The 126,623-nt window shown below is 43.1% G+C and overlaps 1 protein-coding gene across 4 annotated transcripts; it reads left to right on the top strand.

Moving 5' to 3' along the window:
* The first annotated feature begins 15,171 nt into the window (after positions 1-15,171).
* RBM20 (RNA binding motif protein 20) lies at positions 15,172-119,875 on the top strand. 4 transcript variants are annotated; one of them, XM_068949641.1, is made up of 14 exons: positions 15,172-15,317; positions 93,928-95,107; positions 96,792-96,853; positions 97,010-97,101; positions 97,431-97,522; positions 101,137-101,280; positions 102,612-102,743; positions 104,606-104,685; positions 105,678-106,362; positions 108,242-108,340; positions 109,809-110,478; positions 112,964-113,083; positions 114,104-114,225; positions 118,259-119,875. In XM_068949641.1, exons 1-14 carry the CDS (start codon positions 15,172-15,174, stop codon positions 118,367-118,369), a joined length of 3,735 nt encoding a protein of 1,244 aa, XP_068805742.1. In that variant the 3' UTR covers positions 118,370-119,875. The 4 variants fall into 4 exon arrangements, with proteins under 4 accessions (XP_068805742.1, XP_068805743.1, XP_068805746.1 ...); XM_068949642.1 differs by lacking the exon at positions 15,172-15,317 and adding an exon at positions 83,957-84,103 and having other exon boundaries at positions 97,431-97,528; XM_068949645.1 differs by lacking the exon at positions 15,172-15,317 and adding an exon at positions 83,991-84,103.
* The last annotated feature ends 6,748 nt before the right edge of the window (positions 119,876-126,623 follow it).

Here is a 126,623-nt window from a genome sequence, read left to right as displayed (position 1 = left end):
GTGCTTTTTACCAAAGCTGGGGAAAGGCTGTTAATTATAAGTACAATCAAGCCTCTGTGAGGCTCAAGCTTCAACTTCATAATGTAACTTACATGCATGCAATTATAATATCCTATTTTTGTTGCTTGCACTGGAGTTTTGTATCTCTGAACTTTACTCTTGGAAAGTTACATTTGGATTTGGATGTATGACACTTGTTGGTTGGAGTGACATGCACAAATCCCCATGCACTAGAATGAAAATTCAGCCCTAATCATCAAAGGGAAGTGAGGGCTAAATGAATGTATGTCATGTGTATCCAGTTTCTCCCCTGATCATCCATAGAAAATAAATCACGATGGATGTCCTTACATTACTTTTTCTTTGTTTAAATAGCTAGAGGGAGCTGTATGTTAAAATCCACACGGGGATTCCCCAGGGTGTACTAAAATAAGTTAATATTTGTTGATTAAAATGTTTTGATTCATATAAAAGCCACTAGATAGGCCTGATTTGTCATGGCAGCACTCCAGTTTTCCGTTTCTGTGATATTACGGGAATTAGAGGGTAAAGTTGGAGGTGTACATCTCAAATAAACTAATACACAATTTCATCAATTTCTGATAAATCGTTTTTCTAGGATTGCAGTCTGGGCTATGTTTCCTGTGCATCAGTCTCAGCTAGTGTCCAGCTCTACCAGGATCTCCTGTCATCTTTCCATTATACATTAGGAAAGACAGCAAAAGTAATTCATAGAAAAGAAATAAAAATAGTGAAAGGCATTGCAGAAAAGACTGGATTGATCAATGGGAAGATTTTAAATGCCACAAATTGGAGTTAGGTAACCAAGTCGCATTGATTATTTTTCAACGAGAATTAGATAGCTTATAGCCCCTCATCTCCCTGAAATGTTCTTCTTTAGCCTAAGGCAATTTAATTTGGAAAGAATTGTTGGAAGAAATCTGATAGGTGTATAAAATCAGTAGTATAAAAACTATGCTGTCACAGCAAAGGCAACGCTCTGAGACTCAGAACCTGCTCTAAAGTTGATTAAAATCAGTTGGAAAGGCTTCTGTTGACTTAAGCTTTGGATAAGCCCTTGGGAGAGCTAGGTTCAATACATAGGGTTACCACAAATACCTTGAAAGGCTCAGGGAAAGTAACTCAGGGCTGTATCCATAATGGGGCACGGATATTGCAACAGGGTTGCACAAAAGGGAAGACAGCGTGAAAGCGTCCTGGAAACATTGGAGCTGAGCTGCTTAGAGCAGGTACCACGTCAGCCTGTCTCTTTCCATGCGGCCTCGTACTTTAGGGCTCTCTTAGCAAATGGGGTTACCAGGTGCTAATATAAAACATAATAATAACTTGTAGCACTTACAGTCATAGGATGCTTTTAAGACAATTTAATGACGTTTTGAAAACAGGGGTGATTAGGCCCTTGTGATAAGAACAGCATCTGCAGTCAGACTAGCTTCGATAAATGTCAATGGCCACCAATCCTCATATTTCAGAGCATAGACTTACCACCACCTGGAATAATGGAGCAGATACCTCAGTGGAACAATATGTTACTGTTAGGCAATTTACAGTATCATTTATGAAGTGCTGCCATCCAGCCATACCTTTCTGTGGATGCTCCCCCAGGAAGGGAGTCTTGTCTCACTGCCTGGGGAGCAGGCAAGCTCTTTGTAACTTGTCTAAGTGGGGCCATTTCTCTGCTGTGACAGAGGCCCCTGGTGACTGCTGCACCCCCAGACCTGCTGGGCTAGGTCCCCCTGGCTGCCCTCACCCCTCATAAGCTCTAGCAGTGTTTTTGATGCTATTGAAAAGGTGTTGCAAGCTACAGGAGCTGGCCAGGGTCTTGGAACTTGTGGTTAGTTTCACCAGAGGTCGGTCCTGGGGGGGAGGTGGGACGTGCATATCAATTGAATTCCTGCTACTTTGCCTTTTGCATATTTAAATAACCTAAAGTAGCTTCAACAGGGGAAAAAGAGACAAGTTCTAGAGACCCAATAGACTGGTGAGTGGGGTACTTTCCAGAAAGATGGGAATCTTCAGCTCAGATCCATACTCTGAATAGGCAGAGCTTTCCTGACACTTCTCTTTTAGTAAAGAACCTGTTTTTAGTTGCTTACAATTTTGTCACACTGGGACTATTCAGGATAAAATGTTTCCTTCTGGGTTTATCTCTATCACTGGGTTTTTGCTTATATGGCTGTGGTCCTGAGCACTTTTCTTGCTTCTCTTGAGCATGTGGTCTTTCTTGCAAAGTCTATGACCCTGCTTAAAGTTTTAATTGTCACTTTTGAAATTGAAAGGGTAAGGATAAAACTGTGATTTTTGGGGAAAATGAACAGTTTCACTCTTCCAGAAATGTTATGTTATCTTGTGGACTGAGTTCAGCATGAACTGATTGATAAGTTTGAGGCTGTATTGGTTTATTTTGGCAGTTAATCTGCTTACGGGAAACAAAGTCTGAAATGTAGACAGCGTGTCAAATTCTATAGACAAAAGAGCGGAAAAGGGGGTAAAGAGGAAAGTTGCAATTTTAAAAATGTTACTTTTTCTTTTTTTTTATAACAGTTCCTCCTGCAGGTATCCAATTAAAAAAAAAAAGTCTATATTTTATAGCTACAACCTAATTAATTTCCTCATGAACTATAAAGGCTAAGGGAGCTTTCAGTGCCCCAAATGCATGTTGTTTGTTTCAAGGATACTACTGTGACCTCTTCTAGCTTTCTAACAGAGCATATCTGGAGATCAGAGGTAATTTCATAAGTCATTTCAGACAAGAAACTTTCCTGACTGAAGTGTGTTCTCATTTTTCCTTGAATTTTGAAACTGAACTAATCTCATGGCTTTGTTTCAATCAGTTTATGGACTGTATGGTAGTACTTGCCTTTCAGACTGTGTTTGTAATGTTTGGACGATTAGTAATGATGTGTTATCACAGCCAACGGCAGTCTAAGTAAAAGCTTTGTGCACTGTGAATGGTGGGTGGGTTTTACACCACTTCTTTCACCCTGGGATTACTGGCCATGTGCTCATCATGCACCTTTTTTAGCAGTGGAGGGAAAGGGAGCTGGGTTTGTGAGTGGATTAAAGTATCTGCCTGGGTTCAGCCCGGATGACTTTTTTATTTGAGTGCAGAACATCCTTATGTGACAGTATTTATTTTCTATTTTGTAAGCAAGACGTCGTCTTCAGGGCTCTTGTTTAAGGGGATATTGCCATTTGGCAAAATAATAATAATAATACTTTGGGCTTAACCAAGTTTCAGTTAAACTAAGTTTTCCTTGAGCCTTGAGTTCAGGGGTTCTTGAGTGGAGCTGAATTTAAGACATAATCCATTTCCAAAATTCTGCGATTTGTTAAGGACCTGTGCCTCCACTGGCTTTTGTGCCTGGGAGAGGGATGAATTTCTTAAGAGATGTTCCCTGTGTTACCTTCTCACCACCAGGCAAACCTGGAAAGCCAAAAAGACTCTCAAAACCTGTTTTTCTCAAAAAGTTGCTCAGATGCAAATACTGAAAACATCCATCTGATCTGTTTCTGTGCCTGTCTGTTAAAATGCCTGTGTTGTCTTCCCTGTTTGACTGTATCTATGCATCAACTTCAAGAACCTCTTCAGGTGTATGGTCATGCCTTTGTATTAACACAAACTGTTGTCCATCTTAAAACCTCCAGAACCAGTGCACTTGTCAGGATTGTGAAGAATTGCGGGAGCCTACAAACTACACAAGTTATGTTACCTTTTATACTTCATCCATTCCAAGGGTTTTTGAGCATCTTATGGCCACCCAGGAGTCTGCTCGCTCCTGTAATCATGCAACATGGGATACATAGAGTGATCTGATTCCTCCTCCTGCCCCAAAGGTAGCTCATGCCTAAATCATTCCCAATGGATGTTTTGCGCAAACGTTTTTTAAAAAACGCCTTCTGTCAGAGGCTTCCAAATTTGGTATAGCTTCTCCCTTACTATTAGAAAGTTTAACCTGAACTTCTGCTGCTATAATTTAAGTCTATTCTTTTCTGTCGTCTTCACGCTGGGTATAGAAAACAATTTATTCTTTTCTTCTTTAAAGGTTACTCTCATATTTGCCTTCAGCCTTCTCTTTTGTAGGCTCAACAATACCAGTTCCATCACCCTTTTTTGTGGGTCTCCTTTTGTAGGCTTTTGATTAACCCCTTTTCTTCTGGTTTATTCAATCCACTTCCTACTTTACATCCAGTTTGGCAGTTGCGTTTTATGTTCTTCTGAGGCCTTATCAGCACCAAGAAAAGTCGGGGTATGACATCGTGGACAGGCAAAAATCCTGTTTATACAGCTCAGGTTGATGAATGCCTTATTTGCAATGGCATGATACTGTTGACTCATGTTCAGCTCCGAGCATCTGTCATACTCCCCAGGTCCTTTTTGGAACAACTGTTATCAGTCTAGTCATTGCCCATCCTGTAGTTTCCTAGATGGTGTTTTCCTTCCTAACTATAGGACTTTGCACCCGTCCTTGCTTAACTGAACCCTATGTTTTCCAGACTTTGTCTGATCCATTCAAATCATTCTGAAAGCTGTTTCCTTGCTCCAATTTGCTGACAGTGCTTTCCCTTGCATGCAGATTTCGATCTGTTCTGAAATACTGAACAATGGTATGAACTTAGCCCTTACAGATTCCCAAAAGATATGCCCTTATAGTTGGACAGGAAACCACTGATAACAGCTGTGAGTGAAGTTTTCCAAGAAACTGTGCATCCATCTTCCTGTAGCTTCGTAGCTTCATGTAGAGTATGTCATTAGGTTTCTTTTGAGAATAGTGTCCAAGACAGTGAAGCTTTTGCTGTGTTATCTGTGACCATGGGTTATGCTCTTCAAATCATGTTTCTTTTTATTCCAGTAATTGTCCTTGCTGTTCCTTTTCAATGTTCTTTTTCACAAGATGCAAATAAAGAGAGAGGCAAATTTGCTACTAAACTGAGAAGTAACAAAGGAGAAGCCCTCTAGAGTTCAGGTCAAAGCTTTTTTTATTCTTATTATTTCCCCATCCCGGGTGTCAGATGTTTAACTAAACTAAACTGTCATTTCGAGTCAGTCATGGTTACTTTGCTGTCCGTAATTGTCTGTCTCTCACGACTGCCTTGTGATTTTTCGGTTTCTAAGGTACTTATTTACAAAATCTATTTCTACAAGTCCACAGGAGTTTCTTTGGATTCCCAGTAGGAGCATGACTTTACAAGCAAAGGGTTGTGCCCCTTTAGCTTTCCTAAAGGAAAGGACTTGACAAAAAGTTAGCAGCTGTGGTAATTCACTGAAAAATTCAAGAACTGTAGGTACTATCCATATCCTGATGAAAGGTTAATTTTAGAAGATGACCTCAACAGGTGAGCAGCTCATTTCAGGTAACTCCAGAGTCCTTTGCTTCTCTGAATTAAATGTCAATGCAAATTTCTCTGACTCTTATTCTGAATATATAGGTCACAGGAGCTGATTTAAATTCCAGGTCAGCAAGGTCATGTTTTCCGCTGGAAACATTCCAGATGATGATAAACCTCATCAAATAACTTTAGGCTCACCACAAATGTTGTTAAATGAATACCTTAGACTTGCAGGAACATATAATCTCATCCACCTTATCTAAAGGCTGTGCAAAACGTTTGAAGTCAGCGTAGCATCTATGCAGCATATGCTGCATGGATTTAATACATTTCTACAAGATGTCGTTTCCTCTTTTAACTGTAGAGCTGGCCTTATTGCAGTAGGCTGCCTCTCTTTACGCCGCTATGGGCCAGAACATCAGTGGATTCCCTCCTCATCTTGTTCACTCAGGGCCCGTGGTCCCTTCAAGAAGGTTGTCTCAGTGCCACTGTCCAGTATGCAGAACATTCCTGGTTTGTCTCTGGAGATCCACAATGCAAGTGCTGACATGTAACACTACAGCTGTGCATTTTGTCAGCAGATAAGGGGGAATAAACTCTCCCTTCCTCCATCAGGAGGCACTGCAGCTCTGGCATTGCACAAGCTTTGCACCTTCCTGGAGTCAGAGCACCTAGGCAGGTCACATCAGCAGACGGTCCTCAGCCTCAGACAAGCGGTCTGTCAAAAACAGTCCTGCAGAATATCTTTTGCAAGTGGGGAGTCCCAGAAATAGATGTGTTTACTATAGACCCTTTCAGTGAGCCTCAGTCATTTTAGTAAAGACTATCCTTCCTAAGAGGGATATTTCTCTCATCTCTGTATACTTTCAGTGATGTGCATCCTTTCTTAAGGCCCACCAAAGCAGAAGCTAGATATGATAATTCTGGCAGTGGCCACATGTTTCTGGTCTGTGGATCCAAGAAAATTTCCATCAGAAAAATAATCAGTTTGTCCTACGGTGCTGAGGGCTCATTCAGCTATCTGTGATCCTTGAGGACTCAGTCTGTGATCTGTGAGGCAGTATCATCTTTGAGATGTCCAGAGGGAGTCACTGGCTGTATACGAATGTGTTCCTCAGGCAGCCAAATGAGATTTTTGGAGCTATAGCAAGCTGTAAAAGCAGACAGTTTATTGAGTATAAATGAATTCTTTTGTCCTAAAATCCCTAGGACAGGGATGAGATAACCCAGCTATGTTTATGCAAGAAACCATAAGGCTTTGTAATAGAGGTTTCTATATTAGATGCCTTTTTGGATACGTCTGTCTTGCAGTCGTTGTTGAGCTAGGGTTCCACTCGTCACCATGAGAGGCATCCACGGCAAAAGTCGTTTGAAAAAGAAAGGAGGAGAAAGACCTCATGCTAAGGAGGCAGTGTCAGAAATAGTGCTGTACCAGGGAAGACCAAAGGAAAGATTTGTTCTGGGGCAACACAATCTGAATTTTCTTATAGCACTGAAGTGTTTTTGTGTTGGCTTTGGTTACTGTAATGTGATGCCCACGTGGATTCTGCTGCCTGCTGTATGCCCTTGTCTCATCCTAATTTTCGTAATTATGAGGGAATGATTTGAGGGATGAGATGGTAGGATCTGCTCTGCTCTTGAGATAGGAAGTAGTGCAAAGATTTGTAGGATGAAGGCAACATCTCAGTAGGCCCAGAAAAATCTGATTTTGTTTCTGTTGGAGATAGCACACCAAGCACAGAACCCACATAGACCATACTTCTTGCAAGAAAACTTTGTATTTCCTCTAGTTAGTCGGTCGTCTTTCCTGATTTAGAACTAAGGTGTTGTAAAGACTCAGCTTAGTGCTGCTGTTCAGCATCAGTCCAAGAACTATCAAGAATTAGGTGCGTGTCAAAGTGAAGGGGAGTTTGGTTTGGATGCTAAAATGACTTGCAGCACAACTCATCTAGGACTCTTATGGTGAAATGAACGTTTTGTTTGGTTATAAGGGTCCAACACCCAATGCTATAAGCTGATAAAATCGCTATGGGTCCAACTCTAGAAGTTGCTAAAATCTTTATGGCCAAACATCAATTATGGCTCCATAAGCTGTTCAGTGTTTTGGTACTAAACTACTTAGGAGTACTTTTAAAAACTGATGGTCGTCTTGTAAGACTTGGAGACCATACTTTGCATCCTAAATTATGCTCTGTTTGTCCTTTAGTGTCAGTAGTGTTCGTCTCTCTTGAACGTACTCAGCAGTTTTGCAAAAAGCAGTATTTTTGCATGAGGAAATAAACCATTAAGGATTAGTCTTTGCCTCCAGCTATGGATATGCTAATAGGATTTCCATGCACAAAAAAACCTGGTATTTAAAGGGTTTAAAAATTAAGCTTTTTAAGGATTGGATAGTATTTCTAGCCTACTATGTTTTAAAAATTTTAAAATTGGCAGATAATTGATATGTTTAAAACAGATTTTAACCACAGAATGGCTGAGGTTGGAAGGGACCTCTGGAGATCATCTAGTCCAATCCCCCTGCTCAGGCAGGGTCCTCTAGAGCATATTTGCCAGGATCGCGTCCAGGTGGGTTTTGAATATCTCCAGGGAAGGAGACTCCACAACTGCTATGAGCAACCTGTTCCGGTGCTCTGTCACCCCCACAGGAAAGAAGTTTTTCCTCAGGTTCAAATGGAACGTCCTGTGATTCAGTTTGTGCCCGTTGCCTCTTGTCCTGTTGCTGGGCACCACGGAGAAGAGTCTGGCCCTGTCCTCTTGACACCGTCCCTTTAGATATTTATACACACTGACGAGATCCCCTCTCGGTCTTTTCTTATCCAGGCCCCGAACTTGCCTAGCTCCCTCAGCCTTTCTTCATAGGAGAGATGCTCCAGTCCCCTCGTCATCTTGGTAGCCCTCTGCTGGACTCTCTCCAGGAGTGCCATGTGTCTCTTGTACTGGGGAGCCCAGAACTGGACCCAGTACTCCAGGTGAGGCCTCACCAGGGCTGAGTAGAGGGGCAGGATCACCTCCCTCGACCTGCTGGCAACAGCCTGCCTAATGCACCCCAGGAGACCATTGGCCTTCTTGGCCACAAGGGCACACTGCTGGCTCATGCTTAACTTGTCCACCAGCACTCCCAGGTCCTTCTCTGCAGAGCTACTTTCCAGCAGGTCAACCCCCAGCCTGTACTGGTGCATGGGGTTGTTCCTGCCTAGGTGCAGGACCTTGCACTTGCCTTTGTTGAACTTCATGAGGTTCCTCTCCGCCCACCTCTCCAGCCTGTCCAGGTCCCTCTGAATGGCCAGTTCTCAATCCACCTCACTGTCCACTCATCCCACCCACGCTTCCTGAGCTTACCTAGGAGGATGTGATGGGAGACAGTGTCAGAAGCCTTGCTGAAGTCCAGGTAGACAACATCCACTGCTCTCCCCTCATCTACCCAGCCAGTCATTCCATCATAGGAGGCTATCAGATTGGTCAAGCATGATTTCCCTTTGGTGAATCCATGCTGACTGCTCCTGATCACCTTCTTGTCCTCCAGGTGCTTAGTGATGACCTCCAGGATGAGCTGTTCCATCACCTTTCCAGGGATGGAGGTGAGGCTGACAGGCCTGTAGTTTCCTGGCTCCTCCTCCCTGCCCTTTTTGAAGAGGGGGGTGACACTGGCTTTCTTCCAGGCCTCAGGCACCTCTCCTGATCTCCAGGACCTTTCAAAGGTGATGGAGAGTGGCCTAGCGATAACATCCGCCAGCTCCCTCAGCGCTCGTGGGTGCATCCCATTGTGGCCCGTGGATTTGTGGATGTCAGGTTTGCCTAAACAATCTCTAACCCGATCCTCCTGGACCAAAGGAAAGTCTTCCTTCCTCCAGACTTTCTCTCTCGTCTCTAGGGTCTGGAATTCCTGAGGGCTGGCCTTAGCAGTAAAGACGGAAGCAAAGAAGGCATTCAGCAACTCTGCCTTCTCTGTATCCCTTGTCATCAGGGTACCCACCCTCATTCAGCGGTGGGCCCACGTTTTCCCTAGTCTTCCTTTTGCTATTGACGTATTTGAAGAAGCCCTTCTTGTTGTCCTTGACGTCCCTTGCCACGTTTAATTCCAAATGGGCCTTAGCCTTCCTTGTCGCATCCCTGCATACTCTGAGAATGTCCCTATATTCCTCCCAAGTGGCCCGTCCCCTTTTCCGCATTCTGTATACTTCCTTCTTTTGTTTGAGTTTTGTCAGGAGTTCCTTGCTCATCCATGCAGGTCTCCTGCCCCCTTCGCTTGACTGTTCATTTAAAAGTAAAAGGGTGCTAGTAATTAGCTATTGTCCATAAATTTGGGGATGAGAGGAATGAGTTCCCGATGTAAATGTGCTATGTGTTACCTGCATTGAAGGGAGGAAGGCGCAAATGAATAAGCAATTATTGTAGATTCTCTTGTGCTTATGGAGCAGTGAATGATGAGAACCAGAAGTGAGGATGACTGGAAACAGAATAGCTATGCCATGATATGAAATGAAATATGTAACAGTGAAGGCATGGAAAGATAAGTTAGGCTCTTAGCATGCATGTTTTGGTTATCTCAGGAGTCAAAAGTAACATGAAGGAATTTTTTAAAAGCACAGTTGTTCCTCAAAATAATTTTAAATCTATTTTTTACAATGCCTGCTATGCTTTCTTTTCACTTTTCTTTAAGCAGTTGGCTAATGTAGTTAAAATGGTACACATTTGTCATTTCTGAAGTCGGAAAGGAGCATGACACAAGCCATTAATGACATAAGCCAGTATTTTGGGATCAAACAGCATGTTGTAAACATCCTAGGTATGATCAGTTGCACATTCCAATCTTTTCTAAATGTACAATATGTGGATTGAGGATTACGCTGTCACCGGCTTGAGGTGCTGAGGGGGTGTACAGCTTTTCACAGTAAACGCAAAGGACAACGTTATTTATTGAATATTGTTCTGCATCAGGACTGGACTTCTACAGTATTTGCCTTTCATCTACTGACCACCCTTGGTATATCGAAAGCCTCAGCTATCCAGGTCGAGTGTCCGTTAGCTCTTCTCCAAAGGTTATCCTTTACGTCTTGATCTGCTTAAATCTTGAAGGCACTTGATCACACTGCAGTGGTCAGTCCAGTTTTGAATTTTATCTTCCTCCTTTCACAGACCTGGAACAATGTTGTCTTTCTTGGTGTGTCATTCGTAAGTTCCTTTTTTTTGATTGTTCATGGAGTGATTGATTACCCTGCTTCCAACCTAATGCGTTTAGTCAAATTCTTCAGATGATTCTGTTAAACCTATAAAAACAGCAGCACTCTAGAGCAATGTTTTTAAGTACTAGCTTTTCCCTGTATTTTCCTTTCAAATCATTAGGAAACTTTTTATGATGCTTTGAGATTTTTTTTGTTTGCTTATATATAGCAACCTGCAGCCCTGAGGGAAATTTTAACTGATCCTTTGTACCCTGAATGTTTCTTAACGTTGCCATTCCACTGAAATGCAGTCATGGGCAGTGGAACCAGCACAGGTGCAGGAAAAAGCAAAGCAAGAGTAACTGCAAAAAATCCCACCACTTGTGGCCACCTGTTTCCATTCACATCCAGTGAAAAGAAAATCACTGAAAAGGAGCAACTGAGAAGTAATGCTGGCTGAAATCTTTTTCAGGAAGCTGAAAAAGGAGAGGCTGATAACTACAGCTCATAAAAGTGACTAGTGACTTACCCAGAAGGCAGATTTCATGTACCCAAGCACTGGTAATGTCTCCTTCAGCCTTCACCTTCTTCATCCAGATGGTGTTTGGAAAGAACAACAGGCTCCAGGAGCACGTAGCAAGCTCCAGGAGCAGGGTTCAACGTAACTTGGGAAAAGCTCATGTGCTAAATAATCTTAAGCTGCCAGGTCTGGAGTGGTTCTCATACCTTTTCTTATTCTGGGGTTTGTAGATGTTTTTCTTCACTAATTGAAGTCAAGTAACAGAGGGCTTTCCTGCCTCCACAGTGTGTTAAGAAGTACAATGTTGCTGTCATTCTTCCTAGATGAAATTTTTCATTCCTGCAACTGGATACTTCTGTTACCTCAATCCTATTTAAGACCTGACATCTTATTCTTCATGAAATCATTTTTGTATTTCAATGATGATTTTATTGCTGCTTGTAAAGCTATCATAACACTATCTAGATTACTTCAGAACACTTTAGAAATATGAATTAAAACTCTTGCACACTGCAATAATAGTGAAAAACCACAGTTTATTCTCGCCTATCTCTGGGTGCCTTACCCAGCTTGGGAACAAGCTGTTATGCATGCAGAGATGCCTGCACTGGTTGTGCACGTCCCAGTTTGAGCAAGCAGGACTTTTCTGCTAAGACACAACGCTTATGGACAGGGTTGTGTTTCTTCCAGAGCCAGTTCAGGCCCAGAACTATTAGTGTTATCCAGGTTTTCTGTCTTTCAGTTTTCCAACCCCCCCCCCATCTCCCCAGAAAATGGAGGGTTGGTTATACATTAATTTCACAGAGGATTATATTTGCGGTGTTACGTTCACAGGGGATTAAATTTCAGGTCACAGAGAAAGAACCAAGTTCAGGCATGAACCAATGAAAGGTCTTGCTCAGACTAATATGCACGTTGACTTGGCATTTTATTCTTAGATGTGTTTCTTTGCTACCGTATAGCTTTATGGTTAATTGAGCTCTTAAGGCAATGGAGTTATGGCTATTTTTGTTATTTGATACTGAACTGTTTGGGTATACAATATCCTGTGTGCCTGGCTCCATCACTTTTCTACTTTATGGCCCTTTTCTAGTTCCTGGGTTCTGGCTGTACCTTTGTTAATCTACCATCCTAAAAAATAATAGTCTGACTGTGAGTTCATGTACGCCAGAAAGTTGCTTCTGATTTATACTAATGCAAATTAGAACAGCAGTTAGATCAGGATTATGGTTTTAGTACGCAGATTTCTACATGTGGGAAACCAAAAAAGGCATTATAAGAGATGGGATTCATTTTTAATCATGCTTGGAGACACAGTAAGCATCTTTATCTCAGCCCAAATTAATAGTTAGGAGTGGGTTTTTTTTGCATGGGTACTTTTGTTAACACTTATGACTTAGATACTTTGATAAAAACAATTTTTGCTAAAATTGTAGATATTTATCTTCATAAATTGGACATTGGTAACACGAAAGTTGGTGCTTTGCCAAGTTCGTTGCCAAAACCACCATTTGCTAAGAGTTACACTAACGCAGATTGCTAGTCTAGCCGAGGGGAGAAAAAACATGGTAATGATTTTTCTGTGTACATAAGTAACTGGGTTACACACTAGGAGAACAGGAACCACTTGCATAGCAATTTGCACTTGTGCAGTTCTGATTCAAGATTCAGACCCTAAAACTATGTTCTTTGGCCCAGCTACTATGTTCTTCCCCTCTTTTATGCAATACTGCAAAGCTTGGTCAGAAAACTGTTCATGTTGATTTCTTGAATGAACGAGTCCATGAACTTAGTAAGTCTGTTCCTGTTCACAAGTAGTAATACGTACACCCAGCTATTTCCATGTCTGACAACCAGCTACATATGTCTGCATCTGCTGGGGAGCCCTGGGCTGGTGCGCAAGGCAGGGACCAGCTGGGGGAGGGAACAGGGCAGCAGCGCTCCAGCCACACCGGCTCGTCCCAAGTGAAGCACCGTGCTGTGACAGAAAAGGAGAAAAGGGCTTGACAAAAAGCAGATGTGTAGGAGTGAGGGCTGTCGCTTTACAGAGAGCGAAATGGAGCGAATCTTGAAAAAGTTTTCAGACTCAGCGCTGAGTCTGAATGCCAGACTCACTACGTACACTGTACGGACCAACTGCAGAAATAATGCCTAAAAAGACACACTTGATCCATTTATACAAGTGATGTAATATAACTGTGTGAAGTAACACGTTCTTGTGACTATTCACCCTCTAATCCATGGCCATGCATTAGTGTCATAGTTGCCTTTGCTGCCCTCGGAGCCATGAGTCACTGTCTTTCACTTCCTCAAATAATTATAGGCAGTGGAAAGTGTCTGTCGCTTGGTCTCGCTCAAAGACCACCTCTGCTGTTGTAACAAGAAGGAAATCTATTCAGAGACTCTTTTTCTGTGGAAGATCAGTGGGCGCTTGAACCTCAAGCAAAGATAGCACTGCTTCCTACGCTTTGTTTCCCTATATTCCCTCACCTGTCTGCGAGATCCTCTTGCCTTTGCTAGTGAGATCAGCAGAGCAGAAGCCGCCTTTAGCTGTTTAGTGCTGGCCACCTTGAGGGCCTGGCTGAAACAGAAAATATTGCAAGATTTTCTTCCTTGGGGAAAAGGGTGTGAAGCCCCGCTTTTTGCATCTCGCAGAATATTGTGTGCCTAAGTCAGTGTGTATAAACAAGTACTGATTGCCGTTCATCTGTAGAAGCTTCATCTGGTGTTATATTACCACTAACCAACTGAGAAATTGAAATATGGCCCGGTTCTCCACTGCCTCGCACCTGATTTAGTGCTTTGCATCTGCAAAGTAAGTGCAAAGTACGTGTTAAATGCAGCCGACTCCAAATTTTCCAGTCACTCACTGGTGATAGTATTTTGTACCCATTTACAAGGTTATATACTTGTAAATGACTATGCCAGGTGCAGAGGGGAGGAGAATCTGACCTCCTCAAAAGCTAATCTTTCCCTCAGTTAGGATTAATTTTTCAAAGAACCCAGGATGTTTCGGCTTTCCTCTGTGTGTAGGCGCAGATGGGAGTTGTATGCGTGATGCTGGGAGAGGGTGCTTGCCGCAGGGGCAGTGCAGAAGCAAGTACTGAAATGGTCTTTTAACTCAGCGAGTCCTCTGTAATATACAAACCGTGCTGCAAAGGCAGTAAGAGAACCTGCGAGGAATTATTTTAATTATTATTATTTGGTATTAGCAGCACAGTTTCTACTCCACCAGTCATCTGAAATGTCTCCCCAAAATATATGCAGGTAAAACCTTTTTGTCACACCGTAGCATCACGCCGCAATTGTGATCGTTAACGCCGCATTTTTATAGTAGCGCGTAAAGTGCTGCTGGGTAGGCCCTCATCCTGCTGTTGGAAGGAGGGACCCCCAGTTTGACTGATCCTTTACTAAAAGCCCCGATGGGAATTTGGTTTAGGGATAATTCTGTTATTTGAGAAGGTTCGTATTGTTGGCTGGGGCATACTCTTCTCTCCCGTTTTTTATCAGCTGACAGAGCCTGTGTCTGATAAATGACTAATAACATTTCTGCAGAGGTGTTACTGGTTAGGAATTAAAATAATATGCGCATTTTTCTTCCTCCTCACCCCCCGCCCTTGGGATGGGGGCAGCTCTCATGTCTGTAAACCATTGCTAGAGCCGTAGTGAAAAGTGCGGAACGCACTCTTTCTTGAAAATACCGCCTTTTTTCCTTGCCAAGCGCTGCCGTAACCTCGGCACAGCGAGCAGATGCCCCAGAGGCAGCCTGCCCAGGCGCCGCCGCCGCCGCGCCAGGTACCTCGCACGGCCCCGAGGGCCAGGCGGGGCGGCGGCGGCGGCGGGCAGGTGCCGCCCAGGGCGGGCGGCGGAGCGCGGCGCCCAGGTGCGGCCGGGGCCGCCGGCGGCAGCGGGCAGCCCGTGGCGCGGGGCGGGCTCAGCCGGCGCCGCGGGGGCTCCGTGCCCCGCCGTCGCCAGCCCGGCGCCCGGCCGGGGGGCGCGGTTGCCTGCAGGGCCGGTCCTCGCCTCGCCTCCCCTCCCCGCGGCGGGGCCTCCCCCTCCGCCGCCCTGCCCCGGCGGCGGCGGGCTGCGCGGTGACCCGCTTGGCTCGCCGCAGGCTGCGCGGGGCCGCCCCGCATGGTGCCCGCCGCTGCCATGAGCCAGGCGCCGGCCCCCCGCCGCGCCGACCGGCCCGACAGCGATGCCCGCAGCGGGGCCCCCAGCCGCGGCCCCGGCCGAGGGATGCCGCCGCCGCCGCCCAGCCTGCCCCAGCTCCTGCACAAGTAAGAGCCGCCCCGCGGGACCGCCGGGGCCGGGAGGGGGCCGGGCCGGGCCGGGCGCTGCTGCTGCTGCCTGCCCGCCGCCGAGGGTCCGGCCGGGGGTCCCGGCCGCGGCAGCGCGGGTGACCGCCCACTGCTGTGGCTGCCGCCGAGCAGAGCCCCCCCGACAGCCCCGCCGCCGCCCCCCGAGCCCCCCCGCCGGGACCGGGGCTTGCAGGGCCCGCGCCCGGCAGCGCAGCGCAGCGGGGGCAGCGCCTCTCCTGCGGGCTGCTCGCCGGCGCCGGGCTTTAGTCCGCTCGAAATCTTAGGTCTGCAAAGTTTGGGGTGGTGGGTTTTCTTTTTCCCCTTCGCCTTTTTTCCTTGCTGTTGCCGCTACTGTATTGCGGTGTGTGCTGCCAGCTCCTCGCACAAGGCAAACCCGCGTCCGCGCAGCCATTTCTTTGCTGGGGAGTTGAAAAGTGCCGTTGCCAGGCCTGGAGCGAGGGGAGCTCGTGTAATGCCAGCGGCGGTTGCATCTCTGCGAAATTATCCCAGAAGGAGTAACCTGTGCGGGCTTGGAAGGTCTAGGAACGAGGGCAGCAAAAAGAAAATGAGCGCTGATGATATTTTGCTGTCTCATTTTCCATCCCGAAAGAGAAACAAAAGTACTTGCGCCGCGCAGATGCAGTGCTATAAGCGATATTTTTCTGGATAAATGAGCTTGAAGACGAGCTGAACGCTCCGTCCTTGGTATAGGGAAGCATGAGAAACGCACAAGTTCATCTGTGCTGAGACGAGATAGTTACATGCACGGTATCTAATTTTTGACTCGTCGTAACGCGATAAAAGAGATAATGGCTTGTAAGAAAGCAGGAAATCTGCTAAGAAATACCAAGTTTGGGAGCCGTTGGAATTGTCTTCTATTACTTTAAGATTGACTGCTTGAATTGGCCAGTAAAAACAACGCTGGGTGCTAAGCAGCAGCGTAGGTTGAGAAACGCTTGGTGACATTATGCTCCCGGCCACCCAGAGCATTAAGTTTGTGTTCGGCCGTCGAGCAAAACCCGCGGGTGACAAAGCAAAGCGGCAGCAGCCCGAGAGCTGCGCTTTGTGCCTCTTTCCTACAGGAACCATTTTCTAAGACCTAACTAGCTCAGTCCTGCCCTTTATTAGTTTGTCAACAACCAGTAACAGTGTAACTAAGAGAGGAAATGCTTGCAGTCCCCTTCCTTGTGTTTTCAAAACGTGGATGTGTGTATATATATGCGTGTGTGTATATGTATGTGTGTATATAGGCGTGTATATTTTAACTTTACAGCAGACTTTGAATATAGACGTTTGAGGCTGGGAGTTGTGTTATCACTAGTGAACACGTGCGGCCCTGGACTTTTAAAGGCGCTGTGGAATGCGGTTCATAAATGTCTTCAAGTTTTTGGTTTTCTTTTTTGTGTGTTTACTTTTAAGGCAGGCTTTATAAGTCGAGCTGTGAAAATGTTAACTGTTCTCGTTATTCGTGTTTTTTATTCCTAATTGGAAATGCCGGCTTTGAAGTTTGCCCTGAACCGGTAGCGGTCGCTTCAGAATTTGGCTGGTTAACTGAAGAGCTGTGCGTGAATTATAACGCAACGGGAAGGTAATTTACACTCATTCAAAACCAGTCTGAACTTTTAAACGGTGGTCTGTAAAGATAACTCTTGTTTAATTTTTATCAGGACTTCTATGCGGACACGTATCGTAAGTCAGACAGCTGAAGCTGTCAAGGCTGCTTCACGATTACATTTCTAGTACGGCGCGCGTTACGTACAGAGGCAGCATGTTTTTGCCAGTGATGCCCGACAGCAGGTCCTAGGTAGGAAAACGTGAAACGAGTCTCCTTTCGGGTCTGTCTGAAAGAAAAGGATGTGAAAGAAGAGCCGTGTTCTGCTGTCCTTTGTCATGGTAATGTTACGCAAAGTGGTAAATGCTGAGCATCTCCATCTAAGGTAGTGCAACTTGATCGCGCTGTTTTGTAAGTGTGCGGCACAGTGTTCGCCTCCGTGTTTACCTTAGAATTAATATGTCTCCCTTCTGCGTTTAATTGGAAAACACAGGGAAATTATATTTTGCTTTGCAGATAACAGCTCAAAATTGTATTGTCTGAATTGGGTATTTGTTGCACTTTATGATTTTTAGGCAATCAGGTATTATGGAATATCTTAAATTGCTGTTCTGAATTTCTGTTCCAACATACTAGAAATATACGATGACTAGCGAAATACTTTAAAAGGCCAAGGAAAGTAGTGATTCTTCTATCTCGGCACAAAATGAAGTTGTAGTTTCCTTATTGGGAAAGGAAACATTAACAGCAGTACCTCCTTTTCCAAGGATTTTGGTTTTATTGACTGCCTTTTTAACAACTGCTGTCTTTTTGCTTTGCAACTGCAGTAACCAAGTGGGCAGCTGTCGAATGTTAATTTTGAGCAATGTAATTCAGAGTAGTGTTTTACTTAATTGGATATTCCTGTTTGAAAGCTTCTATTTTCATTAAACCATTTAAACATATAAAGCTCTCTGGTTCCCTTCCACCTTTCCCCCCAGTACATTTATTAGATTTTTTTTACAGATGTTAGGTGAAGACCAGTGTAATTTAACCAAAAAAAAAAGAAAGAAAGAAAGAAAGAAATTACGTAGGCAGCAGGTAAACTTTCACCGTAAGCATTGAACATTGCTTAAAGGACTAAAATTTAGCAAAACTGGACATCTAAAATGTTTTTGTAATGTAGCTACGTTCACCAAACTCTTGCAATGCAGATAGCATGTACCGTATTTTACAGGACTTTAAACAATGGCTTTCCATTTTACGTTCATAATGGAATTTTGATTTTGAAAGGTAATTGAATCCCTAGTTTGAAATTCCTTGCTGACACTACTTTAATACAGTAAGATATACATTGAAGTGTGCTACTATATAATATTTTTTTTTCCTCCAAGTGAAAAAGTCACTGCAGTTGATAAGAGTCCAAACGTAAGATTTATAGAATGGTTAGAACTTGATATGTAAGCATACTGTAGTGATGTTTGATTGCAAAATACTTCTTATTTTCTGAAAGTAAAAGCCTCCTGCAGTCAAAGCCATGAGGTTGCAGAAATGAGAATGAAAAGCTGAATGCGAAAGGAGGCTGGAACTTGCGCACCCTTCTGAGGATGACTTTTAAAAACATACACTTGCCTGTGAAATAAAGCTGAAAACAGGGAAGAGGGAAAAGGACAATGCTGATTATGGTGTTGGTTAACGTTAATTGATTTCTACTGTGGTTATGCAGAAAGACTCGAAACACGAGAAAGGGCCTGTTTACCAGCAAGTGTGAAATCAATACTGGAAATCTCTGAAAAGACCTTAAATATGTTGCAAAAATAAAGGTTTTGATACAATTTTTTTGAACTGCTGTTTCTTTTTTCTTTAGGAAAGCCTGCTCTTAAGAGAAAAGCTTTGCTTATAGTTTGGAAGTGGCCTTACAAAACGCAGGTTTTAGATGACAGCTCAGTGTTTGATGGATTTTATCACCTGCTCTTAGATTGGCTGGAATGCAAAGGAAGCATGAAAAAGCAGAGACTCTTATTAATAATTCCAGGTGTATGACTCATATCGGTCTGATGGAGCAAGTAGCTAGAAATAACTCAGAGAAAAGGCTGAGTGGTGATGGTGGTTGGCTAAACGTGAGGTTGCATGAAGAATGCTTTCTGTGAAAATTCTCACTTAAAACACGCCACAAAACTCCATAATTATAGGAGACCTAACTGTATTGAAATTGGATTTCTTTGTATGTTTTGATAGTTAGCTGCACGCTTTCTGTTCTGATGATTTCTCACGGGTAATACATCTCCAGTGGAAACTGAGCAATTTTAAATTTCCTGTGGTGAAATGTTTTACATTCACTTACAGTCATTACAAATGAATGTATGGTTTACAAATTGAATAAGACATCTTAAAAATAATAGAGGAAAAAGCAAAGTTAACCCCTCTTTTCTTTTCCTAAGGGGTTATGCTATCCCCGCCTGAGATTTTGAACTTCTCTGGAAGGAAGAAGGAATTTCCAACATCTGCGCCTGAGTCGTCATCAGTTTGTGCCGGTGCTGGGGGCAGGCAGCAGTAAGCAGGCTGATGCTGAGCACTTTGAGTCCTTTCTTTCCTGTAGCTGTGAGGCGGAAACTTTTGGGGGAAAAATAAGTGCCAAAGAATGTTTTAAAATTTTAAGTCATTACATTTAAACACCTTTTTACACTTTTTGTGATTTTTTTTTCTTTTCCTTTTTTTTTTTTTTTTCCCCAACTCAAGGTCTCTTGGGAGAGATAACATTTGAAATGTATTCCCATTATATACATTAGTCATGGCAAATAGTTTGGCATATAAGGCAAAGGCGAAGCTGATACTTAACAAGGGGACATTAGGAGAAATGCTGGTTTTACTGTTTCTCTTCTTAGAGATCTAGGCTTTCCATATTTGTTTGTCTTTTAAAGTACACGTTCAAAATCTGAGTTACTTTCCTATCCTGCAGAGCTCTCAAACCTCAGCTGGTTCGCATGGAAACCACTGTAACTACTCATGCCTAAATAGAAATGAAAATAAAACAGAAACTGCTGTAGCTGTCTTAGGCGAGAAATGCTAACAAAACAAGAGAAAGGAGCTAAAAAAGCAAACTGTGCCCTACAGGCCATGCAGAACTAGGCAGAGCGTGTGGGAGCCAAACCCACAGTGTTAAGCTTCTCGTTGTGTATCGCATTCGTTGCCTCTTTCCGTTATGAGACATGCAATGGGGGGATCCTGTTTTCCTCTGAATTTTCTGTCTCCTGGCTGTGTATTTATTGAGCTGCTGCTTAGACCTCACCGGGCATTCAATTCGGGGCTCGACGTGCTTGCAGCAAACGGGGGGAAGCACCACGGGGCTGCTCCCCTTTGATGCACAGTCGCTTTCATGCTTTCGAAAAGTTTAAAAAGTAGCATCAAGAGATGATACCTGTCCTGGAGTCAGGTAATTCAAATGTATTTTTTCTCTTCAAATTTTTTAATTTTAAATACTCCCTTCTTCCTTTCCCCCCCTCCCACCCCCCCACTATTTGTGACTCTGTGGGATACCAGTCACCATTCCTTTATGAAAGATGTGACCCACAGCTCAAAGTTGAATTCAACTTTCATCTCCCCCTGCCCCTTCTTTCTCCTTTGGTCTGTTCAAGTGTTGGTAATAAGAGCTCTGAAAATAATCTTGCATATACCTGTGATCATTACATAAACGTTCTCTGTTTTAAACAAAAATGACTGAAAGTTTGGGTTTATTTTATTCTGATTATTTTTTTAAACTCTATTTTAAAACCAAAAGTCTATGGGGAGAGAAAAGCTCAGTAAAATTGCATTTAAGGCTTGGAAGAGGGAGCACAGAGGTACAGACTGGAGAGGGATCAGAAAAAGAGACCTTTAGAAGAAGTCCCTTGCGTACCAACATCTCACCTAATGTAGCTTTTATTATCGGTTATCAACCAGTTCTGGGTGGCCCAGAAACAAGGACATTATTGCATGGATTTTAGTGGAGGTGTAGATAGCAGCAGCAGTATAAGCTTTGGTAAAGAGTGAAATGATCCGCGCTTCATGACAGGCAACACAGTCAGTGTTTTATGGAACACAACACATGGCCACGGAGCCTTCTTTACTGTAACTAAGTTGCTTGGATCTTGCTCTGGTTTTGGAAATTTAATACTACTGTTCCCATCAATGAGAAGACTGGGAAATCTGGTCCTTTGTTTCTGCTCTTACTTTGGTCGTTGTCAATGCAGACCTGCCTGCGCGTGGCCTGCCCAGCTAACGCAATCTCGCGGAGCCCGTGCGGGCTGGCGGAGGTGGCTGAAAGCTGCCGTACCCCTAACGCTGAGCCTTGCTGGTGGCTGCCAAAATGGGAAGAACTAGAGCCTTAAAGATGTACTTAGGCTTTACAGGGGCCTGCAGAGATTTGTTTAGGAGGGTAACGAATGGGTTCTTTGCGTGAAATAGTAACTTTAGTCACTTTAGAATATTATTTGAAATAGTGTCTGCTGCTTGTGAAGAGTAAGGTCTCTCGATTTGTTTCTAACTGACTCTGGTGATCTGATTTGCAGCTAGAAGCTTTATCAGACTGACTTTATTCTTCTGAATGTATTCCTCCTGCTTTTTTCCATTTTATAGTTGATTTATGGATGTGATGGCTCTGTTAGCCTCTGCCCCTTTTTGTCACGCTAACGGCCCGTCACTGTGAAGCTGTCACTTTGCACACTGGGTAAAACCAGAAGACCTGCCCCTTTGCATTCTGGAAACTTATAAAATCTGCCCTGCTCTGACAGCTCGAGCCTAGCCCATTTCACAAATGCCTCTTGCCTGGTTGGGAAAAAATGCCGCACGCAAGTGTTGCGCATTGTGTTGCAGGAAGAGGGCAAAGGCTTTTTTTTTTTACAGGAACAGTATTTTCTAAGTGGACAGAGACGATTATTTTGTTGCGGGCTTATCACTCATTTTCGCGTATGCAAAACTGAAATTTATTTAACTGCTATTTATTAAGTATCCAAATACCACGTATTTATCTCTCACATCTGAGGCGCTAGGCGGAAGCCAGCTTTGTTGTTACTTTTTTGCATGTGCACAATGGGGGATGAGCTGAACTGGCATTGAGCGGGAGCGGGGTGGAGTTGCGCTCTGCGGCTGTTGCGCTCTGTGATGCTGATCTGGCCAAACTTTGCCCTCCGCCCCCCAAATATGTCCTCCATAGTCCTTGTTTAAGGAAGTGCGGGTATTGGCTCTAAAGATGCCATGATGCCTGCCCAAGTCTGTGGATGATGCGAATCTGTAGCTTTAACAGATGTAAAGTGGAGCTCATCTGATGCTGTGTTAACTTTAAAATCTGTCCATGTTGCATGAAATGTTAATGGTAGTGACTGCTTTAAGAGGCTCAAGTTAATATTCTGCTTCATCACTTGTGGATGTACCCCTTACTAGTAAGAGAAAGGGATAAGAAAAGGAAGCGTTTAATTCTTACTCCTTCTGCAGGCCACAGCGGACAGAGAAAATGTTATTGTGGGCAGGCTGTGAGTAAAGCCCTGGCTGACTTCTGGTCACCTGCTGCCTTCTCTGCCTTAGTAGCTTTAGAGATACCAAAAGCATCCAATGTTCTTTGGTCGTAGTTTTCTTCAAGTTGGTATAAAACTTGTGATTTTCCGTACAGAAGGCTGCAGTGTGTTGGAATTCTGGCAATGTAAAATGTCTGGAGTTTGGTACTGTCAAAAGCTACAGTTTTGTGTGTTGTGGGTTTTTTTTCCCGGAGGAGGAGGAAGTGTGAGTTGATGGTGTTTCTGAGCTAGGGCCGCTTCTCAGGACACAGAGCCTTGGAAATGTGCAGGAGCCGCTCTTGCGTTTTCGCTTACATTTGAATCTTTGTTTCAAGAAATAGATTTTAAAGTAGTTCTGCAACGAGTGGTTTGACAGCTGTTTCCTTTATCGATCATTAAATAATCTTCTGTGGGCTTTTGCATGTCGTTGCAATAATAAATAGACCACAGTCTGTTTCTGTGCTAAGAAATATTATTTCTGTCTCTGTTGCTTAGCATGTCCTCCCTTAGGTGAAGGTGTGCTAAGTAATGTTCTGAGGTTGCTGACCTGCAGGGTTCATTGCACTGACCAACTTCTATTTTCTCGTTTTGGCCTTGGTTTTTAAAAAAGTGTAAAATAAAATCTGCCAAATATTTATTGAGAACAAAATGCCAGCTATTGCTTTAATAATGTCTTGTAGAGTCCTGAACACTTTCCACCCTGCTTTCTGCTCTCCTTGGAAGCAGCGGGAGAGCTGACCGCCTCTGGTACAGCGAAATTCCCTCCAGTCCCCACAGAGCTGTGCGCTATGTGCGTTTGCATTGTTTGCAGGTCTGGATGTTGCTCCAGCAATTGTGGAAGATTTCCTCTCTTCCCCCACATAAAAGTTCTTGTCAGAGACAGTGCACAGCTTAGACTGAGGATGGGATTTGAAGAAAAGATGAGTTTTGTCTCCTAAAACCGGAGAGAGAGATATTAGCAAGTTAGACTGAGTTATTTTGAGCCTTAGGCACCTCTTATCTTCCAAGCTCTTCCATTAACACATCTTAACATTCACAGCCCTGCTATCCCTGTGCTCTGTGCCATCCATTTGTGCTCCGCTCTTTCTCCACTCAGGCACGTGGCACATTCCTGCAAGGTCACCTACAGCTTTCCGCCGTCCTGACAACCAGCAACCAAACGTCAGGCTCTTTTCTTTATTTACAGCTTCACTCAAGGTCATGGTCCTATCCTGTAGCAATGCTTTCTCCTCATTGCAAGGGCAGGGCTCTCCGTTTTGCTGGCATCTTTCTGTTGACTGTTCCTGAAATGGCCCGAGAGGTTTGCCTCCAGTTTCTCTGATAGGTGTTATGCTTAGGAAAATGGTGTTGATGTGTCCATCGTTGAACACATCTGTAAATAATGCAGAAGAACAGTGATTGACCGGGATGGTGGTTAGATGCCTTTGTTGGCAGAATGAGCAAACACGATCATAGATAAAGTGGTATCAAAAGAGTAAAAAATTCTGTGCTACTTGAATCCACGTTAGTGCTCACATATTTGTTCTTTGTGGGACTATTACGTTATTTGAATATACCTTCATTTTCCAGCTCCTGGAGAAGTAAAAAGTGCTAAAAAACTAATAACTTGTAGTAAAATTTGAGCGAATCACATACGAACGTATCTTTCGTAGATCATGCTTCTTCCAAAGGACAAGGATTACTATTGTTCAGTCTAGTTTTTGGTTTTTTTTCCCCCATTGCAGAGTATAAAAGGATAGATTCAGTTTCCCTCAAAGAATAAGTGAAATGGAAATGTGTAAGGATACTTATTTCATTTGGTTTAGATGGTTAAAATATATGTGTGGAGTAAAGCAGCACCTATCTTATATATCGCATAAATGTGTTAGGTGGTCAATCCAGTTTATTGTCAGGGATAAATAAGACTTAAATTCCTCTTTGGATATAGTGTATGAGCCTGATCTTGCAAAGCCTTATTCATACACATGAGGATTATTTATGTGTGTAAGGCTTTAGAGGATCAGACCTTATCATCTAAACCTCTAAGGCTTCATGAATATTTACTGCTTGGTTTTTTTTGCCAGGTCACCAGGACTCTTGAGCAGCACTGCTCTGTTTGTAATCTATTTGTAGAAGAAATGACCCTTTTCTACTAAAATTTGAACACATGGGAGTAAGACCCCTGCCACTTTTTATTTATCTGACTGTTTAGTATGAAAGTTTGTTGTTTTCTTTTTTTTTTTTTGGTGTGTATTTCAGGGATTTAAAAACTATTGTTTTGCTTTGGTGCCTCTATAATTTAGAGCTGTATGAAGTGAAAGTTGGTAGCAGTGTTCCAAGGCTGAGGTCTTGATTGGCAAGTTTTAGCTCGGAATAAATTTTCACAGCTGATCCATAAATCCCTGACGGACCATTAGGAGCTTCAGAGCAACACTGGCAAGCTCCCCTACAATAATTGTAGTTTTAAGTTTGTTATATTTAGCTTTCTCACCTCTTAGCTGGATGCCAGGGAGACTTCACTGGAAGCAAACCATTATATCCTCTCCGTATCTACTTTTTACTCCGAGCTGGCAGTTTGTACAAGTAGCACAGTGTGGGAGGAGGGCTCGCTCGCTGGTTGACTCCCGGTGGACGAGGCAGAGACTGTCAAAGAATGTGACTTGTGACAAACAGACCCCAGGTCTCAAGTGAGACATTCCAGGAATTGGAGGAGACCTGGAGCACATCGCTTCTTGCTCCCCTCCTTCCCCCTGCTCTCAAGAAATAACAGGACGACCAAGGGAGGCAGGAAAAATGTTTCCTCGAGCTTAAATGTGACAGAGTCGCATGTAACTCTCTGAGACTGAGAGACAGCTCTTAATTTACAGTCCCTGAGGTAATTTTATTTATTTATCTACAGCAAAGTTGGCAGTTGTAAGAGTGACCACCACCCTAAGAAAAGAACTGCTTTCTCCAGCATGGGTGACAGCAGTGAGAGTAGCAGGCTTTTCTTTTGAGTATCCTGTTGGTGGAGGTAACGGTGTTAATGGAGCAGCTGGAAGCCTTACTTTGTAGACTGCATCCCCATCACGCTAGCCGCTCTATCAGTGCGCCGTAAAACCAGTGCCAGGCACGCAAATGCAAACAGATGAAAGAAGTTATTTCTGATAAACCTTGAAGAAGGCCAGCCTAACTTGTGATAGGCCAATATTAGTGTTGAAGTGAGTACGTTACGTCTTTGTTAAGCCATGGAGAATGCTTCTCATAAATTAGGACCCCATCTGGAGGCCTAATAAAGCCAGAGGAAAGGTTCCCATCACTGGAGGAAAGATTCCCATCAGTTTCTCTGGGTTTCGGGTCCTGCTGGATGGGCTCTGGGAGCAAACTCAGACTTGGCAGATTGCTTGGGCAGTTAATGAAAATGCTGTGCCTTTCCTTCTGCAATTCAGACTGTTTTGCCAAGGTTGTTCTTGCCGTTTGGTGGAATCTAGTGTTATTTTCTTGCTTTAGGGAATGGGAGCGTGTACGCGTTTAGGCAAACTCTTCCCAAACCAGCCTGTTTTACCTAGGTCACTAAATTAATTTCTTTACATAGGAGGGTGATTGAGGACAAGTATCTGAACTAATTATCAAAAGGGAAAGGAGGAAGAATTGGTGCTGGTGTCTTATATTTGAATTTTCAGATAATTCTCTAGACCAAGAAAAGCAAAAAAATTCATTCATATTTAAAGTTCCTTCAAGCAAAAATTCCTTCAGGTTAACGTTTTTAGCTTAGAAGAATCAGAAAATTTGTTGATTGGAGTCTTGTTAGGTTAGCAATTTGGCAGGTAACCATATATAGCAGTACAGTGAGTGATGAACTCACTGTACACACTTTGTATTGCACTCACGCCTGAGAAAAATATAAAATAGAGAGATCTTCTGTAAGAGAGACTGAATCACTTGTCTTTTCAGTCCTTGCTTTCAAGTGCTTTAACTTCATTTGATGCAGCATGTCAAGTGGGAAGCATCACTACTCTAGTGGGAATAGAAACGTTATTGATGCCTCAGCCAGATCTGGTATCCAGCGCCTAAACTGTAAATGCTAACAGTGGCATGAGTAAATGAACTAATTACGTGTGTATAAATGAAACGCAGAGCATACTTCAGCTGGAAGATAGCACCCTTCATCTGCATCTCCTCATGGAAGAAAGATTTCAAAACAATTTTGAGCTCTTAATACGACTTAGGAACAAGGGTGGGATTGTAGGAAAAAAACACAGCAACTAAAAATGTGTAACAGTTTTAATATTAAAACCAAAAGATATTAGAAAGAATATGGATACCAGCAAAATACTTCTTCCTAGGCTTACCTGTGTTACGTGTGCTCTGCTTTATTTCCTCAACAAGTGGGAAGCAGGTCACAAAGAGGACAGCAGGAACCTCTGGTATTTTGGGGCAAACAGTTTACTAAGATAACAGGGTGTAGATAAGAACAGCAGGTGGTGCTCGGACTAACTGAGGCTGCTACCATCTACAAAGCAGAACTTAAGTCTTACTTAAAAAGGTGCTTTTAACACAGTTGAGGATAAGTCTTACTTAAAAAGGGTCTTTTAACACAGTTGAGGATATCGGTGACCATCTGACTTTCCCTTGGATAGCTCCTGTCACTTTGGGAAGAATATGGTGGGAAAATAAGCTGAGTGCTGATTATCCTCCAGTACGCTGTCGCTGTTCCCTCAGGGACAGCGCATGTCTCCGTTCGATGCCGTTGGCTAGGACAGCGTTCAGCCCTGCCTCGCTGCCCTCATTCACCAGACTGAAGCACTGTTGAATGGGACAGGAGCTGCTTCTGGGAAGTTGCGTTTGGGTTAGGCTAGTCGGAGATGGTCAGAAAGGGGAAATGGGTGATGGAGGCACATCCCAGAAAAAGAAGCAATCTTCTTTTTGTGGGAAAACCCTATATAGTTCTCCCCAACTTCTTGGAAAGAATCTAGGCATCCTGCTGGCATCCTGCTGGTGCTGGGTCAAGCACTTTTGCGTTTTTCCCGTTCTGCAGTTTAGTCTTGGTCTAGCTGCTATCAGCATTTTCTTTTCCAGCTATTAATTAACGTGAGAATGAAGTTAAAAGTTATCTCAAGGTGCAGACTCAGTCAATTGCTTTTTTCCTCCTCATGAGAGAAAAGGGTGCATGCTTACAACTTAAAAGCAAGTGAAACCGTGTGTGGTGCACAAACTGTGGCGTCACCTGGAAGAGACTGGACTGCTCTCCAGACTCCCGGCACTTCTCTATCCTCCCTAACTAAAAGGTGTCCGTACACATTTTCTTTAAACTTTCCAGTGTATCATGAGAGGAAGAAAATGAATCTCTTAAAATCAGTGCAAAGTGTGTAGATTTGTGTTGGGATTATTTAGTAATTGCAAGAGGAGACTGGTGGGAAAACTGGAAAAGTTGTGTCTTTTCCTGTGCTGTCATTATTTAACCCTTAAGCAGCCACTTATATATAACCAGACTGCTATATAAACCTTTGAGCATACAAGTGGTCTGAGGAAACAAACCAGAACTTTTTCCTGATTGAAAGGCTGTCTAGACTTATCTCGGGCTCGAGCAGGTTATTAATAGAACATGCTGCATTTCCTTCACATAAAAATACGAAGGGCACTTTGCTGAGAAAAAAATCGTGCTGTGCCTTTCTGTCTTTGGGACCAGCTCATCACCCAGCTAAAATTAAAAGGTGAAGTCAGGCAGTTCTTGCTCTCTATTTTTAAACTGCTTCAGCATATGAATGTGAGTGTGAAATCTTTCTTTAGGCCTCTCTTAACTCAATTACCTACTTATTCAAAATATTCTCTTCTCAAATTGCGTAGCCATATTCGTCTTTCTTATGGGCATGCTGGAAAAACATATGCTTTTCTTTAGCTACTCAATGTTTGTTTAATTAGGTCTATGTTCAGTTCATAGTTATGCAGTTATTTACCAGTGATGGAAGCCTCTAGGTAAGCATTTAAAAATCTATTTTGATCAGTTAAAAAGTTAGCAAGTAAATGTTTTTTTTGGTAGATATGTTAAATCTTTTTCTTCTAGAAAATACTGTGATGAGGCTCAGTTTAAAAAAACTTAGTAAAAAAAATTCGAATTAATAATTTTTTGACCTTAATAATACAAAATCTCATATCCCAACAGAAGAAAAAATTGATTCACTTTTTTGATTTAAATCTTTTGTTCTGTGCAAGCTTACTCCTATTTTGTTTTACTTCTAGGGCTTTTCTTTCGTGTTTGGGGAGAAGGGGTGGAGGCCCCAGCACTTGAACTGCTTGTGAGTCATAGGTTTGCTGCTTCTTGTGTACGGATTTGAATATGCTGATTTCTTCTTCCTGTGTTTCAGTGAATCTGGGGGGCTTGGGGAGCAGTCAGGCACCTTTGGAATGTAATTGAGCGCTCTTTACTCGGCGAGAGAAATAATTTTCTCCAGAATCTTGGTTTCAGCCTGCAGAGGGTGTACTTTGCTCCCTGCACAGAGCTGGTAACACATCATCCGATTAAGAGCGTGTTGTGAATCCATCATTGCACCTAGAATTAGGAAGGAGAAAAAGTGTGTCTGTCTGTCTTTTTCCCTGTGACACCTGTCCCTTGGTTTCTTTGCCTACCAGCCGTTTGAAGCACAGACTATGACTGTTTCTCATGTATCGAGGGTGGTGGGACCCGGACCCCTTCTGAACTGATCCTTCTCATGATTAAAAGGATACTCTTGAGAGCATGTGCTGTTTCTTTGCCTGGCCGTTGATCATAAACACAGTATGAAATGGTGACGTGTGGTCTTTTCTTCTCCGTGTTTTCCCAGTTTCCTTCCTTTTGCCAGTGAGGGCAGCTGAGGTGTCAGAGATCTTGGGTGAGTCTTTCCTGCAGTTTCCTGTGCGCAGGCCAGACCAGATCCTTCATGTGGTTTGTCAAGCAGTGATTTGAAGGCTTGATGAGGTGTTACATTTTGTAAGGCGTTTCCTTCAGTGTCCAGAGACCCCTGGAGTGTGCATATGGGCGTGAGGTTTTAGTCCTGCCTTTGACAGATAAATGAGTAAACGGATTGAGGCAGAGTGTCTTTAGGGTGGCTGGTACTTGGGGATGGCCGCAAGCGTGGTCACATCTCCCTAGGTAAATCCTGCATGCCGTTGATCTGAACAGGGTATTTCCACATATACAGAGGTATTTCCCTCTCTCGCCGACCAGAAATACCTGAGATTTCATGCGCTTGGATTTTAGATGATAGCACAGTTCTACTGCTGGTGAGAAACATGTTGCTATTCGTGGTGTTAAGCAGCAGTATAGTTAGATAGCTAGACGGTGATGTTAAGTAACACAAACCTGGAGCCACAGTCTTTTCGACACATCTTTCAATGCCAGTCTTTGTGCCCGGGACTGTTCACCCATGAATTTGTTCCAAGCTTCCACCCCCGCCCTGCCTTCTTCATAAAACTCTTGGAAAACCATCTGTTCTGTAAATCATTCTGCCCGGACTGGCCGCTCGGCCCCCCTGTCCCATTGCCCGTTTTTGGCTTCAGACTGAAAACTTCTCAGCGGAGAGATTTATGTAGGCATTTTACATCTCATAAAGTATTGTGTATACTTCTCCTCTACGAGTGACTGACGCGATTCTTCCAGAACCGAAGAGTGCATTTTAAGACTTAAATATAGACATGATGTTCACCTAGACAATGGGTTTTATACACGGCTAATTATATTCATAGGTTTTTCTCTTCTCCAACTGCAGACTGTAGGCCAACATTAGAAATGTTACACTGATGGTTACCCACAAAGCTCTCCTCCTGCTGCCAGCTTTGCCTACATCATCTTTTGCTTTTAGAACGGTAACTGTTGATTTGGTTTTCGTAAATGAGCATAGTTACTGTGCCGTTTCGCTGAAGTAGTAGTAGTAGTGAAACAAGCCCTCAAGGATGTGCCTAAACCTTATCAAAATCAGTGTGTTTTAACTGCGATTACATACTTCTGTGGTTGAAATGGAGCCTGAAGAATTTGTCCTCTGGAATCTCATGTTATGATTTTGCCCCTGGAAGTGGAGCATTAAGCTATCAGAAGGATTCCCAGTCATTGGCAATCAGCCATTATGTGCATGTTAATCCACAGCAGGAAATTCAGACAGCTTTTGATGTAGTAATGCTCGTCTATTAAGGATAAGCAGAAGATCAGGGATAGTAGTTACCTTCAGAATTGATCAATTGAAACTGAAGTTGTTTATATCAAATAAGCTATGTATTTCTAATTCATGCTGTGGGGAAAGGAGAATTTTATGGATGTGGTGTAAATCTAGTGGAGTTGCTAATTGTGTGAGTTTAATATCGACCAGGGGTATTAGACTTCCCACAACAGACTTCATGTTACAGTGCTGCTTAGGTTTGGTGGTGGGTGTTTTTCTTTTTTGTTTTAATATAGAGGAACCATCAATAAGAGATGAAGAGAAGTTTTGACGTATAGGGCAGAAGACTAGTACTCTGCAATCCATTCATTCATATTTTGGCTTTGCAGCCTGGTGATCTGAGGGAGGTTTCCCATCCTGTCCCGTCCCATCCCATCTGGCACCATTTTCCAACAGTAGGGTAGAGATGAGAGTGCTTACCAACAGTTTGGCCAACCACTCCAAGAATCCCAGATGGAAAGTTTATGGGTGCTGACAATAATTACCCACTAGTTAAGCAGAACAGCACCTTTGATACTTCAGTGGAGGTACTTGCACTCAGACCATTCAGACTAGACAACTGCTGTCATTGAGAGAAAAAGCCACCTTCCTACCTCCCTTTGGAATAAACGCTCTAACCCCTCTTGCCCATTCATACTGGATGGGATTGTCAGAGATGTGCCAGTTTTTACAAAGGGAGGGGGCAATAACAGAGCTGGTGTGAGGCCCTCATGACACTTTCTCCAGGATTGCAGACTTGAATTTCAGGGCAGAAAGCAAGTGTTAGCATTCATTTAAAAAGAGGCGATTAAGACATACTAAAAGTATTCCGCGTTTTCTAAGGGTGTAAATTTAAATCAGCATTGCATCATTTTCACCCTGGTAAGTCTTTGGGAAAGTTCATGTTAATTTAAATGATATGAACCTTCAGAGATTTTGTATTTTAGCCAAATACAAAAGAGGCTCATTAGCCACTTAGAAAAATAAGCCATTTCTCTACATTTTGAAACTAGGTCGTTTCTTTGAATGTATTGGAAGTGATCAAATCACATACAGTTTTAACTTTCTTGTTTTTTGTTTGTTTTTTTGGAGGGGAAAAATCCTCTATTTCCAAATATGATATATGAAATATATTTAAGTGGGTAATAAAACCAAAGAGCCACTAAAATGTGTAAGAATGATACAAAGATTCCTGTCACATGATCTGATAACAAAAGCTGAGGAAAACCAGAGGAAATAACTTTGTTGCATAGCATATCATGCAAATGGAATAGAGAACATCTCAACATTATTTAAAAGAAAAAAAAGGAAATATGTATTTACATGCATAGGGTTTTTTTGGTGGCGGTGTGTATTTGTGCACCTAGTTTTATTTATTTAAGGAACTCCTATTTAGCAAACATTCACTTTTTTAAACTACTAATACTTCTAACTTTTCTAAACATATAAATACTCCCTTGTGATCTCGCACACAACTTTCATCCCCTAAAAAGAGCTGTGCCGGTCTAACCAGAGACTTGTGTAAAAATTATGTTAAATGACACCGTATGTGATATGTTATATTGACCAAATAGTCCTGTGGTTCTCTAGCATGTTATTGAGGCAGCCTGGGTGAAAGCACGGATGCTGCTGTGATGGAAACTGGCTTTATCTTTTCAGGGCTTGATTTTTAAAAAACAAACAGACCTGAACTGTTCAAAATTCCCCTGATGCTTTGGCTTTTCTGTCGGTTGAGATTTCAGCTACCTGAGTGGCCCATTGCATAATACAACTTTTACAGCAACTTCTGTAAGGTACCTAGCACGCGCTGGCTATACATGTGACAATTTTAACTCTGAATTGTGCTTTAAATTTATTTTAAATTCAGTCATTTCGATTCACCATATTTATACTAAATATGCAATTAGGTTAACCTGACCTGCTTGTTTGCAGGTTGGGGGCTGTGGAAAAGTTCAGCCGCTGAGCATGTCGTATAGGCGTGACTTTGCATTAGTGTAATTTTTGAGCCATGGATAAGACCCCTGTCTATGTCCTTAGTGATGCTGAAGGCTTGAAAGCAAAACAAGCCGTATGGGAAAGCCAGTCCAGATGTTTCCTTTGCTGAGCTGTCTGCCGATCGCCGTGTCAGGGTCTCGGCTTTGTCTTCCCGAAAAAAGCATCGTGAGGAGCGTGGGGGAACCTGCCCGCCGGGGCTCTGCGTAGAGAGGGGTCCGCTGCGGCACGCCTCTGCTCCCGGCTGCTGACCTTCGATGGCCGTCAGCCACGGGGCAGGTTGCACAGAAAAGGATCTGGGCGCTGTTGTACAAACTCGGCCTCGCTTGTCAGACGCAGTGCTAGTCCCTTGCTGGCAAGGGACACGTCCAGCTTCTCCTGCAGTGAGCGTGAACCCCGCAGCGTGCTTGTCGTCGGCCAGAAATAACATACGATGTTGGGCGTACCTGATGGGAAAGAGGGTAACGCTGAAGGCAACAGGCGCAAAGGCCTGTTTGTATAAGTACGAAACGCCGTGTTTGGTTGCCGAGTTGCTCTCTGGTGCGTTCTTTGGGTAGCGCTTATCTTCGCTGGCTGAGCACCAGCAGTCGTTCCTGTCCTTTCCAGCGCAGGGATAACCTGCAGCCCCTGGACTACAGTGTCCCCGTTCCCCGCCAGCCTGTCTTACCCACTCGCTGAGTTGTTTGGGGTAGCGCCCTTAAATTTCTGCGTCGCTGTCAAGCACTCGCCTGCTCGCAGATCCCACGGAAGAGGGAACGGCAGTTGTTAACCAGTCGCTGGGGAATCCTCAAACCACCTGGCTGCTCCTGAAAACCCGTGTCCCCGTACTGGTTTTCTGAGCTAAGTAATCCACCGCAAGCATGGGTTTAGCAAGACAATCTATCAGTGAAGGTTTGCATCGGTATATAATTGGTTAGGGATATAAGCTGGAATTTAAATTTATACTTCGATATGGTATTCATTTAAAACAATATCCTACTTAGGATTTCGGTGACATATTTTACAAATCACTCTTCAGATGCTCTTTCTGGAGCCCAGATGGTTATGCTGTATGTGAAGAACAGATTCAGGAGGCTTCATAGTGTTAGTCGTTATCTTGTAATGTTTTCCAGATGGCAGAACATGATGAAATCTGGACTGTCCAGTTCGTTTCACTGCAGTGTAAACACTGTCACACCCCTAAGTAACCAAGACACTTTAAGAAGCCCGTCAGGCTAATATGACGATAGCTAGTTAATCCAAGTGTTCTTTATTACATTATGAAAACTGCAGCTTAACAAATTGCTTGTTGGTGAATGCAGGAAGTTTGATTACTATTCAAAGCTCTTGGAGAATTAGATACGTGACCTGGATGAGCTAGCTCAAAGTGTACTTTCAGCAAATAAATTTCATTTTACTGAGGGCTGTAAAGCAGTTCACATCTGTTCAGTTTTGCGTTTCTCTAGCAACACTTGGCAATTTCACTTCTTGCTCTTTGGAGAAGTGATGCAAACGTTTGTTTGTTTGTATGTTTGCATTGATCTGAAATTAAACCCCAGCACCAGCATCGCCAGTTGTGTGGGCATGATGGCTAAGGTCAAAATAATTGCAGCTTGCATTTGCTCATAATTCTCCCAGTGGCCGTGCAATAATGCTGTTTACTGACCGGTGCTTTTATTAGGCTGACAGGCCATCATTTGAATGGCAAACCCATCAAATTTAAGTAGGCACTTAGCTCAGGATTTTCTCAGCATTAATTGAAGGCGCCGGGGATACTGCATTGGGACAGGTGCAGTTTCACTGTGCAGCGGCAGGATTTGAGGAGTACACAGGGAACGAAAGCTCCCTGTGCATCCTGGCATCCAGCTGTGTTGGGCTTCTCACTTGAACCCACATGCAAGAAGTCTTTAAGGGAGATTAGGGCTGGGGGTGGGAGGTTTCAAGCTATTGGCAGTTTTCCTTTGGGGAGCTGAAGAGCGCATTTCGTAGGCGCTCCTGCGTCCTACCTTTTGACTAAGCCTAGAAAAAAGGGATGGAGAGAAGACTAACCGAAGAGACATAAACGCATGATATTAGCTAGCTTCTGGAAAAGAGAAGAAAATCTCCTGAAATGGATTTAGGATCTTGCAATTGTCTCGTTGCCCTTGGAGCAGCTGCCTGTAGGCTGCCGCTGGCAGGACGCGGGCTGCGGGGCTGGCTGAACCATCGATCTGGTCTGGCGTGGCACTGCCCACGCCATCTGTCCCTGCTCGGAAAAGGAGCCTGGAGGCTGAACAGCACGCTGGAAGGGAGAGCAGTTTCTGACAGAACTGTAGTTTCAGTGGTCGTGCCATATTTGCTTGTGTTGCTGTTTTACCCAGTGACTTCCTCATATGGTTTTTATCATGCATGGCATTGCTTGGCTGGCAACTGTTTTTATTTTTGCTTTATCCTGTCTCGGGAGAATTCTGCAATTTGGTATCAAAATGTCTCCTTGGGAGACATGGGAGGAGGGAAAGGAGAGGTTTACATGATGCCCATGTCTCGTTTTACAGTTTCCTGATGATGTTCAGTTTGGCTGGTTGTAACGAGCGTTTGTTTTTCATAGTCTCTCAGTGCAGGCTTGTTTATTGACTCAAGCTGTCTTTGCTCACTGCACTTTTGCAGGTGATTAATGTGCTTTGCCATTCTGATTTGTATGGTTTGTCCTGCTAAACAAAATTAATGATGGTGACTTTTGGAAAACAGCAGAGAGCTAATCACGTTTTTCATTAAATACTCCTCTGAGTCCACGAGACAGGCTGTGACGCTTCGGTATGACACAGCTTGCTTGCCTCTTTCCTCTGCAGCTTTGGCAAAGCGTATGTGGAAAACAGACCCTCTGGTGAAGGAAGGGCAGGGAGAGGGGGCGGAGAGGGGGAAAAGAGTTGTGAAGGACTGGCTTTTTCATGCCTCTCTTCCACTGCCCATCTCCCTTTCCTTCCCTACTCCTCAGCAGCTTGCCCTTCAGGTTTTCTCCCACACAACCTCTGTCCAGCACTCCTGACTCCCTCTCGTGTCCCACTCTGCCAGAGCCCTAGTTCTCCTCTACCAGACCTTCGTTGGCTCTCACCTTTTTTGTCCAAGAATTGGCTTCATCATGGCTCAACAGTTCAATCTTGTGTATGGAGTACATGGGGCAACTGTCTGCTGCTTGTTTCCGTTGCCAAGGAACGCCATCCAGAGCTGCAGCAGGCTTGCTACCTGCCGAGGTTTCTGCTGAGGAATCCAGCAGAACCACTGACTTGGTTGAGAGCCTGGGAGTGGAAATGGGGCATTTGTCTGTGTGAGAAAGGCCGGAGGTTTTTGGAGCTGAGGGACAGAGAAAACTTTCTGTTCTGGAAATGCCACGTTGGTGGAAGACCTGAGGAGGCTCTGCCAATGCCTGGTCTCTTTCTAGCACTGTATCATCTCTATTCCAAAAACTTTGACTTTGTCGATGAAAGAGGGAGAGACACGGCCTTTCTGGGAAGGACTAGGAAGGCCTTTCCTGGAAGTTAAAGCGACTGCGTAAAACGAGTGGAAGTCCGGCCTCGACGGTTCCTTGGTGCAGCACTTGCAGAGCGCTGCTGGGAGCGTGGATTTTGTGTTAGCTCAGCGCGCATACCGTAGGTCTCACGGCCATAAGCACAAAAGGTCACGATTGCATTTAGCCTGTCCTATCCAGCCGGTGGTACGTTATTAGTCATAGAAACTTGAGAAATTTGTTAAGATATTCTGGGTTTGATTTTGATATATCAAGACAGGCTTTCTAAAAGTCCGCAACAGTTGAAAGGGAGAGTTGGCAGCATGAAAGTCAGTTCATCGAAACACAGCGTTTAAAAGTATTTTACTACTGTTATTCTTTTGTGATTTTTACAGTTGTATTTCCTAATTGTGAGAAAACATATCCGCAAGTGTAAAAGCTCTCTCTCTAGAAGTAAGGGTTATGCATAATATGTTTAAAATACTTCCTTGTAGCCATGCAGTTACCAGAGAAGTACAAGATCACTTTGGCAGCAGTAGGTTAAAATATTATTCAGGCACGAGTCAAACTTTTAATGTTGTCAGTGTTCTTTTAAAAGTCTTAATTAGGACATTTTTTTCCCCACCTCCACTCCAATTTCTAGTTAATCCTAATTAAGCAATTTTTGCTAATCAGTAGTACTGTACTGTATTTTGTGGTTGTTTTGGAGGAATAGCTGATTTGGAGAAACGTAATGACAGTAACTTTTTATAGGAAGGATTCAGAGAAAGCCATAAACCAGTTTTCCTACATAAGTAATTTGTTTTACTTGGTCATTAAATGTCAGGTGAGTGTGTGTGTGTGTGTGTGTGTGTATATATATATATATTTTTTTTTTTTTTTCCCAAGGTATAGGCTTTTATGAAGCAGCCAGGTGGCAAATTGTTCTGCTGTATTTGTGGATGTGCATCTGTATGTTTTATCCTAAAAAAGACACAAATGAGAAAAAATAAGCAAAACTCAGTGTATATAAAGTACATGCAAAGAGTATGTAGGGTGTAAGTATCAAAATAACATGTTGTGTTCAGTCTTTTGTGCGACATATAGGAAAAAAAATGTATTTTTGGCAGAAATCATAGGTTCCCAAAGTATATCTTTTTTTTTTCTTTTTTTTTTCCTCCAAAGATAACAGGTAAGACATAATGGGCCAGCTGTCTCCTTGTATGCAGAGACTCTTGCAAGCTGGTTAGGAGGGGAGTGACTGCAGGAGAAAGAAGCAGTGTGGATGGGGCAGAGGCAGAATGGTTATCTGGTTGTGGTTATCCGTCAGTCAGCAATAACATCCTGTTGCGCATCAAATAATTTTACTGTAATTAAGTGTTTTCTATGTAGATATTGATACGTTAAACAAAACAGAGTTTCACATTTGTCCAGATGAGAGCTCCTTCTTGCATACTAATCATTGTATTTCACTTCTGGCAGGTGATTGCAAAAAATGTCCCATGTTTGTGCTTCTCCTCCAGATCTGTTAAATGCAGAAATTCAGATCATTAGCACAAGTATTATATTCCAGGAGATACTGCTGTGTGTGTATGTGTGTCTTTTTTAAATCAAAGGCCATGTCTCTCCCTCTTTCATCGACAAAGTCAAATTTTATATGTCTTTTACATTCTTCTTTATAGTGCACAAAGAAAACATGTTTTTGTCTGTATTTCATCAAGAGTACTGTGTGTCACTGAAAAAAATCTTCCATCTTCCGAAAGCAGAACTTGACTTTCCTGGCAAAGAAAGTCCCCCTGGGGCTGGAATCCCTGGGGCGAGACTGACAGGTCAAGTTATTTATCACCTGAAAGCTAAACGTACATAACATGAACGCCATTTCGACATGCCTGAATCTCTGCAGTGCTATTTTGAATTTCTTCTCAAGACACAAACAGTAAAAACCTTAAAACAAATTTTCAAATTCAATGAGCAAGTGTTTTTTTTTTCTTTTTAAATATACTTAAAAATAACTTACTTATTTAAATTTGTGAAGACAAATCTTTTAAATGAGAGCAAATGCAGATTAAGGAGCACATTTCTTAGAATTATGCAAAACTGACCTGCTGATTTAAGGTTTTTTCCTGTTCTACACGCTGATAATTTGTTTCTGATTTGACTTGTTAATTACTACCAAATAGTACCTATGCTTCCTGTAACTAGAAGCTCATATTTTTTTTCCTTGATTTCATGAACATTCTAGTCTCTCTGTAACTTTTTAATATCTTAGAATCCTACTATGCCTTAAGTTTTTTGGAAGTCAAATAGTTACTATTTCTTAAAGCTTTCTGTTAATTTCTAGGTTATTGGTAAAATTTTCTGATAGCAAAAATTCTGAATAAAATGCAAACAGGTGATTTTTTTTTTCTCCTGTAGAATTAAAAAAAAATCATTCATCAACATGTCATCATTCATCAAATGTCTTTGTACAAAAATGTATTCTAGTCGTAATGCAGAATTCCTAAAACTTGTGAATTTGGAAATTACTTTAAAATTTGGTCTCTAAACCTGAATTTCAAAAACATTTTAGAAATTGAGGTTACTGAATAGTCTTGAACAAGTTTCTATAAACTGAGTACAGATTAATCTAAAACTAGAATATACCATTTTTTAAATAAAAGCAACGTTTTTTCTTTAAGAAAAAGGTTTCTTACGCAATACAGACTTAAAGTGGAAAAAGTTTTTTTTTATTGTTTTACAAAGAACTCTGCATGTGTCAGCTAAAAAGTATGCCAGCTTCATCTTAATAAAATCGAGCCTCTCGGAAGCTGATGTGTTTCTTTTTTGTCAGGAAATTCTAAAATTTTGCAGTAGACCCTCATTTTCTCTAATACCTGGCTTTTAAAAGTAGATCAGGTGAATTTATTAGTGATGGGTAACATCTGATGCAGCCTGGCAGATGACTTTTTGTGTCGATATATTTACTAGATGATTCAAAGTATTCATTGATAAACTATGACATAAAGTTAATTTACAGACTATTCTGACCTTAAATTTTGTTTCAAGCCCCTTGTTCCATTTCAGAAGATAAACGTTCAAGAGGCCAGTGCTTATCTGCCTTGTTTCCTGGCTGGCTACGATTTAAGCTATACTGGCTTGAGCAGCTCGCACAGTTGAACGTTGCTAACTCATGTGAGTGTTCAGCAGGAGCATGGGGAATGACTGAATTTTTATCAGTAAGAGGAAAAACTCAAAAGCAAAGATAATGAATCACAAAAGGTAGTGTATTAATTTAACTTAATGATATTGGTTTGTTTTAATTAATTAGAATAGCATTTAATACTGAATTAATAATATATCTTTCCTAAGCCCATAAAAATGAGGACAACAGTAGAGTATCTGACTGTTGTGTGTGGCTATTAGACCTTTTGTAAGAAGCGTTTGTGTCTCCAATATGTAATAGTACTGTGTAGATTAGCAGAAGGCAGACAAAGAAGGGTCTACATGGTTCTGATTTTTAATTTTTATTGTGAACGGGATTGTAGCCTCTGTAAAGAAACCATCTGCTTCTCTTGAAAGGATAATGCACAGGCACAAGTGAAAGGACCTCAAGGTATGACTTTTTTTTTTTTTAATTGTTCCTATTGCCTTTGACAAACATGCTCTTTCTCAAACATGCCTCAGAGAAGTTGTTATTGTCAAATGGGTTACAGCAGATTCGAATGCCGTTACGTGAAGCGCTTAACAGGGCTTGCAAAACAATTCATTATGAGATAACCGTGGAAATGTCCTCTGCTGCTTCCAGATGCACACAATCTATTTCTGACTTGGAGGCCAGTACCAAGCCCTGGTTTTTGTCAGGTCAAGGGGTGGGCACTGAAGACCTTATCTTTTTTTTTCCCCCCCCCGCCTTTGTTGACAACATGCTGTTCTCCTTCCTGAGTCCTCGGGTTGACTGGCTGATAGCGCTGGTATCTGAAACACCTAAATAGGAGAAGTCATGGAACTCCTTTTTCTATTTTTAAGGTTGCTAGCAAAGTTTAGTGATCCTCAAGGGTGAGGTGCAAGACTGGGGAAGGGCACCGCTGGCGGGGCTGAGTGTTCGTAGGCAAGCGTGCCTCCTGCAGCGCCGGCGCTTTGTTACAGCGACGCGTTAAAAGCATAAGTCAGCGTTTAATAAGCATACAAAAATTGCGTCTGTTAAATATTTTATACACGTCCGCATTTATTTATTGATTGGTTTCATTTAGTAGGTATACTTTCAAGGAAAGTATGTTTTGTGGTGCATTTGGGGAATTTTTAGTTGAACTGTTAAATTTTTCAGGTTTTGGGGAGGGCCATTGCATTACATAGTGTTTTATTTGAGCAGAAGCTATTTATGTATACTGTTAGATAAGCATCTGAAACTCAATTATACACCCTCATAAAGGTAAGAAACGGAAGGGCACCTCAAAATAATGAATACGCAGAGCGCATCAAAGTCTGCGCAAACCATTAGAGCGCACAAGGAAGTGCCTGGGCTGCGGTGCAGTCTGGTACTAGCCAGGTGCACTCACGTTACGTTAAATGAATTTTTGGTTTAGCCATGTAGTGCAAAATGAAGGAAAGTGATGAAAGAGCAAAGCACGCAAGCGCAGCGTGCTCACTGTGTCTACGTTTGAGAGTTAACAATGATTATATGGATAACAAACTGTATGTTTTAGTTGGGTTTATTTATATTGGAATTTAAAAATACAACAAGATAATATAGGGAAACTGAAATTCTGTGAAAGAAATTTAAGAAATCTGCAGCAATAAAGAATGCATAGTTTTCCAGAAGAAATGATGAGCATGACTTGGATCTCACTTAGCAATTGTGCACAGCTTCCTAGTTACACTTAGAACTAATAAGTGGAACTTGTAATTTATAACACTTGCGATAAATATGATTGATGGCTTTGGCAAAATGGTAGTTTTCCCTCCACTTTTATTCTTTTTTTGTATGGTAATAACTCTCCTTCAGTGGTGGGGAGGAGGCAGAGGGAAAGAGAGGAAACAATTTATTCATCTAGGTGTTGAACTGGTAAATGGCTCCCTAGCTAAAGGGACATTTGCAAAATTTAAGCAGGACTTTAAAGAAGGAAGGGAAAATGCACAACATACCTATTACGAGAAAAATGAATATTCTCTAGTGTAGTCAGACTACATATAAAATATTAAAAATCTTTAAGGTGATTTTCTCTCAAACTTAATCATGCTGTGAAGAATATGACTACTTCCCTCATGTGGCAACATGAAATTTTCTTTTTGTTCCACAGTTACAGGGTTTTTTTTTGTGCCACCAAGTGATATTTTTCTGGCTACCTCCATAAGCAGTCACAAGGTTGTAAGCAATAATGGTGACTTCTAATGGGAAAAACAAAATTAAGGTGACACATAATATGGATTTGAACTTGTATTAGTGAAGCCTGGCAGAAGCTAGTGTTTAGCACCCTTATCTGTGTGATCTTATTCGGCAGCGGATGCCAAGCTATATATGAGGAGAAAGTTCTGCTTTGAGCAAAGCAAAACTTGAATTCCTTGAATTCTTTCTTCTTTCAATATCGATTCTTAATTAGGGGAAACATGGTCATCACACTCAAGTCTGGCTGCTCATTTTTGAGGTCTTCCCTAGACGCGTCTGATGTGCTAACTGCTGTATGTCTGAATTTTCGTTACTCTGTCCCATGCGGTTTTGTGAAAGTTGGTTTAAATGATTACTTAGAATATTTCTGTAGCCAAGAGAAACGAGTGCAGCATGTTTGTATTGAATAAAATAAAAAGTAATAAGAATAGCTGAACAGATGTTCCTTGACATAGTACTTGAAGTTATTGACTCAGTTGAAAAGCAGGAATTAATTTAAAAGAGGACAAACATGATTATGTCTGTGTGTTTCCTGGAGTGCCAAAGATCTTTATATTGGTTAGAAAAACGTTGAGAAAGTATCTTATTAATTACTATTATGATAAATTGTTTCTGTTGCAGTCCCCCAACCATCGTCACTCCTGTATACGAGAGATGCGGTCCGAGTTGCTGTAGTAAATAAAAATACCAAATTAATACCAAGCACCTCCCTCGCTCCTTGTCCTGGGAATTTATAATTCGGGCTACACAGAGTTATTAAATGCTCATATGAAAAGCATGAATTTAGCCGCATAAACCATTAGAGTGTCTTAGGGAAAGACAACTGCTCTGAAGTACTCAGTAATTCTGTGGTTTTTAAGTATAGATTGTCCTAGGAGTCACTAGGGATTAATGTGAATGAACATGAAAACGTTCACCTGTTGAAAGTGAATGATGTGTCACTCAGTAGGCTGCGTGTAGTGTCTTCTCGGAGATCTGCAGAGCTGCCGTATGGAATCCTTTATCTTCACGTAGCGTCATTCACCTGTCTTGAAACTGTCACAGAAAAAGAGGAAAAAGGAGAAAAAACAAACAAACAGAAAAACCTTACTCCATCAGAGAACGAGCTGCTCTGGTCACAGCCAGATCCTTCGTCCGGTTAGAAAACTGGCGTTTTTTTCTTTAAGCAACTTATCTTGCAAAGATTTAAAAAGCCAAAATGCTCTATTTGGGGAGCAGAAATGATTTAATATCTGCAACAGATTGGTATTCTCTGTGTTAAAATTTTTCATGAGAACTCTTTAAATTTGCCAAAACCCAGCTTTCAGGCTGTTTGCGTAACAAACAGATAATACGGGGCAGCAGAGTGTAAGAGCAGGGCTGAACGTAGTAGATTCCTTCGGTGGGTATTTTGCTCTCCTTTCACTCAGAAACAACCAATATTTCACTGCTAATTAGCCAGTTTAACAGTCCATAATTATGATCTTTTACAATACATATTTGGCTGATACTTTAGCATTCCTGTTGCTCTTTGGGTATTTTGGTTTATTTTCTAAAGCAACGATCCAAGTTTTTCTGCCTTCTAAAACTGATTTTGGAGTGAAAACTGTAGAAGTAATTTTAGCAGATTTTACTGCTCATCGTCAATGTGATTTGAATGTGATGATTCTCAGTAAATGAAGTGGCAAAGAAACTGTTTGGCAAGTGGCAAATAATCCTGTTACTGAAGCAGCATTGTATATCCGTAGACGAGAGCTGCTAAACCGTGAGTTAAGCTTTTGAGTTCTGGCAGTGCCTTGCGGCATGCGGCGCTGTAAGCAAGCCTGTAAGTGAGTTTAAGCCGCAAAGCACTCATTTGCGGAATATGCGAAATACCTCCTTGCTGGGACAGGCGAGGTTTATTTAATGTTTTTAAACTACTCTGAAGCCATTGTTAAAGTACCCTAATAACATCAGGGAATAATTTAGTTCTGGAACAGCTCTTTATGGGTGTCTTTTTACTCAATGCATATACTGTGTAGGCGTATAACTAAGCAAATTGGGTGGGTTTAGAAATCACCAATAATACCGCTAACACACCAGTAAATATATTTTGTCTTATTACCCCCAAAGTGTAGGAGTGAACATGAACACTTTCTTCCCAGGACCATGCTAATACATTTCATCCTCCTTTCTGTCTCTTCACAGTACATATACTTGACACTGGCCTTGTAGCAAAAAATTAACCTTCTAGAGACATATGTTCAGCTTTCTCATAATCTTATTAGCAGGCAAAGTTGCCCAAGGCTGTTGGTTTGGGGGTTTGTGTTTGTTATTAGTAATGCTGGAGCTAGAAAAGTCTTCTTTACAGTTCTTTGTCTGCGTCTTGCTTGAGGAAACGCATCAGGGAATCCTCCACACACACCTTCACGTCTAAGCAAAATAGACTTTAATGTCCAGTATTAAGCTCTGTTGATCAACCCATAGAATGAATGAATAAATACAGAATTTCTCAGTAAAATGAATAAAGAAAGAATAGGAATTTTGATTTGTTGAGCAGGAATATAATCTCATTGCATCCCAAATACTCCTGTGTGAATGACTTTTGTTGGACAATTTGAAGCCCCAGCCCAATTAATTCTCATCAATTAATTCTCATTAATTCCAATTAAATCTTAGAGCTCTTGCGTTTGTGGAGATTTGTTCCTGTTAGCTTTTTGGGCCTGAGAGAGAGGCAAACTGAAAATGACCCTAAAATAAACCAGCCAACAAACCGGCCCCATGGAGGTGCTGGTAACCGTGGCCAGTCTCTTCAGAAAGTACCCGCTAAAGAGCTAGCGGAATTGATGATTTTTGCTTGGTCGCACAGTTGAGGCATAGAAACCCCCTTCCCCGTAGCTGGAGTGCTTGGACGTCCTCCAGTCGAGCGTGAACAAAGAATTGCCTGTGAGTGCCCCGAGAGCCCCCACATCTGGAAAACAGGATGTGGGGAAGGGGGAAAATCCTCCACATCTGTGATGGTAACTAGCAGAGTTTGGAGAACACCTGGAATTACTGGAGCCGGCATTTGAAGTTTCTCTCTGGAGCTGATTTGTGATAGATTAAATGCCTTCAAGGGCCAAGTTTCCATGCTGGGTAGGAGTTAAGTGTTAGGACAGATTTTCCACTCGTGGATCTAGATCCTAAAATCTGAAGCCAGTCCTCCTTTGGAGCGTAGTAGAATAATTGCAGCAAATAACTTTTGCGAGTTTTTTGACTAGCCTTTTTCTGGGCACACACAAACATCTGCTTTTAGCATTCCTTAAAAAAAATAATCTGTTTCAGTATCCAGCCAGAATTTCCTAAGCAAACACATCAATCTTAGGCAGCCTTTTTTGTTAATTGATGTAAGATGATTTCGTCAGTATAAATATCCAACAAAACAGAAAACCTTAAACAGAAAAGCAGATTGTTTAAGGAAAACTCATTATGTTTTTGAAGGAGCATTAAAAATAGCTATGCATTTTAAATAAACCGGAAGATATTTTCTCTGATCAATGTACAATGAAAACAGAGCCAGGATGTAATATTATCAATCAGCTTTTTGCAAATTAATTCAACAGTTACTCAGATAATTGGCTAATAAAAAGGAAATTTAATATTTTAATGGACAATTTGTGAATAGAAAATTGTTTCTAAACTTCTTTTTCTTACTGATCGTTCATCTGTCTGTATTTTGAACTAAAATTGCTGTTTGGTGAATGCTGCCAACAATTCAAATAAGTAGCAGTGTTTAATTTTATTAGAGTTGTCTTATGTGTCAGTATACTATGTCAAAAACTTTGTTGGATTTCTGTTATTTGTGTTTATTGCATTTGCACTCGGGAAACGATAATGGGTGGTGATACAATTGCTCTAACACTGCTAGATTTCGGGGCAACAATAATAAAAGCTTGTCTAGGCAATTTATAAAAATTCTGCTTTGTACTGCAAGGTTTACTCGTTTTAAGTCAGTGGCCTAATTAGCTGCATATTAATAAGAAAGTGTAGAGTTTTTTTAACACAGAAAAGGAATCTGATTCAGAGTAGCGTATCATTTTAAAATAATATTTTAGGGTAGTCTTAATAGAAAAGCATGTACTGTTGTAGAATGAAGCCTACAGTGATCTTTATTTCTGGAATTTAGAAACTCACATAAAAACTCTGAAATAGGAGGACTGACAATTGTAATTGTGTGTTTGTGGAATTAGCGGATGGGTATGTTAATGGCTACTTTTTGTATTCACCGTTCATCGTCTGTGATAGTATGACTGAACTTTAAAACAGGCTTTTAAAACTGTTTTGTGGTTTTAATATTGGAGTGCAGTGCCCACTAAGGAGGATATGCAGTACAGATAAACGGGCAGCTGTGTCAGTTGTTGTTACTGCATTTTTATAGTAAATGCCAAATGTTGAGGATGTTCATGTTTTCTTCAGTCAGCCAAGTTTCTGCTGTTATTGTATGAGTACAAGTTTGAATGAAGTGTTCAGAACTGAACGTTTTGAACATCATCTCTAATTACTAAAAACGAAGTTTCAGTTTCATTTCTTATATAGTTCCATTTCCTTAAAAAAAACTTTATATTGCTATAAACTAAAACAGAACTAATGTGTCAGCTGCATTGGTTACATCCTTTTTAACAGAGACCTCTGTGAAACACTGAAACTATAGCACTGGATATAGCTGCTTTGTAAGCTCAAATAAAGCTGGAGTGATGTTTGAAGGGTTACTTACACATATGAGAAACAAATTTTAAATGGAGAAGAGTGTGAAGCTAGCTGGTGGGAAGAAAATCCTGGTGACAGCCCATTCACGTTAATCTGGGTCACAGCCTGCCTTCACTCCTTCTGACAGTCTTAACACTGTGTAATCCTCTGTAACTGAAAACAGGTTATACATTGTTTGTTCTGAGAAATAAGTTAGGAAAAAAGTTGTAAGAAAAAAAGTAAGTAAAAAAAAGTCTGTATATAAAAGAAATTTTTCAAATTAAATGGGAGAGTGTGTCATATTTGCACCAATTTTAAAACAAATTTCCATTGCTGTACTGCTTGGCAGTCTATTAAATTAAGCATTCAAGAATTGTGAATTTCAGTATTGTTGCTGTGGGTGCTGTGGGTTGCCCACCCTACTGGAAGCTGCTATTCATCTTGTTGGAAAAGAATACAATGAAAATTCCCCTAAATGTTGTCTCCTATAGCAGAAACATTATCATATAGTTTTTTCAGTATATCTCCTTTTTTTTTTTTTTTGGCAAATGCTCTAGAGGTAAATTAATTGTTTATGTTAAAGTGACTTTTGAAAAATAGTAACACCCAGTGCTACAGTCAAATTGGCAATTTTTTCTTTTATCCTTTTCAATAAAATATTTTCAAAGTAATTTTATTTTTCAGTACCTTCTAAGTATATTTCTATGCTTCTAAGAGGCACAGTATAACAAAAGTATAGGGAAGATGAAGGACCTGGTAACAGTACGTTGTGGGTGAGGGAAAACAATGGCTCTCTTGCACAGGGCGTTTCATCAAAACGCGATAGTAGCTAAAATGCTATATAAATTCTGCTTCTCTTAAGTGAACAGAGTGTATTAAAATTAATGCTAGCAATGAAGTACGTTTCCTCGAAATCCTAAATAAGCTCAGTATTATATGATATCCAATGGGTGCAGGAAACAAACGTAAAAGCATTTTGATCTTTTAATCAGATGTCAATCTACTACAGCAGTTGAAAAATGAGCCTTTCATGTCAGTCAAACAATTCTTTGATGTGTTTGGCACGAGATTTTTTTGGAGATATACAAAAGTTTATTACATACATATCATTATTTATCATTAACATATATATTATAATACGCAAGTCAACTAATAACTTATTAGACTCTCTTAGAGTGAGTGACTCTAAACACTCTTAGAGTGTTTTAACATTGCAAATTTGCGTTATAATAGAAAACTTATTGTAGGCATTTTTTAAATTGCAAATGATTATTTAAAAGGTTGTTTTTCTTTGCATGCATGTAGATATCTTGAAAGTTTTTTTTTCTTTTAACTGTAAAGCTGTTCCTGTCCTTTAGGGAGTCACAGTTTCCGTTTCTTAGATTAGGGGAATGCATTCTCCGTATAAAAGTAAGTTAGAGTAGGATATAGCCAGCCTTTAAAATGGAATGGGGATAAAGAATCATCACAAATGCCAGGAATTCCCTCTTTAGATATATGCACATACAATCTCATCTTGCTTGCCTAGGTGGTGATTTTTTGGAGATGAGTTTAAGAGCCTTGTACCGATCTGCTTTTTCTGGGAAATAGCATTTGTATTAGGTACGTTTTGATTTTTGCTATCCAAACTGATTCTGTGTGTTTTCTTTTCACATATTTTTCAGGAGCATGTGAAATAAAAATACGTGGGAAATATTTGGTACCTCCTATAAGATCTGTAAGACTAATAATTTGAATATAGTGAGAGGCTGAGATCGCAGGCGAGGCAATAATCTACCATTGTAATGTAAGGACTAATTAGCAGTGTAAAGAAAAGCGTGAGCGTTATCTTTCCCAGGAGGTTTGGGACAGGGTCAGCCTGTCGGTGTCAGGAAGAGGACAGGCAGTCGGGCCGCACGCGCCGCATGGCCGGGTCCCCGACCCGCAGGCGGCGAGGCGGGCTGGCCGGCCGGGGCGTGCGCCGAGCCCCCGGCAGCTGCCACGGCGGCGGTGCCGGGGGGTCTCGGGGCCGCGGATCTAGCAGAAGCGGCTGCCTCCACCTCAAAGACTTTGTGAAGGATTAAAGGGCTTTGACAAGGATTGTGCGGTTGCGTCGCCCTGAGCGCTGGGAAGCGCAGCCTTGGCTTCAGCGAGTAGAGCGTACAGGGCAGCCTGAAAGATGAGCTCCCCGCGGTTGCCGTAATACTCTGAATTAAATAACGTGAGTCGAAGCACAGCAAAGACAGAGAAGGAGCAAAAGAGAAGAGTGACACTAACAAGCAAAATGAACGTGCAGAATAGCTCTGAGCGTACTCGGGTTGCTTTGAGACAATAGGAAGCGATTTAATAATAATTTGCCAGTATATATTTGGCTGCTGGTAATGTTCTTCAGCGCTGTGCATCCCTTTTCGTTTACATATGGATTAAAAATAGAACATACCACACTCCCTCATGTGAATGAACTGGGATACTCCCTGCGTGCAGTTTAAAAGATCAGTATTATAATTTAAACCATAGAAAACACAGGTGCAGAGAACATAAATAAGATTGCACATGCTTTAGTCATTCCATATCATGAACTGTTTAATTATCCTTCTCTGCTTGTAACTGAATATAGTGAAACCAGGCTTGTGTTTATGAACTGCAATGGGTGATATTTCTTAGGAGATTCCTGGATGAGATTCCCATATCATCTGACACGCTTGACCAAAAGTCATTTTCTTACCTCTGCGTCCCTCGGGAACAGCAGACTTTGTTACAGCTTGATGACAGATGAGGCCAGCGTGCTGCAGACGGAGATCTGCTTTGTGCGAAGATGTAGCAATGAGCGGGGTTTACGGCAGGCGGTTAGGGAGGCTTGCTGCCTTTACCAGTGTGAAGAGCATTGATGCGGGTCGTTAATGGTAGTAGTCGACTGTAAGGAAAGCTCACCTGCCGGGATGCTTCAGGGCAGTGGGAACAGGGAAGGGACTGTCATGTTCAGGCCGCGGTTTTGTGGGTAGGCGCTATGGGGAGTACCTGAACTTGGGCGTTTTTGGTGGCACCTGCCAAGCAAACCCCAAAAAGTCTGATTTTGAGGTCCGTTCCTAGTGATGAAGCGTCTGTATGACAAAGTTTGTTTGTTTGTAATTAGCATCCTGGTTATGGGTCTCGGCAAAGGGAGACAGAATTAACTGAACCTCTAGAAGCAGTTGGCGTTCTCAGCTGTTGGGATGTTCTTGATCTGCTCCATGGCCGTGTTACTGCTGTTCGGTGCCTCGGTAGGGTCCGAGCGTCCAGGCTCGCTGTATTTCCCAGCAGACTAAGGATCTCTGCGTTTCAGCCTTGCGGGACAACCAGGATTTACGTGCTAGTTTCAGCAGCCTTGACAGGATCTCGAGATGCCCGTGTTTCGTTCTGATGTTGCCTGTTGCAGTCTCGTTTGGCAGTTCTCCGTAATTTCTGTAGAAAGTGTGCTGGAAAGAGAATAGAAAGAACCACAAGGGATTAAATCCCTATTGCAATAGATGGAGTTTTGAAGTTGCTGTCAGAAGTTCGCTTAACGTGCTTCTTACTAATTAAGGGTGCCATTTAAGAAATAATAATAGGAAAAAAAAAAGGTAGGCCTGTCATCTCAAAGAAGAGCAATATCACCTCTGCTGGAAGTTCACGGAGTGGAAGCAGCTTATGAGTTTTTATGTGCTTTTTTCAGATGGGGAGGAGCTGGGTTTATTCAGGCCAGTGTTGGGCTGGAGGGAGGCTTGTAACGGCTGTACTACCATGTTGTTGGGAGAGTTACTGGGGCGTCTCTGCCCTTAGTGGATTCATCACTTCTGGGTTGTTGAAGTGACAGTGGGGCTAGTTGATTTCTTCCAGAATTTTCTGGACTCCAAGAAAAATTGTAAAGGTGATTATAGTGTGTTGTACTGTTTACGCAGGTCATTTATCAGTAACGTTTTCAGTATTGTCAGATGTGTCTGTGTGTTTGTATACTTGCATGTTCAAGGGATCAGGTTCAAAAGATAAACTGCCAGTGATGTGGACTTAGTCTGACCTTCCTGCAAGAAGGTAGTGCCTCCTCCTGGGTGCCCTCCTGCGACTGTTTTCATAAAAGAAAAAGCAAATGCCCACGTTGTCTGCTGCTGCTTCTCCCTCTGCACAGGCTATGCAGGACTTCTTGTAAGAAAAGGGAGCAAATTTTATTATAGCCGTTTCCGTAAACCTCTGACAACAATCTGTTTTGATTTTTTGCTCATGAGCATTTTCTGTCGTTAAAGACTTGGCTTGTGATAAGGATAATGATGGGAATAACGAGGGTTTTGGTCCCTGTTGATAGTCAGCAATGTGCCTAAGCAGGGGTGTCTTTCCACTAGGCTTCACGTCATGTTAATTGCAAAGTTTGAGAGCAATAGTGGGTCCCTGCTGTCGGTTCCTGCGCCCTGGATGTGTCGGCGCGGTGCCATGGGCAGATGGAAACGTTGCAGTAAATATGCACAGCTATGGTTTAAGTGAAAAAGCTGTGGGAAAGGAAATACATTAATCCATTGCGGCTGTTTTTGCTTTCAAGTAAGCCTCTGTAATAAATTGCAAGTTTTCCCTGGACTTATCCTTTATATTTCTAGATTCCTTTCTTGAGTGGGAGAGGGAGGGGAGGAGAAGTCGAACTGAACCATAAAAATATTAAAATACAGAAGCAACTGAAAATTAAATTAGGTCGTGCATGTGCAAAGAAATCCTCTCCCATATGGTCTGTCTTGTAAACATGCTTCAGGAGGTCCTGGTCTAGCAGATCATAAAATAAGCACCACGCACAGAAGTGGGTCGTTTGTTTAGGTGGTCTTGCGGAGGTAGTGTTTAGGAAGTGCTTTAAAGCCAAAAGAATGAATCCCTGAATGTGGGAAGAGCTTAACTTGATGAGCAATTGAATATGGGCTTGTTTAAAAGTAAACTAAACATTTGGCCGTTAACTCTTTGGGCTTTGGGTATTTTCTTTCCACGTAGTCAGAAATGGCATGTCTGATCCTCTTGAGATTTTTGCAGCATTAAGAACATTTAGTATATGCTTTCTCTGGCCAAAAAGGAAAGAGTATTGAATATTTTCCAAAACATTTCTTTTATCCAGAGCTGTTAATGTAATTTGCAATTTAAGTGAAAACAAGTAAATATGAATAAAAATGTCTATCTTGCTCAGATGTCAAATTCTCATTTTGAGTCTCATGTCATCATTTAGCCAGTTTTTCAGTTGTTATAATTTTGTATCCTAGAAGGACCAGATATCCTAAAAAGGCAATTTCCTCTGTCATAAAAGATGTGGAGAAAAATAATGTATTTTTTCCTCCCCTGTTGCCCCTGCTTCCCCAGTTTTAAATCACGCATGAAGACATTTTTCCTTGCTTTTAAAAGTACTGTGGGGCTTGCCCAGTGTGGTAGCCGCGTGGGATGCCTGTTATTCCCTGGAGTGCATCTGTACAGTTATAAGCTTTAGTCTTCTGCTCTTCCCAGATACCGCAGCTGCCATTGCAGTATGTGGCACTTGGAGCTAACTTGCCTCTTTGATGTTGGCTTTATTGATGTTGCTTCAAGGGGTAGTGACAAGCAACTGTGCGCTGAGGACATGGGGTAGCATGAGCCTAAACTTTCTCTTCAAGTGTTGTGTTCAAATTGAATAAAATCCACGCTTGAGGAGGGAATAAAAGCTGCAGAGCCTGCACGTGAAGCTGAGCTCAGAGGTGGGCTCGGATCCAAGCCTAACGTGTTTGCAAGCTGTGCCAATTGGTTTTGGTCCTCTTTGGGATAGATGAAGCCATGGCAGAGCCCTCTGTTGCTACGTCTACACTTCTGGTGCTCAAGCCAGTTTATTTTAAGCTAACCTGAAATATCTCTGTGCCGCACCATAGTGGGTAATATATACAAAGTCATGTATTTCAGTGGTATCAGTTGCAGAATAACTGCTCTGTCAAATGGAAAGCTGATAGAAAAAAAGAAAAGATAAATAGGAGTTGATAATGGAAATCTCTAGTGAAATTATTACTGTCTCTTAAATATTGGTCTCTTGCTTTTCAGAAAGTGGGTAGAAGCTGAAAATACTCTAGGAAAAGATGGCTGTCTTAGCTGAATTAAAACATGGCTCATGTGGGTTCTGTTGTGTCAGTAATTTCATACACTCCAAAGAGCTTGTTGATCTTCTGACAAGGGTTTAATGTGAACAAAATCAGGACAGAAACTGCTGTGAAACATGTATCGTGCAGCCAAGTCATGCACAGTGAAATCAGTAAACCCACATGTAACTCATGCATTTGTCCTGCAGGCGTCTTTTCATTGATTAAATGTTATTTTTATCAGTGGTGTTGAGCTCTACCTATATACGCATCATCAGTTTTGTTCACTTCCTGCTGAGGCTCCACCATTGCAAATATTGCCTTAATAAACTTACACTCAGAAAGCTGTACTGGTTGTTTTTAATGTCATTGAAGTATCTATCCCATGTACAGAATAGCTTCAAGCCCAACTCTCAAATGTCTTTAGAGAAAAATGGCTTGCAGAGGAAAATGGTGTGCTGGCTAGTGCTAGCTCTAATGTGGATGGGTCACCTAATTTCCTTGTGAAGAGAAATTGTAGCTCAGTAAATAGGAGGAAATGCAGATGTTTTCCTTGTTCAGATCTGCTGCTCAGATAATGCTATGCTGTGCACCATGTGTGTGCCGTGCAACGTGGATCCCGCAGTGGCTAGAGAAAGCCCCTCTGATCCACACTGCAGATCCCCCAAACGCTGCTACATTCCTCAGCTGTGGCAACATGGATGGCCATCACGGTCTTTCTCCTTCATGCTTCTTTTTATGAGCTTCACCCATGCCAGATACATAAGTACCTTAGGAATGAAGCATTTACAGACTAATTTTTCTTCCTGCTGATTTTCTAGTGTAGAGTTTTTTCTTTTTTGTGTATGAAATGTTGTTAGATAAAAAGTGCAATTTTTTGTTAGCAACTGAGGGACTGCAATCTGAAGTTTCATTAACAATTTTACAACTTTCTGCTACCACAGCTTTTTGAGGTCCCCAAATCCCTTGTTTTACAGAATATTAAAGGATATCCCAAGTGCACCACTGATTTTCCCATGGTCAGATGCATTTTGAGATACGCTCCACAAAAGTACCCGTCAGTTTATTGTTTTGTTGCTTGATGTCTCCACCCCACCAGGCAAGGAGAGAAGTCTCTTTGACCTCAACAAAACAGACTCCTATGTCCCTCAAAGAACAGTCAGTGGGGCAGTAAGCCTCACTTCTGGCCTTTTGTCAGAGTACTTGATAAGCAGCATACCTGGTGGGAACGTCTGTTGGTTACGTTGAGACTAGGAGGAAAAATAATACTATGTTCCTAAGACTCAAAATGAGAGAACAACTTCATCAGTTGGGGAAAAAAGTCCTCAGTTTCTGTTAAATTTTGGAAAATAAGATTCAACTTAATTACTTCAGAATATTTTTAAAGGACCTTTTGTTGCTTCAGGGGAAAGGAACATACCGATCTTACAGCAGCTATCTTTTTGATAAATGTCTCTACATAGAGTAACAGAAGCTGTGACATTCCTATTATCTCCCCCCCCCCCCACCACCCCTTGATAATCTGAAAATCTTCTGTGCTGGATTGTCTTGCTCCAGGGCAGTAACGTAGGAACGTCAGACAAATTCTGTTTCGTTCCCTGGTGTACACGTTAGCCAGCAAGTTATACAACGAGCCTGTATAGGTTGAAAATGGTATGTCAAGATCTAATGGCATGTCTTCCCACGGGATCAGAAAATTAGGAATATGTTCTTGACGTTGCAAAAAGTTACAAATGACTAGAAGAAACAGGGCTGACTCATGACGTGATTACATTGTTTAAGAAGGAAACCTTAGGCTAATCTCAAAGGCCGTTCCTTTGATCGGAAAAAGTATTGGTAAGCTCATTGTTTGATCCCTGTATGTTATAGCAGAGCACTAGCACTGCTGCATTTGCATTGGAAAAACTCAATTTTGCTTGGTGTTCAGTTTTCAAAGGAGTCTAAACTCAGGAGGCTTACTTGGAGTATGCCTAAATTTGGGGCCTTGTTATGTGACAGATTCGCCCTCTGAGTTTGGGGACCTTTTGCTGTAATGTTTCCCAAAATACAGCTTGCCTCTGTCACAGAAGCTTTTCCAAATTTCAGCAGATTTCACTGCTTTTTTGCATGCGTGTGTGGGAATCACGCTCTCATTCTGATCACACCTCAGAGGCTGCAAGAGCTCAGCACGTCCACCTGCATAGTGCTGGATCCTCTTCATCTTTGGCAGAAAAATCTGAAAGCTTGAGAAGGAGTTTAGGGGAGAGCATAGGTAGGAATCTGATGCGCAGGAGATACCAATTATCCTACGTGTGCACAGGTCATACTGCTAAAAGAACATCTAGTCTGTCAGACATCATGTGACCTGGACAGTCCAAGAAGACATACGGTAGCCAACTGAACTGCCTTTGTAACCAGCTGATGTCAGGTCCTCAGTATTGGTCTAGGGATTGACGTGGTTTAGCATGTTTATTAGAGAGCTGAAAGTAGAACGTAAGTGCGTGCTTGTAAAATTTGCTGATGACATGCTGTTGGGAGGCACTGAAAATCCTGAGAACCGAGATGAAGTTAATAAAGCTGCAGAGAGAAGAGAGAGAAATCAGAAGCAATGCAGTAGTCATGCACTTACAGACGAATATCAAGAATTTTTGCTATAAATTAGAGCTCATCAGTTGCAGGTACTGGGGGAGGAAGCAAACCGAGGAAATACTGGCTTACTGTAGGATAACTGTGACCCATCAATGGTACAGGGCTGAAACCCAACATCACTCTCTGTTGCACTGTGTGAGAGAAGTCTTTGTACTGTTATGCACGAACCTGGTAAGACCCCGTTTAGGATATTCTCTAGTTCTGTTACCTTCTGTTTGGCTCAGATAAACTTAACCGGAGCGCATGGGGAGTGGAGGCTCCTGGTCAGAGAAAGGATGTGTGTAAGGTGGCCTGTTCAACCTAGCAATGGCTTTCTCCAAAAAGGATTGAAAGAGGGTTTGATCGTTGTTTTTTGATGTTGTTTGTATATGTTATATTATATGAATTTCATGCTTTAGCCCTTCCATTGACCTTCTGTAGTATTGGAAAAGACTTTTATCCTTTCTGAGGTTTTAGTCTTCCTTTGAGGAACTGACCACTGGTGACAAATATGACAGATTTGTTTCTCAGTAAGTCAATATTCCTATTCATTACATTGATTAAATAGTTTCTTCACCAATCTAATTAAATTAACAAAAAGTGCTCTGTTATTTCTCGTGATGGGTCTCATCTATGAAAGTGTATTAGCATTGAATCTCTCTTTCTTATGAGTTAGTGTTGGGAAGTCCTCCAGAGAACAGTAGCCCAGCTCTTCAGCTGGTTGGTGGAGTGCGCTGGAGACCTTCTTTCGTAACTGATGATGAGTGGAAGTGCAGCAGCTCATTCCAGCAGTAAATCTAGCATCATTAAGTTCAATTACATGTATTTTGTCTAACTCGCATTTGCAACCAGGCTGAAGGTTGTGCTCTGGGTGGCTCAAGTGTCTAAGTTAATTCTAGGCCACTTGCTAAATGAAATCTTGTTTTTCAAAGTCTCCTTCAATTCAAGCTGCTTTGACTGGAACATGGATTTTGCAGATATTTAACTTTATCAATGAGAAATTGAATGTGGCATCCAGAAACTTAATCCACTTGTGACTTAAGATCTTACAACAAAATCAAGACAAGGCTTTGATGAGCACTTATAACTTCATAGCACAAAAGTATGTGAAAATGATGTGTAATTGTTGTTGTTGCTCAACCTGAAGTGCTTGCCAAAGAGCAGAGAGCTATAATTTTCATACAAGAGGGAAACAATAAGCCATTAATATATTTATTGTCCCAACTATTAATACATGTAAACATCAGATTATTTCAAGTGGCACACGTGTGTGTATATGAATGTATGTAATAAATAATTTAAAGCCTCCCATGTTCCATTCCAAGACGACATTGTTATAATATGCTGGACTTGGCACAGACCTTTAATCATTCAGAGGATAAAGCCAAGCGCAGAATGTGTCAGCTTGCTTTTTTAAGAACGTCCTGTTATGAAAAAGCACAGCCTGTATTGTGCAACCTGAATTAATAGGCTTTTTGCTTGCTGGTATTTAAGGTGCAAAATTTCTGACTGGCTGTTTCTCTCTTAAATGATCCAAGAAGGAGCATCCTGCTTGAAGAGGAGGTTTGGATCAGATGATCTCCAGAGGTCCCTTCCAGCCAGAACTACGCTGTGGTTCTCTGAACAAGGCATCGCCTCTGGGTGTATTGCTGCATTGCCCTGAGATCTTTGGAGCTGCTTGAACCCTTTAGCTCAGGGGAGTGAGGAGGTGGAGGAGCTTTGTGCAAAGAAGCTGCAGTTCCCGATGGCTTCAGAAGCACTTGCCTGGGTTTTTAGGGCTTCCAGCCTCCCGCCACAGAGCAGGAGCCAAGGCCTGGCTGCAGTCAGGGCTTCTGGGTCCTGCTGCCACAAACAGAAGACTTGGGCTTGGTCTTGGCTAGCTCTCCCAGGGCTTGCCAGATTTGCTCCTTGGCAGTAGAGAGCTAGAAGCTTAAGCCTGGCGACTGTGGACTCCAGTAGTCTGGCAGGAAACCCCAGCAGGCCTGCCCCTGTCATGCCCACTACTTCTGCACAGAATATTTTGACTGCAAGTGAGTCAAGGACTCAGGTCTCACACAACGCTTTTAAAGGCATCAGTTGATGATGAAAAGACCTGAATAATTTCCATGGAAATAAACAGAAATCTTTCTCTTGACTTAAGCAAGTTTGGGATAACATCAGAACAGCTGTTTTGAATTGCCTTGAATATGTCCTAAGGAATGATGTTTGAGAGGTCACGGTAATTATTTACATAGCAAATACTTATTTACTGTGTAAAATTTACATTCATATTTATCTGAGCGTAACAAGTGATACATACTAAGCCTGGGTTCTCTAGACATTAATTGCTGAAGAATTGTATCCACACAAATAACAAATGGGGGTTCATCAAGAATATCATGATAATTTAAACTGGAGTTGGTGAAGAACAAGGTGATCATTCTGTTTTGGAAGTCAGATTTAACATGTTTTTGTTTTCTGTGCTTAGGGAATGGATTCCAGGCGAGGTTGTTAACCTGATTTAGATGCAAGATGATGTATGTTTTCTTAACGTGAATTTGTTATGAAGAGAAGACAAAAGGAATCGAACTAGTCTGTCTTCAACAAGTCAAATTCTGTTCATTGCACTTGTAAAGAAGAGACCAAAATTATTGCCTTTATTTCTAACAGCAGTTGGTCATACAGAAATGTTATGTTGTTCCTATCTCCAGGCAATCCAAAATCCAAATCATAACTTCCAGGTGTCTTTATTTGTTGAGGGTTGACTTTATCTGTTGACTGTAGAGGAAACCAAAGGTGATGATGAATCTAGGCTTACCATATTCGTAGAGTGGTGGCCAAAACAAAATTGCAAGAAGAGAATTACCTTAATTTGACAAAACACAAAGGAGCGGAGGAAAGAATCGTATGTTATGACTGAATTGAACCACAGAGCAGCTCTTCGGGGCTGAAATGCAGCTGCTGTTTCACAAAAGATCCACCAGGGCTTGGAGCAGCTGAACCCTGATCCTGCAAATCACTTCCTATGATCAAATTCTTGTGTTCTCCCAAAGCCTAGCTGCGTTAAGAAATTTCTACTCTTTACAGCCTCCCTCAGGCTGCTCCCCAAAGCAATCAGCAGGGAAGAGGCAGGCCAGGGAGAGCTCTTGAAAAAAATGATGGAGAACAGCGAACTAATATAAACATAACTGGTAACAAGGGCAGTAGAGATTATGTTTAAAAATACTGTATAAAATAAATGGCTTTGCATTTCATAACATTTCACAGGGATTTAAAATTATCTGCAGGGATAATTTGAAGTGAAATAATAATGCTGACACTGACAAAATGTAAAGTAGTCGATAGTCAGTAATGTGCTCAGGTTTGGGTTCTTGACGTCTGTCCATTCGTCTTCTCTAGATGGGCTTGTTTTGTTTTCTGGATAATTTATCCACTGTCTTTCGGAGGTTTCCCTGGGATGTTTTGGCTCTATGTGTGTAACTGGTACTTCCCGCCTGATGGTCTGAGCAGCGTGAAAAGCTTGTAAATCTCAGGTCGGCAATTCCGCTGTACGTTTCCGTAGGCATGGGGATTAAAAGTCATACTTGAGAAGCACCGTAAAGGTCACTGCTGTCCTATTTGCTCAGGAGCTTTATGACTAACAGAGAAGGGTTAAATCTATTTGTCTGTTGGGCAGTAATAAACAGTTGTCACTGATAATTTATCTAAACTGCAGGTGGTCTTTGGTAATGACAAATGCAGGCTTTATGACCTATGTTCAAGCTAGTAAACACTTCAGTGCATCTCTGTGCTATCTTGGCTAAAAATAGCCCCTAACCCCAGTGAAATCTACTTTAAGGATTTCTGTGCTTAAATAACATTTGTTTTGTACTATCTGTACTGCAAGCAGAGAATGAGTAAGGAGGGGAGTTCAAAATAGATTAAATAATTACGAAGAATAAGAAAAGTCTAGAACAGTCATTGCAGTAGTCATGTGCAAAGGCTGAAGGGCAGCAGTATAAAGATTTGTTTATGTTTGTACCTTAAAATGATGCTGGTCTTAGAAGCAAAATAACAATTTACTTCACTGTCACATCTTCAAAACTCCAAATAAGCCTAAATGAATAATGGAATGAACACCTTCCCTTCCGAGCGCTGTTTATTTAACTTACAGAAGGCTTATGGAAAGTTAGGTGGGTATACCTCCTGTTTAGGGAAGCACGTCTGCTAAACTGATTTAAGAAAATATCAATGTCATGGTTCTGCTTACGGTGGATTTGCTCAGTTTCTCTGTCTTCCCTCTCTGTCCTCACCTGTAAAATGTGTATTATACTCACAATACTCCACAGGCCAAAACTGGAAAACATAATTAAGCGGTATTATTAAAGGACCTTGGAATCCTTAAATAAAGAAAAGACTTGGCAGGTGATGAAACACCTGGTTTAGTTTTGGGGAGGCAAGACCAGCAATACAAATCTTAAATGCTGGAAATCCAGACTGATTACCTCTACTGATACAGCGATACAGATAGGAGCAATGCAGCGAAGAGTTCGTTCTTTCTGTGTTTCCCTGGTACTTACCAAGACCTCCATCTTTTGTCTTGGCTACGAGGCACTAAGGCAGGGGGAACTGTTTTGTCTGGAGTCCATTTTATTGCCTCACTGGAAGGCATTGTCCACGTGCGAGTAAGGACGCGTGCAGAGGGAGCAGGGCTCCCTTCCGCCTTCCTTCAGGAGTGCAGGGAGGCTGTCGGTCGCGCCGTGGAGGGAGGCAGACGAAGGGCTGTAAAAACGCCGGCTGTGGGAAACGCTCAGAGCTTTTCCCAACAATGTCTTTGTTTCATTTGCAGTCTTCATTATGAATTAAATTTTGCCAGAGTGCCTAGGAGCAAGGTGCCCGTGCCCTGCCCTTCGCTGGGCAGCGTGCAGATGCCAGCGGCTGCTGACAGGTACGTCGTGGTGTGGTGCCCTGTGCAGTGCAGTAGCCTGTACGCGCCTTTGTCCACAGAGCTAAGTCATTATATCATAAAAGCAGAAGACGCAGTAAATACCACTTGGTGTAGAGTTTGTTTCATTGGGTGTTTTATGCTTTACCGTGCCCTGTGCTGAAAGCACGTCCGCACGTCTGCTGCCACAAGGGCCTGTAAGACGGGATGCAGTGAATAAAATTGCCGCCGTGCTTTTGTCTCTGCCGAATCAGGCTCTAGGTGCTGAACTACCTGTGAATGGGTTGAAAATAACCAAAAGCGAAGAGGGGAGGTATACTGTTTCTCTGGTAACGTTGGCTATTGAGCATTTTTGATCAGGGTTACTTACGCTGAATGCTAGTGCTACAGATTAATTTCTGCCCCTGTAACTGCTTTTAGCAGAGGAGTAGAGAGAAGAACAGGTTCTTTGCTTTCTTTCTCGGATTGGGGCTTGGATTTATGCTTTTTTAGTGTACCGAAGCAACTTCTTCGCTATGCTCTGCAGCTTGTAGCAGGCACCTGCTGCTTTTGTGGGAATGTGCAATCCAGTTTTGCTGGCTTTGTGGGCTCCTGGGCAGCTAAAAACACCTCGCCCATCGTCCATGTAAGTGTTACACACTGTGAATTGCCAAGGGGCAAGTGAATCTCCTTTTGCATCTGTTTCTGTGAAAGGTTTGATGTTCCAGGTTATTTATATCCTGCACTTATTGCCAAAATATGATGTAATTTCCTAACTTGCAGCCTTATGACTACTTGCTGATGCTATTCCATTTCACAAATAGCATGAATGAAATACAAACTTCATACACCTAAAAGAAAACTTGTCTCGTCTGGTTCTCCCACCTGTCGTCTCCCTGTACCCGTAGACGACGATGCTGCCATTGCTGGCTGTAGAGATCATGTAGTGAATTGCTCCTCCAGGGACAGTTCTTGGGTGTATCAGGCTGTAAGAAATACAAAATGTCTAGTGTTGTAGGTTCTGGGTTCAGATATATCCCAAGGCACTGGTGCATGTCATTTTATCCATCATACGTATTTATTATGCATATCATGCATACATACTTATCACACATATTTATATACATTTATTTCTTTTTGTCCAATGGCCTTGTGTTTCTTGCAGTTAGAGGGGCAAGTTTAAATCCAGCGCCCTTGTAAAAACAATAATTGTATGGTTTATTGCTGTGTGGCATGTGCACAGTAGGCTAAGTTGATTGGTAACACCAGGGTTTCCCGTGAAGCTGGTGGGATTGACAGCCACAGCTTGGTCTCGGAGACAGATGGGAATCTGCTGTGTCTGCAGGCGCTCGCGCCCTGCAGGTCTGCAGTCTGCGGCAATGTGAGCAGCAGCCTCGGAGCGCGGCCCGGCCCCAAAGCCCTGCTCCCGGGAACTGGCGGGACAGGGCGGAAGGAAACCAGCTTTCCTGAAAGGCCTTTTGTTGTTAGGCTTCTTGGCTTGTTGCTCCGGAGAGCTCATGTAAAGATGTTAATACTGTGAGAAGCTGCGGTAGGGTGCAAGGGAGCGTTTTCGCAACAGTCACATTCCGAGGTGAGGAGTGAGATCCAGATGTATTTCTCTCTTGCTTCCTGCTCTTCTGCTATATAACATGTATCAAGCCTTCTCTCCCCAGCGAAGAGTAAGCCTATCTCTACTTCATGTCTGCTGCGGGCTGAGTTGCCGAGTACACGTCAGGAAAACCGTTGTCATTTAATCTTGCTTGTCTGGGACAACTATTGCTCCCAGCCGTGAGACGAGCTGGGCAGCTGGGGCAGTGGTGGTGGCTGGTGTTGGGTGGTGCGTCCTCCTGCTCTCTGCAGAGGGACCTAAGTGCCCTAAGTTTCCCGTCATCCCAGACAAGTGCTCCTATCTGTCCTAGGAAACATATTTTGTGACTAAAAGCTGGTTAATCAGTCATTAGACTGAAATCCTTGCTTAAAGCTTTTCAGGGACTTCCCAATATTCTGATATTCTAGGCACCAACTCTGCATTCACAAACATGATTGTAAGTGCATTGGAAATAGCTTAGGCAGAGAGCAACATGCAAGCGACTGTGTTCCTGACATTGGGTTGAGAACATACGTTTCAAGTCACTGTGGCTGAAGATCACCAAGATAGGCTGCTACTATTTGCTTTTAAGTCAAGCCAAATTTCCATTCATTACAATGAATGCTTCTACCATGTTTAGATTGTTTTAAAGTACTGGAGGACACGTGCTCTGTGATTGTGAACCACACAAATAGGTTATGATGGCAGGTTATTGTGCATGGCATCTCCCAGAAAAAAAAACTTCCCAGAATGCTTTGGCTGTAATAAATATAAAGAAAGCTTCCCTTACTCCTCTGTGGTTTTTTTTTTGATAGATAGCCATAAGTGGCATTTTTTTCCAGCTCAGGAGTAAGTAGGATTTTGATTCATACCTGCCTCTCATCTGCAAGAGCACATTAAAAAACAAAAATCATTCTTTGCATTATCTTGAGTTGTAAGCAGGAGTTGCTCCCTCCCATCTCCCAATCTGTCTTAAATACACTTTTCCTTTACATTTCATGTATTTAGTTCAATTTTTGCTTTCTGCCAATTTTCGGTCAAAATGTGGCTCATTTCAGCAGGAAGATGTATGTTTACATTCTTTATATTCACCTCCTTTTCTATAACATACAGATACAGTCACTGTGATTAAGTGACTCTGTGATATGACTGGGTTATTGACCTTTATGTATCGACACCCAGCCCTTCGTTCTGGTAGCCTGGTTTAGTCACTCCATATAATTCTAGGTTTGTGGATTGGGCCTTCCTACCTTTCTGCTTATATCCACATAGGACACTTGTAGGTGTAGCTAGGAATAAAACCTGTTTTTTTTCTTCTTACTTCTGGTCTATAACCAAAAGACAGCTCTCAGTAGAGAGGAAGAGAAATATTAGGCAGCTTATAAACAGTTTCCTTACAAGTCAACAAAATTCACCCTAATTTTGCACAGCACAAACAAGTCATCGAGAGGAGGTAAACACGGCCCGTGTGCTCGCCTCACGGATGTGTACAAGGAAGTCGTTCCGTGCGGAAAGGCATCTAGGGAACCCCCCCCCCCCCCCAAGGCTGTCGAGACTGACGGGATTTTTCTGGGTACAACTTTGGACCGTGTTCCAGGGAGATGCAGAGCTCTCTGCACGCAGCAGCTGATACCTCAGAAACTGGAAGGCGACTTTGTCCGGACACCGGAGGGAACAAATATGAAGGCATTGAATTAGCATTTAATTTATGGGATTGTGCCAGATTGCTAAAGCAAAGGTACAAACTTGAGCTCAGCTTGTTGTGAACAAATTGATCCCATGTTACAAAATACATGAAAAAGAAATTGCTCATGTGCGACTGATGGTTCTGTGGAAGACATGGAGGAGGGAACTGATATTTGCAGTAATTTTAAGAAATGTTTTGTATTACTGAAACCTTGGGGAACTATTTGTGTGACAGGGATTATAAAAATCACGGGCTACTTGACTGGTTGCATCAGTGCCGAGTCAAGTTATCTGGGTTTGAACGGGGGCTCTGAGCGCTAGATACAACTCTTGCAAGGAAGCTTACCCAGCCTCGATGGTATCAAGTGTGCCTCTGCATAAGCTAGGTCTTTATCTATCATGCTTTTTAGTCCCTGCCTTTCAATGTTGTGCCATTTATTTCTCATATTTTCAAACGTACTGTTTGTTATGTGCTTCTGGTCCAATGCACTCTGCTACAAGTCATGCTCTGAAACTTCCCTCTCTGCTTATGTGTCCTTAGAAAGGACAAGCATGAAAAAAGAAATAATGCTAACTGTTATAGTATTAAAGAATGAATCAGTAACTCATACTCGCTGAGTCTTGGCTGCATAAGGATTAATTTGGTAACCAAATTCTGGGAAAGAATCCATTTCAGGTCATTGAATCAAATGAGAAACCAGTGGGAAATAGTCCATTGTATGGCAACATGTGAGAAGAAAAGAAAAACAGGTATGGAATATTTAAAAATGGGACATTCAATATACTGGAAGTCTGATGCTGCCACTAGAAGCACACTAATAGCATTGCTAAAAACAGATAATCATCTTTTAATATCAGGGATACTGCACACGATACCAGCTGAATCCATTTGAGACTTCACTAATGGGTGCAGAAAAATTGAGGAAGGGGATGAAATTTGGTGGTTGCATAGGGAGTGGTGAGCATGACCTACTTCCATTCAGAGGCGCATGCCAGCTTGTATGGGTGCCGCACAGACCTGATGTTTCAAAAAGGTTAAATTTCCTCACTCTGGGGAAAACTTCGGAGCAAAGTTGATTGAAAGGAAAAAAAATTAGAAATGCATGAATGAAACTGGGATTTTGTTAAGATGGACTTGCAAGATAGCTACGGCAAACCCCTTCTACCGATTCCCAAACTGATAACCAAGAGGGGCTCAAACCCCTTTCTGGTTGGAAAGTTAAAATCAGCAGAATAAAACCCATGGTTGGTGGAAGAATGTAAATGTTTGACAAGCAGAACATTACTGGTAAGGAGGAAGACCCAGTACCAGATAGAACGTAAAGTTCCTAGTATTGATGCAAAAAAGGCAGAATTGCTCAATAAACATTTCATCTTCCAATAAATACTTCATTTGCTATTTGGAAAGGAGCAGGGTAGCATACTTGTACTGTGTGAAGCTGATTTTAACTTTGAAGTTAGTATTTCATGAAGAAATGATAATGTTTATTCTAGTAAAGCTGCATTAAAAAGGAACCAGCCTGGTTAGCTGCCCAAGAGGATCCTGAAAGAGTTGGATCCAAACGTCCAAAAAGACTTTTGTTCTGTTAGTTTCAAAAATCTTGGAATATGGGACTAATCCCAGACTGCTGAAGAAGTGGCAGCTCTTGGAAAAGGGTGACTGGGATGGTCCGTGTAGCTGTAGTGTGGCTAATCTGATATCAGTAGGGAACAAAATAACAGGAGTGTTTAGGATGGACACAGTCAGTAAAGACTAAATTGACAAAAGCCTAAAGGGTAGATGTATAATTACTTTAGTCAGCACAATCTTTTGGTAAATGGAGTTCGCTGAGTAGTTCATTCTTTGAGATTGGAGATTTCACTTGGTAAAGGTAAGTGGATAGATAATAAGATTTTGTTTTTGCAAGGTATTTTGCTTCATACCTCCCCGTGTTTCGATTTTTAGAAAAAATATATTATCAGTACAGCAACTCCTAACTGGATTAAAAAAATCTTAAGGAAATGTCCGAAAGCCATTGTCAGTGTTGAATTTCCTTTGAATATGGGTCTTCTTGGTGGGATACCACAGAGACTTGGAAACAGTCTCATTCAGCGTTTTCACCACCAGTTTAGAGTAAATCTAGACGATGTTGTACGGATGGCATAAAGATTACAGTTTATAGGACTGTAATTTCAACTCAGGAGACTTTAATTTAATTTATCCAATTGGGAGGCAGGAAAGGATCAGAAAGGGAGAAGTGGCATAAGGAAACGGAGGTATAAATCTCTCATCATTCCCAACCAGTTTGCTCTTTCCCCTATTTTGTTTTTTTACTTACGAGCAAATATTTTCTCCTAAATCCTGTTTCTGTTCCTTTTTAAGTCATCCAAAACAGTTTCATTGCCAGCAGTCAGAACTGGATGCTGGCTCTTCGTGCCACAACGCAGAATGCTGTTGTGCTGGCGATATTAAACCCAAGACAGGTTGGGGGTGAGCCCAATTTTTCTATCTTTCTAGAACCAAACAAGCACTGGATGAGGAATGCTGAGATATTTGACAGTTCAGGTTAGCTGATTTCCCCACTCTCGGGCAGCGGCTAACTTGCAGTGATTTGTTGTTACCATAAATAGAATTATCCACACACAAGCGAGCTGCCTGGGATGGGATGTAACTGTAAAGGTCACAAGTCTGTGAGTTTGGATCGTGTGTGTTCGGCGTCTGCGGATCAGAGACTTGTCTATAGTTTCCTCTCAGGCCAGAGATCTTTAGGTTCTGCGAGGGCATTGGTATCGTGCAAGAGGATGTCACATAAATATTGCATACGACTCAGCTGTTGTATGTTGTCTTTGATATTGAGGAGGCTCATAAGGGAGTGTGAAGAGATGCTTATCTAGCTCATTTTGTTCATACTGAAAGATTAGCTCCTCTAAACTGAGTGTGTGTACATGTCACCGCTAGGATTTCTGCTTTCTTTTCCTGAACACTTTATCCTACAGTGAGAATGGAGCAAATGCTGCTCTGGAGTAAATGTGTAACTATAATACCATGGTACAGAACTTCATTGACTTGTGATGGCTGGGGCCTAATCCACCAAGGAATTTCAGTATTGTTTATACTGAAAGCAGTATAAGTGGTTATTTGAGTTATTCCACTGCCTTAAACCCATGAGTCACCCATTGAACATTCAACATATGCTTCAGCGGCCTTGGGAGAAGTCGTGAGTAAGCAAATAACCACAAGATTTTTGTTGACGTGTACTGCGATTATTTCTTTGGCAAGTTTTCAGCTTTAATCATAGGCAGTAACGGTGCTTGGACAACACTGGAATGTCTCGTGAGGGGATTTTATAAAAATTCAACAATAAAGTCTTAGGTTTGTTGGCCCAACAGGATGCTCGGTTCAACAACATTGGTTAGGAAGGGGGATATATGTGAGCTCCTTGTGTGTACGTAAGCCGTGGGATATGAGATCACTGTTAGCAACGTCCCTGTGTACTTCGGGTAAAGCTAGCTACATGGAGCTGAGTGGGAACATTGGCCTGAAATTGTGCCAGTGGAACAGAGGAGTTTGTACTTTTATTGGGAATGTGGATGTTATAAATTAGTGTGAACCCAGCGGGCTTGGCCCAGGGGATGGGAGGTGAAGCCTTCCCTATCAGTTGACCAGGCAGGTAAGTTTTAATTCAAATCTCTGAGAGCTTTCACAGGTGCAACCTCCATGCTGTTATTAGGGTTCTTGAAAAAAATTAAGATAAAGTCTTCTTCATACCCCACTTCTCAATAGAGTCTTAACTTGTAGAGTTCAAGCAAGCTCCTCCTGTTGTTTTGTGTGACAATGCTTTGAGCATCTGAAAGAAGAAAAGGCGGCAAGGGTATCTAATGCAGTAGTAATGAATGGCTTGGAGCATAAATGGTGTGGGCTTAGATGGTGATGGTGGCAAGTCCCCTGAGCTTCAGAGAGCATCACGGGGATACAAAGGCACTCTCAAGAGTTCTTCAAAATAGGTGAAGCTATTTGTGCAGACAGTGTGCTGCCAGTGCTAGCATGTCCATGGGTCTTCTACATGTATTAAGATAATTTTGAGCAGGTAGCATTTTTAATGTATTTTGTATATGTGGCTCTTCCTTAATAACGTGTGTATTGTATCTGTAGCTGTTTATAGTTATGTAAAGATATCCGTGTACATGCACATATTTAATCTTTGGGACTTCTTTTTACCATTCCTTTCCAATCCATTTTTCCAGCTCCTCAGAGTTACTTGTCCTAATTTTGCTTGCTTGCTTTCATGTACATTGAGAAACATTAAGAAAAAGAACTTTTAAAATAAATTTCAGTATTTAACACAGTTTCTGCATAGAACATCTCTAGAGTTCATTTTATGTGTGCACATACTCTTGATAGTAACTTTAAGTAGCAGGTCCAGCGCTTTCACCTTTCCAAAGACCTCTTATAATGAGAGCTTCTGCAGTTGTTGCCTTGGCTGACATCAGATGACTTCTGAAAATGTGCATCGTTTCCCTGTCCCTTGATAATTCCTTCTTAATTTCTGCCGTCTGGGCTCAAGCATATCAAACTTGTGTCCAAGACCAAGTATTATGTTGCATCCAGCCCATCCATGTGGCAGCTGATACTCTAGTGTTAATAGTAGTGTTAATAGATAGCTTTTTTTCCCCCTCCCCTTCTGTTTCTACAGTAAATTCCTGCTAGGTCTCACTGATGGGCCCTTAAAGAGTAGAAAAGGGTAAATATGTGTATAGAATATTTCAAAATAACAAGAAAAAATGTATTTGAAACATTACTCAGTTGAAGAGAAGTTGTATTGTTTGTAAGCGCTTTCACTCACTGCATGCAAGTCCCATGCTTGGGCAGAGAGGGCACAAGGGCAGTATTGTTTGGAAGTCACGGCATAAATCACTGTCCTTAATCATCCAGCACCCTGGAGCAATGCAGAGGGAATTGCAACGTTGCAGGCAAATTGCTTTTTGCAAGCAATTTAACTGCTGCTCATGAGGAACAGAAGGGCTGTAGCTATTTGTCTGACTGACTTTATTATAAATGAAGCCTGGTCAGAAGACATTTCTGCTTGGGTTTTGAGTCCTGATGACTTCACACTTCCATACTGCGCTGTGCTGAATGCCAGGATACTGATCTTGAATGCTAGCTCAAAATTCCCAGAGGGCCGCAGCTTGAGCGGTGGACGGACGCAATTTATGAGACCTCTACAGATGGTTGCGAGGTGGTTTTAAGGCACTTTTTGGAGTGTGAGAGCTGGCAGCAAAATTATTTTGGAATGCAGTCTGTGAGAGAGATGTGTTATAAAACAGATTTTTGGTATACTATTAGCAGTTAGTGCAATGTGAGTCTGTTTTAATTAAAATCAGCCAATTTGAAGAGAGATTGTCTTGTGGTTTCTCACTGCTTTATGTGAGTGTCTGAAACCCAAAAAGGCACAACAGTGCGCTCAGCAATGAGCTCCGCTCACGCACTTGATAGTGTGTGAATAGATAGAGAAGGCATTTAAAAGATCAACCTTCTCGCTGATGCGAGTGATGCAATTTCACTGAAGTTTGGTCACTTACTCTAGAGTAGGCTTGATGCAAAGGCTAGTCTGGCAAATCCTAGTTCATTTTGGGCTTCCCTGCCCCAAAGACCAGTCAGGGAACTAGAAATTTTTCCTGCAATTCATCAGTGCTCTGAGCTCATTTTTTTACGGTTTCATGGGATCTGTAGGTTGATGACATTCACGGAGGTGGCATGATTTAGCAGCGAACCTTTCCACAGTCAGGACAGGGATCATGTGAAGGTTTGAAACAGCATCTTTGGCAGTGGAGGTTACATGATGAACTTTTAAGAACTTAAGTAAGTTAAATTCATAGCTTTGTAAAAGCTTGGCAGGGAGAGGATGCTTTTTGTATGTGTGACAGAAAAACAAATTCAAGATAAAATTCTGTGTCCAAAGTGTTGGCCAAATCATAAGCTGCAACTTTCCTGTCTTTCTGGTAATGCTATTTGACATGCTGTCAGCAACACCAAGTATGTTTTTCTCCCTTCCTCACCCTGTATGTGTCAACACATTTACAGCTGTGATTAAGAATCCTCTGTTTTAAATTTCATACGTTTCTGGATTATATTACACTGAAATAAGCTGGTCTTCATCTGGTAAATGCTAAAATGCATGTACGTCGCAGCACTCTTCTGTAATGAGAGAGTTTTGAGAATGGACTGCGTGTGAAAAAAAGTCACGTATGTGCGCACCTAGGGAAAAGGCCGAGGAGGAAGCTAAGGATGGGCGTAGCTGAGCCGAAGCTGCCTCCGGCACGTAGGCTGGAGAGCGCCGTCCGTGTGCTCTGCGCTCGGGAATTCTTGCAATACTGGAGCGAGGCCGGGAGGGTCCCTAAATCTGACAAGTGAAGATTTACTGCCATCTGCCGTGCAGCTGGGTGCTTGTTATGCACAACACATTTTTAAAAAATATCGACTTAGTGTGTATTGTTTGGAAGGGTGATACTGGTTAGAATTTAAGTTTCTTATCCCAAACAGCCAGTGGAGTTTTGAAGCTCTGCTCCGGCGACCGCAGGACGATTAGACAAGGGAGAAGCCGGTGCGCGTGTGCCCGAGCGGACGAGTACAGCGCTCGGTTCTGGCAGGCAGAGCTGGACCTACAAGCACTGTGGGTTTCTGCAAAGGTGTGCTCCTTACAGCACCAGAAGCACCTGCAGCTGTTTGCAATGCATCTGATTTTTATTTTTTTTAGCTTTGTAAGGAAGGTCGTTATTTTAAAAAGCCTGTTTTGGGTGGTATCTTTTAGCAGATTTCCTAATACTATTAATTCCAAATAGACCTTTTCCCAGGGGTAGGAATTCCTTGAAACTTCCATATGTTTGTCCGTTGAGATAAAAGGTAAATCCCTGGGTGGGAAATAGTTAACCAACGTCTCAGGAGTGTTGCAAAGGGGAAAACCTGGAAAGTAGATTCTTTTCAATTACTGTCCACCTACATGTAAGGAGGAGCCTTTCGAACTTCTCTCTCACGCTTTTTGTCATGATATATGCTTCGCGACTGCAACATAAACCTCTGCTAGGTACCTAAGCGAACAGGCTTCGGAGAGCTTGCATCCACCGCCTGGGGCAGCAGGTTCCTCCGGAGGGGCCAGGGCCATGGCAGCCGTTCAGATCGCTGAACGCCTGGGCCGCTCCTGGGCCCGCTGGCTTGCTCCCTAAACCAGATCCGTCTCCCATCAACGCTGGCTTCTCCTAAAGTTTGGAAGATGCCGGTTAGGATTTCCGTGCCGAATTCATACCAACTCCCTGAAGAGGCTGGCAGGGTGGGTGGGGGAGCAAGTGGGTGTTCAGATGCGAGTGCTGCCATTCAGATTTCGTTTGGGGTTCCTTTATCGTGTTTTAAACTTTTACTAGGCAAGTCCTTGTAATCTAAGAGAGAAGTGAAATGACCCTCCAGTATTAATACATGTTTTCTTTTACCTACACCATGCATACGTGGCTTAAAGGCCATTATATGCAATGGGGAAGTTGCAGTAAAAAAAACAAACAACTCGGGCTATGATTGCAAAGTCCATGTACCCTCCTGTTGTTCTTTCCACATGTTTTGGTATTTTGGGGTTATTGGGTTATTTGGGATCAGACTATAAAACATAGTTTTAGAAAGAGAAAGTAGAACATGGCTTTATATTCCTGCAGTGGGTCAGCAAGAATCACTTAGGGAAGAATCAGGAAGGGGTCTGCCTTTTGCTTCTTGCAGTGTTGTAATTTCTTCTGAAAAATACTTACGTGTAAGCCTGCAAATGGCTCGGGGCCTTGCAGCGTTTTGGCGGAATGAGGAGTTTAATCTTCTGTTATTTCCTGTTCTTCTGCTGTATAGGATCTGTGGTGCTGGTCTTATTACAACTGTGTCTTATTACAGCTCAACTACGTCTATTTTTACAACTTCTGCTGCAAAGCTGCTGTAAATTTTGGTAGTAGTAACACCGATTATATCAGGAAGGAAAACAATCAAAACGCTAGTATTAAAGAGGATTCCTCTCTCACTCTTCCAAGATGCTGTTACAGAGATGAGATTTCTCTTTAGACTGTGTGGAAAAATCAGGCCTGTATCCTCTTACCCTTTCTACTGTCTTATGTTATCATTCACCTAGCAGTTTGCTACAGTCAGGTATGATTTCCACAAGGATAAAAAAGTCTGTTTTGTAAGTGCGGCTGTTCCCCTTTTCTACACGGTGTAATACGATGTGGGTGAGCTATTTGTAGCCCAGGGAAAATCTGTCACTCAAATTCTAATGTGTGGGAAAGTCAGATGGTCGGTTTAATTTCTCTTCTTTTATTATCACTTTTCTAGCTAGATCGCTCCCAAGGACCATGTACAAAGCATATTAACAAAAATCTCATCTTTCCTACAAAACAGATCCTGCGAGGCTAATGACGTATTCAGATCTTCATGAAAGATGGTGTGCAACAATAGATTTTCTGACATGCTTTTAAGAGTGTCTTGTATTTAAGGCTCAGCAGTGTCATATTTAAGGCTTTTCTCTATGGTATTGGGAGTTTACAGTGTAAAACTGTCCAGTAACTGTACAGTTACTAGTTTGCTCCTAGCCTCGAGTAGAAGTAAGTTCAGAAGGTAATATTAGGGCTCGTGTATTTTCAGGTTATAAGCAAACAAGTTGTACTAGAAATACTTGTTCTAGGACACTGTATAATTTTTGCTGGATTTTCACATTCAAAACCCAGTCACGTGAAATGCATTTGCATTTTGGGGGAGCCTACAGCCCAAGAGCGCTGTGCTCATCTCTGCTTCCTAGCTGTCCACCCTGCTGCTGCAAAACCTGCGGTTCCCTGGAGCATATTGGGTGTTGCAACATCCAGATGTAGAAATGGGACAAGGATTCTTCCCCCGGTGGAATTTGGCCTTTTGGCAGGCGCCATAGACAGACAGGTGTGGGCCACTTCGAAGCTGGCTTTAGGTCTGTCACTCGATAGGGTTGCTAATGAGCTGTTTTATGCTTCCTCGCTGTAGTGGATGATGTTGTAATTCCGAGGATGGTCTCGGGTTTCCTTTGGGGAGTATTGTCCGCAGCTCCTCAAGAGATCTCTGCCCAGCCTCTTTCATGGTGCTGCAGTTAAAGTCTTTTCTGATGCTCACATATAGCTGTTCTTGTCGTAAAACCGAGCGCCCACCCAGATACTGGTATGCTTCAGCATAATGCGCTGAGTTATTTTCTTCATGCCTCATGGGAAGGAAGTCCGCAGCATAATTTACTGCGGAGAAAGCCGAGCAGGCCCAGAGCGCGGGGCAACGAGTGCGTGCTGCCCATGGCGAAATGCCCTTTTTAAGTCTGAGGCGCAGCACGAGGGAAGCTGCGGTGAGCCTATCTGAGAGTTTACCAGTGCACATTTGGAGGCATGAAAATTTTATAGCTGCAAACAGCATGTGATGCTGAAAACAAGTCAGGGAGCGGTTTAAGGTGTCCTGAATGGGTTTGACCAGTTTATGGGAGTGACTGTGTCTTGCAGTTTATTTTGAGAAACTAATTGAAATGAGATCATCTGCCTTTCTGTAAAGGTATATTTAAGAATTAAAAGTCTAGGTAAATTAGCTCAGTGTACTTCTGGGAGAATGACGACTGCTTTAATTGATTTTTATCCTATCACTGTTGTGTGAGACGTTTATGTGCCAATTTAGGACTAAATCTTGTATCGTAAATGTACTGCGGCTTCTGTGTGAGCAGTAGCAGCCTCTGCTCAGATCTCAAACACGTTATAGCAGATTCCCGGCAGAGGCTGAGCCTGTACTGCTGAAATCAGTAAGGGTTTTGTCGTTGGCCCAGGTGAACGGTTGATCAGGAATCTGGCCTGCAGAGCTTCCAGTATTCACCTGTATTTCCCTGTGACTTGAATGCCATGGCAAAAAAACATATTATACATTAACTATTTCTTACTTTTACCCAGTGCTTGAAAACCTGACCAAATGGCCTTCCTCTCTGAAGTCTGGCTTTAGAAATAAATCCTAGGTTTTGCACCTAGGAAAATTTTACAGCTGTTTTCTTCTGCATTTTTTACTATTTTTTACTCATATATACCATAACTTTTTTAAAGGAGATGCCCAGCAACTTTCAAGGCTTTAAACACTGGTGTTTCGTTTGTAACTTTTTACCTTGGGGCAAAGAAAAATGCTTAGTAAAAAGGTTCGAAAGATTTGAACTCTTTCTTTAGTGCATGCAGATATTGGTTAGATTTTTTTTTTCTGTGAGTAAATAGTTTTCAGTTAGAAGAAAGGAACATCCAGTTTACTAGCAGTAACCCCAAATACACCTTTACTTCCAAGAGCGTTCCCCCTGTGTTTTCTGTGGTTTTGTTTGCAACAGCTTTTTGTATGCTTAGAAGCTTTCCATATGCTCTTTCAGAGGAAGTAATTGTGCTTGGATAGCATTTTTCCTTTGTAAGATTGTCTGCATCTACTGGAAAAGTGTAGTCCAAATTCTCTTGCGACTGCAAGCTTAAGACCAACGGTGGTATATAAAGGTGAGGGGACAGAAGGTATCTAACTTCAGTATACATCCTTCTCTTGACATGTACTAGAATTTTAAAATGAAATATGTTTATTACGTATCTCTGAGTAGTTCTCCACTGCTCCTCTTCGCAGTTCGTTATTATTTAGCTAGTTGCTTTTAGGCACTGGGGAGACAGGAAATATTGAAAGGGGGATTTGAGGACAGAAAAGGGGTCCTACTCCCAGCTCCGGGGGCCTTCCACTTGCAAGGAGCGAGGTGGGTGGGCGGGCAGGAGTGCCGAAAGCTGGTAAAATGGGAGTGAAAGGAGCATTGCCAGTGGGTTTGAAGGTGATGACTGAGAGCATCACCTTTATGCCCTGGGAATTACTGAAGCATTTGAAGAGGGGAGGAGATGCGTGCAGGAGGTCTGTCATGGATTGAAGGGGCTGCGAAGGGAGGGATGTCCCGTTAATTGGGGCAGGAGATGCGTGCTGGATTTCTAGCTGGGTCTTGAAAGGAAGAAGCTGTGGATAGAGAAGCAGCAAAATCTGGCTGCCAGAGGAGGCTGGAGAGGAGAGGACCCCTATGGACGGATGGGTAGAGAAGGGGGGGAAGCAGGCAGGAGGAGCAGCAAGAGCAGGGCAAGGCGTAAAAGACACGTTGTCGGACGTGGTCCAACAGAAGTGTGAGAACCTGCCAGGAGGCCAGGGGAGATCAGCAGTGTGGTCTAAGCTGGTACGTCATTTGTTGAAGCTGTTTGCAGATCAGTTTGGGAATACAGGCATCAGCTCGATACCGTTTTCTAACTGTTTTCTCTCGTAGCGTCATATTCAGCTTTACCCTCTGCACGATATGAATCAATTCATCTAGTGTTTTCACTAGATTCAGAGAAAGAGGAGGAGGCAAGTGCATCTTCTTTTTTTGTTTTGTTTTAAACTCTGAAATCAAAATCTTATTGAGGACGGTGATTATTTTCAAGCCAACGCATGCGTTTGTTACGTTCTGAAGTCAAACGTCCCCATCTAGTGGTTATTTCACCTTCATTGACATAGTACCAGTTTGGAGAGAAGGATGCCTTGCGTGTGCACTCCCCCCCTCCCCAAGTCATAAATCCCTATTGTCTCAGTTTTTTCTTGTAGCTGTTTTACACTCTTATGAATACAGAATAAAAATAAACAATAATTTTCAAACAGGTAAATCGGCATTTTGCTTGTTAACAATTTCTATGTAGAAAATTAAATTGTTGCTGTATTAAAAGGAATTATTTTACTATTGCTTCTGCTGCTCCAAATTCACATGAAAATATTTGTCGCTATGACCGTATATAGATGGAGAAAACAAAGCAACTTTTGTTGTTAGCAAAGTTGTTTGTTAACAACAATAGGACGAAAAGAGTAGATTAACAAATAGTACAGTGCTTTGTCTCTGAATTAAATTGCTACCTTGAAGTAAAATCAGTGACCGCTTTCGGCACGCGTGATAATGCGGAGCCGCGTTTCTGTGGTACACAGCCCTTTGTGGCCATTTGGAGAAAAACAGGATTACTTTCTTCTGCCAAACACCCTAGGGCTGTCTCAGCCTAAGAGGGGGGGCTGGATTTTTTCAAAGCTCCTCTTTTTGACGTTTCTGAATGTGCAGGATGGAAAAGCACGGTCCCTTTTGTTACACGAAGGCAAATTCTTACTCCACGTTAGGTACGACGAGCCCCCGTTTCCTTCCGTGGAGGGGGGGTTTGCAGCGCTTTCTCCCAGCGGTGGTGTGCACCCGTGGGTGCCCCCAGCAGTCCCGGGCCCGCGCCGAGAGCTCTCCCCACCCGGTGGCGTTGGCCCAGCTAAAGCCGGGCAGGAGCCTTGCCGGGGTGGCTTGTCCCGACTCCGCTGGGGTCAGCGGAGGGAGGCGCAGCCTCTCCTCCGCCCTCGGCCCCCCGTGGCGGAGGGCAGCAGCCGGCTGGGCGCTTCGGCGCACCCCGCTTCCTCCGAGCTCCCCCTTCCTTCCCTCGCTCCACGCGCTCCTTTTAAGCGCTCTTCGTTTCGTGATAAAATCCTTGGAAGTGGAGGTAATATCTTCAGCTGTTAAATAATTCGTTTAGATCTAACGTACCTGTATAGGACTGTAATTGCATCAGTGCGGAGAGAGCTTTGCTGAAGGCAGTAGTCCTGTGGGCAAAGAAACTCTCGTGGGCGTTCGACTGCAAGGAGCGGAGCCGGAGTCATGTGTTTGTCCTCAGTCTGCGTCTTTTAATTCCTTTACTTCTCTTCTTGAAGGCCCTTTTGATTTGTCTGCGGAGATAGATTTTCAGAGATTGCAAGATAATTTGTTTAGTCGCTCTCCCTTCCCTGAATTAAATCCACTCGCGAGCCAGTTAGCGTTTGCTTTATCCCAGGAAGTGCCAGAGTTTTGGCCAGGCTTACAGCTGCCTTCAAAGTTTCGGGGACGTGTTAGCCGTGGGGCTTTCCACCTTCAGTACACAGGGCCTGTTGCAACAGCTGGAAATAATTAAGTATTAATTACTTAAACGCTAAGTATTTTAACGTGTTCCTTAAAAAGTCGTTTTCCATCAGGTCTCTTTGGTGGAAGCGTTGTACCCAGGCGCTTGCTGTTCCCCTAGCAGAAGCAGAACCGGTTTCCCATGATTAAGCACCGTTTTTTTTAAGCTGTTGGTAGCCAGAAAGCCATTGGGTGGCAGTATCGGCCAGTGAGCCTCGATTGCTGACCTGGTGCAAAAGTCTGGGTAGGACGTTAACGTTTGTAAGGACTAGTTTCTTTATATGGGTAAATGAACCAGTTGGTGTTTAAAGAGGCTTTGTTGTAACTAAGCAAAAGATCCGGTACACTGAAACAGGCTTGCAGTTGCAGGTAAGCTTCGTGACCCAGAGCACAATTTCCTTTTTCCTGTGCAGAATTTTAACCAAAAAGGGAGAGGTTTCCCTCTGATTTTGTGGTCCAGATGAAGTGAAATGCCAGAAAAAAAAAAATCACTAAGAAAATAAATCAGCTTTCTGAATATTTCAGATTTAGGAAGGTGGTTGCTAACCCTATGGTTACTACCAGAACAGCTGAGTTTTTTGAAGGACTTGGAAGTAGACAATCAGCTGGTGTTTCATTGCCTTGCTGCTGCAAAAAGATTTATTCTGAAGCTCCAGAGCTCAGACCTCGCCGTCCATTTTGCCCCGGATGGTGACCTTTTTCGCTCAAATTTCTTTAAAAGCAAAACTCTTCATTTGTCATCCCAATAAGAATTTTTAAAGTCTATAGGAATATAGTACACCAGATGCTAAGGAGAGGAGAAACTGCCACACCAGGAGCTGCGTGTTGTGTTGCTCCTGGTTGAGAGAAGCAGCCCCCGCGAGGCTTTGGGGTGCGCTGGCACCGACCGCGTGGGACTCGGTGCTCCAGCAGCCACTGGTGGCTTGGTGCCAACACCCAAACCGTGCACACGCAGCAGGGGAACAGGGGCTGGTCTTCACACCACCAGTTCGACTTACCTTTCCTTTTGCTCATTTTCAGTTAGTACAAAGCCCACTTAAATGTTCAACTTCACGACTGGAAAACAGTATTTATGATGACCTGCAATTTAATCCTATATTTAAAAGCAGTAGACTTTATAAAAATCACTGTGTTTGTAATGATAAAACTTTCAAAGTTGACTAAGAGTGCCCACTTGAGGTTATATTTCTAGATAAGGTCATGTTATCTGTAATAAGAATTGTAGTTATTCTTGCAATGGTATATGGTGTCAGCTCAATTATTAAAGATGATTTCACAGAACTACTCTTCTTTATGTTCACGTTGTTAATTCTAAGTTCAGTCTGGCAAGACTGACACAGGCAATCGTGAAAGCTGCAGGCAAATTTTACCTTGTTCATAATATCCTTCACAAACCCCATCTAAATGGGAATATTTTGCGTGGTACCAAGAAAAGCCCTGTGATCATCTTGTTCATATCTTGCTTTCAAATGCAGCAGATAACGCTGCTTGTTTAAGCTTAGTCACGTCTGGGGGAATGTCAGAAGTCTGCATCACATGAGCTGCTCCTCAGATTTCCCAGCCCATATCAGCATGTTTTCCTGGGGATAAGTAGAGTAGAGATATTATTAAAATGGCTCATCCTATATATGAGTATTGATACTTAAACCCCAGGCTTATTCCTGTGATTTTCATCCGGCGTTTCACATTTACATTCAGCTGCTCTATGTGAACATCCATCAGTTTCTTCTTTTTTTCCTCCTAATATTTGCTTCTCAGATGGAAGAACATACTCTGACTAACCACCTTGCTCGCATTCTCATTGACGTTTTCATTTTTTGCTCAGCCCCTGGAGTTACCACCTTTGGGCAGCTTTGAGTCTGGCTTTAGCTTCATTTAAAATGCCTCGATCCTCTCCCCTGAGTGACAGTATTTGCGGACCTAGAGTTGCTCGTCTCCCCTTCCCTCCTGCGGGACCTGGAGGCAGAGGGCTATCCGTGTGCCCTTGCTTGTGCCGGCGTGAAGTCGGCAGCCTTCCTAAGAGGAGAGCGCAGAGGCCACACAAGAGGGGAAGCACCTGATACAAGCTGGCTTTGTTCTCTTAACGTCTCCTGCCTTAGTAGTGCCCAGGATAAATACGTGGATGCAGAATCTTGAGATGCTCCAAACTGTGCAGATCTTTGAGTCTTTCCTCCTCGGCCTCTCTTCCCTCAGCGCTGAAGTGCCATGGTACGCACCACGCCAGCAATGCGAGTGCTGGAGAGAGGGAGCCAAGGGGAGCCCAAGGCTGGTAGCACCGGAGCGCTGGGCTGCCCTGTGCCTTACCATCACAAGATGTTTTCCATTCAGGACAAACCTCTGCTCAGCGTGTCTGACTACTCCGCCTCAAGCCGAAGGTGCTGGCTCTGTTCCCAGGGCCTCTGATCCTGTTCAAGAGCCAAAAACTGATTGGTGTTGCTTCGCAAGGCCTTGAGCATGTGCTTGGTCTGTCCTGTCCACCTTGGTCCCTCCCCCTCGGTGAGGCTGAAGTTGGGTGCGCTGCATGCACCCATGTAGGGCAGGGTGTAACTGTCTTGACGACGTGGACTACTGCAGGCAGGCATGCGGAGGGGCGGCAGAACGCGACGCTCACATGTAGCGTGGCAGATGGCACTCGGGGACTGGCTGTCTCCATCACACCCCTCAAGACAGACACACAACATGGGAAAGAGCAAATTCTTTCCTGCGTCCCTCTGCGCACTCCTAGCAGAGCTCCTGAGAGCCTGGGTGGCAGCAGTGCCGCCTCCTGTGCCACTTTTATTCCTGAGCAGAAAACTCGTGAATCTTTCCTGTGCTGCAAATTAATAATAGTTCTGCAATGTTTAGCCTTAATTTGTACGTAGTCTGTGTTAGTGGGTCTGTGTTGGATGGAAATTGCTGAGCAGGACAAGGGGTCTTGCAGTCAGCACCATCCTGCGCTAATGAAAGCCTGGTTGAGGATGTCCAAATTTTCCAGACCTACAGCCAAATGGGACAAAACCCAACTAAGTACAGCGTTACTGAGTCTTCATTAAAAACATCTAGGTAGCCCTCTTAGGTTATCCAATATATCATAATGCTGTAGTGGGCAGAAGAGCTTATTGTGTAAATTATTCTCATTCACATTGTACTGATGAAAAGGAACCCGCTCTAAGAACAGGGGTACTAGCTTTCCCTTTGATAGATAAATCAGAGGCTGAAAGCATTTAAGAGTGTTTCTGGTATGGAGACCACAGGCCAGGCCAGATTCAGAGGACTGGACTGAAGGTTTACTTAATCTGGTGAGAGACGCTTCAGGACTGATCATTGGGCTATAGGATTTTAGGTAATTCAGGATTCTGACACAAAACAAAGCACCTGTGGAAACTGCTCAAGATCTTTTTACCATTGTGCTTAACTCCTCTGTTACGGTCAGCTGCCCTCCCGTGCAGTGCACCAGATGATTGTTAATGAACCACAGCATTCACTGCAGGCTATGCTACAAATACTAGTAGAAATGACAGAAAAGAAGGAAAAAGAACGTTGAAGCAGGTAACTGCCTTCTGGCTGTAGGTGGAAATGGGTCATTAGTAGTGAAAGAGGTTAGTATTCGTCTACAATAAAAGGTCTTCAGCTGTGGTCCATGTTCCGCACAATGGGCTGTTGGGAGTTCACTGGTCTTATGCAAAATCTGCTTATTTTCACTGCTAAATTTTATTTTCTAAGGAGCTAAAACACTTTTAAAAAATATTTGAGCAGTGTAGTAGTTAAATAAGCTGCAGAGAAAGTGTGAATGCGGGCTAGAAGAGCAAATCCTGCAGCTTTCCTTTGGGGAATTGAGCGGTTAGCACTTGCTTGTAACCTCAAATCAGCAGATTTTATGACTAAGAAAGGACCACGAAATAATCTAGTCTGACATTAGATGTAATGGAGAGGTCTCACCCGGTGACGCTCAGAGGTTTCTTTGATCCTTACAAAGCTGGTTTTTACAGTTCCTCCCAGCAACCTGGATCCCAGAGAGGAGGAATGGTTGACCCTGAGCCCTGGCAGCAGTACGTTGTAGCTTTATTTTTATTTATTTATTTTTGTGTGCAGTTAGATTCAATACTGCCAAACTGTGAAGCTTTCCTTTTTACAGACATTTAGGTAATTAACTTAAAAGTAAATTAGAAGTGCTGATATAGGTCTAGCAATTATACCCATAATCCTAGAAGACTACGATAAGGTTTGTCACTGTTTCTTGATGTTATATTAAAAAGTATTTATGAAATTTGAATTGCTTTGCTAGTGGTCCTCAGAAAGGTTTGATGTCCAGGCACCCAGAAATTTTGGAATCACAGTTTTATGGGGATTTCTAGTCTTTAATTTAGTGGATGAGATTTGGAAGTATAAGATAGGCCTTCATTTTTCCTGTCTATCATAAACAAGTCGGATAAGAAATTATGCGTTTCTAATTCCACTAAGCAAGTTGGTTTGCTGTTCTGACCAAATCAGGCTATAATGCTGACTGTAGAAAGACTGTAGCTGTGTTTTTTTTGTTTTTTGTTTTTAATAACCTGTTTGAATATTACTATATGGAGAAGTATAGGAGCTCAAGAGAGAGTATGACAAGCGCTGGCAAAAGCAGAGCAAATGTATATGAAGTTTTCTGCATGAAGTATGAAGAGAGCTTCTTTTTCTCTTCTTTCTTGGGGGGAGAAAATACTGCTCTGTTAGTGTTTTCCTAATTATAAAAGTTGAGATGGGTTTAGCAAACCTAAGTGCAGCCTGAAGACAAATATGGGTTTACTCCTTTAAATCAACTTGACTGATTGGTGTGGAAATACAGACTTTTTATAGCGGATCCAGCCACGGTTCTGTCTGTGTGCCAGGATCCCATTTCTCAGGGTGCTGCAGAAAGCATGACCAGAAAGCTCATTTTTGTGGCATAGAAAGAGAAGTTTCTTCCCACCCCACCATGTAGATATGGTGATTTATGCCAGGAAGTTTTCAGGCTCATGTTCAATCCAGACTTCAAGGTGTGATGTTTATTCAAGAACCTTCTTCCAAGTGGGGATGCTCCCGTTATTTGGATATCTACAGCCATTTGTTTTTTAATCTGCTATAATAAATACTTAGATTGAGCCGTCACGTCCTGACTTGGCTTTGCTGTGTAGCATTAACGCATCTGAGTTTCAGGATGTTTTCCAAGCAACGTACTCCTATTTTTCATAGTAGTAATAACGATAGGGATGGAATTTGCATTTGTTTTGTGTGCTCTCTTTAAAAAGAGGTTTTTAAATGCATTAGAAGATATAAAAGTCCAGGGACTATGCTAGGCAATTTATATGAAATGATTGACCTCCAAATTAGAAAATCATGCCTGTGCAATCCCCAAGTAGAGTATTAGTGAGCAAACTTTCCTGAAAAGCTTACAGGACTTTCAGCGCTTCATCGGATATATTATTGCCTTTGACTAAATGATTTCTCTCCACGGGTGCCATCTGCTGAGTTACAATTCAGCTGCATTGCTTCATTTTTGCATTTTTTTTCATGACACAAACGGTCTGAATGATTTTTTTTTTCTTACCCTCACGAATAGTCAAAGAGTGCCAGGGAGCCCTTCTAGTCTCACCAGCCTGTGGAAGCATCACATTAGCTTAGAGGGCATGTTAGGCAGTTAGGAGACTTTGCGTGTGCCTCAAATGTGGCTATTGAGACTAGGACTAGAACATAGTTCTCATCTGAAAGCAGTGAGGAGGCTCCCAGTCAACATTCAACAAGTGGAGAGGCATTGCTGTCTCTGATCTCTCTCTCTCAGCTGGATTTACTTCCAAAAATAGCATTTAATTTTGGTCATTTTTAATTAAGGCAGCAAAAAGACTGGAAGGGCACATTATAATGAATTTTCACTGTTTTATTTTCAATGGCAGGTCTTTTCTCAAGGGGAAATAGGACCAGCCTTCAGTTTCTTTGGTTTTCTTTTTTTCCGCTCAGCAGACAGATAAGGAGAGGACATTCAACGGGGATGAGATTTGTCCGATTGCCGGGAATGCAGTTGTTTTGGGGCCTGTTCTTTTCCTGGATGTGAAGCGACACGCAAGTCTTTGATGACAGATGAAAATGTAGGTTAGGGAAAACCGCAGAGCTGAGAGAGTGAATCTTAGCCCTCTTCAGAGAGATTCAAGAGCATGCAGCCTGTGTACTAGGTAGCGTTTTCTAAAATCGAATTGCCTGTGCTACTTGCCTCACTTTCCTTCATCACTGGCCTGTACTGACTAGGTGGAAAAATGCAACTACATCTGCAGATATAGTAAAGTTGTGGACTAGGACATTGCTAGAGTTGGCCCGGGCTTGCCCATGCCGCCGACCGGCTCGGCAAGTGGAAGCGCGGCACAACCTGCAGACTTCAATCTCGAGCCGTATGCAGGCGGCAGTAAGGATTAGCTCGTTCCTGGCCGGAAAGGTCTCAACGCAGTTCCCAGGCTGAACTTGCCATATGTGTTTCACGTGATAGTGCTGGGGTTTACATGAAACGGAGAGTTGAGATCGAAATGAAAGTTGATTTGTGTTTCTTCATCCTATTTAATACAATACAGATGCAGGGGACGGCCTGAGGACGCCTGTTACAGAAGGGAGATGCAGCAGGCTTTAGAAAAGCCCTGTAGGTTTTACTAGTTCCCTCTCCTTCCACAGAATTGTTCCTGATGGGAGGTGCATGTGTGGAGGAACACCCTTGGACCACCTGTTAAGTGCCTTTCCCCTTTCAGTCACGGTCTTGGCCATCTCTTAAAGATATGGCTCCTTATTTGGAGAAAAGCCAGAAATGTGAACAGTAGTTTTTTCCTGTCAAGAGGTGGGGAGAGCGCTCTGAAGTGACGCTCCAACAAAGAAAGAAAGAAAGAAAGGCAGGAAAAGCAAATTAGAAAACCTGCCTGGAGGCACCTCAGGGCTCCGCTTTGTGTGAGTGTGAAGTATTGCAGAATTATGTTTTTTTTTTTTTTAAAGGTAAGCTGTGTACATTTGCAGGACGATTTAGTTTGTGGGCTGCGTTAGTGCAAAGTAATTTTGGAAACGGCATCTTAGGAAGAAAAATCTGGTCATGTATCGAAATGCTGTTGCTATTAGGAAAGGTTTCTAGACCAACACTGTCACTAAAAGAAAGTTTAACAAATTTTTCCTCTTTCCCACGAGGTTAATTGGGTGGCCAGCTGAACAGCTGAAAAGAGGATGATCTGACTGCCTGAAGTCTCTAATGTACCCTAGGCAGAAACTGGCATATTTGGCTTATTTCGGGAGAACGGCTCGTTTATTTCTTAATTGAAGTGTATACGCTGTAGTATCTTCTGTCATTTAGCAGAGAAGGGGTGTTAATCTCTGCATAATGCAAAGTGTGGGAAAGATCAACAGTTTCTGACGTCCAGATGTAAACTATACAATATTTTGGTTTAGAAAGGGGCAAAAAAAGCTTGTTCTTTGACGACTTTGGCTTCAGGAGGACGGAAGGGCAACGAGGAAAGACTCCCCAAATGAAAGCGCGCGTTAGAGATGCGGGGATTTGGCGTCGCCTGTTGCCTTCGCTTTCGAGCCAGAGCCGAGCCCGAGGCCCGGCGCAGCGTTGGCAAGCGCCCGGGCGCCGCGGTAGCCCTGCGCAGTGAGTTTCCCTGTGCCGAGAGCCCGTGGGTCGTTTCTGAGAAGGCGGATAACCGTGGCTTTCGCAATAAGACATATACCTCTTTCCTCACAAGCTGCGCTGTCACTGGAAGGCGGCAAGTCTTCTGAAGCCCGAAGGAGGGCTTGGGAGTTAAAGCAGCGTGTGCCTGCAAGAATTAAGAAAGGGGGTAAGAGTGTGATTGTGAATGAGTTACGCAGTTGTTACAGCTTTATACGGGGAGTGCTGGTTGTCTCCCGGAGCAAGGGTTTGTTCTGTGAAAAGCGGTTGCTCTTGGTCTTCGTTGGCGTGCCTCGTTTCTTCCGCAGCTCGCCCGGTTCGGCTGCCACCCTCTCCCTCCTCAGCAGGATGCCGCGGCGTGGAGCTGTGCAGAAGCAGGCTTTTGGGGCTGATCCGGGGACGGGACCGCAAACATATGGCATAAACGTCAACTGATATTGTTTGCCATCTACCCTCGCTGCGTGTAATGCAACAAGAATGGCCCCCGGAGACCACGTGACTCGCCTCGCAGCCCTCGATTTGGGGCGTTTTTTTTTCATTCCTCAAGTTGTGAGTTTGTAAAAGGCAGCCCGGAGAGAGGGGGCGCGCAGCGCGCGGGTAGAAGGTGCGCGGCGCGGCGGGGAGGCGTGCGGGTAGGGCTCGGCGCGCGCGGCGGCTCCCGGCAGCCTCCTGCCTCGCCAGAAGGTAAGAGCGCGTTGTGACGCCCACCTCTTCCTCCCGCAGGGTCCGGGCTCCTGTCGCTCACGTCTCTCACCGCGACGGTATTTAATCTGCCGGGTGCGGTATTCTGTCGAGCTTTAAAGTTTAACTTTAAAATGCAGCTATTTCCGTAACAAAGCCAAAAGGGTGGGGGGGTACGTAGCGGGTAGCTCCAGTAGTGAACTTTGGTTTTAAAGTCTCACGTTTTTGTGCAATAGCTGCTGCTAGCGCTTAGCTTTCTGTACACCACGGCTTTTATACGTTAAAAAAGACACTGCATGCCAGATTGCATCCTATCGATTTGCCACGGTTAACCGCCCTGTAATCAGCCTTTTAGGCTGCGTGAGTAGACACAAAGCAGAATGATATTGATATTGTTTACAACCAGGGGGCATAGAGTTACTTCCAAAACGTAAAAGAAGTTGAAGTGCCAAAATATTTGAAAGGTGGTGGAAGTCAGGAATGCTGTCAGTGAGCAGAGTTCCTTGCAATTAAAAAAAAATAAGATCAGAGCAGCATTATGAAAGGTAAAAATATTTTCTGTAACGGTACTGGATACTTCAGAGGTGATGTTTTATTTTCAGAAATAAAGTCTGGGACATAAATAATACTGAAGAAAACCAGCACCATCTTTTTTTTTTTTTTAAAAAAAAACGGTCACAATTTTCTTAGGCAGCTGTTCACACAGGAAGGAAAACTGCATCCAGGTCTGAGATTAAGAGATGCACCAGTTACACGAGGTGTAACATCTAATCTGCAGGCCAGCAGAAAGAAAGAAAACCTGTTTTTTTGCCCAGCCTTATAGGTTGCTCGTACTCCTAGCGACACTCCGGCTACTGAGCGGAAACGTACTTCAAAAATAGGCAAAACCAGCAAACAAAAATTGGTGGGAAGGAGCACACTGCTTAATCGCAGCAGCACGGCTGTCCGTTCGCAGCGGCAGTTGTATGAGCAGAGCTGGGCGGCTCGCTCGCGGAGCGCAGGCCATGGGTTAATGCCTTCGCGCTCTTCCCTTCCTCACAGCTGCCACATGCACTTCTCTGAAACCTGATATTTTTCATTAAAAAGTGATTCTTGTTTTCCATCTTAGCACGCTAATCCATTTTACCGTGCGGAGCTCAGCGCATATTAACTGGCAGTTACTCCTAATTAACACTGGAGGCAGACAAAAAGGGAAAATAAAATAATCGACATTATTCTGTACAAAGTGTCTATCCCCGTTTTGTTTCCTTTGTGGAAAATGCTCTTGGTGCTTGTTCAAGATTTAAGCGCTGGCCTGCTTTTATGTTTTGTTTCAGAAGGTTGGCTGAATGGCATTTTATTTTTCAAGACAATAAATTCAACTTCTCAAAGCCAGTAATGCTGGTACAGTCTCTTTTCTGCCAGAAGGAACACACTCAAGTCTGATTCACACCAACTGGTTCTTTTTAACATAAGAAAAATAAACAAAACCTCCTATATATCTTTGGAGTCCCATTAAAATTTCTTGAGCATAGAAATTTGGATGCATTAAAGGAAAAGAGAGTAACGTTCATTGCAGAATAGACGCTGAAAACTTCTAGGCCAAAACGTGCCGCGTATTACTTCTGTGTAACTGAACCAGTACTACGGCTCAGTATTACAGGCTGATTTCAAAGAGATCGTGAAAAGAGAGCGTTCCGCTTTGATGTTTCCTGTTTAAATTAAACATAACCAAAAAGGGACATAGGAGCGTTGCCCTTGCGCCGCTGAAACCGGGAACGCTTTGCAGCACACCAGTCACAGCGGGATTAGATCTGTGTTTCATAAGATTCATGTATCATGTATGTATACCAGTAATATATGCGGTTATGTAAACAATAGGAATTTATTGCATTTATCTACTTTTAGAATATACATAAAAGAAAAACTGAAAAATAAGCCTAAGTATACAGTTATGTAATGTATATCAGGAAAACCACAGAGGTTCTGGTTTTCTAATCAAAATTCTGATTAAACAAAAAAAAAAAACCCAAAACAAAGACATTTCTTATTCCTCTGGATTTCTTACTTGTAAGTATTTTTGGGAGAGAGAAAAAAAATCCTATCGGCCACTTTTGATAGGAGTTATTCCAGTGTTTCTCCTCGAGCGCTGCTGTGCTGTGCTGGTTAGTAATGCCGTCGTTTAAACAACTTTTAGAGGAGGTGGTGATCCTAGCTTAATTATGACATGATTGTGATGCTCCTTTGTGACTTCTAGTCCCAAGCTGGCGCTTTGGAGCTGGCCTAGGGTGCAGACAAAAGAGCTCAGATTTATCTGCGCGATTTGTGTAGCCGGGGCCGTTATCCTTATGAAGGCTGACTAGTATTCGCCTAGAGATTTAAATGACTAATAGGAATTTTTTTATTGAACTATTCATCCCAATGATATATTTGAAAATTTAGAAACAAATGGATAAAAGGCTGGATTTTAGTTTTTTTCCCTTGAGTAGCAATCTCTTCTCTGCAACACGACTGAAGCTACTTAGAAATAAAAATCTTTCTGAGCACTTTAGCCTCTCGACAGCTATGTCATTTTCCTGTCTACAAACTGAAAATATTACCTTTGCAAAAGTGCTTTTATACTGTCTTGTATTACTGTGCAATAGTAATAGATATGGCTTGTTCAAATGAGGCATTATCTGCCTACCCACATTATCGTTCCTACTTTGAACACATAACTGAAAACTGCTGTGGCTCCAGGCAGCGCGAGATCCTGATACGTTCGAACGTGTTATTTCTGTGGTGGTTAACAGTGCCACGCGGGAGACGCATGAGCAGAAGGTACACTGAGCTATTACCGTGATATCTTTTCCATAAGTCCTATATGCTAAGGATTATCTTTCGGTCGGTGTTTGTCTTTTGTGACGGCGTAGAAAGCCTTGGAAGGGCTTCTGCCTTCGTTTTCGCGTTCCCTTTTCTTTAACGGCTGCAGTTTCCTTTTTTCCCCTAGATTAGGCTGAGGTTTCCAGGCAGCTCTGGCTCGGTGTGGGTTAGAGGAGGGCTGTCGGGGGCAGGCGGAGGGGCCGCGGCCGTCGGTCTCTCCGGCTGGCCGCGTTGCCGCCTGCCCTGCTTTTTCTCCCACTGCTGCCCTGCCCACACACGTCCCGCGCTCTGGGGCCCTCGGCTGCCCGCTCGGCGGCAGCGGCGGCCGGCGGCTACGTGAGCGACCGCCGACTTCCTGCGTAAGGCGCGTTGTGTTTCTGCGTGGGCTTAACGGCGACGTGCTTAACGGCGTGTTTTTGACGGCCCGCCATCAAAAACAAGCAACATGTTAAATGACAACTTTCCAAACCCCTGAAAATCATCACCTGCGAGCTCGGTTTTAGATAACATAGTCTTGCTTCAGCAGACTACGTCCTTGACTTGAAAGGAGTCAAACTTGCCTAAGTGTTATGGGGAGACACATTAAATGAGGGAAAGCAGAAATAAGCCCAACATACAGCCTGGGATTACATGCAACGCAAGAAGCGTGTTTCCAAGGAAGAAGGTACACTGAAGAATAGGGAGAGGAAGTGTGAAGGCTGCTGTGGGCTTATGCTATCTATTTTTGTTGTTCTCGAGTTGTAAACTGCGATTGTTGTCCAAGACACTGGCATCAGCGTTCGAAAGTTAGGAAATTAAAAAGAAACAAATGTTGCCAATAAACAACCCAAAACACATAGTTGATTTTAAACAACAGTCCAAAACTCAGCTCCCTGAACTATATAACAGGAGTCCTTAGTAAGAAATCTCACCAGAGATGATCCAGCCTCTTGTTCTTGCAGCTGCAAGTGGGACAGATGCCTTTTTTTTCTCTTCCTCCCCAGCAAAGTGATTGTCAAGGAGAAAAGGATCTGGTCTCTTCAGCTCAAAAATCCAGACCAGTGGAAGAGACACTCTTGGATTACTGGTGTTTTAAGAGAGAGTGGAAAGGCATATCACGTTCTTGGGAACTGTCTTAAATCTGTTTGACACTTTCATTGATGACTTGGGTGAATGAAGCACCCATTAACTCTGCAGATATTGCCAAGAGGAGAGGATTTACAAGTACTTTGGAGGCAGCATAGGAATCCAGAGTAATCCTGACAAACTGGATCTGAAATAACCTGGATGCACCATTGATGGTGCCAATATGAAACAGCGGTTAAAAGTCCAATGGGCAGTCAAAGCGAGAAAGGAGTGTGCCAGCCTTTGCTGTGGGAAGTCGGAGGAGACGACTTCCAGGGATCGCTCCCAGGTGCCCTCTCTGTGGTTCTCGGGTGGGCAGTAGCTTCTTCAGGAAAGGAGCTAGGCATAACAGTGCCTCTCAGGGTTGTGCTGCTATGGAAAAAAGCAGTCGCATGGGGCGTTATGGACAAGTGCAATACATGAGACATGCAGAAAGACTGAAGGAGCTGGGATGGTTTTAGAGAAGACATGGTAGCAGCTGTAGGAGGACAAGAGGAGCGGGTCTCAGTGTATATACTGAGAGGATGGCAAAGGAGGATGGCTTAAACTGTGAGCAGAGATCCGGAATAGATGTTAGGAACAACTTTCTAAGAGTCAGGATAGTTAAGCGACGAATTGTCCCTGGAGGGTGCGAAATCTCCACCCAGGAGGGTCTTAAAAGCTGATTACTCAAATACATCAGGAATGACGGAGTTCTGCTTCATCCAGCCTCGGGAGTTGCTCCAGCCAACCTCCTAAGATCACTTGATTTTTCTTCTGTGACCACAGCTACTATCCAACACGTAGTGGCTGTGTTTGCCTCTTCACTTTGTCCCTTTACCAGTGGAAATTGCCTAACTTGGCTGCGTATAAACGAGGGCAGAGAACAGCTTGGCTTGAAGTTTCAAATGAGCAAAAAGGACTCTCGGTAGGAGTCAGGCGCTTCACTCTTTTATCAGCTTTGTAAACCTCGAGCTTAGCAGCTTTGTGATAACCTTTTACATTTCATCTTCCAGCTGACTGTTAGGTTGGATGTTTGTCCAGATAATAGAGTTTATCATTGCCAAACATATGCAGAACTCTCTTGGTAAAGTACGTGTATACATTGGCTGGGGATTTGTTTTACTCTCCCGGTAGTGTAACGGAGGGCTTTAAAAACTATTATTTGGGATAAGAAGGGTTTTACTTCCAGCTTATAAACGTATTAAAGTAGCTTAAGGTTTTTAGTGCTCCCCATCATTAGCTGAATTTACTGTGAAACATGATCTTTTTTTTTTTTATCAATTCTAGCCAGAACTCAGCAAAAAAAAGTTCTGCTGCAGATGATTTCAGAGCTTAAATTATAAAGGTTATAATTTACATAATTATATAAAATATAAAGGTATATTTTCCTCCTTTCGGCAGACTTTCCAAGCTTTTCTGACCCAGAAGGTCATTGCACTAAAACCAAAGAAAATACTTCTTGTGGAGCTGCAGAGAAAGAGAAACTCATTTAGTATCAGCCAGATACGGTCTAGCAGGATAGGAAAGGGTTCCTATGTTTATTTTTTAACCAATGCACAATCTTTACTGACCTAAGCGTTAGTTTTATTCAACACGCAAAAATGAATTTTAAACCCTGTATTCTTACTGTGATTAGCAAAACAGCGTAACATAAAATACAGTTCTAATAATTAATCTATTCTAACAAAGACATACGTTGTTGAGACTGCTGAATTTTGTGTCTCTACTTACACCAGTGTTTGAAATACAGTTTTGCAGTTCCCTTTAATTCAAGAGGCCAAATTCTGTCCTCACATTCAAACAGTTAATCCCCCTGAAGTATGGTAAAATAGTGCATTCTTATTGGAAGGCTAGCTTTATCCTGGTATCTTACTAGGTTCATCTGTATAACAATTGATACATTTTTCCGGGTTCGATTTGCTCTTTTAGTCCCACAGCAATTGTTTTGACCGAGCGCAGCGAATGCAGCCCCATGTGTTTTGAATAAATGCTCTGTTGCAGGGAAAGGATGTTCCCAACCCCGCATAACAGAATGTGATTGATTCGGTGCTTGGATAATTAAAAGATGGTTCTCTTTGATGTGTTCAAGAGTCCTGAAATAAAAATTCAAAGTTTTCTAACTGTATTAGATAAACTGATTTAGAAAAGGTTTTAACAGATGAAAACCAGCGCGCAAGCAGATACAGTATCATAAATCTGATAGGAATAGTATGCTAACGCAGAGTAGTCAGACATTTAGAATACTTAAGTATCTCAAGAGCCTTGGCCACTTTAATTCTAACATGGGAAGAGTAATAGAGATTTCTTGGAAAAAATTGCATGTTTTGAAACATTTTGGAATGAAAAATATTAACAAATTCATCTTTCAAAGATTTGGACAGGAAGATGTAACTATATGTGAAGCCAAATGTGTTATATGGGGGGGGGGGGGGGAATGCAAAATCCTAGAAGACATGCAAGTGTTATGCAGAAAGGAAAAAAAACCCAAATTCTGCTCAGCTTTGAATTGGTCTGTTTTTTGATATATTCAAGCTCATGCTCTATGCAGCCTTTCAAATATTTGTGTATATAAATACTTCCCAAATAACTAGTAGCAGCTAAGATCATATCTTTCTTAGTCGTTTTTTTTTATTTCTTAATTTTGGAAGGTGCCAGGCAACGCTTCAAAAAATCCGTAATTTGGTCCTTTGAAACTCAAGCTCCAGGTTAGCTCTCTGTTCTGGTAGACCTATTTTGTGTTCAGCCTTTTCATCACTCTCGTAGACAGGATTGCGCAAATAATCGGGCAGTCTAGATGCTTTACCTCGGACGCTGTGTGTTACTCGCTCTACTTGGATGCGAAAAGCATGATAAGGATTACGGGGAGATGTAGCAGATGGGCTGACATGATTTATAGCGAGATAGCTGTGCCAGCGGTTGCCTTTTCGTTTTGAGCGTTGCCGTCTTTGATGCATTTCTTCCACCGCTAGCTCCCAGAGCCATGCGAAAGCGTGTTGGGTCGGTGCAGTCCCTCCCGGAAACGGCGCTCGAGCGACCCTGGCGCCTTTTCTTAGGGAAGAAGAACATCTCTGTCCTTGCTAGCCGTGCAGAAGAGCCAGCTGGTGTAGCCGCAGCGCGCGCCCAACGTTAAATAAACAAACAAGCGGAGAGGACAACCTTTGTTTACTTTTCCCGCCGCTGACCTTATGACGGGGAATGCATTGCGAGGGGCAGGAGCTAACTTTAGCCGCGGCCAGCTGGTAGCCCCGGCGGCCCGAGGAGGATGAGCGGCTCGTGGCGCCGCGTTGCCGTAGCTCGGAGGCCGGGGCCCTGCGCGGAGGCCGGGTTGCGGCAAGGGGAGGCCGAGCGGGGCCGGGAGGTGCGCCCGAGCGGGGCTTCCCGTGTGCCCTCTCAGTAACTCGGCGGCGGCAGGGTCAAAACGATGTCCTCAAACACATAAAGGTAAATATTAGGATTTTAGAAGAGGAAGGGGGAATAGGATTTGTTTAAAGACGTGCGCAGCAGTGCCACGTGGCCTGCGTTTCCTGACAGGACAGAAATCCTCAAAGGTGGCTGCTGCTCTGAAAGGTCCTTTAAAGCTCCATCTCTTCCTCCCATCTGCCGTCTCCTGACGTGCTTCGCCCCGGCCGGGGCAACGCGCCCTTCCCTCTTCGGCTTGATCAGGCGGCCGCATGCTCCGTTTCCGCTGCGGGAGGAGAAACCGCGCGACCCGAAGCGCCCTGACACCGGGAAGCAGACGGCTGAACCGTGGAGCCGTGCCCCTTCCCAAATCTCAGCAGAAACACGAAGCCGTTTGGGAGCCGCAGACGCCCCGGATGGGGCGGGAGGCTGCTTGGCCCCCGGCCGGGGGGGTTCAGGCCTGCTGCGGTCCCCCCAGGGGTGGCTTTGCCGGCCAGAGCTGTTTGCCACGCTGGCTTGTCAAGCAGCAAACCGTCCCGCCGGTGCGAGGCGGCCGTGCGGGAAGGCGAGAGGCACCTCAGGGCTGGAGCGCGCCGGCCTGGGCCGGCGGCGCGGGCGGGCGCGCTCGCTCCTGCCTAACGATGCAGTTATCCCAATGGCATTTTTGTATTTTTGGGAGACAGATGTGCCCTGCAGTTGCTAGTGGAAGCTGAACGTTAAATATGAAACCCATTCATTTTCTCTTAGTCATACTTGGGGTTTAAGCAGATGTTTTTTCTAATTTGTGGTTTTCAAGTGCAGCATGCTGACAAGACATTTACCGTTGACTACGACTTTATCCATGCACTTTAGCAAATTGGCCAATTATTAACAGTGGGTGTTGCACGGCGGTTGATGCGCAGCTCCTGCTGCTTTGAAAGGCCTAAACTGACACTTAACACATTCTTACAGTATAAATTAATTGAGCTTTGCACCACATCCCCGTTATTCAAGGGTACTCTTGCTCTCATCTTAATAACGAGCGGCCATTTGTAGCGTGTTGAATAGCTGTGCCCTCTGCTAGCAGAGGCTCCTGGTGACGGCAGAAGCGGTGGCTAACGTTTTTCTGGTAAGGGCATGAAAACGGCCGGTGGGGTCCCCAGTGTGGGCTGCGCCCCATACGGGGGAGCGCGGGAGGGCGCAGGGCAGCCGCCGGCTGGCTCGGCCGTGCGGGATGCAGGCGGCCCCCGAGGATCGAGGATGCGGCGCGGCCAGCACGAGCAGGGTGGCTGCAGCTGCCTGGAAGCTGGGGTTGCCTAACATTTTCCGTTACAAGATTTCACTTGCTTATAACTTTACTAGACTTTCCCCGTTTGGGATGGTTTTTTTAGTTCAGTTAGATGTCCACAGGCAGCTTTTTTTTCGGGGGGGGGGTGGGGGGGGAGGACTGGGGAGATGTCCCTGCCATTCCCAGGGGCTCTTCCCAAAGCCGGGAACCACCGTATGCCTGAGATCACCATCTCCTATTTTCCCAGTTCAGGAATTCAAGCAGGCAATATCATCCTTATGTATTCATCCCATTTAAGAGACTTAAAGAAGAACAGTCAATGCAGCTCTGGTTTCTGGAAAGTACAAAGACTTTGATTTTGGCCAGCTGACCCTGTAGAAATTTTGCCTTGTGTTCCAGTTGAACTGTGAAAACTTTTCAAAATGGTTTGTTCATATTGTAGCTGCTGCCATTTCTGTTTCTGAAATAGCGGAACGAGTGTCTGATGCAAAGATTTTTCGTCATGCTTCTAACGTTAGTTTTTGCTCTAGCTTCTGCCAAATCATTTGCTTTATTTTCCTCCTCTGTATTGCCCTCCACATAATAGGGAGACTCTTTACTTTTTTACAGAATGGACTGCCATGAACATTAATTACATGAGAATTGTAAACAGTAAAAATAATTGTGTGTGTTGTGTCATATCTTCCTAAATATGTAAGGTGTGAAGTACTTAGTGGATTGGCCTCACGTTCCCATTTTGTGTTTCTTTCTTCTGTGGGAAAAGGGTGACCCTTGTTCTTAATGGACGTGATGGTAACATCACAAAAGCAGATGTCTCAGCAGGGAGATCAAAGGTTGCATGAGTCAGAGAGAGAGCAAAAACCTTAGATGTGGGGATGGCCTGGGAGGGCTTAGGTTGCCCCCATTCCTGTTTTGCGTTTTAGGTCTGAATCCTACAGATATTTTAAATGAGCTGAAGGCCGGATTCAGAGCTCTCAAGGGTTAGTGGAGGGTGAAATGGAGAATTCAGGAGATCCTTTTCAATCAAAGTGTTACAGGGAGACAAATAAGTCAAAGATATGGCGGCGGATGCTTAAGCAAGGAGGGTGGGTTAAGGCTCTGGGTTAAGGTTTCCTCGGTTTAGGTAAGCTAAATCTCCAAAAGCGGCTGTTTATCCCATGCAACGCTTTAGTAGGAAGCAACCACAGTGAAAATTCAGATGAATTTAGCTAACCCATATCTCGATCCTTTCTAGCGCTGCCAAGCTCCTGGAGAAGACTCCGTTCTCTGTCAGCACCCCGAACCCTCTGCTTCCTTCCCCTGCAAGTCTTCAGCTCGCCCAGCTCCAGGCTCAGCTTACGCTGCACAGGCTAAAATTGGCCCAGACAGCAGTGACCAACAACCCAGCAGCTGCCACTGTTCTCAATCAGGTCCTCTCCAAAGTGGCTATGTCTCAGCCACTCTTTAACCAGTTACGACATCCTTCCATGATTAATGCTCCTCAGGGGCACACCGCAGGACCTCCACAAGGGCCTGGGATCGCTAATGCCAGGTTTCCATCCAGTGGACTGGCTTTTCCAGCGCAGAGCCCAGCGCTAGCAGCGCCAGGAGGGAGCCTGGGGCCGATAGGGAGCGTCCCGGCCCAAACCTCGAACGCTATCGTCATGAATCCCTTCGGAGGTGTGATGGCTCCCGCTTCCAGCCAGCAGGCTGTGGTCGTGGGTCTGAACAAGGCTGGCCATTCTTCCACGGCAGGCGGGTTTTATGAGTACAGCAAGCAAAACGTCCCTGCCTCTCCGGTGTACACTGCGGACACGGATCAATCCAGCCAGCACGGCTTCCTGGCTGGCGGGCCGCATCCTGTCACCTCCTCCGCAGGGGTCCACTATGAGGGTCATTTTGGCCCTTCGAGCCAGCCCAAGCATGATGGCCAGCCCGGTTTCCAGAAAGACGTCTACGGGGCAAGCGCAAAAGGCCAGCATGCGGCAGCGCTGGCTTTCCCCAGCGATCTGCACACGAATTCTCCTCAGAAGGGAGATCCAGGCCCAGTCTTACATGGCACAGGTACAAACAACCAGTGGGAAAATATCCCTAATTTCACCAGCCAAAACAAGCCTGACCTCATGCCCAGTGACAGCATGTGGCCATCAACAAGTCAGCAGTATGAAATAAGAAACGAGCTCTACAACCCTGAAGAACCGACACCTGACACAAAGTTTAGTGCTGTCGCTCCCCCCACTTTTAACAGGCTCAACAATAGTAAACAGAGTTTTAGCAGCTCTCGAATGAGGCAGAATGAGGAACTGAGCACAAACCCACCCGATTTGCCCATGCGAGCGCTCCAGCCTCACGAACTGAACGACTTTCACGGCATAGCCCCGCTTCACTTCCCACATGTCTGCGCAATATGCGAGAAAAAAACCTTTGATCTGAAGGTAAGTGATTTTAATGCGCTCAGAAGCGTGATCTGAAAAGTGATTCAGTTAATGGGCTTTGAAGGGGTACCCTGTCCGTGTGCCGGGTGATTTATTTAACTGCCTCTCCAACCTACTTGGCTCTTGATGTAGCAATGCTCACAAGGCAAACGCTGTCACCCCTGCAGCCCCCGTGCCGATCTTCAGCACAGATACCCAGATGGAAGCATAAACAGGATTTTGTAGGCCTGGGTTAGAGCACTGTCTGTCTGTCTCATGGCAATTACTGAGGTTTCAAGATCTGTTTTTGTTCTGCATTTTGCTGTGAAAATATGAAAGAGAAAATGTGTGTATATGTGGCAGTCCGTGGCTGAGAGATTATGGTACTGGCGTGAGAAATGCGAGATCCAGGCTCAAGTTGTTACTCATCTCTGATCACTCCAAATCAAGCGGGGGAGGAGCTTGGACTTGATCCTCCGCTTCTCAAGCCAGTAGTGTAATTGCACATCTGCAGTTTAATCTGGTCTCCCTTTGTCCTTGTGTTTCTAATCCCAAAACCTTCCTGAGAAAAGCCTTGTGGAAACCATGCGCTTCAACAAAGTGGCACATTTTGATAAAACAACTATAATAATTTTCTCTGTTGGGAGGTCCTCCTATGGAAGTAGGAGGAGGAGCCCTAAAAAAAATTCCAAGATTCAGGGGTCCTCAGTGACTTTGTCAGGGAAGCCAGAAGCTACTGAGCACATGTAGCGAAAAACTGTGATCCCAGTTCTTCTCCATCGCTGGCCCCTTCTGCTTTTTCTGGCCATGTTCATACTGTCACCGGAGCTCCAAATTCAAGCTCACGCTTGAGAGGAAACTTCCTGGTTGTCTGGAGAGCCTGTGTGTAGGGTCGGGTCTGGAGAGAGCCAGCTGGCCCTTCAAGCCCGACTGCCGTCGTGGGCTCTGGGGGTGGCTCTGCCCTCCTGGGGAGCCTAGCTGAACACGGCTTTGTGGGCTTTTTATATCACGTTGCAGGACCGGTACCTCATGGCACAGGCATGTGTTTTCATGCTGACGGTGGCCTGACAAAAGTGTCTTATAACAGCCCTTTATATAAGAAGGAAGAATGCCAGCAAATGAAATAGTGTCTCATACTTATAATCCAGCATCTTATATCGGAACTGGATATTCATTAGCTGAACTGTGCGTATACCTTCTAGCTATGGGATGTTTGAATGTATTTGGCTCTTCGACGTTTCCCTTTTACTCTTAGAACAGCTGCTTGCAAAATTGCTTGTCATGGTGACTCCTGCAGTGGTGTGAAACGCCCCTGTTAGGGGCATGCTGGACTTTTTTTCATTACGCATTTAGAAAGTGGGAGGAATGTCATGGGGTGCCTCTACATTAAAGGAGTTGAGGATGCTCAGTGCCTTGCAGGATGAGCTCTTCAGCTAGTATAAATTAACTGATTTAATAGAAATAAACATTGATTTAACAACCTGTACAGAGATCTCCTTTTGTAAAGTAACTGACAATTTAACTTACAAGTAATGAATTTGTAAATGTATTGGGTGAAAGTGTACTTGGCTCCAGTATCTTTCAGTTTGATCATCAGTATGTCACTGTTCTTTTTAGAATAAGGTAAACTGAATGGAGAAGCAGTCTCTTGTGAATTTGTCTCAGGATTTTTCCCTGTGCTCATCATCTCTTTGTTTCAACATAGGACTGGGATCAGCACACTAAGGGAAGTCTTCACATCCAGAAATGTGTGGCTTTTTCGGAGAAGTAAGTATTGTTTTAGAGGCAGTCTTCCAACTGAATTTCTAATGGAGCATCCCTTATTTCAGTGGCTTTACATCAGAGACTTCCTGTCTAATAATTAAGTTTCTGATATTCATGGCACATTATGCCTGCTCCTAAAGTTCTTTTCTTCTTTTCCAGCGCTGGTATCCGCTGTGTATTAAGTTCAGCAGATGGAACATTGCATTTATCTCCAAATAACGCATCAGTTTTCAACACATCTAGTATCGAAGGTGAATGGTTGCATGTGCAATAATTAAAAATACTTATTTAATTAAAAGAAAAGTCAGTCTTTGGGGGAAAAGTGGACATTTGAAATAAAAATATGATAAAAGCTTTCAAGGTAAACAGGTTAGTAGAAGATGTGCACAGAGACACTAAAAGGGAAAATTGTGCCTTTAAAGTGTGAATTTATCTTTCGTTCAAACAACAAAACAATGTATAATTTGGTACCAAAACGAGAAGATGAAATCTTATATAAAGGGGGCATTTCTTACTGAGCACATTAATGCAGCTAATCTGAGTCAAGATTTTCATGAAATGTGTGTAATCCATTATTTAGATTATCCACCAAATGTCGGCTCATCTTTTATCACCACATCAGCAAGATCCTTTGGCCAGCCAGGTCCTACGTTTTCTTCTCTTCCATCAGGGGTAAGAGTGAGTATCTAAGCCAACTGATCTCCCTGTTTACATCCTTGCAGAAGCCACTTTCTACTTGCTTGATTTAAAAATATATCAGTTTTAGGCTTCTTTGTAGACAATAATCTAAACATTCAGATTATTATTTAAACTTACCTGCAACTCTGTTTTGCTTTTGGTTTGGGTCAAATCAGAACTTCACTGTGGACTTTTTTCCATGTTGAATGCTGTTTGCTCTTTAGGAGAAATTGAGGGGGGTAGATTGCTGTGTATGTACCCACATATGTACCCACTCTGTGTATGTACCAGAGTTTTATTCCTCATTTTCTGAGACTTTTTGACCCAGGGGGGGTCAACTTCAGCTTGAAATAAAGATTTGGGTTAGTTTTTACTTTTTCAGAGTATTGATCCCAGTGAGCAACCTGTCATCTCTCCAGTTATTTCTTTTGTAGCAATTGTTTTCTGCCTCTGCTGTGCTGGGATCTTTCTCCCAGGTAGCAATAATGGTGAAGGCCGTGGCTGCAGCTCTCTAACCGTTATTCGCTTGGGGCTCCCAGTGCAATTAAGGATGCTTCATTATGTTGGACTAGCTTTTTCTTATTTTTTTCAGCGTGTTATTTATGTCATCAGCTGCCACTTCAGTTTGCTTTGGTGTACAGCCTTCCATGTTTTTGGTTTATAAAACCCCCCAGTGTTTGACACAGTCCCCAGTTGCATTGCTGTAGTGTGTGCTTGAATTACTGTCCCAGTGAGCAAAAAGTGCCAGACGGAAGCTAACATTAAAAGTGGTTCTTACACTGAGGAGGCAGAGGGATTAAAAATGGACAGAAATCGCAAGAGTAAGAACTCCACATACACAGTAATGGAAGTACAAAGATGTTAGGGTTACAATGAAGCTCAGCATATATTGGAAAGCTACGATGAAAGCTGGAGACATCCAGGATTCATGTTAGGGTGTCTGGAATAGCAGCCAAAATCCAGCAGTTCGTATTTTTATCTTGTTGCTTTTGTGTGTATCTCGCCATGGTCTCCAGCATCCCAGGAACCTGGGCTGAGTCGTGACCCCCTGTCACTGCAGTTCACATCAGGCATCATTTACAGAAATGTTACCCAGATTTGTGTAATGTGGTCAGTTTTGATCTCTGCTGCTTTGCTGTAACGGGGTGCTTGCAGGGGCTTTTGCGCCTGCCTGGTGCAGAAGGGATGAGCGTAGGGAGGCGAAGAGCCGAGCAGCCGCCTCCGAGGTCAGAGGTGGAGTAGCAGTGGCTGCAGAGGAATGCTCCTTTTCATCATGTCTGTCAAGCTAGCAATAAATGAAGTTACTGCTAATACCAGTATCGTTTCTCCTTAGAATCTGTCACTATTTATCATTTAAGCTGCCTGCAAAAGTCCTCCTTCTGAATGATCTGCTGTACTATGAGAGACAGAAGAACTAATAGCTTTTGATTTTTCTGGGCGCTGTAAATCCCCTGTTTCTTCAGAAGCTCACTGGGAAGACAGGGAGCTATATTAGAGGTGTTAAGAATGAGTTTACCAGCTGTCATTCACCCCACAACCCAGGTGGTTTATAATTTATTACACCTTTGCACGGTAGTATTCACTTTCAGCTAAGCCACTGCCATTTATCTGAGCAGCGGGAGATTATACTTGACCCTGCACGTATCATAAGCAAAGTATTCAGATTTCTGGAAGAGCTTGTTACGTGCTGTCCGTTTGCAAATAACTCTGTCCCTCTACAAAAGGCAGAGTGCTACAAGCCCTCACTCAGGCATGGAAGGCCATTGGCAGTGGAGGGATGGGACAGTCAGTTTCCAATTACCTTTAGAAAAGGTGCCTGCATGCAAAGATCAAGAAAGGGATAAAGAGTCTCAATAGTAAGAAAGCAAGAAATGGAGAAAAAGATTTAACAAAAAATACCACACTGGAGGGGTGAAATAATATGGCAAACTATATGAGGTGCATTTCCGTGTTATGTGTCGAATAATTTGTTGAACAAATTATTTTTGTTGTAGTTGCCCAACTGCACAAGTAAGCCCCTGTAGAAATTGATTGCAAAGAAATTTAATTTATAGTCTTGTTAAAAATTACACTCAATACCCGACACATAACAGCTTTCACTTACTGAGTGCAGCTATGGAAGGTGGGTATTCCTTTCCTGGCTGTTATTTACAGCTGTAATTAATGAATGGATCCAGTTTAACTTCAATCAGCTGAGAAGATTTTTGCTTGGTACAGCTCATCCATTCCTGTAGTATGACTGTCTGACTGCTTCTTAATCATGAATTATTGCAGTTTTGCAGCACAGCTTTTTAATTTAAGTCACTGCCAGTTTTGGGGAGGTGGCAACATCTTACAGTCATCTGATTTAATGCACTGCTGAGTGTTTGTCAGAACAGCAACTAAATCTTTCTGGTCCTGTATGTGCTTAGCATACCATCTCTTAACAGGTTATATTCTCCTTTTGCGTGCCGTGTGCCATCTGCCAGACACACACAACCATCCTTTCCTTTTCTCTTCCAGTGCAGTTGGGGTGCTTCATCTTTTTCAGGATCAGGTCTTTGTTATCTGACTACTAGAGAAAATTCCTTACTTCTGGACTTGGGCACTTCTTTCCTTATGAACCTGGGCAGTCTGTGTAAGATACAGCTAAATAGCAGCTCACTGTATCATACGGTGTCTTAATGCAGCAAAAATACACAAATGGTTAAGTGGTGAAGTCTGCAGTGCAGGTAACAGGACGCAGGGGTCACTAAGATAACATTAGCTTTGTAACTTGTGAATTTGCTGACCAGCCAAACATTAGAGATGGCACTGGTGAACTCGATCCTGTGAGCTCACATGGTTTGCATCTTCCCTTGAGTTGCGCAATTAGCTGAAGCTACAGTTACTTCTTTGGTAAAATCCCACATGGACCAAACAGCAGAGGTCATAAACAGGGAAGTAGTCTGGAAAGACTTATCTCCTGCACGGGCAATGTTTTGAGTGTCGTTAGCTGAGGCAAGTTGTATCTCTCTCAGTATATCTTGGCGCCTCTTTGAACTGGAGTGCAAAGCTTCCCTTCCATGCCAGGGAGACGGGAGGCTCTTTGGGAAGCGCCCCAGCGCCCGAAACAGCCTCCACCCGCGGGCAGGGGTGGCTGCGCAGCCCCGCAGCGAGGGAGCTCTGCTGCCCGGCGTGCCCCAAGGGAACAGCCCTCCTGGGCCTGTCCTTGCAATGAAAGGGCAAAGCAAGAAGTTTTCCACCCTGAAATACAGCTGTGTGTTAAGTGGGGTCTGTTTTACCCCCAGCCCAATCTGCTCCTAGGTAGAGAACAGAAGAAGGACTTGAATTCAGCCCCTGGTATCCTGAACACCTCTGTAGTTACCTTTTGTGGAAATATCATTAATCCTGTTGGACTTTGTAACGTCCAGGGATAGAGACTCTGCCACAAGCTGTGCTTCAGTTAAATATACAATTGGAAAAGGATATGTTTAAACCAGGTTGTTAAACTATAAGGTTTAAAGAAGAGTGTTTGTCCTTAATAACAGGTATGCAGAGCAGAACAGAACATTTCATTTTTTGCAGAAATGCAAGGTCTTACCGAGTAGCTGGAATATCTAAGATAAAAACTTTTTTTTCCCCCCCAGTTTCCCCAGAGGAAATCTACACTGGGTCGAGTGGTTCACATCTGCAACCTCCCCGAGGGAAGCTGCACAGAGAACGATGTCATTAATCTGGGACTTCCATTTGGGAAAGTCACCAACTATATCCTCATGAAATCTACTAACCAGGTATGGCACGTTGGGGGCCGCTGATGCTGACATATAAACTGTGGGGAAGATCTCTTTGTAGCAGAAACCTAAGTATATGAAGCCTGCTCTTAAAGTAAAAAATAAGCTGTTCACGGAAAGAGATGGTGGCATAAGCATGCCCCCTGTCCTGCTAGGCATGGCTAAAAACCAAAAATCTCTGAATTAAGAAGAGAAATGTTGTAAAAATATACTTCCCCCCCCCCACCTTTAATTTCAAAAACATGAATAACTTTGCATTCTTCTCCCAGCCATTTGCTAGGGTTATTTTCAGACTTCTGTTGTTCTGTTTTGGAGTATTTCTTGCTTTCTCCCGTATCATTGTAGAGCTGCAGTAGGCATGGAAGAATCACTGACACCCTATTCTGATTTAGCTGTCCTACACTTGCTAGACTGTTGTTACAGCAAAGGCAGGTGGGGCCGTGGGGTAAGCACAGGCGAGCAGCAGAGCCTCCAAGGCACGGCTGCTCTGTGTGATCTGGAGCACGTGTGCTAGAGGAGGGCTACTGCTAGCTCTCCTGTTTAAACTGCACCAGGCTGTAGCAGAGCTCTTTCTTCAAGACGATTTTAGACCCCAGGAGGTTAATTCTGGAGGTGGCAGTTGGAAAATCTTCTCTCACATGCTCGCAGCAGGCAAAATGGGTGGATGTGGAATTCACTCCAGTGGGAAATGTATGAGATCCCAGCGTGTTTCCAAATGCAGCCAATACACAGCTGTGAGTTTTCATTGGTCAGTTAAACCAAAGTCACATCAAATGCAATTTTCCTGTAAATAAAAGTGCTAGTTAACAGCATTCAGATTTTTTATTCTTTTTGGCTTTTGTTGCTCTGGCGCCTCTCGTTCTGGTATTCGGCTTTTCATTGGATGCTTGGTGGTTCTGCGAAGTGCAGCCAGCAGCCTCAGGAGCAGTACAAGCTGCAGCGTGGCAGCTCTGCCTCCTGGCAGCAGCTTACCACGAGCACAAGGACCAGTGGAAAAGTGGGGAAAAGGTGATGTTTCCATCTATCAAGAAAGATTACATTCCAGTCATTTAGATTTTAACTCAACTGGCTTCTTCAATTTGTGCTTTTAAGTTGCATATCAGCTTTCATAGCTGGGCTGAAACCATTATTTTTAGTTAAAAGGAGGGTGAGCAAAGGAGCCTCTGCTAGTTACAATTTTAATTCCAGGGCTGAAAAGCTACCCAGTTCTGTACTATCAGCAAATTTTACGTAAGAAGAATCCACACGAAAATTATTGTGCTGCCTTTTCTCTCTTATACTGTATATTTTTAATATGTAGTAGGTTTTAAAGCTCTCCCCGTTTGTGCTAGGCCTTTCTGGAAATGGCTTACAGTGAAGCAGCACAAGCCATGGTGCAGTACTACAAAGAAAAACCTGCTATGATAAATGATGACAAGTTACTTATCAGGATGTCTAAAAGATACAAGGAATTGCAGCTGAAGGTAAGATCAGAGTTACCATGGCATGTCCATAAGACCACGTCTAAAAATGTTTACTGAACACTGATTTCTAATTAATGCTTTAATATTTTGGAAGAAGAAATGAAGAAAGATAAATTAGTCAATGTATGTTAATGATCTTATATACTTAGCTGCTTGCTGTTGTTCTAAATTTTAACCATTTGAAGAGATCCCGTTTTCTGTGGTTCTCATGCCGTTATTTCAAAATTCCCTTCCAAGCCTCCTTCTGAGCAGGCTCCCCACATTGCTTGTCTAGCAAAGGTCTAAAACACAGCCAAGTGCAAAGTACTATAGGTCAGCAAAAGTAAGAGGGTCCATCCTTCTAGACAGGCATCAAGCCTGATGCAGTGCTTTTCACTACTTGCCTGCATGAGCCGTTAATACCATCTCCCCGCCTGGCAGAGGTGGTAGGGCTAAGCATCACACTAATTATTTGTTTTTTGTTTTTCTTGTGAATGAGTAAGAAGTAACTGAACTACCTCAAAAGTAAGACGTTTTACAGAGAATCAGAACAGAGCAATATTTGGTCTTTGGATTTTCTGTAAGAGAGTGTGCCACTTCTGATGTGAACACCTGAGTGATCTCCAAAAATCAGTGCTCTTGAAAGCATATTTATGGGAGCTTATGTACTGTCGTATATAATGCTATGGGCATAATGTTTCTCATGAAGACCTGGACTAGAACCAGTGATGCAGAGCTGAAAGGCTTTGTATTACCTTACCCAACGCAGCATAAGGTTATTTTATAAAATAACCCTGTAGTGCTCCAAGTTAAGACGTTAAGAGCTCTTTCATGAGCCTTGAGGAAAAATAAGTAACTCAGATGATCTGCTTTCACCTTTGGAAAAATCTGTCTCTCCTGTATGCACGTAAGAGTTTAAGGAGACTTAAGGGAGTTGCCCAAAGTCCGTAAACTGGGGCAATCTTTCTTACTGTGGTATTGTGAGGCATTCAGATGTAAGGTGGTGGAGATTACATCTTAGCATAGAGGCTGAACAGGAATTGCCCAGCCGAGCGCTAGACTTCAAGAAGACTTTCAGCAGTTCCAATGGCAGTTTTTCAGGTCATGGAATTATTTTTCTCTGCATTAACAAAAGCTGGTTTTCTTTTTTTTCCCCCCCCCTTTTTTTTTTGTTTAAAGGACAACGGCATGAAAAAGGGAGCATGCATGAGCTGTTTACTGCTACAGACTGCTCTGAGTTCTTGCATGATTATGTTGCTCAGCTGCATTTGCTCCAAGTGCTTGTTGAATTGCATGCACTCCAGCCTGGAGTAGTGCATCTTTTGTAAATGATCTTCAGTCTCAAGTAATCAACATTTCCTCTGTACATCTTTCTTGCACCTAGGTTTTCTGAAGCTTCTGTGTCTACACATACTCTTTTAGTGCCATGCTCCAGAATGAGCTAAACTCTGAAATGAGATGAAGGCAGTTCATTCCTAGGGGCAGAGAGAGGCTATAGATCTGTTTAATTCAGGTATTAGAATAATGGTCTGGTTCGTTTCCTCTGGCATCCAATTCCTAGAAAATATACTGTGGTGAATGCCTAACAGAGAATTACAAGCTAGTTTTCACAGCCTATTATAGAAGCCTTTCTTCTATTATAGAAGTATGTGGAGACGGTGCTGCACTGTAACAGAGGAAATTTTCCATCTGAACCATTTTACTGCTTTGATTATTTTATTGAGACACCAGTGGTAGAAAAGACTGTAACGAGAACACCGAATCCAAATATTTCTCATTAATAGTGTAATGAAATGATGCATGGATGCTGTTTCTTACAGGATGCATCACCTAAAACAGCTTGGAGAGTGCAGCATGCTAAACAGTGTCTTTGTCTTGCTTAGAAACCAGGTAAGAACGTGGCTGCTATCATCCAGGACATCCATTCGCAGAGGGAGAGGGACCTGCTCCGGGAAGCAGACAGGTAACTCGCTGCAATGGCAGCTCTGCCTGCTGGTTTCCCTGGCTTGATCTGGGGAATTCACTGCTCTCTGGATGTGGGGCCGCAAGTCTGGGTGACATAGAAAGTTTCTGCATAATTTAGGATTGGGACTTGGATAAGTCTGTAAGCCTGCAAGTAGAATTAGCACCGTCTGTGTGCTTCCCTCACCATCTCATTTTCTTTCTTATTCTGGGTTTCATTTCAAATCACTGAAAAGATACAAGTGGGTACAATAGGAGGTGCAGGACCTAGGTATTAAGATCAGATTGAAATTGTGCGCTGGGCATGTTATGAAAACAAATATTTTACTCACTGCTCTTTACCAGCTATTGCTACTGATGATGATTATTATTATTCAGAAAATATACTTGACATTTGAAGAATGCACAAATCAAGCTATTCCCCTCTCTTCTCCCTTGAGTGAGAAGCATACAGGTTGGGGGTGCTGAAAGACCTAGAGGGAAGGAACCAGTTCAGATTAAAATGTATTTGGGTATATTTCTGATCAGATTGGCTTCCATTAGTATTTTCTGGACCTTCCAGCAGAAACAGGGAGGAATCACAATCTTAAAATGTCTCTTTTTAAACAGGTGACCTGTGTCACTGTTGCCTCAGAGATGCTCTAGATGATTGAGCAGGCTGTCATTGTAAGGCTATTCACATGTTATAAGCCTTTAATGCTAAATCCCTACGAGAGGTTTTTAAGAATGACAGAATATATTCTTGAGAGATCTGTGGGGGTTTGGTTAAGTTCTGTGGACACGAGTGCAGTGCTGCCTTTTCTCCTGCTCACTGTGCCTGCAGCTGTGCAGTGCAGGTATGTGAAAGGCCTGGGGTGTTAAAGGGGTTTTCCCCTGACGATCTCAGGTCCACACGTATCAATGTAGTTCCCAGTGTGTTCCCAGTGTACAAGCGCTCAGTGTGGATCACAGCAGGTCAAACAGAGTCACAGCTACTTTTTCCCTCTACAACAGGTATGGCACAGAGAGGCCCCGCTCTCGCAGCCCCATAAGCCGCTCCCTGTCGCCCAGATCCCACACTCCCAGCTTCACCTCCTGCAGTTCACCCCACAGCCCACTGGGAACCAGCAGGACAGACTGGGGAAACGGCAGAGAGTCGTGGGATCAGTCCCCATATTCGAGAAGGGAAGAGGAAAGAGACAGCAGAGAATGGCGAGAGAATGGGGACGAGAAGAGGGACAGGACCGACACGTGGGTACATGAGAGGAAACATTATTCCCGACAGCTGGACAAGTTTGATTTGGATGAACGGATTGAAGGAGGCAGAGGGTACAGAGAAAAATACTTAAGGAGTGGTTCCCCTGGCTCCCTTCACCCTTTATCTGGCTACAAGAGCAGGGAAGATGACTATTACAGAAAAACGTCTAAGTCAAAATCTGACAAGTTTCAAAGGCAGCTGCAGGAGTTATCTGGGAGATCTAAGAGAAAGGAAGAGGCAAAGTTAAGGGAGCGGAGACATTCTTACAGTGAGGACGCTGCGAGGGAGGAGGCGGCTGAACAGAAGCACAGCAAAGCATCTGAGGGATCCAGACAAAAACTAAGTGATAAGAATAAAGTTAAGAAAGCTGACAGAGACCAAGAGGACGATGCTGCTGCGGAGGGCAATGATGTGAAGGAAAGCAAACCTTCTGAGAATGAGGTAAATAGAGATCCCAAACTGTACGTGCAAAGAAGGTAAAAGCTGAAATAGTGTATTTTCTGAAGTATTTTAAACCAGTTGTTATTGGTGTGGTACTGGGGACATGCAATGTTTTACCATTATGTAATCAGGGAATATATTCCTCAAAGAGATCTTGGGAGGCCATCTCATCCACCTCTCTGCACCGATCTGTGCAGATCCCTTACACCATTCCTGTGTTGGGGACCTGGATGTAATCTTTCCATTTCATGCACACAGCATCTAGGTAACTAGTGAGGAAATGGGAACAGACAACTGAAAACAAAACCAAATGAAAATCTACTGCTTGCATGCAGCTTGTATACGTAGGGACAAGTTGGCCTACAGCTCTCTCTTCCAAGCCTGTGTGTTCCCCCCTGCCCCCAGCTGCTCTCTCTGCATCTTGTGGAACAAGTTATCTGGGAATTTAGTGGTACTTTACAGAGATAGGCAATATTTGTAGGAAAATACAGGGAATTGGTTGTTATAATGCCAAAATGGGGGATTAACTTTTAAATCCAACGTGACACATTTTATTTTGGTCAGCTCAGCAGAGCTGCTGGTATCTAGTAATTGTATGTTCCTACCCTCAGTAGCACACTGAAGGGAAGTGTTGGAAGACACCCCTTGGCAGAAGCAACGAATCAGCTTACCCTTAAAATTATGGGATCTCTGGGATAAAACTCCCAGTTGGTGAAGTAACGGTGTCTGTCACCTCCCTGATTCTCCTCTGGGAAGGAGTGGAGAGGGAACGATTCAGAGATGCCTCATTCACTCAGTCCCAGCACAGCCCCATGCTCATGTCCCCACTCTACGGGGATCTTATTACTGGCTTATGGCCACCTTGCCTCCCCCAGGCCCTCCTGGGGATACGCTCCCTCCATCCACCCACAGGGACGCTGGCACAGCAGGCTGCAGAGCTGCTATGCTGACTAGGGTCCATCTGTCGCTTGTGACTTTGTGTTGCCAGGGCTGTCTTCAGTTGTCTTTAATTGACCTTGCGTTCTTTCTTCTCGTGCAGGAGAAGGCTTAGTAGAAATCTCTAGATCGTGTAACTCAGCTAGTTTCTGTAACAGGCAGCGACACTATCTCATGCCATAGATACGTGTGTCTGACCACTTTTTGTCATCGTTCTCTTTTGGTTGGTATTTCACTGTGATGGATGGCTCCTTGGGAGGATATTTCTCTCTTCTGTATAGAAATGTCAGACTAAGCTTCCCGAATCACCAGTGTTGCACACTCCTCTGCATATTTTGCAAGTCACTTTGAATCGTCATTGTTAAAGGCACACCTCTCTGGGAACTACTGCTAACAATTCAATAGGGACTAATAGAGCTGACTGCTCCTGCATTCACACTTTTGCTCCATCCCTCTTTTACCAAGTGCTAGATAATACTGTGATTTTGTTCTTCCAAAGTATGAACCGTGCAAGTAGTTGCATTCTCGACCGATCCAACATTTTAATAAATAAAAACAGTTGAGGTCTTTTGCGGAGTTTTAACAGTGCTGCTCTCCTTACCATGTCTGAGCCAACATAACAGATGTGGGTAGAGAACAGAAGAGAGGAGGCTGGAAATTTTAATGAATTCACATTCTCCCCCACCTATCTTCCAGCCAATTCTATGATATAAATTACATCTCTCTAATTTTGTTTCAATTTCTTTTTCTTAATTCTTATTTGTGCAGCTTTGCTAATGGAATCCACTTCTTGGGTGTTTTCCCACAGTCCAGTTGACTTGCATAAACTTTAGAAATCAAGAATGTGACCTTGTGACTGACTTTGCTTCTGTAGACCCAAAATAGAAACATAATAGAACACCACTGTGTGTTGCTATACATGTATATGTTGTATTTATTTTAGCTTGGAAAAAAGGAGCAAGTTCCAGAGAAGAGCTCACCTTCAGCTGATAAACAAGGACAAGAATCTGGAGAGATTCTGGAAAACACGAGAAAAGAGAAGGTTAGTTACACACTGTTGGTTTACTTCCATGATAAAAAGAGTGAAAATCCAGATTTGGTAGCACATTTTCCTAACTGAAATATTAACCCCCCCCCCCCCCCCCAATGAAAGTCAGGTAGATAGTTTACAGAAGGGGGTTGTCGAAATTAACTCGCCTTATCTTGACCTCTGCTTTAAGGAGTAGCTTTTTCTGAACTCCCCAGAGCTCTTTTTTTAGTTGCTCTTTGCCCATGTACATTGCTTCACATGCATAACCCTTGGCACTGGCAACTGTAAGTAACGTATGCCCAAATGAACTGTGCAACTTTGCAAACTGTGCCTAAAAATAGGAGACATGGTCACTTAGTAGAGGAAGAGGGGACCAACGATGAAAACTTTTCAGACTATTGACCCTAAATGGACTATAGATAGTGGCCTCTCTTGATTGTTTCTGTTTTCAATTAGATAATGTCTTTGTAGCACCCTTGCTGCAGCATCACAGTAGGGCACAGCAATGTCCTTGGAATTCCTCCAGCTTCATATCTCTAGGGTCATGGGTTGATGGTCAGATATGGAAGCTATTGATATCTGTTGCTGTAGAAAACTGATCTCCTGGCAAGAACGGTGTCGACTCTCTGAGTTTTCGTGCTGTTTTAGGATTCTAGGAGGGGAAGTGTGGGAATGGCCACACAGAAGGAGAATACAGATTATTAATAGATTATGTGCACACGATGATTCTGGGAGTTGAAATCTAAGCTGCACCAAGTGTGTACTGAAAGTAATATATACCTTATAATTCTAATTCCTCTGGAATCCGGTATTAGTGTCTGAGAATCCTAAGTCTATAACTGCATGTATGAGGTATTTCATATTATAAACCTTTCAGTATAACTGTAAAACTGATTTTTCTCAAGGCCTAGGCCAACCTCTGCCAACACAGTCCCTGGCAGAGGGCTCTTGCTGGTGGAAGGAAATGACTAGTGACGGTTTCTCAGGGTTTTCTCAGTCACTGTAGGAACTTAAAGGACCTCATCCAGCAAAGTAAAAGCTACAATGGCTAGACTGGGATTCAGTGTATTCTCATTGTGGTACCTATTTCTGGTCACCCTGGGATGGAGGTAGAGGAAGGGGAGAGGATAATTTCCTTGGGGTCACGCAGTGGAGTGTGACTAGTGTGACAGGTTGTGCCTTGTTCTACTGTTTACAGGAAAGCAGGAAGTGGGAGACTGGAGAGATGTTATTCCCCCAGGCAGTTACAGGCTCTCCCTGAAGGGAAGCTTATATGGTTGGTTTAAGAAGATTGCTTGTTCTTGTGTGTAAGGTTTAAAAATCATAGCACCAAGGCATGTTGTTCTTTGCAACTAGAATAGAGGAGAGGTTAGGCATGACCAGTTCAAAAGTTTCCCTGGTTACTGATGTTCAAAGCCCATTTTTAACTTTGATGATCTATAATCACTGATTTCTCAAATTTTGTACATCTTTGTGACAGGAAAGAGACTGGGAGAGTGGAAGTGAGATCGAAGGTGAGACCTGGTATCCTGCTAACATGGAGGAATTAGTGACAGTAGATGAAGTGGGAGAAGATGATCTAATTATGGAGCCTGATATAACTGAGCTTGAAGAAATAGTGCCCGTTGATCAAAAAAATAAAACCGTCTCAGAAATGTGTCCCTGTATGTCAAATGTGTTAGAACTGAAAAATGATCATAGCCACTTAACCAGGAGTGAAGATAAATTTGCCCATAAAGCTTTAGAAACAAACTTCAGATCAGCAAAGGGCAGTGTAGCTTCTTCTGGTGGCTGTCAGGATGATGAGGATGATGATAATGATGATGCGGTTACTGAAGCATCAAGCCTAAATCTGGACCCTGAGCAGAAGCCAGAGGAATCACAAGAAGACCAACCTGTTAAGGAGTCTGATCACCAGCCGAAGGAAGGAAAAATTGATAAAAGCTCTGACATTCATTTAGAGCCTGAAGATCGCCACATACCTTCTGTTCAGCTGAAAGAAGAGACTCTCCAGCTCCCTGATACATTTATAGATGATTACAAACAGATGGGATCACAAGGAGCTGAGAGTAGAGAAGTCATGGAAATGCTTGTTAAAAACTCTGATGAAGAAACGAGACATGGAAGCCAAGAGTGTTCAGAGGCCAAGGGTAACTACCGTTTTTTTTTCTTTTCAGCCTGCAGAGAGCCTTGCATGTTTCCTCTGACAGTAGATTGAAATTTATTGCTAACTAGAATAAATGTTGCTAATAGAATAAAGACTTGTCCTTGGAGCAGCTCAGTTATAGAACCCCGCTGCCTTTCGCCAAGTGAAATCATTAGAGGCTTTTAGCTGAATAGTGTAAAGTAAATATGATAAGCAGCTTGCAAGCTTTCTACAAGGCATAAGATGCTATAATTGTCATGTCAAGGTTCACATGAGTTTAGCTGAAGTCTTTCAGTGCCCTGCTAAATTTATTTTGAATTGTCAATGAAATGAGTGACAGTCTCTGAAGGTCAGCAGAGAGGTATCTCTAATGTCTGGCTGGCTCTTAGTCAAGGTGGGTATTCTCACGCACTGTACAGAAGTGCTAGTAGCATGGAAATCATTTGTAGATTGTTACTTCTCGGTCCTTCTTCACACAAATACAAGCCTTTTGTCAGGACTTGCCCTATCGTCTTCTGTTATCTACCACATGTTGCCTTTAGTATAACTGATATGACATGCTGTGAGATAGTGCCAATAAATATAATCATAGCTGCCTATTAGTATTTTTGCTGTCAGAAAAAAAGTCTTGAGTGTCTAGAACTCACTTTAGTTTCCTGTCACTCCTTCAAATGAAACGCAAGTGAATGGACTGGGTATAATGAAAGGAAGTGGAAAACAGCATATACCATGTTGGCCAGGAATGCTCTTTTTTGGTTGTCACTGTAGCCTGTGTGATGGAGAAGAATTTGTGAACAGAAGTTGCTCAAAATTTCCTGAGAATGCCATTTTCCACCAGAAAATGCAGAAACATTTAATGTAAATGTCTCATGTTGAACAAACTACCAGAACAGGTTTGAAACTACCTTGGTTTTCAAAACTCACCTGTCTGGCCCGAAGACAGCTTGCCAAGCTTTGCACCTCTGGAGATAATGCTGCCATCCATGTGTATTCCCTGGGACTGGGCACCACGAAGTTTCCAGGCTTTCAGGCCAGCTGGCTCTCCTGGGCTGCCCACTGCATGGGCAGCCAGCTGACGTGAGAGTTGGGTATCCCAGAAGCACAATAACTTGGGTGTTGTCAGCATCTAAACTTCCAACTTCCTGACAGGGAACCTGGAAACTCCAGGGGAGCTTGCGCTTCCCGGGCTTCTGTCCGGACTTGACGTCTGGGATCCTCAGTGCAAGGCAGGGTCTGTGGGCTCGAGGCTCTCTGCTAATGCAGCTGCCAGTGCAGGAGCCCTAGAAATCAGCTTTGGCAGGACTTAAGTTGTAACAAAGGCCCTGGGTGTCCTGACACTCCCGGCTTTTCCAGGATTTGTTCTGCAGAGTTGGAAACCTGCGATGTGCTTAAAGTTAACTTGAAAGCCCACCAGCCAGGATTTTGTATTATTTTCTTTTAAATCATGTACTAGGCATATTTAAAACAATGAAGAGAGATTCATTCTCATAGCCAGAAATTGCAGATCTTTGAACGACAAGCTTGAAAGGCAGGAAGGGTTTGGTTTGGGCAAAAATGTATTTGTTTTATGAGAAAATGTATCCCTCATCTATGTGAAATTTGCAATGGAAGAGGAATTTTGTCAGGGTAAGGAAACCAGTTCTTTGATGTAAGAACTGGAGAATGAGAATCAGACCAGTTTGTTTGTAATTCTGTTGCTCTGTGATAGCGACTTTTTTAAAAAAATAAAAAATAAAAAAGCAATTCACATATTGGGAAGGGAGAATGTCCATCATTCTGACTGGCTTTATCCTCCTCAGCAAATCAGTTCACTGTTTTCCATATCTTGAATCTCCTACCTGTCTGTTATCAGATCAGCAGTGACCAAAAATCCCATCTCTACTGGGCACCTACCGAACTCTTTGAGTGGCCAAGAGCCATAAAGCAGAAACCATCCCTTAGGGAGCTGAGGATGGGAGAAGAATGCTCCAGGGAAGAGATGGCAGTGGTCCCTCAAGGATCCTGCTAGAGGAAGGTTTGCTCTGTGTATGCAGCTAGCTCCTGAGGCATTTTGGTGATTTGCCCTCAGCAGGTCCTGCTCCTGGCTTTCTCAGCAGCTCTGTATTAGGGCTGCGCCGTCTCTTGTCGTACAGCACAGCCCTGCCACAGAGCTCCTTTTGAGCCATGTGTGGCCGGCGGGGCTGCGGTCTGACCGTGCTTGTGCCAGAGGCACAGATTCATTGAGAATTTAAAATGTGAAAAGAAAAAACCATATCGAGCATGCAATTAGAAACAGAAAAATGACCTACTGGGAGAAATAGGGGTGTGTGTATTAGTGTATTACAGCTGCTGTGAGTTGCGCTGAGTGGGCATCCTGTTTGAACAGAAAAGCATTTTTAGAGATTTTACTTAATTTTTGGCTCCACCCATAAAGTATTTCCAATAAGTTGACAAATGTCTCCTTAAAGTAATAAACTGTTTTCACTCAATACATGTATTCATTTGTTAAGCAAATTCTAGGTACCTGGAAATGAGATCTCTTGAATACCCGGAGGTAGACTCTAAGCGAATCCATTCTCCGCCAGGCTGGGAACAAGAGGACGTGTTCACAGAACTCAGCATTCCCCTAGGTACGGTACAGCCCGGCCCGCAGGTCTCTGCTGGCAGGAGATGCCGCCCACTGCAATACCTAGAAATTACAACAAGATGTCACTTTAAGGCTACTTGCTATGTTTATTTCTCAGCTCAGTTGCGAGGAGAATGAAGGGACAGAGCGTATAAAAGAGAGGTAGCCGTTGAAAGAACTGGCCTTTTGATTCTTGATCATTATTAATTTCATTCCAGATAAATGGCTTCAGGTAGCCTTAATATCAGTGATGAGATGAAATAAGCTCCCTTGGACTGAACTTCTTTGTCTCTAACCTGAGCCTGATGCAGGGAATATCTGCAGTAACGAAGAAGCAGGATAAATCAGCCTGTTGGAGCCCTGGGTACCCCCGGTTGCTTTGGCTGCTGTTAACACTTTTGAGACTGCAGGGCAGGCATGCGCACATCCATACAGTGACACTTTGGTAGAAACTTTGGTCAATGTCAAGGGATGTTGAGGGTAGAAGGATCATCCACTAAATTCTCTGCAAATTAAAGAGTTTAAGTCCAAGATACACAGTATGAACAATACTTAGTAATTTAAAAGTCTTTGTCATAAAAGTTTTGGCTATACTTTTAGTATAACCAAAAGTATTGGTTATACTGTGTGAACACTGATCATGAGTAAAACACCTGGGAGAACTACATCTTTAAGGATAATTTGCCCAACTTAAGCATGGGTTTGCTACTAATAAGTACTGTAGCTATTCCAGCTCTTGAAGTTACACAGTGAAGTCTTCAGTCAATATTATGTGAGAGGAGGTACATTTTTAAATATGTATGTCTAAGAGAGAAGATGTGCAAGGTGTATTTGCAGTGCACACGATTTTAAACTGTGGGTGAGTTTTGCAAAATTAGGTAAATCAAAGAAGAGAATACAGTATTGACAGTCTTCAAATCTATGTCACTTAGCTAAACAGAATCTTCTTTCTTTAAAAGCAAGAGTATTGTTGGGGGGAAGGATTTCAACTGACATCCTAATGTAATTCAAAATCTCTCTGTAGGTGTGGAATTTGTGGTGCCTAGAACTGGGTTTTACTGTAAGCTCTGTGGACTCTTCTACACAAGTGAAGAGACAGCGAAGACAAGTCACTGCAGAAGTACTGTTCACTACAAAAATCTTCAGGTAAAACAGTCTTGAAACTAGCTAACAGCTAGCTGTGAGGGTAGATTGCGTTCAAGTTCCATGGTGCTGTAAAAAATTACTTTTTATGGTGTGGACAGAATTCAAAAGAAGTTGAAGTATACATAAGCAAAATATTTCAGTAGTTGTGACTATTGGCACACTAATCTCTCACTCCTGGGTCCTTGAAATCAACTTATGGATCATAAATAAAATGGGTCCAGCAGATCATTTTATTATTTCATCTGTATTTAGTCCTTGTCACCAGCACAGCACGCAACTCGGACCATTTAATTGTCTGTTCTTGGGGGTTCCAGACGTTGGTGTCACTGGGAGTGAGCCCAGTAGCCTTTTTTATTTCTTAATTTCATTAGCATTAAACGTGCCACTTCTTTAATAATGATGCTAGTTTTCTTTTTGCATTACACAGTATTATGTGACGCACGGGCTATCCAGGGTGTTTCCTGTGACCCCCTGTAATTGCCACTCTCTGCTACAGCTGTTCAACAGCGCAGAGCACTGCTACTGAATAATTGCTATGATGATATGCAGAAGAGTGTAATTTCTTGTGTAATTACTTGTATGGTTTCAATAAACCTATACCACCATATTTGATAACAGTACACAGAGACCATGACCACTTACAGTTGAATCAAAAAAACCTGCTCTGATCACTTTTCAGATGCGCAGTTGATAGTATCAGTCATTGCTGTTCGTGACAGCATGAGCATTAACTGCCCGGTGCCAAGGACTCCTCAGAGGAGGCAGCCTTGCCCCTCATCTCCTCGAGTCCCTGCCTGGTGCAGGGGTGTGGACACTGCAGAAGACACATTTGCTAGCAATGCCTTGGGCATTTGCATGCCTTCAGCAAAAGGCGTAAAAGAACAAGGCTACCCCTTCTTCCTCAGCTCCCTCCCCCTGCCCATCGTAAACGTTGGAGTTCTGCTTCTCGTCAAGTAATAGCCATCTTTCCCTAGCTGGCTAATAGGTATTAACTTTCCTGTGAGTAGTTTTCTTTAAGTGACAGAAAGTCAAGTCATTTCTCTGGTGGAATTTTCTTCTTGATTTTCCTGAAGTTACTTAGCTCTAATCATACAAAGGCCTCTGGCTTTTAACAGCAGCTCTGCTGTTTGCTAGTAAAGGATCTTCCAAGTGTAAGCCTGAAGAACAGGTGCCCAGTTTGCATGTCCTTTTTGTGTTTCAGACAAGAAAATCCAGAGGGATTCACCAAAGATAGCACCACTTAGTGCAGGCCACGTGTCCCATGTGAGTCTGTCCCAAAGGCACTCATAGTGCTTAGGGAAAGGTTGCCTGTCTAGCCCCTGCCCTGGCAATTTAGAAGAGTAGGGTAGAAGAGGCATTTTTTTCATTTTCTAAGTTATTTTGACAAAGTCATGGCAAAAATGTCCAATTAAAACCAAGGCAGCATGAAATTTTTTTTCTCCCGTTTAAGACACTTCCCATGAGCACTGTGGTAGATTTCTAAAACTGACTTGAGATAAAAGCACAAAGACCACAAGACTGGTTAAAATTAAATCTGTCAAATATGGTAATGAAAGCACTCTGTTCTGCAGAGCCGTAGCTCTTATCTTACTAAATTGAGGAAGTTAAATGTCTGATAAATAATCATCCAACTTTTGTCCATTCAAGTGGAAGCTCAGCAAATTTTAAATAATTTTTCTCATTACTAGGACCCTTTTCGTTGTAGTAATGCTCACTTATGCACTCCACAAGATACTTCAGTCATCTCCTATGATGAAGCAATTTAATGAGCGTACCCACCAATTTAAGAACTATGTAATCTAACTTTTACCATATCTTAACCTATGGGACTACTGTTGCAGCCTATGTCTTCCTGTTGTCATGTCTACATGACAAATACCATTGTCCAATGACAATAACACTGTCCCAGGTGCTCTCATGGCTGTGAGTCTTTGTGTTTGATTTGCTACGTGTTGTCTTTCACGTGATCTCCTTGGAGCCACATCAAAAATATCTGTCCAGTGTTTGGAATTTTACACAAACCGAACAGTTTATTTACCATATTTCTTCCAAAAGCCTCATTTCCACAAAGATGAGGATTTTGTCTTGAAGCAGAACAATCAACTTCATCTGTGTATGGTGCCTCTTGAAGAATAACAATCACTGGAAAAAACTTCAACTGTTTCTTCACCAGCCTGGTAGACTTTTTGCAATTTTCCATTCTCTTCAGCATAACAAATGATTTCCCAGGTGGTATTTATATTTACAGATCCAGTGCATATTCAGTGTCCAAAATATCCATCATTTGGCCATCCCTCCCACCACTAGTACAACAAGCTGTCAGATTCATCTACTGTAAGCTACTCTTGGGCAAATCAGTGCGTCACTTCAACTTGTTTTTCACTGGTTTTATGCAGTATTCATCCAAAACTTGTATTTAAAAGAAAAATATTTCTTCCTGTACTGTCACTTGGTTATAAATCATCTGAATTTCCAGTCTGTGAACTTCAAAACTGGTGACTGAGTTACTCATGATAGCTGACACTAAGGTCCACCAAAGGTGGTGGCTGAACCCTTTATCATCTTTGAAAACCTCAGTCTTACTTTGGTGGCTAATCATTAAAAAACGAAAAAAAAAAAAGGTTATCTGATCCAATGACAGGTGTTAGTGATTGATTTATTACAGTTCATGGAGTTCGGAACTCTCTTCCCAGCCTTTACGGTTTTTATATCTCTGTATGCTACTGTAACATTTATTCTGGCCTTCAGCCACGTGGAATTTTGTACTCTGGGATCAAGATTAAGAGTTGTGTAATTGCCGTAGCCAAGTCTCTCTGTTCAGAGCAACAGGGGTGCAGTCATCATTTTGTCACAGGTATGCCCACTCTGTACCTTTACTGAGTCCCTTTCAGATGTACCTCTTACCTCCAAAACTCATATTTACCTGAGACAACCTGGCAGTTCTAGTACACCAAGAACAGCCCTTGTTTCTTTACACCTGTTTTTCATTCCATCATTCCATCTCTACCCCATGGATGCCAAAGGTGAACTCCGCTCTGGGGGAGTCCTGCAACTAGACAGTATTTTACAGTGACATGAGATGGCCTTTTCGAAACAAACCAGAATGCTTAAACAGCTGGAAAAGAGAGTTTTAGGACCCTGAAAACACTTAGGTTAGTTATTCTTGCATGTGGGGTGTGTGTAACAGTAAGTCATTAATAAGGCCATCTCTGTATCATTATCTGGGTATTTCCCATGAATATCTGTAGACTAGGGTGCTGATAAAGAAGTTTCTTTCCATTCTGTTCGTATGTCAGTTGACCTTTAATAAACACTTTGTGCACCATTTTCAGACACACATCCATTCACCTTCCATTTTGTGTGCACCTCTGCCGACTAAGAATACTGCCAGGAGGTTCACGGCCTCACTGGCCACTTCTGTATTTTCAAATCACCATGGGTAGTTAGAGCTCTGAAATGTTTTATCTTAAAGCAACACAATATATGTAAATACTCAAGCCAGACTGCAAAATTGTGTTAATTATTACTGAGTTTGAGTCTTCCCTTAAAATAAATGCTCGCATGCACATAGTGTATGTCTGAAAATGTACTGCATGTGCTTTAAATTATGACTCAGAAACTCCATCTACTCTGCCACACCAGTTTTATCCTAGCATAATTCAGTTAACTTAATGGTGTTAGTCCTTGCTCTATAGTGTATGGGAGTAGTAAGTAGTCAGTTTATGTTTGCCAGGAGAAAAGGTGAGGTCTAGCTACACAGACTGATGAGGAGTCATGGTCCTCCTTGTTATGTTACCAATTCCCCTTATGGCACAGAGTTAATCACTGAACCTCTTAGGCTCTCTCTGTATTAAGGTAGTTTGCCTGACACAGCTATATTACCTGGCTTGAATTTTCACCAAAATGGGGCTTCTGTGTGGGATTTTTCCCCTGTGAGGTGCTGGGAGAGTGTAATGGCTCTGAAGAGGTGTAAGCATCCTGTGTTGAGTTTCTTCAGCTTTTGTAAAGATGCTTGTTTTTGATGTGATTGCAGAAGTATCTATCCCAACTTGCAGAAGAGAGCCTGAAAATGACTGAAGAAGGCAGCAGTCTGCGCCAGGATGATGCTGGAATTGTTCCTCACTTTGAGAAGAAAAAACTATGATGTGGATGAACTGGAAGAGCTATAATGAGTGAATGCTGATACTTCTTTTTTTATTTCTATAACTGTCAATTTGCACTGTACAGAGGAGGGGAAATAAAGAGCATGTTCCATGCATCTATGCCCAGAGTGCCATTAAAAACCAAAATGCCTGAAAGTTTCCCATGGTGAAGCAATGCTGGCATATCTGTAACAAGCGGAGCAATTCTTTCTCACACTGTGAGCTGGGAGTGGTTTCCTAGATTAAATCAGAATTCTCAGGGATTCTTAAAGTTTTAATTCTGATGTGACACGTCAGATCAGGCAGAGTATTTAGAAGGACTCAGCATCCTCCAGTGGACGCTGGAAGGAAAGGAAATGTGACTATAAATAGTCTTTAATGTTGCTTAAACTATTTTCAGCCGCTTCACTCATTACCCCATTGAGAAGTAGGATTTCCATAGGACATCTAAAAACATTCTGCTCAAGCTAATCAGTAGATGGTAAAATATAAACCCCAGCAGCATCCATCTCCATGTGTCTTAGAGCTTGGTGAAATGATAAATGTGTGTCATGAGGCACTGATTGTACTTTGTGTTGTATGAATGCAGAAGGAGCCACAGTTTCTGTCCCAGCGAGCTGATAGCCTGAACCCAGCAGAGTGAGAACAGTTCACATGCGTGTGCTGACAGCTAACCTGCTCCGGTTCTCAACATTTTCCGTGGTGTGATCAGGATGTTCTGCATTTGTCCTTGGGTTTAGAACTCTTCTTGATCATTCTAGAAGGTGCTAACTTTGAGTCTTACAGACTTGAAACTCCCACAAGAGGCTGTTAAAGTGCCACCTGTTTGGACCATATTACTTGTAGACATATTTAGTCAAGATGCTTGCTTTCGGGGTCGTCTTGGGTTGTTGTTTTTTTTTTTTTCCCCAAACCTATTTTTTCTCAACTTGGCAACCTTGAATTTTCCTGGTCTGCGTGGAAAGATGCCAGACTTTTAATATTGTTTTTTGTATTTTATTTCCCTGATTTTTTTTACACAAATACAACAACTGATGGCTGACAGAGTACTGCACTGGGAACACAGGATGCACCAGCAGCTCTGGCATTATTATGAGCTATTGTTTCTGCACAGTTGTTGCTTAGTGTTTTGCAAAGTCCCTTTGAAATACACTGTACAAGTTTCTGGTTCACTTCAATAGGGCTTTGTGTAGTAAAGTGAATACGTATGCAAACCATTGCCAGAATTGATCCTGGAGTTATGGTTTTATAAAATGCACCACGCAATCTAGACAGATGGGGATTTGCAGACGTTTTTCTATTCTTTGCCTGATTCTAATATTCATCACGATATGTTCTGCACAAATTGCTGGTGTTAGTTGTCCTGTTTAGATATTGTGTGGAGGAAATAAGTTTTCCAGAAGGTTCTAGCCATCCCTAAGAATGCCATGGGCGTCGCAAAATATTGCACAGTGACTAATTTGCCAAAATTACTTTCACCAAAGTATTCAGTCCGTTATTACCTGTGCCAGCAGCCATACTCTTTTTCCGAAATGCCTCTTAGCCAGGCAGAGTCTCCCCAAAGCGCTCGGTGTTGTTGTGTTACGCTCTGTTCCACCTCATGGCCTGTGTTTTCCATTCATTTTTACCAGAGGTGGATTCAGATTTCAGAGCTGGAATTCATATTTCTCACAAGGTCAGGGATTCTTTGCGTCCCAATTTCAGATGTGGCCCCTTTGAAAGAACGGGAGAAATGAAAAACATTACAGCATAAATCCTCCTTTGTCCAGACTTGAAATACGTTAAGATTTGGGCCCATCTGTCATTTAAAACAGCTTTTTTTTTTGTTTTCTCTATGTAAAAAAAATTGCAAAACAAGTTATTTTTTCTTCAAGGGTTGGGTTTTTCTTTGACTGTTTGTTTTTCACATTGCAGTGAAATTTGAGCACAAAGCAAGAGCTTGTATTGCAAGCTATAAGATTACGAAAACGGCAGTAAAGATTGTGCAATTGTCTTTCAAAGCACAGCTCTCAAGATGTCATGTATCATCTGAATATGAAGTTCCCTTCATGCCCTTCAGCACAATCTGAGCATATGGGAAGGAAATCACTCCAAATGCGAGCATCCAGTCTTTGAAGCCTACCCTGCTATCAGACTGGGTCTCTCACTGGCCTAATGGGAGCTTGTTAGATCACATGGTTAAGCTTAATTGGATCTGAAACATGGCTGACTGTATATCAAAGTCATATGCCTCCAGCAACTTTATCCCCAGGTAACCTCAAATGAGAAAAGTATCACTGTTATTATTCTCTATTTGTATTGCAGTAGAAGCTACGGGTCCACTGCCTTTATTATAGGCACAACACAAATCCACAACAAAGACTTTCCCAGGCCAAAGAGTTTCAAATCAGACTTTTAGAAAACAGACAACAGGTGGATACAAGCAGGCAGAGAAAGCAATAGGTAAGCATGAGATTTTAACTGGCAACAGCAGAATTATTAAAAAGGAGTGTTTGCCCAGGGGCTCATTTTTGGATATAAGGGAGATGATTCAAACTACTTCCCTCCTCCTTCGATTCTGACACCAGGTTCACTCCCATCATTCACACAGCTTGCATATTTAACCTCCTTTTTTTCTTGATCAGTTGCATTAGACATGCAAAATCTCTTCCTTATAGTATGGGCCTTGGTAGCCTACAGACCCTGGTTGAGATGCGCTTACCTCAGTTTCAGCCTCCATCCAGGTCTCCAAAAGCTGGAGTCTTGACAAAGGCTCACCAGAAATTGTCCAGGCTCCAGATATCTTGTTTGGGTCGTCGGTCCCTTGCTTGCCACTGAGGAAGCCGGAGGCTCCGGATGGCATCTCTTCTGTATAGAGGATCCTCTTCTGGAAGCAGGTGACTCAAGTGGGTGATGCAGGTGCAGTACTTAGCCCCATAAATGTGATCAAATCCAGACATTTGCAGAGGAGATTTGGATTCCCCATTCCTTTGGGCGTTCTCCTGGCACGACAGCATTCTGCAAAATCTTGGCTATAACCACACAGGCAGCTCTCCTTCTCAGAAGGTCCTTTCTCCCCTTAAAAATCCAGCATTTCAAAGCAGTTAAAAGCAATCCCAAGTCTTGACTAACTCCTAACAATCCCTATGGTCTGTTTTCAGCCTGATGCACTTTTCAGATCTCAGAGAAAAAGCTCCTTCCCCCTGCTCCAACAGGCCATCATGCAATGCTGACAGGCACTCAACTCCTCAGCTTCTCTCTACTACCTGTTCTACTGAGGAAGAACGCCACTGTAGGCAGCCACTTAACTTTCTCAGCTTGTGTAAAAATGCGTTGTTTCTTTCAATTTATTATATTCAAAATCTTTACTTTTTCTAGTTGTCATAATTCATCCTCATTATAATACATGCTGTTTATTAATACATACATATATATATATATAAATATATATATATATATATATATAGCACAAAGCAGGCTCAGGTCTAGCCAAAAAATACTGATATTTTTAAAAGAGCTTCTTTAATATATACAAATCATTTCAACCCATCTCAACCAAAGATTGCACTTTTTGAGTAGGGACTATGTTTTTCATCTGTGTAAAATCTGTATTGGTCTCAAATAGTCTTTAATGTCAATTTGCAACTTACTTTCTTTGAAGTAAAAATAAAAAAATAAACAAACATTTGCCCCATAAGATTTCACAAAGTTTCATATTGGCTTAGACACTAAATGAGTGTTAGGCTGGTTATATTCAGGGTTTTTCTGTTCTCTGAGGATTAAGGCTGTGATTTGTTGAATTATACTTGAACTGGACCAGATGTACTATTTATTGAGCTTATATAATCTCGTTAATTTAAGTTTTGGCTTGTAAACAGTTGGAATTTGTAGTACTTGTTTAATTATATAGGAACGGTCACCAATATTAACTGATCTGTGTAACTGATTGCAAAGTGTTTCAATTTGTGTTTCTTAAAACGAAAGACTTTAATAAAGAGAATTATAAAGCATATATATTGGCAGGCGATTGTCCCAGCAACAACATGCTTCCAGCTTTCCAGGGGAGCTATTAAAGACCAGCATGAATAAAAGATAGTTTGGGAGGGTAGGATGGAAGGCAGGAGGCCAAAATGTTTGTTTTTAAATATAATTTCTAAAAGTTGTGATTCTCACCGTGTAATTCCTGCTGTAAGGGTGATTGCAGTCTTCTGGTACAGAAGTTGAAATGAATGCGCTCAGCGTTTGACTCTGTAGTTATTAATAATTGTGACTACCTGCTCCTGTCCCTCTACATACGCCCTCATTTCCCTTTTTATTTCCAAATGCACTAGGCAAGCTATCTGTCCCCGCTTGCTCCTCTCTGCCTCCAACTAGATTTTCTTTTCATCCTTCTGAAACCACCATAAATTATTACTAAAATTATTGTCGCCAGCAGAGCCAAGTACCCCTTCCCCACCGGACGCCAGCCCAAGTGCGCCCGTTCGCCCCCGTGCCCCACTTGGCCCCTCTCCCTGCCTTTCCTGACACGCTCTGCCTTTCTCTTTGCTGATTTTTCCTCTTTTCGTCAGAGCATCCTCCCCGTGTCCCTGCTGGCTCCTTTCTCCTCCCCTCCGGCTGCCCTTGGACGGCAGCAATCGGCGCTCCCTGCGACCCTGTGCCCAGCGCCAGGCAGGGCGATGTGAAGAAGGGCTGCTCTTGGGTATTTAAGGAGCGCCACGAGGACAGAAGCAGGGAGGAAACTTTAGCCACGAGCTTTGACGAATTCACCCAGCGGAAAAACATCAGGAGGAAAAACTGCGTCGAGGCACGCCGGCGCGGCAAGGACAGAAGGGGCGCATGAGGTGGCTCTGCCCTCTCCTGGACAGGGCGGCGGAGCTCGCCGGGGTTGGAGAAGAGGACAAGAGCTCGACTTGCAGGCTGGCTCTCTGTGTCAGCAGCACGGCAACGTCCGCTCCTGCAAACACGGCGTTGGCAAGCAAAAGACTTCTGTCAGTCTAGTTTGTTTGTTACCGAGCTGGCGCTAACCGCGCCGGCGCTGGGAGCGTTTTGCCAATACAATGAGATTTGGCTGGCCGAATACTTCTGCAAAGGCTTCCAAGTTTAAAGCAAGGCCTGGGCTGGCGAAATGAGTTCGTGCAGCGGCTGGACTCCTCCTCACCTGCGCGAGCTGCTGTCCTCGGAGAAACGTCCCTGCCGCCACCAGAAAGGAGTTAGCTCGGGGCTCTCCAGGCTCCCCGCAGCGCTCCTGCTGGACGGGGCTGCCCGGGGGCTCCCGAAACGGCGGCACCTGCCCTGAGCTGCGCTGCCCTGCGGTCTGGCGGCTGGAAAAGTGGAACTCCAGCTGCAGGTATGGAAACGAGCGAGAGCGAGGTCAGGTGTGGGGAGAAGGTGAGCGTGTGTTTGTGCGCAAGGCAGGGGAAAGGCCACCGACAAAGAAGGCCCTTAGCTTCCTACCAGGAGCTGAGGGAGTGAAAGGCTATCAGCCCTCGCTGAATGGCTGGGGACATGAGCCACAGGCCAGAAAAAAAAGAAAGGCACTCAGGCTTTCTGACTCCTCAGGCCTTTAAATCAGTGCTTTAGCCTCTTTTAAATAAATGTTTTGCAAATGAGGTGCACATGTAATTTATTTTAAGCACAAATGGTTTCAGTTCTTCTGCCCCAGATGTTGTGAGACCTTCACGTGTGCACTTTTGATATCATCTCATTGCAGCTGGGAATCTAGCTTGCGCTAAAAAATATTTTTAAATTAATTCTTAAGTGTTAAAATTTAATTTTAAGTGTTAATTAATTAAATACGTTAAAATAATTAATTAAAAATTAAATTTTATGTGTTACCTTTGCATCATGGAGCCATAATAAAAAAATCCAAATTGTGTCATTCAAAGTGTAATGAGTTTCCAATCAGGATTTTGCCACGCTTAATTTTCTTGGCAGAGAGGGAAACCCTCAGGCCGAAAGACTTCAGAAGTGAACACAAGCCCACATCCAAATATCAGCTTTGCTATTTTACATAAAGCTGTGACTGACCTCTTTTTGATAACCGTGTTATCACCCAGTGATCCTGCCTGATCTGGCACAGCAAGCAAGGTCAAGCCTGTCCAGAAATAGGAAACCTCCATGGGAAAGGTGACCAGTGAGGACAGAGGAAACCAGAGATGGTGCTGTCTCCTCCGAAGCAATGCTACGGTGGTGCTTGGCCGGCGGATCAGCTCTCCTAACACCAACCAGGCTGGGCTAACTGGAGGCTCATTTCAGCATGCCCTGGTTGCCGCTGCTGCAGAGGTGGTTACGGATGGCTGGCCCGATCTCGTTTTGAGAGGATGTAAAGGTGTGATCTAGGTTAACTTGCCTGGCTAAGGGGGGGCTATCAGCAAATCAGCCTGCCTTCAGCTGCTTTTTAGTGTTGAGTAAGGCTGGGACTGTAGCATTTGTCTAGGTGGCAGTGAGGGGTTGCCTGAAAGAACAGGTTTGACTTTGCTTACTTTTCTATGCCTAGCTCCCGCAGTCTCTGCTTATCTGTGTCAGTATGTTGAGCACCGCTCATGCGTTTGGCCTGCCTGATGCAATGCTGCAACTTTAAGCCATGGGAATATATGATATTTATTTTGGAGCAAAAGACCCCCACGTTGCCGACAACAGTGGGGAACGGACAAGACCGAGGGATTTTTCATGCACCATCTGGGCAGTCCTGTAGTTGAACTAGGTAATGCAGTGGTGAAACAAAAAGTGTCCTACCACCCCTGCAGAAAAGAAATATCCCTAAGAATCAGCCTCCTCAGCGCAGGGCAAAACTTTCACGTGAGAGCCTGGCCTTATCGGCATGGATAGCAGAAACCCCCGTGTTACGCTGAAACCGGGAACTCCCTCCTCCTTAGCTGATATTTCGCGCATCCCCTTTGCCTGACTTCAGTAGCACTAAGGTGATTTACAGCACCGACAATCTGCCCCTAATCCCTCTGAAACATACTGTTTCTGACGGTAACACAGTATATTCATAGCACCATGGAAACACGGTGCTTGTGAGCTGCTCCCCAGATGATGAAGTGAAACAAGCGGAGAGAGTTTTCATCTCTTTCTTCCCCTCCCTCCCCTCTTATTGCTGCCACCGTGGAGGCACAGGAGGACCCTGTCAGAAGTCATAGGGGCTGGGAAGCAGGCAGGGGCACTGCCGGGCCAGCAAGGCCCGTTTTAGACGTTAGGCAGGTGTGTTTTTCTTAGGGCTCATCTGCACACAATTGCATCAGCCTACTTAAGGGTGAGATTTCTAATCAGATACTCAAGCTGATTAAAGCTGATGAGCTCGTTTCAGTTTACACCAGGCTTATTCTAGTTAAACAGTCTGTCAAGAGCAGAGCTTAGCTACTTGAAGAAAACTTACTTTAAACAGGAATAGGAGTGCAGTTTTTAATTAGCTGGTTCAAATTTGAGCAAGTGAATTGCTCATAGTGGGCATGTCCAAAAGCTTTTTGTGAACTAGAAAGCTCCATAGGGCAGGCTGAATCCAGCCCATTAAATGTTTAAATAATTGCCAGGCAGAATTCGTGGGCCAATATTCCTTAAGGTAAGACCGTAAGTATCAGCAGGACAACCTTGGGGTGGGAGGCAGCTTTCCTAGCTTCATTTCTTCCCAGAGCCTTAGAAACCAAGGTTCCCAATTATAAGCTGGCATCCCCTTATTCCTGAGACTTGTTTGAGGACATGCGTATTAGTTCCACCTTCTTTACACACAGTCTTTGTGTCTTTACAGGGCACAGGAAGCCTGTTTTGTTTGTGGGTTTCTTCTTTGGCTTGGCTGTGTTTGCACTGCAGCTAGTTTTATCTTTGGCAGATAGCAACGTGTTCTTGGCAGCAAACTTTCACCTTGAGCTCAGGGGACGTTGCCACACAATGTTTTGCACACCTGTGATGGGAAAATAGAAAAAATTTGCCTGTTTGTATCACTGCTGAGATGTTAAACCTGGTTTTCTAGCAGTGCTACTGGTGAGTGCTTCATAGACCTCCTGACTCCCAAGACCTGGGCATGTTGGAAGGCAGCGTGTGTGCGTGCGCATGTGCGTGCATGAGCAAAACTTGCACTGCCTTGCACGTGCTGTATCATTAAGCAGCTGGCAATCTGACATACTTCACCAGCATTACAGTCCTTACAGTCACAATAATTAATTTGTTGGTGTATGCCCGGGTTGAGTTTCTAACCTCTTTACCTACCCTACCCCTACCCTCCTACCTCTTTACCCCCTGCTCTTCCTTCCCCTCACGCTATGGTGGCAAACTCGCTGA

Source organism: Struthio camelus, chromosome 7, assembly GCF_040807025.1.
Source record: "Struthio camelus isolate bStrCam1 chromosome 7, bStrCam1.hap1, whole genome shotgun sequence".
NCBI classification, from domain to species: Eukaryota; Metazoa; Chordata; class Aves; order Struthioniformes; family Struthionidae; genus Struthio; species Struthio camelus.
Note: the sequence above shows the minus strand (reverse complement) of the source record. Positions and strands in the feature narration are given on the sequence as shown.

Bases quoted from the DNA above. Each gene is read 5' to 3' on its own strand.
- RBM20 (XM_068949641.1), top strand. From the start codon at position 15,172: ATGGTGCCCGCCGCTGCCATGAGCCAGGCGCCGGCCCCCCGCCGCGCC. The intron at 95,108-96,791 runs GTAAGTGATTTT...GTTTCAACATAG, and splicing joins AAAAAACCTTTGATCTGAAG to GACTGGGATCAGCACACTAA. The intron at 97,523-101,136 runs GTAAGAGTGAGT...TTTCCCCCCCAG, and splicing joins TTTCTTCTCTTCCATCAGGG to TTTCCCCAGAGGAAATCTAC.